We start from the raw sequence: 142,820 nt of genomic DNA, 5'->3' as shown, positions 1-142,820 counted from the left end.
TATCAGTCCTAGCATTTTTTCTGGATTAGAAAGAAAAAGGAAAAGACAAGAAAGAGAAAGGGGACTGACAGTCAAACATACAAGTGTCAGATGTGTGAAAGGACCTTTGTAACAGACATGTCAGGAAAGGGCAGCAACGAGAGCTCCTGAGGCTAAGGAAAGTCCTTATAAGAACAAACATAATTTACATTGTTTGGAGGCTAAAAGTTTATTAATAATTATCATGCAATTTATAGGAACAATACAAAAAGGATCAAACAGTGGAGATAAACCAACATGGAGATAAGAAAAGGAAAACGTAGTCTCCAAAGAGTCAAACAGTGGTTTGGAGAAAGTGGATCAAATTTTAAGTTTTCACACTTATTGTCCATGCTAGCAATTCCCTACTTGCAGAAGGGGCAGTGCCAGGCACAGCCTTGGCTTTCTGGGGCTTCTTATTTGGCAGCTACTGCTACGAGTCTATTGTTTAAGAAAGAGGCTTTGGATCCACACTTAACCAATGCCCCAGGTCCTGCAGCATGCCAGGCTCGCTGTGCAAGCAGTGGGTGCCCACCTCTGGCTGCAGAATCCGAGCCCTGACAGCAAAGCACACAGCTACAACCTGTTTTGTCCCTTCCCCACCTCAATTTCCTTGCATTCAATAAATCTACCTCCACATATGTTCAGTACTTCTGGTTCCTGCAGAGTCTTCAGCAATGCTGAGATTTCTGGGATATTTTGAGGAGAAGGAAAGAGAAATATCCCCCAGTTTATATATATTTATATAAAGACAGAAACTGACAGAGTCCCCAGGAGATGACGGACTTTTCCCTTCCAAGAGGCATGTCTTCCCAAGGCTCAGCGCATCAGGGGAGTCTCCCCCCCAGAGGAATGCTGTCGCTGGGTACCGCCATGCCCCTGGCTGGAGCAGGAGAGGATGCGCTTGGCCCCGCAGCGGGCTGTGCGCAGTTCCAGCTTGTGCTGCCATGTCCTCCTGCCAAGGTGCTTAGGGAGGGAGGATCTTTGTGGTACAGCACTGGTTTCCGATAGGCATTCTCCAGAGGGTAACAACATCAGAAGCAGGCTCTAAGGACAGAGGAGCTAGGAAGACAACTTGAGGACCAGTTCTTACTCAGTCTTTGTTTAATTTAACATTCATGAGCAGTCCCAGCAGGGGAGCTAAAAATCTTCCACTCCTAAATCAAAATGCTGTATAAAAGCCTATTTAGGTTATTTGGTAGAAATGAAATGACCTTCAGAACTGTAGCTTCTATGTGCCATAGCACATCCCAGATATCTCCCAGGAATAACTCCCCGGACCCACAAACCTCATGGCTCTTCCCCACACAGCCTGTCGGCAGGAAATACTGCTGGGACAGAGTGTTTGGTACAGTACAGTATCACTTGAGTACTAATCCAAGCCCCGATACTACTTGAAGAGGATGTTTCAACACTTGTTGTCTGGGAAAGAGGTAGAATCCAGGCGGAATTAGGGCTACAGATCCACATTAATTGCAAAACATGAAGAGTTCAAATGAAGTAAGGACCCGAACCCCTAGAACTTGAATGAAGGAGGAACTTTTTTTACAAAGGACCATTTTATAGCCAAGACAAGGCCTGCAATGCACACAAGTAGGCCAGCTTAGCTAAGAAGTCTGTTCTGTCTGCAGTTATGCATGGTCCGATTCATCTTGAGGTATAACACGGACATCGAATTTGCAGGTTTCTGAAGAAATTCTTTGGTGCAGGCATGCTTTTGACCAGTTTTCAGTCAGAAAATTCTGCAGTGCTGCTGATTTTTTCAAGACCTGTCAGAGGCCGGACTTAAGACATTCAGACTGTAGTGCTTCCTGCTAGAAGAGTGCTGATTTTTCCAGTGGAAGACTGGGATTGAGCTTGCAGTTGTGTTGAGGCTAGTGCCACCGATGCCAGCCTTGAGATTTAGAGTACGACACAGCCTCTATATTCAAAGGCTATTCAAGAGCTGCTTGGATTTTCATGTCAAGGAGAAGAGAGGGCATCTGCTGAGGTGGCCTGATGTACAACTGCGTACCTGGCTGGCTCTCCTCAAAGTATCACATGCTGCGAGCTGGTTGCAGGAGAGAGGGAATGGTCATATTCATCTGGAATGCTGAGTCACAGCCAGATGTTTCTGTAGCGAGTCACATTTCTGGCAAAGGACAAGTTGACCTCACTGACAGTGACTTTCCCATCCCAAATCATCGCATCTTGCAGGAAATGACAGCAGAAGGAAAGGCGCCAAGTTTACACACTAAAAGCAAATCTTGGGACAGCGGGGTCTGGATCTGCTCATTTGGCAGTGTAATAACCCATTCTGCATATGATTTTAGGGAACAAGGTCAATTAAGCACTTGGGAAACAATTCTGCAATATCACCGAAGATTGTATAATCTGTTTTATTGTTTCCAGCCAAAGAACCCCTTCTGCTGAAGTGAGTTCAGTGCTGCTGGTAGAGGCTGGACTGAAAACGGCTGTCCCTCCAAACACAGGGAGGAAGGCTGTCACCTCTGTTTGGCTGATATGCACGCCTCCATATTCTTAACAAAGATAATTGCCAATCCCTTCTCCACAGCTGATCTCTGCTGAAGTGGGGAGAGTACCGCGCACAGCAAGAGTCAGTCTAGGAGAATCCTATTCATACCTAGCCGCTGCTTGAAAGATGCTGATGGGCTAGGGGGATTTCAGTCTGGCAAAATGCACCAGCTCTAGCTTTTTAACACATACCAAATGCACTGAATGAGTGTTCCATTTTGAATTAGTACAGATCATAAAGAACTCAGAAATGCCAGTGGAAGGTGGACGGCCGGTACAGGCTGACTCACAGCAAGTCTGCTCCAATATCCGTATCCCCGTGATGGTGCAGGTACAGCATGGCCTGTGCCACTTTTGTAACATAAAGAGTTATCACATTTGGAACACCTCTAAGCACTATGATTTGAAAAGCAACAGGGCTGAAGCTGAGTCTCCCTTGATTGTTTCCTCTCTCTCCCCCTTCCACCCCCCCCAGTTGTCTGTTTTTCTCTGTTAACTCTGCAGTATGGTAATACCTCTTCCAACCTGGCCTGTCTCAAAGGCTTCCAATAAAATACTTATTTCAATTTCTCCATATCTTTCTTTTGCAAAACTCCTGCCTATTCTTGCTGCTTGCAGCAATTTCCCCTCATTCCTTGAGAAAAAAAATGCTGAATTAAATTAAATTATATCTTCATGCACAGCTTTTTTCCTTTTTCCCCAGCTGCTACGGCTATACCGGAGCTCACTGTCATCCTCTCAGTCCTAGGACAGGATGCAGGAAGGTCAGTCCAGGTTATAGCCACAATGGGGAAAGAACAGTGCTACCAAGATGAAGAGCTCTCAGCTCAGCAGGTGGTGCTCAGCTCTTTGAATCAAGACTGTCCCACACGGTGGACTAAACTTAGAAGGGCTTGCTACTGGAAAGATGCTGTTTTTACAGACGGTAAGTTAAAAAAAAAAAAAAGAAAACAGACTCCCTTGCAGACTCCCAGATCTTATGCATTTCTGTTAATTAAAGATCCAAAGGTAATTTGTCAAGAGATTAACTTTGATGTTAAAGCCAGCTCCTGGAATGGGTAATTGCATTTTGTCCCCACTGCCACACTTCACTTCCCTGCTCTGGAGGTTGCCTGCCTCCCTTTCATTACCCAAGTCTAACATACTTGAACAAGCGTATTCTGGATGTCAGGATGCATTACCATGCTTTATCCAACACAAGACAAATTAAGGCACAAAAAGATCAAGTGATGTAAGAGTTTATGCAGATCCAAGAGTCAGACCTCAGGCATCCTCCACTCCCAAGGCAGCTGTGTGTTTTGGGTGAGAGGCAGCAAACAGTCATGCAGAGCCTGCAAAACAGTTGTTCTTCCTATTGCTTCTTCCTAGCTTCTGTGGGTCTCTCAGGCTGGGGATGTATTCCCTTGACCTGCAACCAGTGTCCCCAGCACATAACCATTTTGCTTCACAGGAAACCACTCCATTCTCCTCCTCACCTTTCTCTGTGTTTCAGGCAATTAATTCCTATCCACAGCCCGTCACTTCCCTTTCAGCAGCACTCTCCCCAGCCCCATGGGACCCACTCAGCACTCCTGGCTCTTCCCACTGTGCCTCTGCAGCCGGGATCGGGATCCCACTCAGTCACCCAGCTTTCCATGCCTGTGGGGCTGCTGCCTCTCAGCCAACCGTAACAGGCCCCACCAGCGCCAGGCGTTACAAGAGTTAAGCTAATCGATACCAGAGGAACAGATTAAGGAAACTGGCTTGCAGTCATCAATCAGGACCATTTACACAAGGACTGTCAGGCTGTAAATAGAAAAAGAGGTGATGTGAAACAATCCTGTCTGAAGGTTTTTAGCACTCTTTACAAATTGCTGTGGTGAATAACTTGTTGCCTGTATTTATCCCTTTTCAAATTGTCTCTTAGCTACAGTCATCCATCTTCATTCCTCTCCGCTTGCTCCAGACACTCTCAGCTGCTACCTCATTATTTTACATTTGTACACTGCCACTTGGCTGTGCCTCGCTCAGCTACATAGAGCAATCTCAGGACGGATTCATCCCTGGGGCAATGCCACTGGCTTCACTATGAATCCAGCATGGCCCTTCACACACTTCCCCACATCCCTCCAACTGAGACAGCATGTTTGCAAGAGATCAAAGCACTGGCAGCAGGACACCTGGGTCCCAGCCAGAACAGTGCTACTAACCTCCTTGGAAGGCAAAGCACCTGCTCTGTGAAAAGGTTATTTTACAGGGCATGTGGTGGGCCTTCACTGAAACACTTTCACAGTGATGGGCGCAAAGATGTCTGAGTCAGGTCAGATCTTAGCAAGCCTGAGCTTGCCCTCGCAGAAGAGACAGCTCAGCGTGTCACAGCAGTGACAATTCCTGTGCTTGAAGCCCAGGTCTCCTTCACTTTTCAACTGCCAGCAGTACAAGGCACATGACAGTTATTCTAACAGTCCTTCTTTGAGGCAGGAATGGCATACACAGTCCATTTTAGAAGGAAATTGCAAATCAGAGATGTCACTGGAAACAGATATGGCACTTAGACAAGCTTCAGCACCACTGTGCCCCAACACACGCTAGGAAAGCAACAGACGTGCAGCTAGTAAAAGTCTACCCTTCTTCAGCAGACTGGGTTATCCCAACTCAGATGTTGTTCCTATTCCAGTTTTCTCACTGGTCCCTGTTAGAGGAATGCTCTTTCTTCTGTCCTCAAAGCCTTTCCACTCAGCCACAGACACCCTTGCATCCCATCAAGCCTCCAACTGTCCTGCACATTTTAAAAACCTCATCTTCAAAATTAACTATATTGTTTTCCCATGCTTCAGATTTTCCCTCTCCTTCATTTGCCATCTCATGACTGAATGTCCTAAATATATGCACTAGCCGGCATCTCAAACCCACTGCCTTCCCCTAATTCCTATTCTGTATGGCCTCATTTTTATTTGCCACTGAAAAGCATTCAGGGGATACTGTTTGTATGAAAGATGCTATACGAAATAAACTCGTATGGTGCTATAAATCTCAGCCAAAGTACAACTAAGATAGATAGGTACAAAATTATAGGCTACAAGTAGGTGGTTTAAGAGTGCGTGCTTATGTAGGAGGGAAGAATGATTCCCTTCATAACAACCATCACTAGGGAAAACTGTAGCTTGTATTATTCAAGTGGTCAGGCTATAGAGGGCTCATCTCTTCAAATCCATAACTCATAAGGTCAAGTTTTGTTAAAAGAACATTGACAAGATCAAGCCCCCAGAGCCCTGAAGACTCTGTATATCTCTCTCCAGTGAGGATCCTGCCACTAAAGACAAAACAGCAGGGAGAAATGCCTTGGTCAAGGGCAGCGTATGAGGCAGCAGCAGGAGAAACCCAGGGCCTCTGAAATTTCGCTGCTGTGGCATCCAGGGAAAGAAAAACAGGGAGAATTTGAAGCAGGTCCTGTTTACGTGTAACTGGGAGGAAGGCAAGCACACAGGAGGAGAGCAACATTTTCCAAGGGGTATAGCTTTGAGGGAGAAGAGCTACCTTTCTCATAAGCAAGAACAGAAAGGAACACTGAAACAATCTGAAGAATTTTGTTATGCATTTCCCAGCAAAAGGATGTGTCAAGGCTCCATCTCGCTGCCTCCTGAGCCAGTCAGTCTCCCCTGCAGCACCTCCCATGAAGCCACACCTCACTTGGAGCCCCCCTCTCAGCTTACTGGTACTCAGCCTCGCGACTTTCCTCTTTGGCTTTACAGAAAAGCAGAAGCCCGCCCCATACCATCATTGTGGGGAGCATTCCTCAGTTTGTCCTCAAACTTATTCTCGTTTCTTCTCACTGAAACAATCTTGACTTCCCAGATAAAACGACAAGGGGATGAGCGTCTGAGCCTGGTGCCCAGAGCGGCCCCGTGATCTCTGTGCTGCCTTCGGGCTCGATTTATTCAGCATCAATGCTACCAGCCTGCTAACAAGCAACCCTAAGAGCTCTTCTCTCCAAACCAGGCCCTGCCTCTTGCATTAGGTAACATCTCCACCTAAAATACTGCCCAAGCTGAAAAGCTGTTCGTATAATAGATGAATGCTCCGGCTGGACACTTTCATTTTTATTGTGTTTAATTCACTTTTATCCATTGCTAATTTCCCTTTTGCTGTGTGCCTGTCAGGAATCCATGCCTCAGCAATTCACCGAGCAGAGCAGCCTAAGCACATATCAGGCTTCATAAATAGCACCCCAGTGGCTCGGGCTTGCTGACAGAGCTGCCAAGCAATACTGATCTACCGTGATCTGCCTCTGGAGGCACAGTCCTCCGGGGTCAGGCAGGGTAACCGTCTTCCAGCGATACTTCCCTCTTTGCTCCCCAATACGTCCCCTGCAAGTCCTTCTCCCCCATGCCCTCCCTTTCTGGCATTATTACTATTATACAGTGGCCACAACAGACCCCTGGCGAAAATCTAAAAACCCTATTTGTGCTAAGTGTTGGGGAAGGATTTGCTCCAAGCACCTCTGAAAATAGATGGCAATAGGGGTGGGTAAAAAGGGGTTGTGACCTGCTGCTTCACAAGAGGGGAGAGAATGAGGATGAAAGGACTTGCCCATTGGCACTCGGGGAGTTTACAGTCGAGGCAGTTGCCAACTGAATCCCAGGCTTTATGCACACAACAACCCTTCCCCAGTAGGGGAAGCAGGAGCATCAGCATTATAGATGCCTCCAGAGGCAGGCTGGCAGCACCGCACCGCATCATCCCACAGACATTACACAGAAGGTCACGAAAAGAACTTCCCAACGGGGGCCAGAGACAGGCAGAGCTGATCTGCCATCCTGATGCCTCAGACTGTCACTGCAGGGATTGCTGTTCACCTCACAGCTAGTTTAAAGTCTGAATTCCCGCAAACGGAAGCTAAAACAGGTTATCAGACAGAGACAAAGATAGCACTAGAATCTGAGCTCTGTGCAGAGTAATTTTTTTAATATGCTAGCTAAAACTGAAGCATTTATCAAATATTGTTTTCATGCCTATGGAAAATAAGTATATCATTGTTTCTCATTGAAATAATCCCCCACCCCCCATGTTTCAACCCCTGTATATGCAATCATATCATCTGGGGTTGAGCAAAATGTTTGTGTTCCTGCTGAAAACTATTACTCCAATGTGGCATGAGCTCACGAATAGTTCCAGTCAACACAAATTGTATTTTCCAGCAGAGGAAAATATTCAGCCTCCCCCACTCCTTAAATCAGTTCTAATTATGAGAGTAGAAGAATCAGAGATGCCCTCGGAGATGGCAAAACGAGTGTTACAGAAAGAGAACAGGCAGAAATAAAGCAAAAACTCTTCCTGAATAGGGAGCCAAAGGAGACGTCTGGGGTTGATTTTGCTTTGTAACACATCAAGGGAAAGGTTATTTCTGCCCTTTTCTGAGGGTCATGCGTAAAACAGCAGCTGCCCTTCCTGGCCACATCCTTCCTATTTCCTCCAGCAGCCTGTGGATGAGTCATCTCCATCTCTGTAAATGCCAGGACAACCAAAAACCTCTATGTGAAAACAGAAACCTCTGCTTTCTCCAGCCACAACATGCACACCTGCCTGCTGAAGAGCCCACAGGAGCATTTGCAGCCCACACAGCCATACCCACCAGCTTTAAACCAGAGGAGACTGCAACAGCAGCTTAGCCAACGAGAGATCGTCGACACCTCTCCCCTGATTATATACGTGTAGGTGTGGCAGGTCTTGTAACCCCCTCTGCATCCCCTGGTGTACAGCTAGTTCAGATAATTCTACTTGAGGCTCTCTTGCTGAATAGAGATATCTTAACTGAGGGCAGCAAGGAGAACTAGCCAACAGGATAAAGCATCGCTCTCCAGAACTCATTATTAGACCAGAACCATCACCATTTTAGACTAAGTGCTTTGTACCAAAACCTGAGGTTTATTGTTGGGCTTTTTAAGTATCTGATATAACTTGGCTTTGGCTGCCATTCTTTAACAAAGGTATACAGTCAGCTAACAATGGAATTGGACATTTCCAAACTTCACAAAAAGAGGCATAAGGCAACCAATAAGCAGAAGTGCTTCAGTCTGGGAGAAAATTCAGAACCCTGACCATCTATCTGCCTCCACAGCTGGGAGAATCATGCAGGCTACCATAAAAACTAAAAGGAAACTCCACTCCTGCTAGCACATTAAGAACAAAACATTTCCTAAACCCATTAGAACTCACAGCCTTTGTGCAAAGACAGAAAAACTGCAGGTAGCATTTGCAGTATTTTTGAGATTATTCACCATTCAGCAAGAGATCCAGAGAAACTATATAATCATGAGGAGGAAAAACATTTGACCAAGTTGAGAGTTTGCTTTTGATTTTATCTACAAATTCTGCCCTTGGCCACCATTTGAATCAGGTTGGGATTTTTGGAGGTTTTTTTTTTTTTAGATGCTTCCTGTCTTCCCATAATTACATTCCTTCTAATAAGCTTTCCCTTGACAGAAAGCAAGGATACCCTCTCTCACTGTTTCTCCAATTAAATAAAGAGGAAAAAACTCAACAAGGTCATCAAAATATGGAAGTGATTAAAATTTACAGCCATTAGATAAACAGTCACTATGTGCTGCTGATTTATTTTGTCTTTCCCAAATCAATTTCCAAGTGATCATAAACATGAACTCACATCTGGCATTAATAGTTTCATAGATCCACAACAGACATTTGGAAAAAAGTCTGTGAAGTCTGTTATCCCAATGCATTCATAACAACAAAACACACTCACCAATAAAGCTGAATACCGAACCACTAGAGAACACAAAAATCTAACCAGGTAGGTGGATTGTTTTCTACACTGACAAATAAACAAAGCTTAAAATTAAAATTTAATGTTTTCTTTCCTTTTAAACTAACTATGAATGGGCTTTTAGATCACTGAGCCTTTTTGCATTTATTGGAACCCTTAGCCAGGTGGCTGTAAAGCCTGATTTACTTTTCCAATCTCCTGCTTTCAGAGAGCAGAAGGCAGGATGGGTTGTCCCCAGCTTTATTTATTATTTATTGTTGTCATCCATGTTGAAGAAGTGCGTTATGGCCCTGGCTGGGATCAGTCACTGCGCTCAGCTTTGCACACCCATAGGACAAACTGGAACTGCTCCTCGGGGTTCTTCCTCCCTCTAAACACGCGACATGCCAAGTACACGGGACGGCGCAGTGAAAGATAAAGGTTTTCTCTGACAGAGAAAATACAATTTCTTTTGCAGAATATGACTAGAAAATAAGTTATTTCAGGACATCCATCAATCTTTTACCTCCAAGAAAAGGAATTATTGACTTGTATTTTTAAATCTGGAAGAAACATTTTGAACTATACATAATAGAAAATACAGTGTACTTGTGGTTGCACAGGGAGAAAAAAAGTTACTTCCTTGATCCTTAGCAGCTTAAAAACTGGCAATTAGCAAATCTGTATGCAAATGTGATCAAACTTGACAGGCAGAGCTACAATACAGTAATAACACCAATGGAAAAACACAAGAAGCAAGAACAATAACATTTACAGAAAGCAGAAACAGCAGGTAAATATTTTTATACAGTGTAAACTGTGTATATCTTAAGTGTTTTCAGTGTTACTCTTAGTGCAATTATTTGCATTGAGCAGAATGTAACGGGTCTTGGAAAAAAGCATTGTGCAAACAAGAAATATGCTACCCACTACGAAAAGGTTAAATATGGAAGCTGTAAGACAACAGCCTGTCAGACAGAAGTGTGTTGAGTCAGTGAGATGGTACTGCTCAGAGCACTCGGAGGCAGTTTTAGCTTGCCCTTTAGCAAAAGTTTGTATATATCAACACTTTATGATGTTATGGTCACTTCCAAAAGCACTAAATCAAGGTTTGGGTGCTGTTATCCCCAGCACATTGCTAACACAGCACAGAGCTCATCTCCAGCCAAATGGCATAAGCAGACAGATGGGCCGAGGGGGAAGATTCTGCAGGAAAGCAAATCAAGAAGGAACAGCTTGGTGCTCACTTACAGACTGCAAAGCTTGTGGTTTGGTTTATTGTCTTTTTAAATTGTTGGCCTTAGAAGTAAGAAAGGGAAAGGAAGGAAGGGGACTAGCAGAGTTCCTTCCCGGCTGGCATGCAGAGTTTGGTGGGTAACTTGCCCAAAGTGGGCCTTAAAAAAAGAAAAAAGAGATGCAGCAGTGGAAAATATCTCACGGTCAGCGTAAGCAGGTGGTCTCTGAAAGTCACGCTGACACCTTTGACGTATCAGACACTTTCCACAGGGCTCACTTTTCCGTACTGGCACTGCATTTTGCCATTATTCTGTGTGGCTTCAGTCAAGCAACGCAGGAAGCTGTACAGAGAGCAGAGCTGACGGGATCACATCGCAGAGTTGGCTAAAATAGTTAACATGACACTTCATGAACATAGGGATGCCCTAAACAAGGGGTTTACTGCCATATGACTTTTTGGGGCAAGACAAATTGTGCCCTGTCATCACCTAAGCAGTCTTGGAAAAGTCTCACACTGCACTTGAGAGAAAAAGCTGCTGAAAATAGGGTCATTTGATTACCTGCCATAATACTTTCTCTGAGCTCTTCCAAAAATTCAGTCCTAGGGAAGAATGAAGCTAGAATAGGCAGTGAAATATCACAGCAACATGCTTCCCTTAGTAACTATTACAACAGCAAAAAAACATTGCCTGAGTAACTGGAGCATTGAATCCACATTCAGATTGCATAACAGGCTTATCTTGAGAAAATACTCCTTTCCTTTAGGTAGTTTTTGTTGTTGTTTCATTTTTTAAAGAGCAGGCAAAAATTTGATTGAAAGCAAGCCTTCATACTAAAATATTTTGATTTCCTCTTTATTTGCTGTTGAAGTAGAAGAGGATTTAGTTCAGCGGTTTTTTACAAGGCTATGACCAGACACAATTGGTATTATAGGTTTCCATAGGCAATGTGACACAAAAGCTTTGCTGCTGATTCAGTACTGTTATCTGTGAGCATGCTAATAAAAGCATGAGCATGTATGCACACACACAGAGGCACCTAAAAACAACAAAGCAATTCTCTGGGAGCAGCAATACAAGTCAGAGTCAATCTCCTTTCACCTTATACCTCATTAGAAGAAAGGTTCTTCTGCGCCTGAAACTAGGATTTGATATTATCTTTCAATTACCTAGTGTACATTTTAAACACTTCCCCAATTACCTTTGCCACCTCTTTCCACAATCAATATATGGGCTATAGTCCTTTCCCAACTTCCAGCGGAATGCAGAGAGCAATCTAGGTAATAACGCCAGCCTGCCTGTAATCTCAGGGAAAGGGGACATTTTTTCTTACCCTTTAATATAGTGTCAGCCCCTTCCCAAACTGAGCTTTCTTTGGTTACTGGATTTCACTTCAGCTCACTAATGATTATTATCTCCTCTAGCAATAAATAGAAAGACTCCGGCTTGATTCTGCAAGGATATTTATTACCCAGGGTGCCCTTTGATCCTGTTTAGTCTAATTGAGCCTGGCACACAGCTCCAGGTTGCTAATGTATTTCCACCATAAACTATATTTGCAGACAGATGGAAGTTACATGATTGTCTCCTTTCGCTGCTATTAGCGAAGCAGTCGACTCCTTACTTTTACTTACAATTTAATTACGAGGCATATGGAAATGTCGAGAGCACTGAAGCCAAGGCCCTTGCACAGATTTCAGTGCTCATTCTTTTGCCTTTAAGCCACCCCTCTCTCCTTTTCAAAGACTCAAAGAACCCCTAAAACAGAGCTTCTTCAGCAGCATTCACAGAGACCCCTTTGCAAGCCATGCTGGAGTGGGCTGCTGCCTCGGGGAAGCTGCTGTAATTTGTGTGAATTCAGCATGGTGGAAAAAGCAGCAAAACAAACATCTGCATTTCCACTACTACAGGGCAAGTAAGAGAGGCTTTTCGGGCAACAGCTGATTCCCACCCAAGAGGATCACTAGCACTGCCTTGCCAAGACCAGCAGCTCAGACAGACATGCCCCAGCTGTCATTAGACTAGTTAGCTTGGGCAATGATCTTAGCATAGCTGGAGGTACTTAGACCTCATCAGCTAATCGCCTGAGCATTTATTCAACAACAGCTCTCTCAAATGTCAGGGACCTAGTAAAAATTGAGATGCTTCAACTCCTGCCTGTTTTTAAATATCAAGATGCCATTAGCTGTGCTCATTGCCCTCTAGGAAGTAAATGGTCAGAACAATGGCAATTCCTGGGCTCTTGCATCTATCTTCCATCCCCCTCCTCTCCAGATGCCCACAGGGAGAAAGACACTGCTCTCCAGGGCCCCCATCCTCTAAAAGCAGGCAGGCACAGGCTTCAAGGGACACTGGACGAGGAAGGGCTGGATGAGGGATGCCTTCTAGCCATTACATTTCTCAGTGTGCTTTTCATCCCAAAGCAAGCTGCATTTTAGCTATGGCCACGATACAAATAGTTTCTGGCTGGTATAGGTGCTCCTGGTGCACTGAAAATGTGAGTCTCAAAGACCTCCCTTCCTGGTAGTGGCAACATCTTCCACTGATCTTACAGCAAAGACCCGGAATAGAATGACACGGCCCCGATCTGAGGGCTCAGGGTACAGCTCTGACAGACAGCAGTAGCTCTTGCTAAAGGGAGTCCATTAAAATAAGCTGCACTACAGCTCAGCCTTTCCTGCTATCTCATTATCTGAAGTTCCCTTGTCTTATTTTACTGTTTTCAAACTGAAACCACAATAAAACAAACCTGAGAGTGTTTTACAACGGCAGTGGGGGAGGGAGAAAGGGAGGGAGGAAATCTTACATCCATTTCCCCCCCTCAAAAAGACACCTGGCAATTTCTGTTGCTGAGTAAGTGACAGTCATATTCAGGTGGATAATTGAGTCCCTGTCAATTACACAGAAAAATCAGATCAAACCTACAATAAGATCACTGTAAAAGTATAAAAAAATAAAAGAAACAGACAATGAAAGCAAACACATTGTACAGGGTGGACTAAAGCAGTCTTGGCCTGACCTATCCTAAGACTGATTTGTATTCTCCTGCGTGAAAGGATAGAAATCAACCTTTTGGATATCAATGGGAACACAGTTATCTGTTTCCTGGCTTGGAATCACTTCTGTGGTCCCACAGACCTTATGCACCTCACACAGGGCCCTGCAGAAGGTATATTACGCAAGAAAGAAACTTCATCTTTAGCAGGTCAAGAAAGGTGCCTAAATACCTGGTGACACACACCATGCAACGTCTGGATAGAATGGGTGCTCTCATTCCACTGTTTGCTCAAGACACGAGCAAGGTGTCACCTGCTGCCATGCCCCCTTCCCCCTTTCTCTGAAAGGCTGAAAATCAGCAAGCTGGTGCTCCATGTCCATACCAACAAACTGTGAAATTCTACCCTACAATCTTATTGTGAAATTCAAACGGAAAACTGCCATTGTCTTTGACAAGCACAGACAGGACTTTTGTGTTCCCAACAGCATCATCATGTCTGTGTATCCTATTCTAAACACCGATCCCAGCATGCTGGATTCTCGATAGCTGTAAGTCATCACTAACGTTTCCCCACTTTTGGATTTTTGTCTCCTCTCCTTGCTTTTTTCATCTTTTTCTCTCCTTCAGAAAAATCTTTCTCCCTAGCTTGCATGCTTTCTCCTTTGCTTTCCTTACCCCCCACCAATAGGAGCCTACACTTCTCTTTTCCCTTTCTCAATTTCCATTCTCTGTTTCACTGAGTTCAATTCAATTTAAACCAAATTGCTTTATTGGTGCCAGCGAAAGACAAGGATTGCAAAAGCCATTATAAACGTGTACAATATACATTATGTAAAAAATATTTAAGGAAGGAATACTCCAGCAAATGGAATCAATATATTCCACATAAAGCATTACTAGGAACAGGAAAAAAAAAAGGAATGAAGTCAAACTCTTGTTAAGTGCACCACAAGCCTACTCAAAATTCAGAGCTGATAACATGTTAGCACATAATCAGCTGCATTCCAGTTCCTGCTGCTGTGCTCGCCCTGGCTCCCGTGCCCTGACTCTAGCAGCCTTTCACAAATCAATGCTTCCTTGCTATTTCAAGGATTCTGGGCTGAGAACTGGAGCTGTTTCCTTTGGATCTCTTCTCACTGCACTGCTGCTGATAAAACTATAGATCTTCATCTCTGTCACTTGTGAATCACATTTCAGAGATGTAGCAGGCAGGCACTGAGGGGGGGAAGAAGGTATTTACATAGTAATTTTAGACCCAAAGAGGGAATAAGTCTATGGCCATTTTTAGAAGGCAGCCTTGTATCAGATCTGCCTCTATACATGTTGCTTTTGTTTGTCTTTTGAGTCTTCTCTATAAAAAAAATTATTAGATGCCTAGGGATATTGGTGGCAAGGAAGACTCAGACGTAGAAAAGCAAGCAGATCTCTAATTACAGTCTAGGAGCTGTGCAGTTCCACCCTTCCTGAAGGAGTCATGAGTATTTCACCCCCGCTCCCAAACGCATTTTAGCAAAACACTTCTTTTTACGTTATCATCACACAGCCAGCTAGCAAACTTTTGCCTGGTGCACTGTAGAGAGTCACTCTGAAGCAAACAGTACGCTGTGTGAAGTGTGGCACCTCTCAGCAAAAGCAAAGCTTAGAACCCAGTGCCCAGCAACCAAGGATGAGATTTCAAAAGCCAAAAGCATCTGAAGTCAATGTAAATGGACAGAGATTTTCAGAAGCTACAAACAATCTGGAGGCCAGCTTCGTCAATGCAGGGCACAGTGGCTTCTCTGGACTGGACCTAAGGGGACAGAGCCAACTACCCTCACCACTGGGGATTTCTGCTTCTTCCTAATCTTTTCCTTCCCTAATCCACTTTTCCTGTTTCTTCACACCTGTGCACTGCTAGCAGCAAAGCACACCGCAGTGCTAATGGTCCCTTCTTGCTCCATTTCCCACCCCCAGGCCGGAGCCAGTCTTGCTTTGCGACACAAGGCAGTTCATTGTTTTCGCTTCTCCCTTGCCACTGTTGTTGGATTAGCGGCTCATTTTTTCTGACAACTCCTGGATGCCCCAAGAATCCCAATACAGGCAAAATACTCTCGCCTCTCTCAGAAGAAATTAAGTTTTCTCTGAGGAAGCAATCAGTCAGTGTGTCCCACTTACTGCAGAGATTAAGAGGCGTCCGCTAATAGTCTGCTTTCTAGAAGAGAACATGGCAGTTCTGCCTCCCTGCCGCAGCACTGCTTTGCTCAGCCTAACGGCACTTCTGGGGCTGCCTGCAAATTGCACAGCTTCTAACGGCATCTTCATTTTTGGATTGTGCAAAACACATGAGCACCTGGTTTTCCCTCCTCTCCTCCTTCCCCTGTATACGCTTTCTCAAATAGTTTTGGGGACAAGTGATAATCCAAGTAAGAAGATGATGCTAGAAACAAGTGGGAAGTTACCCTCTTTGCACTTCCCTTTGTACCCATCTTCTCACTCTATTCAAGCCAGACAAGAGTGGATTTTAGGAGGATGTGCCCAAGAGTTCGAGACACCAGTAAGCGTGTAGATGGACCCTTTAAGCTCCAAGCTGTGGATCTGAATCCTGCTCATTTAATTCATAACAAGCAGGAGATTGACTTAAAGGACACATAGCACTATCTTACATGGGGAAGCCTTCACAGAATGACAAGAAAAGAGGAGGAAAAGTTTTGCCAAGTCTCATGAAAGAGACAACAAAACCTTTCTATAGGACAAGCCTCTCTTCCTTCAGTATTCTTTGGGGTACAGCAGTGCAACACTGGGCCATTTAAGTCCAGATGCATTCAGATACAGCCCTAATAAACATCTTTTAATAATTGATTATCAGCTGATAAATGTTTTTCCTAGCTTTTTCCATCTGCTAACTGAAGTGAGAAAATGCTTGCTCCCCTCCCTTCCCATTCACAGTTTGCTACGCATGCTATTTACTCAGGGGCTGGAAATATAAAGCTGCAACAGGCAGCCATTCATACAGCAAATCTATCAAGCAACCTGCTCACAAAAAACAGCTCAAGCTCTGACCCTGCACCTGGCCAGCTCCTGCAAAGCACCACAACTTTTAATTTCTAATTCCGCAACTGAGACACTTGGTTTTGGTCCTTAACTATGTCACCTTTTGTTTCTCTTGGGCTATAGACACCATCGCCCGCCTCGTGATGTTACTATCCAGCACGTGCCCTACCACATCTGCAGTAGCATTTTGGGGGTTCAAGGCAACATTAATGGAAGCCAACAGCAGAGCAGCTGCACTTCTGGGATTCAAAGCTAATGGGAAGACGAATAAGCATTGCTGATAAATGTTCCATTTTAAGCCAGAAAACAAGACCCGAACAGGATACTATTCAGTTTCACAGTGCAACCAAAAGCAGGCGAGGAGAGCTGAAGGGGGAAAAAGCCTCTTCCCCAGCACCTTTTCCTCATCCCAGGATTTAGATGGGATGAGGAAGACACAAGAATTACGGATGTTAGTCAACAATACATAAAAGGACCCCAGTACTAAGTGCGGTGTCCAAATGCCCCTAATACATTTTTAAGTTTATATCATCCTTAAAACATCCCCAGATATTTCCATCGGAAACTCCAATTTCTGTGAGTATCAGAGGAATGTCTTGAGCTTGCAATCTCTTGTGAGTGCCTTGAGTCCCAGCAAAGTTACAGCCTCTGGTTCACAAAGAGTCACCTGTCTGTGTAGAATCCCAACCAGAAACGATGCGGGTGTATCACAAGAATGGGAAGAACACCAAAGACTCTCAGATTTAGAGATTATTGGCCAAACTCCATCCCAGGCATATCCTTGTAATTTGTTTTCAGCCAGACCTCCAAGCTTTATTATAAATCACTCCTTGCCAAATGCAACCTGGTACTTACAGATGCAATGATTTCAGGACAGAATTCTCTCCTTTGGGGAAATGAGCACCACAAACTATAATATTTTTTTCAGATCTAGAGTGGACTAATCATTATTAATAAGGACAGATATCTCTTCCTCTGGCTTATGTGTCCTTAACAGCAGATCAAATGCCTGTAAAATAGTTTCCTATTCATTATGTACCAATTGCTTTCTTCCAAAACAAGCTGTTCTCAGAGCTATCACTGTGTGGGACTCATTACCCAGAAGGCTTTGGTCATTGACAAATCTGGTAGACCCTGCACTGCCTAGAATGAAGGTTTGTAATGTAGCTTTTGTCTGCACTTTTCTATGGCTCTATTTATTTCTTACTGTTCCCCCCCTAAAAGCCTCCAAACAAAAATGAATTTCACAGCATAATGCAAACAAAGCATGCCCTAGAAAGGCCTCAAATGAAATTACGGATGATGCTTTTAGTTTAAACAGCATCTTCATGGCTGCTTTTAATGGACTGATTTCTCAGCAGCTGACTGGGTACTACAGAAGACTGCCGTGAAAGGAAGAGAGGTCACAGCCCCAACTGCCCCAGCACTGGGGCTCTCTTCATTAGTCTAAGGTTTCCCAAGATTAACTGTCTACTCCCCCCAAGAAATCCTCATACCTTACCCTCAGAGACAACAGTCACCTACACCAGTTATTCTTTGAGATGAGGGCAGAGGCCATCCCATCGCTCAGTTGCTCATTGAGGTGCAGATGGATACCCCAGGCACCCAGCACGTGGCTGCCAGAGTAGCCTTCCTGGGGGAGCCAGAGGGCAGCTGGGTGAGCAGGGGCCCAGCGTCAATCCACCACAGCCCTCAACAGTTATGAGAGAGGGAGGGAGAGCAGCAAGTCACATAGCACACTAGAAGAGTCCAGCATTTCAACAGCCTCCTTGGACAGGAGAGGAATGCATAGTTCCTTGGGTAGACAGTTCTTCCCTGTTCTGATTAAGGGATGGAGAATCCTTTTTTACAAGGAGTCATACTGAAAAGACAAGGGGTAACGGGTACAAGTTACTCCAGTGAGATCCCAATTGGACACCAGAGGAAAAATTTTCACAATAAGAACAATCAGCCATTGGAATAATCTCCCCAGCGGTGGATTCCCTATCATTGGATGTTTTTAAGATTCAGCTGGGAACGGTGCTGGGCCTTCTTGTCTAAACGGTGCTTTTGCCAAGAAAGGGTGGACCAGATGATCCTTGAGGTCCCTTCCAACCTGGGATTCTATGATTGTAGAAGCAGATACTTGGCAATATGAATGCTGAACAGGTCATTGTGCCCTGTAGGTAAGTCTATTCAGACTGACATGTAAATTATAGCCCCGATTGCTCCCTGCTTTGTCCTCAAATGGGCTAAGGAGCACTCAGCAGTTGTTCTGATACCCATCTGACACATCACGGTAAAGTGAGGCTGTTGAGAAAGGGATAACTGAAGCAAAGTATCTGTGAGGAGGAAAACAGAGGTGGGTTCTAGCTAGAAGAGAGCCATCCTTGAATTTGAAGATCTACACTTTCCTTTTAATCAGAACATGAAAAAATTTGTTCTGTGCCGGTAGGGAGTGGGATTTAGAAGGCAGCTGGAACAATCCAGCTGCTTCATTACTGCTCCCATGTAATAGCACTAAGATCCTTTCCCTACCAGTGTTTACCAACTGGGATATTGAGTAGAGAATAAAAATACCGATCCCAGAAAGAGAAACAGTAGATATAGACAAATTCTTGTATTTGCCCTTCCTCCACTTATTGCTGTTAATGACTCTGCAACCCAGATCAACAAGGTAGGGATCTTTCATTCTATATATAAATGACCAGTGGCTAGGTCTCTCCTTCCCTCCCACCAGCCCCCAAGGTAGATAGTTCCCAGACTCACAGCAGGAGGTACCCACAAATTTTCAAGCACTGTCTGATAAAAGCTCTTAGATGAAAGGCCAAAGCAGCAAGTTTCCATAACTCCAGTGGAGAGACAGCTACATATCATACCCTTAATGCCGTGATCTGAGATGTTTACTGTCTGGCCAGAGACAAGCAGAACAACTGGTGGCAACACACACACACTGGTGCTCCAGCACAGAGCCCTGTAATTTACCAGCTATATTCATCTCTTCTTCCAGCACAGAGACCAGAGACTAAGGTAATAGTGCCGGAGAGCATGCTGTGAGCTAGCATGAATTTGCAAGAAAATAGACTAAATGACTTAAAGGTGTTTCCCCCCCTTCCTACTTCACCTACACCATAAACTTCTAGCATACCCCTCCACTACTGAAAGCAGAAGATGGAGGTAATTTGACTCACAGGAGACAGGACAGTGATAGGTGATAGTTCTGTGATGCAGGATTTCTACATCTCAAGTCAAGTCCCACACATGATCTGTAACTCCTGCAAAGCTACCCAATTCTAAGAACCATACTAGAAAACAAGTCTCATAGAAGGCGATTCTAAGTATCTCGTTGAAATCTACAGGAAAAACTTTTCTTCCAGAAAGAAAATATAGGATGGTGTCTTCTGTCACCTGGGGGTGTGTGAAATGCAACCTTTCCAGAGATTAAGTTACTATACAGTAACTAAAACAGGAAGAAATAGTACATCTGCTGCACTCATAAAGAGAAATCTTTGCCCAGAACACTTCCACTAAAGCAGCCAATCTAGTTTCTAACTCCTCACTAGAGGTGTACTTTAAGACAAAGCTCCTGCTCTAAGACAAAGCTCCAATTCTAGGAAACAAGAAAAAGATATGCCTTCTGATGTTATCAACTGCCTTTCATTTACACATAATTTTTGATTTAGCTAGTTTGGAACATCTGGCAGCCCACTAACTAATTGAAGATCATTTTGAATCCTAAACATTACGAACTGCATTGTGTTTATCACCTCTTTCTCTCCCTGTCCCTTTAAATCTCTGGACCATTTAATTAGCAGACCTACAGTAAGAATCTTAAAGGCACTGGAGCATACAATTCCTGTTGAAATCAGGTAACTACAACATCTTTGCATATCTGGCCTCAAACCTTATGTTTCAGAGACAGAAAATGGAGAAGTTCTCTACCAAGGAAACTGCTGTAACACCAGAGAACCCCAAACAGAGACTAGGTCCTTGCTATCCAAACAAATAACCTAAGCCTAGGCAACAAAACGAGGCAATTAGAGATAATGACCCAGCATTTATCCTTTTCACTGAAGCTCACTGAAACGCACAGCATTTTGTTGAAGGCATATTTAGCTTTGGGGGGGTGGGGTGGGGCAGAGCAGGAAAGGCAAAGCAGGACAGTTATTTCCCAATTATCTTTCCTCTTCAGTACTCAAAGGAGTTCTTTGGTGGGGACGCAGGTACTAAAGAATGAAGAGATAGTGGAGGAAAAGCAGTGAATGAAAGCATTATTTACCTATCTTGTCCTAAGTCTGGATTCTTGGTCTCTCAAGGTGCTTTTACTGTTTTCAGGTTCCAGCTCAGATCAGATCCTGCCACAATAGGCAAGGGATGAGGCAACCTGCCCCTAAACAAAAAGCAAAGTGATTGTCACAAAAGCAGAGGAAAACCAAGTGTCCTGCCCCGGCCATACAAGCGCTCATCTGGGGACCAGCTCCTCCCAAGGCCCAGGTGTTAGATATCTGTGCTCAGCCACCCTATTGAGTCAGGGACCAGTTCAAGATTAAACGTAGCAAGAGGAGGCCAGTAAGAATAATGACAAATATTGAGCCTTTCTGTAAACTCCGTGAACTAAATGGCATACACAGAGGTGCTTTTAGTTCATGGATCCATACGGTTTTCTTTTTCTTCTGTTCCAAATTTATACTTACCAGCGTAACTTGTAGCAATCTGGAGGGAATAAGACTTCTCAGGATATTTTGCAACTTCTACTTAAGCTCAGTCTGTCTTTATATTCACTGTCATCTAAACTGTGAATATATTATATTTTTTTACCCAGCTTTCCAATTTTATCATCTACCATCAGTGTGTCATTTATGTGCAATACCGCCTAGATGGGAGCCTGGGACTTTTATTTATTTATTTCTTATTCAGGAACTTCACCTTAATGTGTTATAATACAAAACATAACAGCCATTACTGGGTTGGATAAGAAAGTTAATATTTCATTTTCTGTGTTTTATGTCCTGATGGCTTCCTACTAACATCAGAGGTAATTCTCACATATTTCACTGGGAAGTGTAATGGGGTGGAAAGACATTCCCTAGCTCTGCAATCACTATTCTAGCTGAGACACAGATGGAATAGGGACTTGCAGAAATGCATTGGTGGTGTCTATTCTGGACAGACTGTCAGCAATTTATATAAGATACTAATACGTTTGTCAGGGAGACATCAGGTATTTTCTCTTTTGTTTGTTCACAACACAAGTGAGAGAAAAGGAATAGATGCATTTACTGAGCTACAATCTTTAAGTTAGCGGCGTGGAAAATTGCATTGATATTTCCTGAGTAAAATGATCAACTTTATTGAACAGTAGCAAAAGCTGAACATTTGCATGAGGCTTTTAAAAAGACATTTTCATCTTCTTTCTATGTCGAGTAAAACAGGAAGGAGAGTGATTTTATCTGGATGTTCTCCAAGGCATAAGAACTTAATTGGAGACCAATTTATTTTGGGGGCAGAGGAAAACGTATTGATCAAGGACTACATGGAAATGAGAGATGTAAAACTGGAGACAAATTGAGCTGAACATGCTTTGAAGAAGGGAATTTGATGGTTTAAAGGTCTGGAGTATGTAGTATGGTCCTTTCAGCTCTAAGTTGCCAGATCAAATCTAACTCACATTGACTGGGAAATGCAAGACTATACTAGGTGTGAGCAATTCAAGTGACTTTGATGATCTCGCTTCTTTTTGTGTACAGGTAGTTTCACTATAGCCAACAACATCAATGGCACACACAATTTCAAATTCATCAAGAAAAATAGTCTAGAAAATTAGTCAAATAACGTGGTCCCACAAAGGTATCCCAGCTAAACAGTCTAGAAGCAGCTGAAGAATTTTTCTTGCCAATATAATTTCTTCACTACAAGCAGAAAAAGATCTCATCCCCCCATCACAAACAATCTTGCCCTTTTAAGTCAAGTCCAAATAGGTTCCTTCCAGAGAGCAATGAAACCTATTGCTTGTTCTTCTGCACATGGAGAATTCATATGCATTTATTGCATGTTATCTAGTTGGGTTTGCACATTGAGTCCTGCCTGTTCAACCCTCTCCATTAATGCAGTACATTAAGGCTTAAAGAGCTATTTATTTACAAACAACCCTGCCTATAAGCCTTTAACCCTGTTGTCTTGATTGATTAAAATATTAACTCTGGAAGACCTCCTTTGCCCTTAATTTTTAGATTTCATAAAACAATTCCTGAATCACTCCAGAAGAACACTTTCTCCTCCGGTGCAGACCCATGGGGTTCTCACTCATGTACTCCTGTCTCTAAAAGTCATGTGGCCTTGCCAATGCCTTAACCCAAAAGTTCCCTTTCCTTCTGCGATCTTCACAGGCTCAAAGAGATTTCTCTTGTGAACGCGCATATGTAAGTCTATCCACACTTCAAAAAGTCTTGCTGTTGGGAATCTGAAGTTTGTCAGACTGATTTCCAGAAGCCCTGGGACCATATGAACCTCACATTCCCTGTTAGATCTCATCTGTCTGGAACATTGTGGACAGAGATAAGTCCTCTTTATTTAAAGAAAAAAGTAAAAGCACATAGAAAGTCACAGCATTCCCAGGACTTTCATTGTGATTCAAAGGAAGAGCTCCCTGCAATGGCTGTCAGCAGCGTGGCCGGCATGCTGAGCAAGCCTCGAACACCAGTTAAAAGGAAGCTCAGCCAAAGCAGGGGGGCGACACATAAATAATCCAGTGGTCACAACTTGCACCAATCAGCTGAAGGCTGTTTCCCAGCTCCCTTCCTCAGATCAGAAGCAGCTACATCACACACTCCAACATGAAAGTTAGTGCTAGGGTCCTTCTTTTGAGCTTGAAAGACTTTGTCCCATTTCCCACTCCTGCCCTCTTCTCTACCCCTGCGTCTCGCTTGCACTCTAAGCCCCTCCCTTGCTCATTCATTTAATTACTCATAAAGTAGAACTCTAGTACTCTAGTTAATCTCTTGCATTCTTTTCTTCACAGTTAAGCTGAGTGACAAAGCCACAGCGATGCAGTGCAATGTCGATTAAAGTATTGATTAGCCTACAGCATTTGCCATCTCAAACTGAAACAGTCAGTGCTAGCCAGTCCCCGCTAGACACCACAGCGGCCAAGCTGCAGAGATGCTTTGGTCTGCCTGACAGTGTTGCTTTACCTGCAAAGACAGAGGCACAACTCCACTCAGTGCTAGGGCGCGTGCTGCAAGGAGGTTTTTCATGCTTGCAGCAGAGACTCTCTCAGCCTGGTCCTTCTGGTGGTGCCAGCCCTCTTTATTCCTTTCAAAACGCAGCACATGCATAAAGATGTGCTTCAACAGCCTGTAATCCCTTCCTCATGCCCTGAGCCCTCACAGTAGCTGCCTCCTGGCCAACAGGCCTTCAGCCTGTGCTGAGCAAAGGAATAAAGTCTCCTCAGCACGTTCACACCTTGGTGTTTTCCTGGGGCTGCCTACTCGGGGTACTCAGCCAGAGCTGAGCTGACAAATACTCCCATGCTGTCTGCAGTGACGCCAAGGGCACAAAGTAGCATCAGGGTCTGCCAGAGAGCACCCACACTATGTTTGCAGGGGGGCAGCTATTGAGGAAGCTACTGAAGCAAAGAAATCCTCAGGCTTAAAATTCTGCTTTGGGAATTGGGATTAATGGCAAGTATTCACCAAAAGCACACAAGAGGATAAGCCAAGTAACCTTGCCCTGCACCATTCCCCCATTGCATGGCCAGGCACATACCCAGGCTATGCCAGGACCTGGGGTGCTCTCTGTGCTAGTCAGCACGAACAGACTTGTGCAAAGCAGCAAAAGGAGAGGTCTGTCTCTTTCAGCACCTCGGTCTCTTTGCAAATTCAGATTTTGATTCAGACCCCATAAGGAGGGGACGTAACATGATCAAGTTTGGTCAGAACTTTCCCTGAAGATTTAAAGAGGTATGCAAGAAGGGAAAGTGAGGGAGGGATGCACTCAGCCACCAGCTATGCTCTAAAACATTCCAGTGACCAAATAAAGCCAACAAGTTAACTTGCAGCAGGAACTGCTCAGCTCCACTAGTGAGAGGCTGAGCTGGGCAGCTGTGTAATCCAACCTCTCCCCTTTCCTCTATCAGCAGTAAGCCCTATACTCCCTCCTCCCCGCTCTACAGCGGCTTTTTAAAGACACATATGGCTGTGACTAATGAAGCCACTGTTTTCACATTCATTAAAGGGTGTTTGATCTGTCAGCCCTGGATGCCACAGCCTTAGCACTTGCTGCCTGTGATGTCTGACACGAGGAAGGGATCGGACCCTGAAGCTAGCGAGGGTTGGGAGAAGCTGTGGAGGGAGGGACACTGCATTGTAAAATTAGAGGACAGCAACTTAGCATCATAATTTAGCTTAAAGCAGCGGGAGGAAGAATTTCTCAGGCAGCTATTTTTGACACCAAGGATGCTATAATCTCTTGCCCTTCTGTGCTGCCTTTGTTCCTGTTCTGTTCTCTAAGGAGAATTTAAAGGTGAGCTATAAAACAGGGAGAAAGGGCGGGGGGGAAGAAGAGAGACACGGTTTCAGATCCCAAGTTAGTATCCAGAAGTATGTGTTGGCCTAAAAAACTCCAATAAGTACCAGTGATGAGGACAGGCTGAGACCCTGCTTCCCTGGGGAATGGCCTGTATTTTCAGTTTGCTAAGGTGCCAATGAATACTTTGGGGACAATATCTTAGGAGGCACTTGTTAAGCATCTTGGATTCGCATGCAGAGGGCAGCAAAGGGGTTGAGGCCATAATATCTCCAGCTTTAAGGAGCTAATTCTAGTGTTATGCTGCCCTGAAAAGCTGTGAGTCTCAGCAGCCTTCCTGATCCTCAGGCACCACAAATCCAGAGCCGAGAGCCTGTGTCTAACGCACATCCCCAGACATTTTGGTCAGTACGATGAGGTGTGCTCAGCATCAGAAGGCAGGAGTACCCAGAAGTCCTGGCTCCCACTTTCAGGTTACCCTCAGCCTACTTTTTATACTTGACTAAAAGAAATACCTCCATTTTGTCAGACAAAAGAGCATGAGCTTCTTTCCCAATGTTTGCTTCTAATCGACAACACAAACATACATTCCCATAGAACCTGACCCTGAGGGATAATGAGCAATTGCTACACCTATTGACTCCAAATAAGAGGCAGAGGTTCATGGTACCCTCCTTCCAGAGATGCTCCCCTCATCATCTGACAGCATAACTGTTTACTTTTGGACTCAACACTAAATAAGAGGGTTTCCTCAGAAAGACCAGCACGGCTGAACATGAAGCATGTTCAGCTTCACTTAGCAGCTTTCAAATCTGGAACCACAGGACTCTTCGGAGAGGTATCATGAGATGTCAGCTTTCAGATGATAGCACAGGAGACAAGAACACAAGAACCTGCAGAGGCTTCTGCGTGGCAAATCCCCTCTTTTGCCAGGTACTTGCTGTATTCTTGTCTTCAAAGTGATTTCAATACACTATATTAAAAAATTGTCATCGAATAAAGGAAAACCCTCAAACCTAGAGGCACAGTGAATTCATAACATCAGTGACAATTTTTTATTTCTTCAGTTTCTCATCTCAGACTGTGTTGCCTACAGGGTTGAGATCAGGTCTCTGTGTGCGCGTATATTTATTTTCATCTAATGATTGTTGAAAAACAGCAAGGCTTTTCACACACTTTAATGAAACAACTCATTGTGTTGGCCAGCCACACACTACCTCTTTATCTCCCCTTGCTTTCAAGGGCAGGGAAGTCCACTGACACGGGCTACAGCCAGAATTCCGGACTACCTTTGAGCCAGTCACATGCTCTGCCTTTTCATTTGTGAAAGACTACTGATAACACCTTCATCCCAGGACAGGCTGCCTCCACGCCAAGGGCATCACAAGCCCTTGGAAAATCAAAACCCCGTGGGAAAAAGTCTGCTTTTGAGGCACAGCTAGAGAGCTTGAGAAGCGCACCCATGCTCCCAAGATGTAGCTGGATAGAGAAGCATCTATTTCAACGTATACAGCATGTACCTGTAATGAAGCGTACCTGCAATGCTAGCCCTACCAACTGGCACCACAAAGTGAGAGCTCGTTTTTAGACATTCTTCCCAGGTCTATTTGTGCCTCACCTCTCAAGACAGGACATAATCTCTGCGCTTCCCAGGACATCTCAGTAGTTTTCTATAGCCTGACGCCTGTTGAATTTTGCATTGGAGTTTGAAGACAGGATGCACGAGCTGAATATGATACAAAATCAGAGCTGACTCCCATTTCAACTCTCCAGGAACATAAAAGTGAATGTTTCATTTAATCATCCCATATTCTCCAAGGACTCCACCTCTCTCACCACTGTCTGTGCAGGGTTCCTGTGCATGCAAACACACTTTATGTAGGAAACTCACCTACAGTAAACGCACACAGGCAAACATATGCCAGAGCATGTCTCCTATCACAAAGACACAGCCACGTGTGCACAGAGTCCCATTCGCATCATGAACGACCAGGTTCAAAGCATCCTGAACAAGACGGAAACCCCCTGGAGTCTCACGTCAAGTTTGTACAGACAGAATGACTTACTAGGCTGCTGCAGCATCAAGATCCTTACCCCAGGAGACAATTCCACTACACAGAGCTTGGTGAATCCAAACACTTGGCCCTGCAGGGAGCTTTCTGGGCACAAAAAAACCCTTAGATTACTAGTGCTCTTTTCTTTATCTTTCAGGAAGGAGTGGGAAGAGGGACAAACACACCTGCCAGAACAGAAATAAAGTGAAGAGCCTCAGTATTTGTATTGCTGTAGGACCTTCATTGCCTACCTGTAACTGAAGCCTGGCGGCACTGAACAGTATAAATATCCAGATACAAAACACTTCAGAGCAGCTGTGTAACTAAGTAGACAGACAAACAAGGATAATTGCATTTGTTCTGTATATAGAAGGGGGTGATACAGACATCATACAGGAAGTTTTGTGGCAAGGATGGGATTTTTATCATCTCAGTGTAGCTGAAAGCATTGACTGAGGGGTGTTTTTATACTCTGCTCTAGTGGAGTTCTGGCCTTTGGAAAGACAGGGTAGAGAGGTGTAAGCTTTTAGGAAACAGGATTTCGTGTCACACATTGATAGAAGTCAGCAATTCCTCTCTGGAAATGCAAAGAAGAAACACTTAGATAACCAGACAACTATCTCACTACATTAGGTAATTCTTCAAGGGTACAGTGAAGTTCCCTCAAGCAGGCAGGCTTCAAGCCACTGTTCAAAACCAATTTCTTCAGCTTCAACTGTCTGAAAACAAGCACAGAAGAACAACTGTGAAGCAGGAACAAATATAGGTATTCACATCACCTAATCGGAGACGCTACAGACTCACAGTTCTAAGCTCCCTTGGTGGCAGGCAGGGAAGACAAGGTCTCTCCAAGGGTGATTTACAAAATATATCGGATGAAGAAGGACCAGAAATAAGGGATATAAAGCAAATAAGGGAGACTGGGGACTGACACTGGAGAGCTCGAAAAGGGAAATGAAGGCCCTTGAGCATGACAAGGATGAGGCTAAATCCATAAATCCAGGCTTCCACCAAAGGATTTCCCAGCTGTGCGGCCCATGGGCTCGTGGCCCAGCAGGACACCAGTGACTGTGGCTGTGCTGCCCTTGTTGGAGTTGCTCCCAGCCCTGCTCGGCCCCCCCAGGGAGCCAAGGCCCTGCAGATCCTGGTGTCCCAGCTCTTCCAGCAGGCACCAGTGAGCCCAAGACACGGAGCAAGGCATTCCATGCCATATGCCTCCACAGCCGTGCCCAGAGCACTCATACTAGTGCGTCAGTGCCACAACGGAGTTGACAGAGGAGCGTGGAGGTGTGGAAGATGCAAGAGATTGTCACAGTCCCATCACTGCTGGCATAGCTGGAAAAAATAAACCTCAATTCTTTCACTCCTAGCATTTTAAATTTAAGTCTGTCTTCTTGAGAGAACAGGCTGTGAAGCAAAGTATTTTTTTTTTTTTTCCTTCCTCCTCCTTCGTCCATTTCAAATGTCAAGCAAATTGAGACCAGCTCTGAAGGGCTAAAAAAACCAGGCCTCTTGCAGCTCAGGAGTGCCGACTTGCATCACATTGGATCTTAGCTCCTTGTTTTGTAAATAAGTCGAGGGCAGCTGGAATAATATACCTGTCAAACAACAGTGAGCTTCCAATTTCCCTTGACAGCACCAGCTCACATGTGCTGCCTGCCTTTTACAAGAGTCTGCCAGGAGGAATCAATTCTTTAAATATATGTTGATGTATAATCACATACTCTGTTGCTTCAGTATGTTCTAGCCATTGACCATGGACCTGAGAGAGGCTTCACCTCCAATCTTCATTTCTTATTTTGGTTGCAGGCTAGATCTGGTTGCAGCCTTCCAACTGTGAGATTTACTATTGGCAATGCAGGTGAGGCATGCAGGTGGGTTGCCCAGCACTTTGGTTTATGACCCTGTCTTCAGTTTATGTCTTCTTTGTCACATGCTAATCAGTTCAGCTAAACGTCTCCATGCCAGGGGTCTGTCTGCTAGACAAAATTTCTGATGGGGGAGTTGCTTTTAGGATAAATTTGCTGCTTCTGAGAAGGTAGGTTTTTTAGAAGAAAAAGTGACATACCTTACCTATAGTAAGAAATGAACAATATTTTGGCTGAATTTTTGCCATGGTCTCCATACTGATATGCAGAAAGAAAAATAATTAAAGAATAAATAATTAAAGAATAAATATATAGCTCTGCAAATAGAAATTCATTAAAGTTTGCAGAGCACTCAGATATTTTGACAGCTGTGTCATGGCGAAGCTCTTGTGGAAATTCAGTGTTGTGTTGTAGTCAGTGCAGGCATTAGAGATGCATCATAAATAATGCACACAGGCAGGCAGTTTGTGACGGGAGCAAAAAAGTGCTTGATAGCCACGCTGTTACCACCATCAGTTCTTGCACATGGAGAGAGGCACAGGTCTCGCAGAGCACGTTGTAGGTGCTTAAAGATATAAAATACAGGCATAAGCAGGAAGACCTCAAGTTATTTAAAGCAATCTCTGTTCTGACGTTCCCAGCCTCTTGGAGGTCTGGCTGTTGCCTCAATGTTCTTCTCTCAGAAAAGTGACTATAATGTTATACAGAAGTGAGGACAATGTTATACAGCTTGTGTTTATTTGCTTCAACTGCTATTAAGGCTCTCAAAGCATGCTGTGGACTTTAATGAATTAGGCTGAACTCTATGCTCTGACAGGTGTAAAGGGATCCAGACATCCCATTCAGGGATGGAGAAACTGACGCTCAGGGAAGTAAGTGTTTGCTCAAGGTCAAAAGATATCTGTGTTAGGAGCAGAAATAGAAGAGATGGCATGACTCACAATACATGGGAGAAATCTTTGGTGCTATAAACTGGAACAAGTCTCCGCATGTCTGTAGAGCAAAGGCAGTAAGGCGCTCGATTTCACCCACAGGATTAGCCCTTCATCTTTACAAACCAGCCTTTGTCTTGTTACTGACATACCACAAAGATGCAAAAAATGACATAACAGCAGCAGAACATTTGACACAAAATAAAGCTAGCAAAGCACCTGGGCAATGAAGTTCAAACACCAGCTGTGCTTCTGGTTACTGAGAGGTACCGTTTAATACAGCAAGGAAGCAACTCTGACTTCTCCTACACTGCTGAGAATAAAGCAGTTAAAATAAGCATAATAGCAATGGTAGAAAGTCACAGTTATCAAGCCAATAATTGATAGCACAGGTGAACTGAATGTCTCAATTGCTGGCTTAGCAGGCTGTGCTGGGTCAGACCCATGTTCCTTCTAATCCACCATCCTGTTTCATACAGCAGCCAGATGCAGAAACAGGAAAAAAGAATAGAGCAAACATATCCAAGCCTTCCCTGGTCTCTGCTTTGAGCACTGATTTATCAGACCATAATACTGAGGGTAATTGCGTTAAAATTATTAAGACTCAAACTAAGACTTGGACCATTGAGCATAAGCTTAGCCAAATTCTTTTTACTTCTGTTCAACTCTGTGCGCTATCATCTCATTTACTCAGCTAAATGATCGGAAGTTTAACAACTCTCTGCAGAAGGTTTTTATAACATTTGCTCTGCCAAAGGGCAACCTTTGCTGCTTGAGCTAGCAAAACAGCTCCTGTAAGTAGAGCCCTGTTACCCCCCACTCAGAGTACAGGCTGCAACAAACATTTTACAACTTCATTAGGTGTCAATGCCTGCAGACACAAAAGATGAGAAAAGCCAGGAAGACCATGGCAAGTGACACTGCAGTGTGAGTAAGAACACTAGCCAAAACACTGACCAAATGTTTCCACTTTGTGTCAGTAAACAAAAATATGTGTTGACAAATAAAAACAAAAGAGCTGGGCTGGGCAAGAGGTTCTTCAATATTTCCCTGTGTCTGGCTTTTGCTTTCTAATGTTGACACATGCAAAAAATCCCTACTGTGCCCAGATCTGGGAACACATCCCAGAGCCCACGGAAGGTGCCAGCCCTTCCAGCAGGCGCTTGCCTGTCACCATTCACCAGCAGAAACCAGGCCACGCAGCGGGGACAAGGCAGCAGGCTCTGCAGAGTCACACGCTGCTCCGCTTTGAGAACCTGAAGCAGCCCTTTCCCATAGCCCGCCTGGCAGGGTCACCTGCCCTTGCTGGAGTCAGGGCTACTTAGCTGGGAGCTTGGGCAGTCAGGTCCTCTGCACCGAGTTTGGCTCTGCTGTAGCACAACTCAAGGGCAGAGGGGTTGCTCTCCCCTCACCAGGACAGGAACCTGGTAACAACGGCAGACCTCTTGCCTGCCTTCGTTGCTGCCTGCCACCCACAACCTCTCCCAGCACTGCCTGAGCTCTGCTGATTTTTCATCACTGGCTCAGAGGATCCAAAGGAGCATGATGGGACAGAAAAAGCAGGTCCTTTTCCCAAAACCACTCCACTCTGGGACCACACAATGCAGAGAACTCGCCCCCATGCCCTAGCAGCTTACCAGATGATATCCTGCCTGCTGTATCACTTGGCAGATGGCTGGGGCACCCTCCTGGCATGGTCTGTTTTCCCATGAACCAGGTAATCAAGTGCTCTCTCACCCCATTACATTATTCTGCAGAGTCACTGCATAAGGATCTATATTCTGCTCAGAGATAACTCACTAGGAAGCCCCAGAGTGTTCAAAATCCAGCAACGTATCAGCCTCCAGCCTGTCCCATTTGAGGGCTCCATCTGGAGACCATACTCCCCCCTCAGCAGATGCAGTTACAGGCATCTACCTAGAGAGGTAATTTTGAGCTGTCTTTCCCAATTTTTTATTTTTTTATTTTTTTTTTTTTAATGTTCTACTAACCTCTCTTCTCAGCCCTGGGTTTCCTTGGAGCATTTCACTTTTTTTTCAATTGATTACCAGCTCCATCTACCCCAGATAAATTGCATTTTGATGGTTGTTACTCCTTGTTGAAATCACCTCGCCCCATGGGGACCTAGTGTGGTTGAACAGGCAGCAGAGAGAAAGAGGGATCTATTTGCCTGAATGTAGACACTGACCACGAGGTCATCATTTGAGCATGTTCTCCAGACTGACTCCTCAGACAGTTAAGCAAGAGAAGTAGATACTTCTAAAGAAGAATGTGTCCCGTCTATATCCCAAAGTGGTCTCCTAATATCAGGCAGAGAACCCACCTCATCTGTTCCTCTTTCTCTTCACTAAAATACAGATGAACAGATCAGATGTAGTTAGTCATAAGTGCTGCCTTTCTCGGTGCAGTGGTGTAGGCATAATTAATCTCAACCAAAATGTTTGTTTTGGCAACAGGAAGCAGGGGCCTGCAAACAAGGACTTCCCCCGCCTTTCATTTTACACTGCAGCTGTGCAGACCTGAGGGGGAAGGATTTGGATTGCACTGTCTAGCAAGGCAAGGCCTTCTAGTGAGATTGCTTTTGGCTGCAAGCACAGCAATACATTTGCAAAGCCACTACCCCACCCTGAGATGCCATCTGACTCCATTTAGGGAGGTTTGCTGTGGAGTTCCCCTTTTGCAGATATACAAGAAAACAATCCAAAGTGGGAGAACTGCAAGGAAAACGGTCTGGCTCTCTTGAGTGAGCCTGGGTTTTGAGTCAGGTTGGGACAGCAAATTAGAATGAATAGAGACTAGAAAACGGGCAACACCTCTTCCTCCCCAGATCAGGCTACAATTCAGTATTACAGGGAACAGTTTGTGAACCTTAGGGAGCAGCTGAAGATTGAAACCACCTAACACCAAGAATAAAAGTCTTTATGAACACAAGAAATCAGGTCTGTGGATCTGGTGTTGATGAGCTTTGCCATTTGGGAAGGTGTTAGCCTCCAGTGCAGAGCTTTCCTTCTCATGGGAAAAAGGTTTGCCCATTTGGGTATGCGGGTTCTTGGATGTTTTATCAGGACAGCTGTACGCTGCAGCATCTCCTGCAGTGCAGATGCCACAGGATCTCTCTTGCTGAGCCCCAGAACTTGTAGAATAACATTTGAAACCTCCTGTCCTCTGCTAAATGTGACTGAAATGAGCTAATGCTGCAGAAGTTATGGGAAGCATGTATACAGACACTGATTATGTAAACCTCATTTCTTTAAGCTAAAAAAATGGTAATGAAAAGCTATATCGTCTTCCACATATACTAAGGTTAAATAAACCCTGCATTATAAGCATCACAGAAAACTGCTTAGATCCTTTTTCCTCAAATCTTGCGCAGGTTCAGCACCAGAATAGTCAGCTGTCTTTTCAGACCATTTCCCTCATCTACAAGAGGAAAATGCCTGGAGTAGTGACTGCTGGAGAAACTATTCCATCATGCCTCCCAAAGGACATTATGACAGCAGGTTTTTATTCCAGAATAAAAAACACTCCAAAGTAATTAGCATCCTTCAAAAGTGAAGTAATTATACTAAAGTCACTTATTTCCAGAAGAGTGTGTCCATGCCGGCAACTATTCTGGAAGGCTTCCGGTTGAACAGCTTATTCTGCAATAGCTATTCCAGTCAACCCCTCAGCACAGGCAAGCCCAGCGAATGCCAGTGATCTCTCATTTCCCCTTCTATAGGGAGGAAAACCAGATTAGGAAAGCTAGTGTTCTTCAGGAGATGCTTGAACCAATTTCAACCAATTTGACAGATCTACCAGTTTAAGGGAAGTTAATTTTTTGGAAGCTTTATAAACACGAGCAGAAATTAGAGGAGCAAGGCCAAACACATTCCCTGTCCCTAAAGAAAAGGCAACTATGTTCTTAGCTGCCAGAGATCAGGCAGATGCTCTACACTCTACCAGGGAAGGGTGTTTTTATGAACTCTCCAACCATGCACAAAGCTTCAGAAGTGCACGTTTTATCAGACACCAGAGACCTCAATGTAAATCACAAGTCTGAAGGAAAGCTGGCTGTAGTACTTTCGCAGCTCCTGGAACTGCTTGTTCAACAATAAAAAGAATGTGAAAGACAACTAATATTTGAATGCATAACTACACGCAACCGTGGGCAAAGCGCTGTGCCCTACTGCCTGGGTCATGGTGCAGAACAGCACTGCTGACGCCAGCAACGATCATCTGTTTACAGCAATACGGGAGGTGGGAGAGTATCTCCCAGTACTCTCCTTGCCAAACAGACTCTAAACTGAAGAAGGCAGAAGGGTTAATTGAGACCAGAATGACCTGGGATGATTTTACTGTGGGCTGGCATGTGCTTTAAGTGTACTGATCTATCTTTGGAGCTCCTTAGCATATTTGCTCAGCTTATTTGCATACACAAATATAAACTGTACTCTCCAAAAATTGCTCAAGCAGAGTCTGGAGCAAATTAAACACTCAAGCTGAGGAGAGGGAGAGAGAGGAGAGAGTGAAAGAAAATTGTAGCTATTGCGTGTTCTGGGTCTGTAGCCGACATGGCTTAAAGCAGAGAGGCTTGCAAACATCAAGTACTAGGAGAAAACATGGAAAACATGACAGGAAAGTCATGCTAGTCTAAGAGAAAGAGATGCACGAGTGGTTTGTTTCTGCATATTTTTTTTCAGCTAATATGGAAAGCTGTAGCTGTCAGCAGTGATGGAGATTATATCTTACTGGAGAAAGACTTGAGGAAAGGGAGACCTGACCCAGTGCTTCTTGGGACAAGGTATACTAACCGATTTCCATGGCCTTCAATCAAGCTTTGACTGGCAAAGAGACTAAATTGCATTGGTCCTGCAGGTGCCAGCTTCAACAGAGGGCCATGAACTGGCCAGGCTGCCTGAGCAGATCCCACCCCTACAGCTTGAGTCCAACCGGGAAACACATTTTGTGTCAAAAGCCAGATGGGGAAAAGGCTGCCTGCACTGGCTAGTCCGTTCCTCTGCCGAAGCAAGCTGCTCTGCAGAGCAGTTGGGTTTTGTGGCTCAGTGACAGAGGAACGGGCTATCATGACTTCTAGCACAGGGCTGTAAATACTTGCAATTTTTACCATCCTGCCCCAGGGGATATAAATTGCTTAGTCAAATTCTAGTAGGCAAAAGCTCACATCAGGCTCCATATCAACTCACACATCAAGCTCACCCAGGAGACTGATGGGAGGCTTCGAAAATACAAGCCTCAGAAAGGTCAAATGAAATAGGCTTGCTCAGCCCAGATAAGAGTTTTCTGAAGTGGGGATATAACAGACTTCTGATATGTAAAAGGTTGTTCTGAAAAGAGAGGTGAGCAATTACCCTTCAGGCCACCAGAGACAGGACAGGGGAAAATAGGGTGAATCTACAGGAGAGGAAATAGAAAAAGGTACATTTAGTTTTCTTGTTAGGATAAACTTTTTAATGCTGACAATAAATAAGCATGGAACAAACTAGTCAGTGCATTGAATCCTTGTCAGAGGAGGATTTTAAGGACATCTGTGAGGGTTGGTGTGATATAGTCAGGAGAAGGGGATGGTTTAGATGACCTCTGAGTCCTACCAGCCCCATCTTTCTATGGCTATACTTCTCTTGCATATGCAGAAGTGCCAAGAGTTGAATGCATTGCAAAGAATGAGCCCTGAAAGCGAAATTGAGGGGTTTATCCGTGTTCCAAGGAACATATTACATGAAATTCAGTATAGGATCCTACGGCAGGGCTGTGCCTTGTGTTACAGATTAAAAACCTCTAGTAGCTCCTGTTCAGGATGGAGCCTGTTCCTTCCTGTTCTCATTGCTAGCAGTCAATCGGTCCTCAAGCACACAAGCAAGAGTCACCAGACTCCAGAGGAGTTTCTCAGTGTCCCTGGGAAAACCTGTACATCCCACCTGGTGTCCTCTCTCTATAATCCGAAAGAGGCCAAAAGCAGCAATCCAGAAGTTAAAGATGACAGAAAAGTAGAAAGACTGATGGTGCAGATTTTCCCTACTCCCTGCAGATCAGCATGAGAAGCCCTGAAGAGGGGATTCATTTAGTACGCAGATACAGACAAATTAATTCACTTTTTGTCTCCCCTCCCCCACCCAGATGATGCAAAGCCTCCTCCATCAATTAGCACTGCCAAACATCTCCCATTCTCCATTCCTCTCCAAAGCAGCAGACAATACCCCAGTTCAGCATTGCCTTAAAACCTGCTCAGCCCAGCAATTCTACTTTGCATTTGGGTTACAAGAGTTAAGAAGGATTTTCTTTGAATGAGCTCTTACTTTCAGGGCAGAAATGAAGAGTAATCAGTTCTTAGGAGCAATGCTTCCCTCCAACCCCCACGCCCCCAGCAAGCCACCGCTGGGGACTGGAGCTTATTTCTTGCCTCCTTTCCCCCATGACAGGCAGGCTCGGAGCCCCCAGACGGCGCTGACGCGCAGTATGATTCTCCAGATGCACTGCACCATGTGAGGACTGGGGGGAATATTGCCACACAGGAGATGGAGGGGGAACTAACAGAAAGACTGGGAAGAAAAGAGGCTTCAGCTTGCTTTCTAGCAAAAAGTCAAGGCTGTTCTGGGAGTGATGGATTACCTCCTGGGGACAAGAAAATGCTGGAGGTTATCTAGGCTGGCAGTGTACGCATGTCTCAAGGGGATGGGGTAGAAAAGTCTAAGGAGGATCTTTGTCAGTCATTGTGTTCCTCTCCACCCCTGGTTGCTTGAGCTTCCAGGTCTCTGCAATCTCATCACCAGGAAAAGCATCTCCATCTGCTGAATGAAGTGTGAAGCCCAAACCAAGGTTTTGCCCCTGAATTTACAGCTCCTAACTACACATGCATGAGTGGAGATGGTTGAGACCTTCAAGTGCACTTGGCAAGCATATCTGATCTTGGGAAAATTTTGAATTAGATTAAAACTTCATTAGCGTGGTAGATTTTTAGCCTACTTTGATCAGCGGAGGCGTTTCTCCCCAACAGGGATTTTTCCTGAAGTTTTGAATCTTGACCATTGCCCCAGAGTTGCCACTGTCCTTGCCATGCAACAAGGAAAGAAGCTGAGGCAAAAAAAGAATTGATGTCCCTGGGAAAACCTGGGCACATTCAGTGACTAAGAAGGGAAGAGATCCAAACAATTCGTTGCTGCTTGCCTTTGATCTGCTGAATAATTCTTGCAAGGGCAAGGAGCATCTCAGGCACATTTCTAAAGGAATTACTGGGGAATCCTGGGGCTGAGGTTCCCAGTGAATAGCAGAGTTACACACAAAGGATTCTCAAACATTTACAGAGGAGCAGAGCAAGGAATCCTTTTTGTTCTGGGCATGTAACATTAGAGAACCTGTCAGCTCCCATTTCACTTGATGACTTGGGTAAATCTCCCTGTCTCTTTGTCTTTTCCTGCTTTTCTTTCTTTCTTTTATTGTTTTTCCAAGAAACAGTTGACATGAAAAATGAGAAACACAAATTGCATTGTCAGTTAGAAATGCATACATGTAATGAATTGTAAGCTGGTTGACCCTTCATGGGTATTGATTCTGCTTTTTAACTAGAAGGGGAAGCATGGACTGCTTTGCAGAAGCTGATAAAAAGAAAAAAGAAACCTGACAAATAAAAACTGAACCCAGGATTTTCTTATTTTAAGCTTAAGCTTGTCACTTTACAGGGCTGGCTGGAACACTATAATACAATGCGATTCTTTCACTGAAAAGAGGCTCCCCCAAAATACCACTTTCTATGTGCATGAGAAACTCGCCTGTTTTCATTTATCACAGTTTTTATCATAAAGAAAATGTAAATAATTGAGACCATGAGCAAACCCAGTTTTCTAAAAAGGAAAGCTCAAAATGTTTTGCTTTCTGGGAGTCTATCTTCCATCAAAGCCTTAAAGATGCTCATGAAATATTTTCACTCACCGAAGAAGCATTTTTATGAAAAAACATATTTCCAGAAAAAATTTGCATTTTTCAAACAGCTGCAGTAAATCCTTATCTCACAGGGATGCAGAGAGAGGAACGCTAAGCTTTAAACAGTTTTAGAAACGGATCTTCAGCTGGCATAAATCAGCCTAGTTCCACCACTGAAACAATAGACTTTGAAGCCCAAACGTGCATAATTCAATTCCAGAGAAGCTATCCCGACTTACACCAGGTAATCACTCGGCCCTCTAATATCCCCCCTCCCCCAGCAGAAACACTAGAAGTCATTACAAGCAACATATTCCTAACTTAAAGCAACAAACATATTTTTAATCATCCCAGCAGAACACCTGGGTAAACTGACACCGCTTACACTTAAACCCTTAAGCATATTCATCAGCATCACCGCTATTCCCGTGCACTGCAAATGATGGGGAACAGGTAACAAAGTGTTCCCGTAACTTCCTCTGTCACACGATAGATGCTGTGCGCGCTGCAGAGAGCAGCAGCAGGGTGACGACTGCACACAGCCACCCAGACTAAAGGACAGGTGCTTAAAGAAAAACCTTTCAAATGAGAGCAGAGACACCAAGTGAATCTCTGATAGACAGATATATATTCAGAAGATATTTCTCACACACACCTGACCAGGGCCAGCAAAAAATGCATTTTAAATCTTCTTTAGCAAAGACGTGAAACAATGAACTCGGCAACAAGCAGCAGTGGAAAAGGGTAGGTAGCTCAGGAAGGCGTGCCGCTTCAAAGTAGGTATTCAGCCTGCTGCTTTTCATCACCATTGCCTGCATTACTTATGTGTGCTGCAGTTTCTCCCTCTTGCTTTGTAAAGAGTTTGTAAATAACTTTTACCAGTCTCTCTTCAATCAGCATAACCCAGGGTGCCCAGAGCTATGAAATGCCACAGCCTTTCTCTGCAGCCCAAGGGAGCAGGTGTGAAGAGGAGTCTGTGGCAGCCGAAGACCAAGCAGGCAGAAACACCAAGCCTTACAGAGGCCAAGCTGTATCCACTCAAAGGCAAGTATCTAGAGATGCAAAGGGCTGCCTGACAGCTCACACTTGCCTATCAAAGCCAGGGGTCCCTTTACTACCCTTTACCCTTTTACAGAATGGGATCACAAACGGCCTGACATGAAAACAAAGTTCCTGTTTTTAGGAAAACCATCCTGGCCTCAGAGTAGGATGTGGCATTTCCCAGGGCACTAGGGCCACTGCCTAAGTTCCTCTGCCAGTGCTCCACACAAGCATGAAGGGAGCTGGGTAGCTCAGGGGGCATGAGGTGCTAATGGATATCAAGCTTAGAGGCCAGCCAGTGCAAAAAAGCAAGACACTGGGATTTGGGTAAAGCATTATGACTGCTATAGGGTTCTGTGGAGTGGCTCAGAGGTACGTCTGGTGGTCTCAGCAAAGAGCAGAGCTCCCCTTCTGCATTTTGCATCCAAGGAAAGCCACTGACTTATTCCCCACCTCATGCAGCCCTTCCCTACGAGCAGCCTGGCTGGTGCCTGTAGCCCCCCCACACCCCCACAGGGCACTCATCCCCACGCACCCTCAGGGCCCGGCGCCCCCACTGACCTTACGGAGGGGCAGAGAGGGAGGAACAGAGGGACAAGCTGGAAACGCAGAGCCAACAGATGGGCATTTTTGGATGAATTTTTAGCTGTTCCCCTTAGTACTCTTTATAGGAACACAAGCCCTCCCGAGCCACAGCCTTGGTAAACTTCCCTCCATCCACCACTGCACACTGAGGAGAGTCCAGGGAGGGGTTTGGGGCTGGGCTGCACGGGCAGCAGGGCTTTCTCTAGTTCTCTTTGTCCTTTCCTCGATACAGCCTCTAGATACACTGAAAGCAGTAAAAAAACTCAAGAAACAACCCGAGAGAGAAAAGTGCTGTGTCGACATTTCTGGGGCAGATGAGGAGGCAGAGATGGAAATGAATTGCTGTGCAGCTGCTGTCTCATTGACAGATATCAGTGCTCTTTAAAACGCACTTATCTCTCTGACAGATCTGCTGCATTTTTTCACTACCTCCCCTGGCACTCCAGGCTGGAGGAAGGCTTACCAGACGGAAAAACAGAAGTAACAGAAAGTTTTCCTACCTTATCAATGCAGCTCCTAGACCGAGGGAGACATAGTAGAGCAGATAAGAAAAATCACCTTGCATCTACAGCCACAGCGACGTGTAACCACAAAACGAAAAACCAGCTAAAAGTTCCAGCTCAAGAGGAACAACAAACAGGAAGCAGCACCCTATTTGCAAATACAAAAGCCTGGGAGGGGGCTTTGCTGCTCAATAAATACTCTTCCCTCAAAGGCCCCCAGGTGCTGGTGCTGGCTGAGGCATCATGGCCTTAACAGAAACAGATGGGTAAAGAATGCCTAGAACATGGTTTATTTACAATCATAACGGCTCACTCCAATGTCATGCATAGGTCTCAGACAGCAGGTAGTATCTTAGGTGATTTTTAATAGACTGAAGAAACTGATACATGAATACAGGAGAAAATATTTTCCCAAGGAGCACTCTGAGGAGAAAACTTTATTGTCCCAATTAAGTGAATCAGCTGCGTGCCCACGTGAGGCTTAGGACTGCTCATATCACTTTCAGCTGATTCTCCATGAAACAATTGTGCTGTCTGTGTTTCTGCTGGTTTGCTGTTTATCCTACAGAACTCCTGAAATCCCTGTCCAGTTTCACTCCATTTACAGGAGACAAGACAGCGTGTGACAGTGGAGTTCTGACAGATTCCGCATCTTAGGGCTGGGGGGAGAAACTGTTCCTGGCACTGTTTCTACTGACGGAAGAGCTGCAGCACTGAAGAAGCTATGCAAATACTCATGCTTTGGAACTAGGAGTCCATAGGTTCCCCAATGCAAGGACTTATTTAATAATGCATTTAGGTTTGCAAAGCAGATAGGGTTTGCTTGCTCTTATTCCTTGCTTGGAGGAGTGGAAAAGATCGCCCTGTGCCAAGCTGATTCTCAGACATCCCTAGGGAATAACTGCAACTATTGTCAAAATTGCACCCCGATGCAAAAGATGATCGTGCGTTTGACATTTTCCATCTATTAATACTTATTGAAAAGACTTGAAATTCCTTAATTCCAACAAAAATATCTAGGAAAATATTGGCTTGAGCAAAATGTGTCTCTCACACTGTGTTGTACTGACTGAATTCCTGAACTACAGCTGCAAAATTGGCATCTAGACCCAAGCCTCAAATGAGCTTCTGTTCATGCCTGTCTTTTGATCAGGCTTTGGAGAGAAGGGAAGAAGAGCCGCAAGGTCTAACTAACATTCAGAGTGATAGGGGTAGCAAGGGAAATGCTTTATGCTGAGCACATGGAAAATAACATCAAAGCCTGAACAATAAAATGAATTTATTAAATTGGTCGAAAAAAGTTTATTTTAAAATCGATTCATATTGAACCTCCATAACAAAGAAATCATAAACTCCTTGCAGTGTAATGAACTTGAATTGACCTCAGCCACTCATCCTGAAAGATGTGAAGTCACTAGTCAACACAGACAGTCCCCTCACCTGCTTAATCCATACCCTGCTTAATTTATAAAAGCAGTAGCTCTATAATTTAGAACACAGTCTCTCCAATCTAGAAGTAAACTGCCCTCTAAGCAATCAAATTCAGCAACCACTAAACCAGTCCATTCCCCATTCTAAGTACATCACCAGTTTAGAACGTAGTGACTGTTTAATCTATAAGGTAGTAAATGGCATAAATCTAATACTCAGTAAAATACTCTTTCAGGGAAAGGATGCTGTGCTATCAATTTGTACAGTCTACCAACTAGCATCTAGAGACTGGCTCTCCAGCCTGGAGCGTATTATCTGTGGACATTAGAATCAACAGATCTACACTGGATCCAAAATGAAATCACAACCCAACCCACTCTAAAACTTATTGTCTGACCTAGATAACCAAATGGATCAGCCTGGAAGAGCACTTCCCCCCCCCGCCCCATTTGCTGAATCCTTAGAATTTTATCCTGGAATTCCAAATCCTTGTATAGCAAATTTAAGTCTTCTGTTGATGAGCTTGTTTCCCCCAAACAATCAGAAACAGTGGGTTGTCTGGAATCCGTGGACTGCAGCTGGAAAGTCAGCACAGATCTAAACTGATGTGGGATGTGGCAACACATCTCCTGGCATATCTTCTGACCTGCCAGTCCCAGGGAAATGCTCAGAAGAGACCAAGCTCCTTGCTCAGGAATAACAGGCACTGCTGGATTTGGAATACAGGATCAAACTAGATTTTTTTCCAAGTGGCCAGTGACTTCAGAGCCGGTCTAAATACCATTTTCAAAATGGTGCTGGGCCCTCTAAAGATTTAAAAACATGACCCCAGATTTAAGATATCCAGCTGGCAAAAACTAAGTACTCTTGTGAGCTGCGCAGCTACCAAAGCTTCGTCTGTTTTCTGAGGCTCAGTGCCACACACATGTCCTGTAACAAATGAGTCTCTAGTCGCTTCTCTCAGGGCTAAGCAATCAGCATGCCCGTGGCCTGTGTGGATTCTCTGGTGTCTATTACTGCTGCTGTGCTCACATGGCGGCTTTTCTTTCAGCTGGGGAAGTAATTTCAGTCTCATTCTCCCAGATAGCAAAACCCATCAGAACTTCACCGGGGATCTGCTGAAATCAGCCAATAGTTCAAACTGATTAAGAACAGGACTGGCAGATAGACACTGAGAGAGAGAAAGAGGTAGAGGGAGCTGGGCTGAAAAATGCTGCCGAGTTTGACTGTAGTAAAGAATAAATAGAACACGTAACAAATATCCATATGCATTTCTATAAAAAGTGCTATCGCCCCTTATATTCAAGAAAGTCTTTACTAAGCAGGTTTCCCAGATTGAAACCCTGTAACCTGTGTTTGGCTCTGGAGCACCCCAGGCCCGGGGAGTACCACGTCAATACCAATTACAAGTGAAGGGACAGAGGTTTGCCCCGTCAGCACTTTTATGTGCTCAATTAGTCTCCCTAAGTGTCTTGCAGATAGGTGAGGCAGCCTGCCACCCTCGGCGATAGGAGAGGGACGCCGTACGCATTACGAAAAGGCTGGACCTTGCTCTGGGCTCCAGCCATTCACGGAGCCAAGTGGCTGCTCAAAATCACATTAGCTCCTTGGAAAAATGCTAGAGCAAGGGAAAGCTGGAGAAAAGAAATTGGCATTGCCCTTCCCCTTGCCTCTGGGTTCCCGCAATGACTGCAATCACTCTTGGCTTTTTGAAGGGACCCTGGCTTGGCTTAAGAGAGGGCCGTTGGAAAGGGAATGACAAAAAGGAACAGACTGCCTCACATCGCCACTGTGTGAGAGCGTACGTGAGCAGGTGAGCGCTCGTGGCTGGCGTGGCTTGCAGGCGAAGATAGATGGAGTCAGCTCTTCAGGCTTGTGCATGAGTGTGCTTGTGTCGCCTCGCAACAGCAGTTATCAGGAGGGATTCCTCCCACTGTTGAGCACCATTTCCTCCCATCTGTCCCCCGGTCCCTACGTCCCCAGGGGACTGCAGAGAGTAAGGACATCTTCATCCACCTGCTGCTAGAATGATGTTTCTTTCTGTAGGCTTCTCCCAAGCCTTCAGGAAAGGAAAGGAAACTTGGCTCCAGTGCCAGCTGGGCACATCCCAGCTATGTGACCCTTGCTCCCATGACTGGCCTTTGCGCAGCCTTGCAGGTGTCCCCGTGAGCTTTCCCTTGCTCCGCAGAGGTGAATGGCAGGGGCTTACAGACACTGAGAGGTTTCACCAAATCACCAGCAAAACTCTGTGTGCAGAAAAATACTGGAAACAAAAAATCCACCCACATGCCCAGGAACAAGTGTTTAGGGCATGATAGAGGTTTTTTCCAGACGTCTGCCAGACTTGGCTGGCTCTGCTTCCCAGGAAGTTGCTAAGAGTGGCAATGAAAGTGGAATTTGATGAAACAGCTTGAAATTAAGCACTGGAGTTTTCTTCTCCACCTTCCACCTAGCCACCACGGACCCACCAGTACTCTTCCTTTCTGTGATCAGATCCTGGCCAAACCCCTTGGGAAGTGCTTCTCTGAGGACTGTGGCCAGATGGCTGATAGCTGCACATCACCAGGGCCAGGCTTAGGAAGAACCAGTTTGAGACACTGATTTATTTCGCTACGTGTCAGGTACTGGCACAAAGCCAGCGTGCTTGGACAGACAGGATTTTCTGAAACTTATGGGAACTTCGTACCTCAGAGACATCTCTCTTTTTGTAAGAGTCAGAGGAAAGGGGCCAATGACAGCAGAAGTTATTAGTGGAGGTACCAGACACACACACGGACAGACAGCAGGTTGCATACACCTAGCTTCCCTCGGGAGTCAGGCTTAACTTTTTAAAAAGAAGCAACCAGCAGCACAATATTTTCCTTACAAGCCCCATCTTTATTTTTAGACTTGTAATCAGAAGAACATTTTGTCTCCCAATCGGATCAGAATGTCTGGAAGTGCACAGGGGGCAGCTCTGCTCCTTTCTTCTTTTCTTTTTTTATAAGTGGAAGAGTGGAAGCGGTGAAGAGAGTGGGAGGAAGGAGGCAAACGTGCACCTCGGTGCTGAAATGGCCCAGCGAAGCGATCGTGCTGTTATCAGCGCCGTTGTGCTCTCTGTGAGTGCCTGTGGAAGAATGGAGAGGCGCGCAAAGCAGAAGAAAAGCTTCATTTAGAAATGCATTTCATTTACATTTTTATAACAAAACTTCAAAGTTCTGATTGATCATAAGGGCTTCGCTTAGTACAAAGAGCAGAATGATTAAAGCTCACATAAGCAATGACTGTGAGCCAGAAGTGAAGTCATTCTCCCTTACTGATGGAGGTATGTTTATCCTGCAAAGGTTTACACCTTCTCCTCAAATAAGAAAAGAGCTTCCTGGCACTCCGTATTTCTATTGAAACCACATGCGTGCAGGCAGGGTCTCCAAGACTGAGGAGAGGAGATGCAGTCCTGTTTCCATCTGTGTGTTTAATGAATGACCCTGCAAGCAGAAGCATAGATGAACCTGTGAAGGAAAAGTTGCCATATGTGTTAACAGATGAACACTAATCCATGCTAAGCACCAAAGGCCGAAGGACCCCAGAGACAGTGGGTGCGAGCAAGCATTGCCCGTTGGTGCTGTGCACGTTTACGCCTGCTGAAGACCTAAATCCTTATCTGACTGGGACAAGGAAAACCCACGGGGCCCTGCAGGGCTCCAGGCCTGGAAAAGGAGTAAAGCACTGGACAGCAGGACTGTGGGCAGAGAAGTTCATCCTGCTGTGCCTCAGAGCCCCCAGCTGTACAACAGGGGGAATAACACCCCTTTCTGCACGTCTTTTGCCTCCCTCCTCCTCTGAGGTTCCCCAAGGCGCCTCCGGGTGCCTGTACAGCACCCCGCACAATGAGGGCTGGGTTGCAATTTTGGCAAAGAAACCCAGTATTATACAGAGCAGCCGCATCCTGAGTCAGATCCACCACACGGGCAGAGCCATAAAAATATCAGTATAATGTTCACAATGCTCACCGTGGACCAACACACAAATGTAATTTGAAGTGGCCATCACCCAAGCGCACAGACTCTCTTGCTTGTAAATCTGGCCCTTCAGCATCAAGAGAAAGTAGTATCACACTAAAAGCCCCATGATAAGCCTTATCAGGAAAATGGATCAAAAGTTGGATAACAGATCTCTTCAGACTAAGGAGTCAGATATTTTAGAGAACTGGTTTGGAAATTATCCAAATGATACAATTAAGGGATCAAGATCAAGTTAAGCTAGACTTAAAAAGCTCTGAAACAGTATCAGATACATTCAAGCACAAAATAGTTCTGCATTGCAGCACCATTTGGAGGGCCTGACAAGGAGGTCCAGGTTCTATCACGATGCTTGTCTATATATTAAGATAGGGCTTGAATTCCCCAAGCCAGCCAGGTCTCTGTTATTCTGCATGCTGTCCAGAGCTCTACTGAGAAGCAGCCTCTGCTGTAGTGACTTTAGTGTCTACATAGCTTTCATCTTCCATTTGCAGACCCCTACAAATTTACCAGTAGAAGTGTGGACACAGCCTAGCTAATTTAAGCCTGGTGACAGTGGGCTTTGCTTTCCCTAATCACTTTGATAGAGCCTTTATAAATAGCCCAAGTACTGCCTAGACTTGCGGAACAGTTTAAAGCCAGCAGATTAAAAAAATGAGGTGGATTGCATATATGAGAAAGGAGGCATCATTGTTAGATTAAGTTTTGATGTTTAGGATAAACCTTCTTTTTGTTGCGAAATGATAATTTGTCAGGAAACCTCTTCTCTGCTCCAAGTTGTAAACTACAGCCCAATCATTATACTAACTTGGAATAATAAGGTGTAAAAGGACGGATATCCCAGAAGTCAGGACCTCAGGCATGAAATTCTTGGCTTATACACACCCTTGAAATGTTCAGCCTGCATCAGGCAGAGCAAGAGTTAAATCATCCCATAAAGATAAAATTTTATGTGGGGGGAACAGCTTAAAACTGTTCAAAAGCAATGAGCAATATTGACTACCTTCATTGGTGTGATACTTGAATTTAAGAAAGCTGGGGTTCAGTCTCGGAGTTTCAGGCATTCTGAATTACTTATCCCACTTAACAGTCTTTGTTTTTCCCAAAGCTTGTCCCTTAAACATCACTTGAAGAAATACCATTTGGAGACATGAATGATTTAGAAATTGACCAGATTTTTTATCTTTTTGTTTCCTGAACACGGCACATCTTGATTTAGAGTGTATCAGATCACGAATTATATATTTTTTTTTCCTGATTGAGAATACATTTGTGGTGAAAGGAGCACTGTGTATTTTATTTGCAATGCCGTGACTGGGTTTAAGATTGGCCAAATACAGTGATATATGCCTGCTTTGTTGTCCTCATAGCAGTTTTCTGGCTCTTTAGTGTGAGGTTTATGGCTTTTTTGTGCAATATGAATTCAGCAGCCTGTATGGGGTTTTTTAAATAATAAATACAATGTTTACAAGAATAAAACCTCAATTCCAGATAGAAATATGCACCCACATATATATGTCAGTGCCAGAGGCTCCGATCTCTTCCTATTGGTAAGTACCAGGAGTAAACTCACAGATGCACACAACCCCCAGCTGGTTTCAACAGCTGGGCTCGGCTGGCGGGGAGCTGCACAGACCTGGCCCTGCTACGGCTCACCCTGGCAGAGTCACACTCTGCGAGACCTGTGTGAGAAGCAGGGAGGCTCCCGCTTTCCCCAGGGGTCTGTCGAGCCATGGGCACTGCTCTGCACACAAGGGTCACACGCCTGGGAGGCCAGCTGCTGGCATGTGCCACTTGTCACAGCTCTCCGAGAGAGACGGGTGACGCTCGGGCTAGCGGCAGCATCGTGCAGCTGCCTGTCCCCTGGTTGGTGTCCCTGGCGCCCAGCATAGCTGGTCAGCAAGGTGACAGGCCAGCCCAGCCCACGTAAAGGCAATGGTGCTGGAAACAGGCAATCCAACAGACCCAGGAAGGCTGCGAGCTGGAAAATGACTGACAGCACTAAACCTGCCCTTTGGAGCTCAGCTGGGAGTGAGGTATCTCTTACAACACGGCCCAGGAGGAGTAGGACGGCAGAGCAGCAACGTTCTTGCAGCATGAGTAGGTCCTGATCCCAGAGATGTCCTCTGGTGCCAAGCACCAACAACAGCCATATCTCTACAGGCGCAGAAAAGGGATTCAGAGCAGGACTCCAATCCCTATCGCTTCATGAGGTACCACAGCTCAGTAGAAACATGGCAACCAGCTGAACACGTCTCAAATGTGAGGTTGTATGCATTAGAGCTTTCATCAAGCTCTGAGATAACACATTTCTTTCCCAGTTGTGGTGCCAGATAAAATTCCCATTGCCAAACTAGAAAGGGGGTTCTAGGCATTGTATTGCCACTGCGAAGGACACAGCCCACTGATGAAAGTTTTGTGTTTAGCTCACCTGGTACTCCTGCCCAGGAGCAGGTGACCCAGAACCAGAAAGTACAGGTTTTAATACACTTGTTACTGCTAAGTGCAGTTATAGCCCAGCCATCACAAGTACGATTGCCAAAATCACACTTAAACCAAAACTGCAGATGGACTCTTTTGCTGCCGCATCCTCGTAATAGATATATATTTGGAATAGCAAAGACAAATATATGATGCTGTAGAAAATGACCCCAGAGAGGCTACAGAGAGGCCATAGCCAATGATCAGAACAAATGGATCACTATTTAATAATAATACTTAGCACTTGAATAGGTCTGAAGCTTCAAAGAGCTGTGCAAACGGTAGCTAATTAATCCACACAAAATCCCAGCCAGGTATTACCGGATTCTTCCCCTCCTTACACAACGCTCAGAAGATTACAGCTACTAATTGTCCCCACAGTCACAGTGGGGGAGCGCGGAGATTGCTAAAATAGGAGGAAGCACGTTCATGCTGATGGGAACCCCACGATGCACAAAATGAGAGGTTTAGGCCCCTGGGAACATTACTGGAGCTAATGATTCATCCCCTTCCAGTGATCCTAAGGGCTACCATTGTTATTACCCTAATTTTGACAGGGAGGAGAGAAAGAAGAGGAAGAGCCCAGGTAGGAATTTGGTAGAGGAGCAGGGTTAGAAAGAAAGCAGATCTCAGGGGTCACGGCCCCATGGAGCAGCAGACAGCGGTGTGAGTGCAGCTGAAACTCTTCACTCGGGTCTGGCTGGGGAGAGGGCACTCCATGTGCCATATTCCCCAGCCGCTCTGCCCGACTATAAATATTTAGCCAGCCTGGGTGCAGAACACCAGCTGCCCAGGTGATAATAGAGCTAAATCCCTCTTCAAACATCCAGGCACCTCCTCCCTCTGGAAAGGCCATTTGGCTAATGTAATGTTTGCACATGTTAATCTGGAGCAGGCTGATGCAGAGCCACCCCCTCCGGGGCAAGGGCTGCACAGATGGAGAACGGGGCGCAGGAGCTGCCATTCACCCAGGAGCAGTGCTTGTGCGCCCTGCCGAGACCTCTCTGGAGGAATAAAGGAGAAAGCAGAAGCACAACCCCGCCGGCCCTGGGGTCCGAGCAGCACGGGGAGTGTCGAAGAGCCCCGAGGAGAGGCTCCCAGCTCCTGGCACTGACGGTACAGCTGCTCTGCTTGCGTGGCGCCGAGGCATGCAGCCTGCCCAAGCACAGGGCAGGCAATGGGGCATGGGGCTCTCTGGGGGGCCAGGGGCAGGAGGCTGCCCCAGCCTGGCCATGGCCTTGCCACTAAACACCTGGTAAGGACCAGGGAGGAAGATGCAAGGGGTCTTCCCTTGCTCGGTGGGCAGCGTTTGGGGTCTCTGGCTTGTTTAGAGACCAGGCAGAATTTGCATCTGTCCTGTCGCTGGCACACTGGGCACTGTTTCACCATTTTGCAACTGTTCTCACCTGGTTTTTATTTATGGTATAAACTGTTGTATGTAGAGGATGTCTGCTGTTAGGGCTGCGTATAGCACCTCCGGTGTGGTGTGTTACTGATGGGCTCGCATCTCTCCCTCTCTGATGATACTGTATGTGGCTGTGGAGTCACCATGAGGGGCAGAGGGAAACCTACCAGCCAAGAGATCACAGACGTGAGAGCTGAAGTGGTTTCTTGCCTGTGCTGCAATCCAGACCAGCTGCTATGTCCTGCAACTAGAAAACCCAGAGCAGACAAAACTGCAAATACTTCTGTCGCACAGAAACACTTTCAGGTCATCCCCTTCCCTGGCTGCTCTTCAGGACCAGCCCAGACGATTTCCATCTTCAGGCATGAAATACCAGGCTTGATAGATCTGAGCTCTCCTGAGTCATCACAGATTTCTCCAGATCCCTCACTGCGTACTTCTACAGATCAAAAAAAAAGCTTGCCTTTCCCTTTTTGCATGTGGTCTGTGATCATTCAGCTGGGGGTCACAGTACAACTAACTAATCTTCAGGCTTACAGGGCATTTTGCCATCAGCAATTCAGCACAGGGGAGGGGAACAAAATTATTTCTTTTCTTTGTCACTGGCCCTTGCACTAATATCACAGTCCTGCATGGGATCAATGAGAATGTGCTGCTACACTTCCTTAATGCTTTATTACAGGCACCAGGGTCCTGCTAAACAGCATAATAAAATATCAATAAATAGACTCTTTGCTGTAAAGGCTCCTTCTGCTTCTGCAATTTCTCCACCTCAAGCAGGATTTCTGCAGCTCGGTACATTTCAGTGTAGCCAGAGGGTACTCCAGTGTGCGGGGAAAGATGGGAATGGATAGATGGGTGAATGAATGGATGGACTGGTAGCAGGCACAGGCATGTCAGTTTTTAGAGGCTGGAAAGAAACAAGCACATCACCAGAGAACGCTGATGCCCACTAAAATTGTTGTGCTTTCAGCTTCCTACAAACAACAAAACCCAAAATTGTTCATGAAAAAGCAAGAGTGATTCCCCTTACTTAAAAACAATCCCAGGGAAAAAGAAACATAGCAATGTTTTCCTCCAGTTTTTAAACCAAGATTTTGGGGACTGTTGGTATGAAGGGACATTTCATTGTAAAGGTAGTTAATAGATATACAGAAGTAGGAAAAAAATATAAAAAGGCCTGCATGAATCATTATGATTAAGACCAGACAAAAATGGGTTTCAATGATTGATGAAAACCACCAGGATTTTCATTTTGGAAAAAAAGGATTTGACCTTCCCCCAGAGCAGGAAATCCTCTATCCATCCTGCTCCTCTAACCTGCTCCATTTTTGATATAATCTTTTCTTTAGTGCCTTTGCCTAGAATATCTCTGCAAAGCTCCTCTGCTGAGAGACAGCTGGGTCTGTGATGCAGCGTGGTATAACACAGACCTCCTTTTTTATTAATAGCTAGCGGTCCACCCAAGCCTTTGGGTTAGTGAGTGCTCCCTGCAGCCCGGCTCTGAATCTCAGCCAGTCTGTGCCTGAAAAATCTCTGCTGACCAAGGTCTGTCCTACAGCTTCCCCCTGGGGGCTTTGGCAAAGTACCTGATAAAGATGTCTTCAGCGTGTCTGACATCAAGCTATCGTGCTGTTTACAAGAGATCTGTCACAGACAAGTGCCTTCCATACAGAAGCAGTTTCCTCCGCTCGCAGGCAGAGAGCAGAGGACGTCCTAAATTAGCTCTCGAGGATGGAGTCATTCCAACACACCCAAACACAAACTAAGCCATGCTTCGAGCTGCAACGGAGCTGCATCCTATTATGAGTTTGGCTTATGACCTGTAAACTCTCTCTCATTTCTAATCCCCTGCCTTCTTTGTTTGCCTTACCGATCTTGCAGTTTATCCAGAAGTTCGGCTGGAGAGAGGGCAAAATTTGGAGGGGAGGGACAGGAGATGGCGAGGCTGAGAAATGCCTGCTGGGAAAGCTTTGGAAATCCCCCAAAAGTAGGAACACATCACTGTTAGGAGGACTGTTCACGTGAAACAAAGTAGTCAGGAGCCCTGCCTCATGGGCTGCAACCCACTGCTCCTCTCAGACACGCGTGCAAAACCCATGAGCCCAGCTTAGTAGTGCCAGCTTGCAGATCCACAGGCAGAGCCCAGGAGCTTTGGATGTCCAGGCTCCTGTTGAACCCTTTCGCTGATGCCTTCATTTCTGTCTGCAGCCAGGAGAGCAGATATGCTCCATAGACTAGGGTCGTCCATGGCCTCTCTGCCCCCTCTGTCGCTGTACTGTGGAGCTGCGGAGCAGAGCAAGGTGCAAGCGTGTGCCTGTGTGTGTGTACAGAAGCGGGGGAGGCGGCATGAAGTGGTGAAGGGTTCATTTCTCTAATCATAAATTCAGCCTCCCGTAAATTCAATTCCGTGATGCTGCGCCTGTGACGTCAGTAAATCACAGCCATAAAGAAGGGAAGGCAACAGCAGCATGCAAAGGGAATGTAAATGCAGCCGGGGCCATCGCTCACACCGGGCTGCTGCTGAGCTCAGCCAGGAGAGGCAGGTCTGGAAGCCGCACACCCAGAGATGCCTGTGCCGGCTCCTACCCTGCGAGAGCACCCGGCATCCCCATCAGCCACTGGAGATGGGAAGTGTCTCCTTGGAAGCTGACTCAGTGAATGGTCCTTTGGGTTCAGTGGAGGATACCTTGCATCTCCAGCAGGCTTTTAAGAGCTGGGTCTCATCAGCTCTATTTCTCTCCATGAAAGCTGATATTCCTCTTGTTTTATTGACCAAGTTTTCCCCAGAGGAACAGTATTTACTGCACATTTGACACCTGTGGTATAGAGCTGTATGCATAGCTGTACAAAAGATAGTGGATTGTTCCTGTTCATAACAGATGAGTTTCTGCCTCCAGCAGCATCCTGAGACTCCCACTGAAGGTACTCCTGCCTCGCATATTGCAACACATAAAGTCCCTTTGGATCCCACTAAGTGGGAAGGGACTGCAGCTGTCCTCGGGGGTGAAGAATGAGGCATTTGTGGCCTGACGTCTGTACAAGATCCCCAAAGACTCTGGAAGATGCTGAGAGCTCTGCCTCCCCCTGTGCACTGAAAACATCCTGATTTGTTATCACGGCTGAATTCACTCTGACCAAACCCCTTGCTTCTTCAAAAGCAGATCCCAACTGGCTTTCACACCCCGGTGACCTTCTTCAGGGACGCTTTCCCCTCGCCACCCGCTGCCATCACATGTGTGGCTCTCGGCACCCCAACGTGACACCGACCTGAGCTTCCCTCCCGCACAGGCTGCTGCTCCGCAAAGCGGAGGCCAATCCAAGAGCAGCTTGCTGACAGCCCCGCGGGTAATCATGATGAGCAGGGAGAGCCTGCCATGCCCTCTGCGCCTACAGCGCTCCAGCCTCCTCCGCCCCCTTCCCAGTACCCCCTCTTTGAGTCCCCTGCTGCACCAGCACAACCTATTTGGGATTTGGCCCCCTCTGCTCCCTTGCCTCCACCCCCCTTGGCAGGGTGGCTTTGTGAGCCCCTGAGCTGTCACAGCGTGGCTGCTGGCTGCCTCCGCCCCACCGAAAGTGAAGCTAATGCTGGGTGACATCTCACTCCCAGCACATCACACACCAAAGATGAGACCAGCTGAGGCTGCTCCCCGCTTCCTGTCCTGGAAACTTCCAGCACCAGACACCTAAGTCTCCCTGCAAAGAGCTTTTCCAGGGTGATGGAGGGGGGTTTTAATGCATCTGAAATCAGCACGTCACAGACTTTGCCGCCTCCTTTCTCCCCAGAGCAGGGTGACTAACTCAGCAGCAGCAGATTGGGTCACGGGCTGATTCCTACTCTGATCCAACCAAACCAGGAGAGGCAACGTCAGAGGAGATTCAGGACTGCCAGGAGCAGGCAGTCTCAATGGTCTCTCCATACTGGAGGCTGGCCGCATCGCCCTTGGCTGCGCATGGCAAAAGCCATCAGTAAGGTCTGCTAGCAAGGAAGCTGCGTAAAAGTTTCTGTTCCTCCCCTCCTGCTTCTGTAGAAAAAACTCATCTCAGCCCTGCAGGCTTCTATTAGCTGCCTCCACCCCTTCTCTGTGGAGAGACTTCGTGCAGGAGTCACAGACAGGCAGGGGCCGTTTCTATTTGCAGCCATCTCGCTGCCTGCGCTTCATCCACTTGCTGATAAAATGCCCCTCACCACAGAAACAAAGAGCAGCTTCTAAAAAAATCCACCCGCCCTCTACCTCCAAACCACGCTTCACTTCTGATTGACAGCTTGGGAAAGTTCCTAATTATGTCCCCTGGACACTTTGGAGGCGACCCACCCCAGAGCGTGATTTGATGGCTCAGTGAATGGATGGCCTCGTTTGTACTGATTTATATTACAGAGCCAGATCTAGCCTCATCAGCCTGGCTTGACCTAGTTTTTCTCTTGCATAGGTCAATAAAAACACAGCAAATAGAGCTAATCAGCCACTGAGGATGCACAGTTAATTTGGGCTGGTCCAAACTTACAGGAACACTGCAAACTCTGCTGTCACGAGTCAGGAGAGAACAAATCTTTCCCCAAAAAGTCAAAGGGAATTATACAAAGGACATACCATTTTCAGGACAGATAATGCATGAGGCTTTTTTTTGTTTTGCTTGCTTCCCTTTTGGTCTTTCTGCATCTGCTGGATGCTGCACGATTCTCCTTCCCCTGAAAGCAGAGAGGAACGCTCCCTTCTGTGCACTGGGGTTATAAGCAATCACCAAAATGGCATGAAGTCAGACAAAAAAACAAAGAAAAAAAATGTGTGCATCTGGCTCTAGAGTGTCCAAATAAATCCTGGGTAAATGCCAGGCTGCCTTAGTCACCAGCTCTAGCTGGAGAAGGACGACCTCCGTTAAACTGCCTGTGCAGTGAGAGGAACAGTAGCCACATCAGAGGGCTGGCTGCATCATGGCACTGTGCCACTGCTGTGGGCACACAGCCGGCGGGACCTCGGGCAGGGCTGGGCCGGCAGCGAACAGACACACGGGAACACACACACTGCAGAACGTGCCTTACAAAACAAACACGTGTTAGGCACACGCAGCAGGGTAACCCACACACATAGTCAGGGACATCCTAACCAAATGCTTCGTTTTCGTGCAAACACTGACTCACACGTGACATATTAGAGATCTGCAGAAAAACACGTCTGCCGACCAGGATGCAGAGAGACATAATGCCTTACAGCCACACACATGCCATCCCTCCTCAGCCCATCATACCACGTGGACGTGACGTCTGCATTCAGGCATGGGCATAAATATGTCCAAGGCAGAATGCTTACATGTATCCCCCACACATGGAGGAGGTGTGCAGGGACCCTGATGTTTTCTGTACTCGTTGTGTCCCTCTCCAATTCCCCTGCAAACACAGCACAGAAAAGGCGTACTCTGTGCAAATGTATTTCCCCATATAGTCACACTCGAGCATCAGTCACAGTACCTGTGCTGGCCTGTGCCACAGTAGGTATGCAACACAGCTGCATGAAATAAAATCATGGGTGGTAGCGTTATACAGACCACATAGATGCATATAGTACAAAACATACCCACCCAGCACACCCCTACCCCACAAAGACACAGTCTGCAACCTATTTAACAGCTCTCGCTTAGCAACCTGCATGCTTCCAGGTCTGCAGCCAAGATCTACCAACAGCCCTGACAGCAGCACTAACGAAGGACCGTACCTGTTAAGATGCTCCAGGGCTTTGCCCTGCTGGGGTTGTGTGTTGCCTGTGCTCTTGCCCCTCCTTTCTCCTGGCTCTTTCCTCCTGTGGAGGTTTTCATGCCTCAGTGAGCCCAGGCCTGAGCGGTAGCCTAATGAGGGCATCTCACATCCACCTGCTGATTATCGCCACACACAGTGCTGGTGAGCGGAGCCTGCGGGAGCTCAGGGCTGCCTTGGTCTAGGGCTGAGGTCAAGAGTGTTCATTTCCCTGGGACAATTAATAGTTGCTTTCTCCCATAGCAGACACGTGCAAGTCTGCTTTGCAAAGGGGGCAGGAGGCAGTGCCTTTCCCAGTGAACACTCCCCCAGAAGCAGCTGCAGGAGAGCCTGCCTCCCTGTCTGCAGCCACTGCTGCCATTTCCACTCAGGGACTGCGTCTCCAGCATGCAGGCACTTGGAAGCAGCCTCATAAGGGCAGGCAAAGGGGCCAAGGTCACCCATACCCACGCTTGCACTCAAGTGAGAGCAGTCAGCGCGGCGCTCCCATGAGAATAAAAGCTGGCACTGACATTCCAGTAGTGATGAGGTCTCCACTTCTGGACGGAGCTGCAATGCTCAGACTGGCCTCAAACCACCCTAGGAAAGAACATCAATCCCTGCAGGCACTGAGCAGCTGAATCCCCAAAAAGGAAACGCCAGGGCTGTCTGCATGGGGGGAGAAAAGCAGGGCTAGCACAGGGTGGGCAGAAGCTGAACTGGACCACAAAGGAGGACAGGGCAGAGCAGAGAGGGAAGGAAGGCTCCCAGCCCGCTGCAGGGTGTGCAAACCCACCTGCGTGCTCCTCTGAGCCTGGATATGTGGGGACCAGGCTCCGCTCACCACTGCGGGGAGAGGGTTTGCCTGCCCCCGGAACTGCACCAAATAGCTTCACCAGAGAGAGGGGGAGAAGCAGCAGGCTCCAGTTCTGCCTGCCCGTGTGCCGGCTGCTCTCTCAAGAGATGCTCGCATGTTTGCAGTGAGGGAGAGATGGCAGCTGACAAAAGGTATTCCCAGGCAATTAGCCCCAAGAGGCCAGTGAAGACTGCAATTGCTGTGCTACATTGCATCCCTGTTTTACTGTACCATTGCCAGGGCAGGGGGAAGGGGCGGGAGCTGAATGCACAGAAATATGCTTGTGTACGTGTAGGAGCTCCCACTGCTCTCGTTACAAAGTGTGAGGGTATTTCTGCATGGAGGTGCGGGCCTCCTCCTGCTGCACGGGGAAACTGCAGCTCTGAGACCTGCTCCTTGGCCTCAGCTTTCTACATCTTGGCCCACTCATTGCTGCAACTAGAAAGAGCTTGGTGCTTTCAGAGACTCATCTTTTAGGGAGGGAGTTGTGCAATCCCAGATACTCGCAGTGACACAGCTTAGCTTTTTCTAAAGAACTGGCTATTCAAAAGACTACGGCATTTAATCTTAGCTTGGTACGGAAAGGTCTATCAGCAAGGTTAAGTTCCTCAGCCAATGTCCTTGTGCTGATGTAAAAGCAAGTGGGATATGTCCATCCAGAAAAGAAAAAACAGAGCAGTGTTTAAGGACATTGGAGATATCTGGGTTTTATTTCCCCCATTTTACCACCATACACCCTAACTCTACTGTCTCTCGAAAAGCAGAGCAGGGCCAGGCACAGGAATGTGAGAGCCACCAGCTGATGCCAGCAGCCATGAGAGCCTTGCCCTCCCCCTGCCTCCAGGAAAACCCTGCTTCAGTGTGCCACACTGCCAGGACTCTGTAGAAGAATCAATATTTGCAGAGCAAACTCATCTTGCTGCCTGCTGGCCCTCACACATCCCACTCGGCAGCATTGTCCCTGTGTCTCTGGTGCTGGAGCATCAGTGTAATGTGATGTGACATCTTCCCCCACACTTTGTTATAAATACCATGTTTCACTGTAACTGTGTCTGACACCCCCTTCAAGGCATTTTCTCATGCTCCCAGCCAAGATGTGGGCACGTGCAGATCCCCCCTGCGTGCGCTGACTCTAGTGGCAGGGGGCTGCCCTCCATACCCTCTCCTTCCCCACCAACAGCGGCAGAGATATTAGTGGCAGTGGGACGGGGTTGTGTAGGGTGAGCCGTCTGCGGCGATTGCTTTGCATTGGGTCTGACTTTCCAAGAAATAACGTTGCTAGATCACAGATCTCTCCTTTTCTTCTTCCAGAAGATGGATGCCAGTTCATGGTTCCCCATGACCAAAGCCTGTTATTTATCTGGAGAGCAGAACCACCTCCTTACCACCGTGCCCCACCACTTCCCCGGGCTGCCCTTTCTTAGGCGTGTGTGCTTGTAGTTACAGTAAAATGCCACTAGATGTCTGCCAGGGTCCTACACGTTGCCTGCTGGGGACAGCCCTGGTAAACAAGGGCGACAAGGCTGGGGTGCAAGCTCTGCAGAAACCTGTGTCTGTTTCTCACTTCATTATCCCAGGCAGGATTTCTGATAGTTTTGTATCTGTGGAACAAAAAATCTCCATTTTCCATTTATTTCCTTCTAAAAAGTGTAGGGAACCTGAATATTATCTCTGTGTATCATAAGTTCTTCTCCAGTTTTCATTGCAGCTGGTTTTAGACAAGTTTTGAAAAGTCTTCCCCTCAGGACATGACCTCTAAGTAGGTACCTCCATTACAGCTGCTTAGAAAGGCCTTCCCTACCATGGGGGCATGGACAACAAAAAGATGCTGTTCCTGTGCCAGCCAAGAGCAAAAATTGCTGTGCAACCACTGAATAAGCCCTTCCTTGTGGCAAGACTGGTCACCCAAAATCTATCCTACAAAGACAAAACATTTATGCAGCTCAAGAGCCAAGGATGCCCTGCAAAGGCTATGTCACTATTTTGTTATCCCCCTCTCAAATGAGTGTGTCCTGAACTCACCAGAGCTGAGCTGACCTCCTGAAGACATGCCCGAGCTCATCCCTCCCTCGCCCCTCCAGTCTGCTTTTAACTCTGCACTTCTCACCTTCCTCTTGCCCTGGGCTGTGCAGGCCTGGGGGCCTGTTCTGGTCCTGATGGGACCACATCCCTCTGTATCAGCAGGAGAGATGATTCTAGCCTCACTCCGTTAACGCTCCAGAACATGAACCACAGTCGCAGCAGCCCTCAGTGGTTCCCCTGACATTTACCATAAACCCCGTTGCTCTGAGTCCTGGACACCCCTGGAGGGGACAGCAGGCTCAGGAAGGTGTCAGCCCTTCTGGAAAGAGGGGACAGCCACCTTCACACAAGGACACGCGCCTGTTTCTTCCCCAGTTGGGTTCTCTTCCCCCACGGGGAGCGCTGAGGCGGTGCCAGCCTGGGAGCGGAAGCTGCAGGGTGCAGCCATCCCAGCGGGACGGGCAGTGATGCAGCTGCCCCTGCTCCTGGAATCACCCTGGGTGCTGGGAGCAGAGGGCAAGCCGCAGAGCCGCTGCCCAAGAGCTATCGCTGAGGCTTCTTCCAGCAAAAGGGCAGCTGCAGCTTTATGGGTAACTGTCTGCAGCAGATGCAATGCAATTACCATCACTGATGTAAGCGCAATCACTGCTCTAGCTGCTTGAGAAATGCCAGTTATCTTTCACAGGAAATTCGGGAAAGAAATCATCTCTTTTTATGTTTTGAGAAATTTTAAATTTCCACTATCTTCTTTTTCTCTCAAAAGAAAAGTACGAGAAACATGCTTTTTTAAATACTGTTGATGTAAAAACATATTAAGGAAACACAAGAAAAAAAAGACAAATTTGTAAAAGGGAAGCTATCTTAGAGTGGAAAAGAGAGCATTTTACATATTTTATTTACTTTTTGAAATCCGTAACCAAAAGTTTTTATTTTTCTATTCCAAGGGTATTTATCTTTTTATGTAATAAAGTTAGTTTTAAAAAAATATTAGCCAGCCTTATGTCCAGGTCTACCCTGTAGAGGTCAGGATAGCATAGGAGCTTCTGCATTCAGAGCTGGCCCCCGCCCAGGGCTGCACCACCCAGCTCCAGGCCAAGGAGATTGTGATAATCATGGAGAAGAAAAGCAAATTTCCTTCCCTTTTGCTTCACAGCTGACAGCCCAGTATGGGACCAAAGGGGACACTCTGTTAAAATCTCCCAGAAAGGCAGCCGGCTGAGCGCTGGCCGGGAGAAAAAGGCCGTTAAAAAATAACGGAGAGGCCAGAAGAGAGAGATGGAGATAGGTACTTGGCTCACAAGATCTAGGGATGTAACGAGCACAAAGCATTTGGAAACGCTCAAAAGTTGTGTCTGAAAAGCTCCCCTGGCTGATGTGTCAAGGAGCTTCCAATCGCCTTTCAAAAGCTTCCCTTCTTTCTGCTGCCACTTGCTCCCTTTGTAATGGGTGGCTGTTTCTAATTATCTGTAAATGTTAAATGTTCCCTAATTCAATCAGAACAACTTGTTCACAGATGGCAAACCCTTCATCTGCTCAGCTTTCAGCAGAGTCTCTGACTCAAGAGCCATTGATCCCTTTTTTCCCAGAGAGGCTGGCTTGAGACATGCAAAAGGTGCGGGAAGGAAAGGAGTGCGTAGTGTACAAGAACAATTCCGGGTCTTTCCCTTTTCCCTTGACAGCTCCCGCGCCATCCTCTGCTCCCGTGTGACCCAGTGCTCTCTCCTGAGCAGCACACTGCAGTCATGACACTGGCAGATGCGTGCCTTGGGTTCAGGCTCTCCTCCTCTCCTCCCGGCCGTATTACTGCTCCTCGTCTCGTTGGAGCAAGCAGTCCTGGTCAGTGCCACCCCACCCAAGTACACAGTGTGGTATCGTGGGTACCGACACAGCTATGGCACGGGCCCATGGTTCATCTCACCCCGCATCGCAGCTCCTGTCACCGCTACGCTGGCTCACATCAAGCTCAAGCCCGGCTGATGCTGGGCCCATTGGACTCTCTATTTCTTATCTCGTTGCCTGCTGGTGAATGGCACATGCCAATGCTCTGTGTCCTTTCTCATTCCCTGCTCCTAGCACACGCGCTTACTCACATCTGTCCCCCTCAGCTATAGCACTTTTTCCCTTGCTGCTGTCCAGACTTGTTGATTAGGTCAGAAAAGTACTGCCCCACGCCCAGGAACAGCTGTAACAGGGATCCTAAATCAGGTATCCCCATTCATGTCACTAAAATTTGCAATTTACACTACACAAGCCAGGGGGCATGGGGGACAAAGGTGGGCGGTGGTGAGGTTTTCTCGTTAAACCCAAGGGAAACTCTTTACTGCTAATGATTTATTGAAGTATCTGGTCTTCCCCTCAGACCTAGAAAAGGGTCTTGCCTTTGATCAACCAGTGACTCACCATCTGTAGCCGAGGTGATTTATGACAAATGCAAGCTATTTCTACACATGGAAGGGGAGAAAAATAAGCCTCATCATCACTGAGAGGGTGGGAAGGATGAAAAACAAGCCGCCCACAGGATAATGCTGGCTGGGCTGCTCCTCGCAGCTTTGCTGCTCCCCCAGCACCTCAGTGGAGCGCCTGGCTCCCCATGGAAAAAACGCTGCTGCGAGGGGTTGTGTGGGGGAGACTCTTACGTCTCAAACAAATGGCTCCATGCCAGGACAGGAATAGAACAGCTTAAATTATACTCTTCACGTCGCATCGTGGGGCTGGGCGCTGGTCTCCGTCAGCACTGCCGACAGAGCGGGGCTGCAAGCACAGCCCATGGGGCGGAAAGCATCCGCAGCCACTGCTAAGCACATATCCCAATTATGCTTCCAGGTCTGGACCTGCTCTTTTCAATAGCCATCCTTCCCGTTCCTAATGGCGTAGCCAAAATCTAATCACTTCCAGATCAGGAAACTGTATTTTCTGGAAGCTTTTTTTTTTTTTTTTTTTGGCAAAAATTTCCAGCCAAATCCTGGCACAAAAATTAAATCCTTAAAGATCTCTAAACACTTTCCATGACATGCCTAAAACCTGAAGTATCACCTGCAGCGTCCCTCTAGCCTTCACTTTCTGACTCTGCAAAAATGCCTTTAGCTAAAAGACGGTCCCCTGTTTAGAGAAGGAAAATGTTTCATTGTTCAGGACATGAGCAGATTCCCAGCTAACACCCAGCCACCCATGAGAGACTCCCGGCACAGCGAGCTTTGCAGAATCACTGCTCCATATCCTCCAACAACTGGCTAAGGAGAAGCAAAGTCATTAAAGTGTGCATTACACTCGCTGGAACAATCCTTGGGCAGAAGCTTCATGCAGAGCCCCACTGGGCAAAGTGCTCTGCTGCCCAGGAGCGGTGATTAGGCAGAGTTTGTTAATGAAGGAGATTTTAGTGACTAAAGGCAAGTGGAGAGAGAAGAGAGAGAGCGGACTCTTCATCAAATGGTATAACTTGGGCTTGCTGCAGCTGATCTTCGGTGGACATAAATCAGTTCAGTTCTCCCAGCTTTTATCAGCTGAGGATCTGACCCACGGGATGTGCGAGTCATTGAAGGGCACCGCACCAATCACATCATAATAAAACGGTTCATCTTTGGCAACTGGCTGCTGCAGATCTCAAAGCATTTTGCAGACGTCCAAAGCTCCTTCAGAGCCACAAAGGTTTTGCTCACATTTCCAAACTTGCCTGTTTCATACGCTCCCTGAAGGTTCAGCTGCTTTAAATCAGGGCGATCCCCTCGAAGCAGAGGAGGGGGGTGTAAAGGGAACCTGAGTAAAAGCATAGTCAGCCCTGCTGTTCTGATCTCGCTGGGCCATCCGCCTCTGTAATGAAAATCAGCATCACCCTGTGGATACCAGCAGAACATGACCAATTTACTCTGTCTGAGGCCCTGTTCCCAGCTCTGTGGTACGTGTTTTGCCCTGCGTGAGAGATGAAAGGGTGGATCAGAACTCTTAAAAAGACCCAACACAGTTTTACCCATGCACAGATGGTGTGTACAGGAGGATTGCATGCACAACATCCCCAAATGCAGAAAAATATGCTTCCTGTTCTCTTCTTCCCTCTTCTAATTTGTCATCCTCCTCCCCATCTTCATACCTTTCCCCTCAAGCAGGAGCAGTGGGTCTCCACAGCCACAGAGAGAATTCCCATTTCCTGCAGCGGATTGCCAAATAGCCAGGTGTGATCTTCTGCCCTTTACATCTTCCCCCCAGTGATGTAACTCTGCCACCCCAAGTACCCTTGGAATTGCGAGCCCCTGCTCAGCACGAGGCGGGGAACCTGTGCCCCTCTTGCAGAGTAGGAATGAGCTGGAGGTGAAGAGGCTTAGCAAAGGGCAGAGAGGCAAGTGTCCCAAAGTCACCGGAAATAGAGTTTATGGGAGTTTGCTAGCCCAAGTGAAGACAAGATCAGGACAAGCCCTTCCCCAAAATGACTCCTGTTAGATGCAGGACAGATGTTCCAAGCTGCTCCACAGCACTTCCCAGAGGACCCAGCCACCTGGTGCGTGACTTTCCAATGGCTTTCTGTTAGTGCCAGCCTTTATCCTCTGTTATGATCCATAGTGTGAGCACTTCCAGGAGCTCTAGTCTCCCTCCCCATGCTGAATCATTTGTGACAGGAGGAAATTAGGTTTGATGGGAGCAGGGATGGGTGGTTTTGGAGAGACATCTCTCCCTTCCCAGAGGGAAACTGGGAAGGAAGGGAAGGAAGACCCCCCATGGTGCTAGGTGGTGTACAAGCATGGAAAAGAGAAGTAGAGAGATTGCAATCAGTTCTTACACAGGCTTTCCACGTGTCCTTCAGGCACAAGTATCTCAGTTTGGCAAGCCCTTCTAAATCTCTGCAGTTAGCAGTAAAACCAAGGCATTTTCCCAGCCACCGTCTGATCCTCTTCATCAGTCACTGCTCTGCACTGCCCACCCACCCACCCACCCATCCCTACTTATCCTGAGGATAAAACCCACTTAGCCAAGCCCCTTCCCATACAGCCCTTCATCACTAGGGATCGATTTCCTATATTGACTGAGCAGGGCCCAGCCATTAACGAGTTCATTTTCCATCACTTAGATGCAGATGGATTCCCTCAGGAGCCCCAGGGTCACTGAAGTTTCATTAACAGACACTGTAAAAGTATTTAAATACATTAAAAAAAATCACTTGACAAATGGAGTGAGCCCATAGTCCTACTCCTCTCAGGTTATCTTAAAAGATAAAAGAAACCTTTGCTGCCCACAGAAGGACAGAAAGCCCTTAACAGCTTGTCCCTGCTATTATCCATCTCACAACACGTCACCTCTAAAGAGGTCCAATTTCCCATAATGCTCCAGATGGGAACCATCTATTAATTTATCCACGCTCTGGCTAAGCATGTTCCAGCCACTGAAGGCTTTTGGCCCCCAAGCTTTCCTGTTAGCTGTGATACATTGTCTGGTGGTAAACTGAGGCATGAAACAATGAAGACTCAGACCCAGATCTGGATGCTCAGATACACTAGCAGAATAGATATCATAGACAGGCATTGGTAGCTCTGCTCCGAAGTGAATTCTCATCCCAATTGTTTATATCAGGGCAAAAAAATACCATAACTGGGCCCTATCTGGCCTTGAACACCAGACAGAAGATTACATGGGAAAATACATGTCAGAAACACAGCTGAACTCAGGAATCTATTTCTGCTGCTAAAAGATTTCTGTATTCTTGCCACAAATCTCTAGAAGACATGCTGAATTTTACTACCATGAAACTCCATGTAGATGCTGGCTTAGCTGTCATTCCATGAGAGGGTGTTTGGAACCCAGAAACACCACGAAATCTCCACCAAAAACATGGCCACAGAAAATTCAGCCCTGCAGACAGTTTCCATTGTAAGCTCATTTATGTCAAGAACTCAAGCTACGCATTCAAAAAATATGCAAACAAGAATTTAATGTGACATTTTTCTCCCCGCTTGTAAAGAGATGACCCGTTAAGTCAGTCTACAACTCTTATTGGGTGCCCAGCATGGAAGGGTCTCACACCACTTTGAAGTAGAGTCACATTATCCCCAAACACTAGGACACAGAGCAAATAAACCTGGCTCCCCCAAGTCCCAGGCATGGGTGAATCCTTTCTCCTCATGGGAAGGCTGTAAAGTACCATAGATCTACCAAATTTTTCCTCGTATCTCTTTCCATCACAAAAAAAAACCCAACCAAGCAGCAAGTAGTAATTAGCAGGCAGAGCCTGGCTCTTTGGCTGGTTGAATTAAAGTTTGGGTAGACTTGCCATGGGGACAAATGCTTGTCCTCAGTGACAGACCAACAGCTCTCCCAGGGAGATAGGCAAAGCCAAAGCCTCCCTATCCAGTGTCTTTGGAAAGGTCTCATGATCTCCTAGGAGCTCAGATAGGAAGGTGACCTCCTCCCTCCAGCATCTGCAGAAGAAAGCAGAAGCTCATGGATGGAGAACAATTGCTCCCACAATGAGACAGGAGGAGGGAACTGGCCCACGAGGAGAGGTCTGTCCTCTGAGAGAGAACAGTAACATCATTTCACTGGTCCCTCTGCAGTTATTCTGGGCTGACAGAAACATTTCCCTTGGAGTCCCTCCAAATTCACATCACTCACTCCTCAGACTGCAGCAAAATGCCTCTGAATAGACATCGGACAGGCCCAGTTGGCATTTACAGGACAGGCCGTAAGGGGGGTTACTCTAGGTTCATGAAAGTGCTGTTTGGATTAAAACTCCTTGCCTTCCCTGGGATGGAGGAGGGGGCACCAGAGACCTCCACCGCACGCACAGCCTGGTAATAGTCTCCCCCTGCTCACCAACAGAAGATTCATTAATGCCGACAAGGTAAACTCAGGCTGTATTATTCATATCTGTATTTATCAAGTATTTATGCTGACAACCTAGAGGGCGATAAATCAGCATCACCGGGATGTGTTGATTCCTGTGGCTGATTCTGATGCTGACAAGGCTGATGCCTGCCTTGCCTGGCGGAGGGGGGCAGAGGGCCCTGCTCGCAGAGAAACAGCTCGTTTGTGACAGACGGAAATTAACGGCCTGGCTGGAAGATGGGGAGAGAGAGAGGACAGTCTTTGGAGGATGTGCCTCAGAAGCAAATGGCAAGGATTGAAAGGGGAAGCTGCTTGTGCAGCAGAAACCTTTCCCCACCTGGATGCGGATTTTAACAAAGCTCGCACCTGCGTAGCTGTGCCAGCCGGGAAGGGCTCTCGGGCTGCCGTCTGTGTCCAGCCACACCAGCTCGGACAGGAAGGGGGCTGCCCCATATTCACAGCAGCATCACAGCTCAACACACTCCAGATTTACACCACAATTTCCCATGCCTGGGCTGGATTTACTGCAGATTTGGTAAAGTTAATGCATTGGAGTCGCTCCAGAGGAACACCTTGACAGGGGGGAGCTGATCTGGTCCAACTCCAGGGACTCCAGCAGGGTGACAGTGTTGTCCAGAGTCACTGTGGTGGCTACAGGGGCATTGCTCCCTGTTCACGGCAGCAGCTCTACTGCCATAGCGTCAAATTTACACTCCTGTGCTATTGACTTGACAGCCCGCAAATGAGACAGGCCTGCAAACCTCTTGACTTCTCGCCCTGTTATCCAGAGATCAGGTCCCAGAAGAGCTTATGCAAGAAAAGAAGCCTATTTGTCCAACTACTAAAAGCAAAGGGCTTATTTCCACTTGTAAATTTACAGCGAGTTCTGATACTGATTCAAATCCGAAGCAGAGCGTGTCAGTGAATTTCCAGTTCAGAAAAAATCTCTCTGTGGCTTTTCCCTCATGGCTGACTGCACAGCAGCCTCTAAAGCCCTCAGTCAGGCGGCTATTCTGGGTATTGGTTTGGGATTCTGTGTCCTGCCTTCCTTGCCATGCATGGGCACTGCCAAGGCACTCAGGAAGGCAGCGCTACAGTGCTGCTCAATAATGCATGCTATTTTCTAATACAATAACCGCTGAGGCTTGTGCGCGCTCTGAATGAGCTGTGCCAGTGCCGGAGAGCGTAACGGTTCGGATGTTGGAGCTGAGAGACAAGTCTTGAAGCGAAGAGAGTGAATTCCCCTTGCTGGACTTCATTAGCCATGCCAGGAACACATGCCCTTTGAAATATTTCTGCTGCTTTCATTTTATATTCCTCCTCTGTGTTTTCCTTCTCGATGCCGTCGCTTCTCCGTGAATGCTATGTTTAATCTGCTGCCCAGCGCTGGCCCTCTGTGCATGTGCGCGCACACGCACAACCCCAAGCGCAAGCCCGCATGCTTCTCTGCGCGTAAGACAGACCTTTTAATTCCTTCTCCGATGTCAGCTCCGCCAGGGAAGACGAGAGCTCCTGCTACCCGGCGTTTAAGCATCCTTGCCGAAGCCATTGTTCTTCGCAGAGGTGGAAGAGGCCGGCACAGCCCTCAGACCCCTGCTGGGCTGGGGAGCGGGCGGGCTCCGTGGGGCTCGCAGCCTTCCCCGCGGCGGGGCCGGGCCCCCGCTGCCCGCGCGGTGGGGCAGAGGCGGCGGAGCCGGCCCCGCGGACACTAGATGGTGCTCGGCAGTTGCGCTCGGTGCCGCGGTGCGCGGGGCCGGCTCTCGGGCTCCCCTGGGGAACTGCGCCGGGCCACCAGCCCGTTTCGCCTGCCCGTGCCCTTGCAAGGTGATCGGCCCGGCTGCTCCACCAGAAATGCGCCTCCTGCCCCGGTGGCGCCTGTCGCGGGAGGGGTGCGATCAGCCGCACCCCCTGCTTCTGCTCCGGCACCGCCTGCACGGGGAGAGCTGACCCCTCTTCCCGCAACTTCAACCCAGGAGACACCTAAGAGCAGTCAAAAAGTTCAGGGCCCTTTTCCTAACCTATCAACAGATGGAGCCTCCATTCCTTCTTCTGCCTAGCTGAGAGAGGACCCAACATTAAAAACATCTCCCAGCATCACTGTCGATGGCTGGAGTGGAAGCTGTGAGTTGGCACAGAAAGCCAAGAAGAAAAGAGCGGACCAAAGAGCCACATGGTGCAGTGGTTTGAGCTAGACATGAACGCTGCTTGCAGCAGTCTCACCCATGCAAGTGCGCTCCAGCCCAAATTCACCCCCAATTTGTGGCTGGCTGGATTGAAAGGCACTCAGACCAGCATTGGGCATTTACAAAATGTGGGTCCTCCCAAGCACACCAGCCTTGCACTTCCAGCCACTTTCTACTGAAAGCCTGTAGCAGAATTCATACTGCATTCTGCAAGGCCGTGATTCCTAATCTCCCTGGCTTCTTTTCTCCATGCATAATGAGGATTATGGTTTAATTTCTGCCTCACAAGGGGGTGCTGTGGGGATTGAGAGGGTTAAGGCGCTCAGATAGCATTCCGGCAAGGCTATTACAAACCCTTCAACAGAGGGGGACAGAAAAAACCCACTGCTGCTTGTAGACTGCTTACAACTTGCTTCAGCTTCCATTAACTGGGAGGCAGTTTTCTCACCAGTTCAGATTTAATTTCTTCTCCAACTGCTGGCCCTATCCAGAGAACAGCAGGACAGGAGTGACTATCCGCACCAAATTGCCTTTTAAAAGGATGGTGCTTTCAGATCTGAAGCAGTGTCTGCTGTCTGTACAGTGTGTATGTGTGTGTACCTATGTGTGTTCATGTAAGCATGTAGGAGAGCTCAGAAGTGAAGCCAAGCAGAGAATCAGCTCAGGAAGCCCTTTGCACCTCTGATCCCTCATTGTTGACTGCACTGCAGACACATTATGTGTGTTTACAGATGAAAAGGCAAAAATAAAACCGATGCCGGCTTTAAAATTCTGTTCAGCACAGCCTTCTCCACTGATTCAAAATGTTTATAAACACAGGAGTTAATGTAATCAGCACTGCAGCAAATACACACCAGGTACACGGTGGAGACAGGAGTGTCAAATGCGCTCCCAGCTCAGAATGACAGGCCTCTGCTGTGGGCTCTTCATCAAACAAAAGCAGCTGAAAAAACCCACTGAGGAATGTTGTAAAGAGCAATTCCTCCCCCCTCCTCTTCCCTTCTTCCAGTCCCCTCTGATAATTATAATTGTAAAAAATAATATAAGCTGTCCATTCCCACTGAGCCTTGCCAGTCGCAGGGCCTTGCCAGACCGTGTGTGTGCAGGGAGCTACTGGAAAGCGGCCACAGCTCGGGAAGGGGAGCAGAGGCACAGCCCCAGACATCCCTGGAGGAACTGGAGTTCACCAGTGTGGGGGAATTCCTGGGTGACAATTCTCCTCCGTGGCAGGCAGCAGCCCCGAGGATGGAAATGCAGTGGTCCCCAGAGGGCTATCCATCAGCCCAGCCCCATTGTTCCTGAGCATGTGCTGTGCTCATCCCCAAGCAGATAGGAGCTGCCTTTACAAAGATTTGGTGGAGCCATTTTGCCCCGACTCCAGCCCAGCAACCCTCCAGCCCCGGGGAAGGACGTGCATCAGCTTGCCAGGGAAGACCCCGTCCAAAGGAGTTATGCCATTGCAGAACCCTTACCAAACCCATCCCATGTCCTGCACATTGCCAAAAGACCATGCTCAACCACGTTAGCTGGTGGGAAGGATTTGCGGAGGTGCACATGAAACATCCTATTACAGCAGGTTGCTGCAGAGACGTTACCTCACATGTCAGCATCAGCAGAAAACTCTTCTGCTGGCTGAACAGCCAAAATGCTGGGCAGACAAAACAGTGCTCAACTACAAGCAAGCCTTTATTTTTTTTCAGCCAAATGTTGTTTCATGCTTTAATTGCAATTTTCAAGAACTATATTAGCATGACAACTTATGTAAGTGTCAGCCAAGTTACTACACCATTTCTAGTATCTGCGCCTAAAACAGATTTCACAGGGGTGCAGAGGAAGGGGCTTGTATAACTTTTGGATCTCTGCTCTGATGGCTAGTTGGTATCTAAAATGAGACTTCTACCATCCCTCAAAATCAGGAAGGGATAAATACCACTTCTGTACAGTGTTAGGAATGATTTTCCTTGGGGAAGGGGGGATGCCTCACAGCCCAGTCCTTCGGACTACCTGAAACACCATGTGGCTTGTTTTTATCTGTCTTTGATTCCAGTGGAATATGTTTATAGATTTATGAAAGGGATTTCTGAGCCTCAGCGTGGTCCATGTGTTCGTGTACTAGGGGTGGAAAGGACGGGCAACCTTTGAAACCCCTGCCCTATTATTGCAGGCACTGTGGTATATAGTTTGGGCTCCTGCTCCCACATCTTTGGCTGGGATGCGCTTGAGAAACCTACTGCTGCGAGGGTTAGAAACAAGGAAACAATCGGCTAAAGCAGCTGGTAGAGCAATGCAGAAAGCAGCCCCATCAGCCCCTCAGAGGACATGCACACAGAGACCTCCTCAAATCAAAAAAATAAGTATAACGCAATTAAATATGTTACATATTATGATCTTCCTCCCCTAGAAATAACAAAAACTGCCAAACCAAAGTATTCTACTCCTGCCTTTCCTGCTCATGCAGAAGTCCCCTTGGGCTTCACGGAAATTTTGGACTCACAAAAAGCTGCAGAGCAGGGGCCCCATGGCACTGTGTAATAAATCTTAGAACTTAACAGCCAGAACTGTGCCAAATGTGATGGGTTTTGCTTTGTGCAGGATCATGAAAATAATACATTCTGGCTCAATAAGTTAGGCCTGATGCACCAGGGCTAATGGCCTACTGCTGCTGCTGCTAATGGATTTACATTTTTGTCTCAAATGTTTGAGGGCTGTGATTTGGGATGCCAATGCCTAAGGCTCTATCAAATCTCCCCATATTCTTGAAAGGAAATCTTAATCATGCCCCAGATGTAGCACTGAAATGTCACTCTGCTTAGATCAAGTTATGATCAATCTCAAGTTTTCCTTTCTGTGGTTGATTTCAGATTTGAGTTTGCAACAAACTGGGGGGAGGAACTTCATGTATTTGCCACGTCTGTTCTGTGCCACCTGCAAGCCCCCAGGAACAGCGTTCCCCTTCCTAGCCCTCTCAGTGAATGGCTTGGGCAATTTCAGTGTTTGCCAAACCGTCACTGCTACCCGCGGCCAAGCAGCGCACCAAAGGGCTGCCAAGGGTGAGAACAGACCCGCCTGCTGTACTGCATAATCACAGCTTTGGCTATTCCCTTTCCTTTCACACAGGAAAACCTCGAGTTGCCGGGCCTGTGAAGGAAACTCTGAACGTGTGAAAGAAGGGTAACTGACGCAAGATGTCCTTGCTTGGGTTTGCAGAAAGCTTAAAACGCTAGTGCTGAGGTCTGGCTTGCCCCACGCACCTCAGCAGAGGCTAGCTCAGGTGCCAGTGGCAATACATTAAAAGGGAGACGGGAGAGTATCACACTGGGAAAAATGTAAGTTGGAACATTGTGTAATGTGGGAGACTATCGCAACTTTGAGAGACCTGCCCAGGGGAGTAATGTCTCATTGTAGTTACCTCTTTAATGGAGACGGGAAAAGAAATAATGAGATTTTATGGATTAAAGGTGAAACTAGCCAGATAAACACTCCAAGGACAGGAAAACCAAGCACTGAGAGAACTGGTGCAAGGATGCCGGGGGCTCTCCATAGCTTGCCTGTACACAAGGACAGGGGGTTGCGCTCCTAAACTCCGGCCTGCAGCTTTACAGACAGAAACCATGGGGGCAAGTTCAGCAGCCTCCACTCCACAAGCAGGCTGTCCATCAGAATCCCAGTGGTCTTAAAGTCTATGAATCTATTAACTAAACCTCATTACTACGTAATAACTTTTGTTATTTTGGAACAAACCTTGTATCTGGCTAATCCGCTTTGTTACAGAGCTGCCCATCCTTCCCTCGAACAGGAATTAACTTCTAAAGGAATTAAAAGGAGGAGGAGACTGCTGAAGGGGTCCTTAGAGGTATCTTTTTATAGCTGCTGGCTGCCCCCCCCTTCCTTTCTCCACGATGTGTGGTATCCTTCCCCACTGATTCTGTCCTTTTCTGCTTGCCAGGCATTGATTTGTTCCTGTGTTGTTCTAATGGAGCTTGAAATCAACATGACTTTGTTGTTGGTTGTTGTCATTGTTGTTCACATCTTTGTTTGGGGTTCGGCATCCTTGTTGAGGCCAGGGCAGCTCAGGAGCTGGCATTAGCAGGCTAAATACCTCCTTAGCAAAAGATCCACAAAGGCTGTGTCTGTGTCCACATAATAAGGGCTGTTACAAAGCGCAGCAAACCAGTGCCTCCCTCCTCCAGTGCATCAGCCCTTGTGCCGATTCTGAATCCCCTCGCTTATCAGGGCACACAGAATGTGTCCAGAACAAGCTCCTTCTTTCATCAGGCCCCATGAAAACGCTGTATATTACTCAGGATCAACGTGCAAAAGCATTCATGAGCGTAAATCTAGATTCCATATGACAGCTATGTCTATTTCACAGGCGGTTTATGTAAGGTGTTTTTACATGTTGTATCATGTAAAGATAGGTGGGCTGCAGCCACGGCCCGGGCCGTCCACCGTCCGCAGGGGAACTGAGAAAACAAGCCTCAAGTCCACCGAACCTGGGTGCAGCCGAAGGGCACCTTAGGAGACCTACAGCCAGGCGCCCCGGGCTCCCAGATGAGCCGCGGCAAGTCCGCCGAACAAAAGCCAGCTGCCGCCCGCAGCCCGCCGGAGGGGAGGCGAGGCTGGGGCGCCCTGCCGGCCCGGCGGCGGGCAGCGCCGATCCCCGCGGTGTCGGGGCGGCGGCGGCGTGGCGGGCTGCGGGGCACCAAAGAGTTAACGCTGCGCCCTCCTTCCGCCGTGCACTGACATCACGCAGGAGAGGGCGAGCGCCGCCGCCGCCGCCCCGCCCGGGACCGTGTGCGTGCGTGTGTGTGTGTGTGCGGTGTGTGCGCGCCTGTGCCCGTCCCTGCGAGCCGCCGGCCCTGCCTCCCCGCCCGGGCACCCCGCGCCCCCCGCCCCGCGGCCGGCCCGGCCCCGCGCCCCCCGCCCGGCCATGGAGCGCCGCAGCCGGCCCCTCGCCGCCGCCGCCGCCTGAGCCCCGCCGGGCTGCCGGCGCCCCGGGAAGCGGAGGGCAGGCAGCGGGCGGGGGCTGCCGAGCCCCGCCGCGGGAGCCACGGGACCGCCGCGCTGCGAGCGGCGGCAGCAGCCCGCGGAGGGCTCTCCCTCGCTTCGCTTTATTTGTTTTTCCTCCCCCCCCCCCGCCTTTTCTTTTTCTTTCTTTCTTTTTTTTTTTTTTTTAAATTATATTTTTCCCCTCCCCTTCCCACTCGCCCGGCTCTGCGGACGTGCTCGCTCCCGCAGCCGGCCGGACCGCTCCGCGCCCGCGGAGGGGGGCCCCGCGCCCCGCCGAGCCTCAGGGCCCCTGCGGATGGGCGAAGCTCTCCTCCGGCCGCCCGTCCTCCCGCCGACTCGCCTGCTGGGCGCACCGCCTCTTTGTCCTCCTGCACCTCCAGTTTTTTCTTTAAATTTTTTTAAATTTTTTTTTTTTTTTTTTTAAGCAGACCTGAACATCAGCGGGGGCGGGGAGGGTGGGGAGGGGGGCCGAGCGACGCTGCCAGACCGACCCCTGCCCATTTCTCCTAAGGAACTCTCATGGCTTCACAGCTGCAGACAAGTTGCCCTGCATCTTGGTGGACTATCGGAGTTTGCATCCTGGCGGCCGCGCTCCTACCAGGTGAGCCGCTGCCGGCCGGTCCCCCCAAGGAGGCGGTGGGCTCTGCCGGGGCGCGGCGGGGGTCGGGGCAGCCCCGGGGGAGGGCTGCGGGGTGCCGATGGGGGAAAGGGGGTGCGGGAAGTGCTGCGGAGCGGCGGGGAAGGACGGGATCGGCGTTTTGGGGTGCGCGCCCGGGTCTGGAGCAGGTGTGGAAGCATCTGCCTGAGGGTGGGAGAGAGTCGGGACCGATTTCATCTCTGGCTGGGAGAGGAACAACACGATCGTTTGTTTTGGAAGCAGCTGCAGGCAGTGGGCTCCGGAGTCCTGGGAGCTGAGGCGGTTTGTTTGCTTTTTGGATCGAGCAACGTCTAGCGAGGCATAGCAGCCAGGCTTCCCGGGAAAGGGAGCTACAAGGCTGGGTAACGAGCACAGATGTTTCGGAAGGAGAGGTGGAAGGTTTCAGCCGTCCAGCATCCCCGAAATCCCCTCTCCCCTCAACACACACACACACTTCCCGTGGGCTCTTTTGCGGAGGGGCTGGACCGCTCCCAGCTTTCAGACCTTCCTTTCACTGCTTTTGCACTTGGGTGTCTGATGGCATCTGAGCCATCCCTTTGGTTCTGATCCATCCCTGGAAAGGAGGAGATGGGCAAAGATTTGGATTGACTTCTCCCAGCTCATCCAACCTATCCTGGCGGTCGCAGAACAGCCCGTGTGTCCCCACCCCAGGGCTTGGTCCTGCCCTGGGCTCTAGCACAGCTCTTAGAAGCCGGAGAGTGACCCACTTTGTGAAGTGCCCTGCGGGAGACTCTTTTATTCTGCTCCAATGCAGAATGGGTTAATGCCATCCTCGAGGGCTCTCCGGAGTCGGCTGTCAGAGACATGGAAGGGGGACCAGCAGTCTGGGTTTACAGCGCTTGTGAATGAACTGGGAAATGCAAATAGAACCGATTTTTGCCTTTTTGAGGCTAGGCTCCTGGTGGCTGGGTCTGGAGTGTCTGGCAGCGGGTGCATGTGCCACCCCTGGGCCAGCGTCCAGCCTTCTGCAGGGGCAGAAGAGGCAGCCTGTGCCTGCAGGAGGGGGGTCTGCAGCTGGAGAGGAGAAGTTGCAGTTAAGGCAGGGTGGAATTGCCCCCGTTCCTCCTCTCATTGGGCTGGGGCAGCGTCCTAGAAGAGCAGCCAGGCTGGCTGGGCTGTGACTCAGATGTGGCCACACTTAGCAAGGTTCTGAGCCAAAAGACCGGCCATCCGAGCAAATGCCAGGGCCCAGGGCTCCCCAGTGCTAACAAAGACAGAGATGGTAACATCCAGGGCATGGGAGATCAACAGAGCACAGTGACTGGATGGTCCAGCTCAAATGAGAGAGGACAAAGGTTAAATGGGAGGGGGTGGTGGTCAAGAAACCAGGGAGACTGTGAGAGGGAAAAGGTTAACAGAGGGATGAGGAACCAGGTCTGTGTATACTCTGTATGCCCAGGACAAAGGGATCTGCTGTGCATTGCAAAAAGAGGTGATGGAAGGGACAGCCTGGGGCTCCCTGTGCTCCTCTGTGCTTCCAGGCAGGTGCCTGGCAGAGCTCTGGCTCCTCACAAGGAGTTTCAGAACTTTCCATGCCATTCTTCACCTGGTCTTCCCTCCTTCTTACCCCTCCACCTGGCAGCCCCATGCAGGAAACCCTCCCCACAACCCCTGGGAAAGGCACTGGAGGTGGAGTAATGCTGCGGTGACCATGCTGGGTAAACCAAAAGGGGTTTATGCTCCCCCAGTCCCTCTAGGAATTGCTTTCCCCAAGGAGACACACAGACAGTGACCCCGGGGCAGCCTGGCATCTCACCTTGTCCTGCCAAGAGAGACTTTTTTTCCCCACTTATTCTATTTTTGGCTGTTCTTGAGGCTTTGCTGCCAGCAGTCAAGCAATCTTGTCTCCTGCCACTCTGCAGTAGTCTGATAGTTTGTCTTGCACTGTCCCGCTGACAGCTCTGCCAGGATAAGCCAGTGGTGCATCTAGTGGTGCCTTGCCAAGGAAAGGGTACAGCCAGCTCTGCAGAGCTCTGAGAAGATAATCCTTCCCGACCCCTGTCCGTGATCAGCGAATACCCTGAAGCCTACGTGTGGGCGAGACTCTCGGCTGGACCAGTTTGGTGGTGGATGCACCACATTTGCGGGAATGACTGATCCTGTATTACGTATTTATTTGTTTGTTTGTTTCATTCATTTGTGCACTTATTTGTGCTGTGGACGCATCCCAGAGCAGGGAAGGACCAGCACAATACTGTGCTCGGTGCTGCACAGGGCCACAGCAGACTGACAGTCCTTACTAAACCACAGGTCTGAATGCTGTACTGAGGCAGGTAGTTCCTGAGGTTCAGGATGCATTCGCCAAATTCAGCTGAGGGTATGACAAGCCATATGTAAGCTTTGAATGCAAACAGGCTTGCTTATCAAGGAGAATGGGAGAGTGGAACTTAGGATCCTCTATTGTAAGTGAATTAGTAACTGTGGGCTTCGTTGGAAAATGTGGTTTGGTACCTAGCACCCAAGAATGATGGGAAGAAGGCAGGAGACACTACGCTTTCTAGAAAACCTTTCATGCTCATCTGATCAATGCCATTTCATTTTTGTTCCCATCCACGTATACTACCTCCCCCTTCTGACGATGTTAGCTTTTTTTCTGATAAGGAAATAAAAGTTCCCTGCTGTAAAAGCTGTAAGGAGTCCCTTATAAAAATCTGCTTTACAAATTGTCTTTAATGTGATCGGCTCAATCGTCCAGAACAGATTCAATTCAGGGTTCCTGCAGCCTTCCGTGCAAATCTGCCTGCCTGTCCGTTCGGAACTATTAACCAGGTATCAACTCAGGCTGCGGCGTTAGGGATTCAGGATACTGGTATGAACGGGGCTTGTTGAAAAGCTGTGGGGTACTGGCAAGGAGAGATCCTAGGCAGCTGATCTTCAGAGGTTAGGAACACTTGCGGTTAAATTTATGCTTTACAAGTCTTAACAATCTGTCTGTTTATCCCTGCCATGAAACTCGGTACAGCTTGAGATGCAACCACGCAGAGCAGAGGCATTCATCTTGTGCTTGGTCCTGCATCTGCAGATCTGGGCCTCTGTTTCCAAATGCTCTCCTCTGTCTGGGGACAGATTCCTGTCTGCTATCAGTGGGCTACCTCGTGGGCTCTGAGAGGGGCCTGTGAGTCTTTCATTGCAAAGTGCTTTGAGATCCTCAGCAGGGGAGAGCTGGAGAGGTGTTTGAAGCTTAGACACAGGGTTTTTCCATCACGGCGCTTGAAAGCAGCATCGGCTGAGCTGTAGTGACCTGGAGGCCTTAGGTCAAACTTGGCTGCAGCTGGAGGGAGGGTTGCTTTTGGGGGAGGTACGACAGCTCTCTGGAGCGCTGGGAATAGGCAGTGTGTCACTGCAGGATCTGGTCCATCTTGTACTCTGCAGAGTTGCTTTAATATCCCAAAGCGGCTTCCGAAAGGCAAAAAGTTGCCAGAGCTGTGTTCAGCCTTTGGTTTGAGTTCTTAGTTGTTATTTTTTCTTTCTCCCACCTTTTTCTCCCAAAACTCAGAAACACCACCAGGCTATTTCAGGAAGCAAAAGTGTGTCGTTTGCTGATATTTTTTCATTAAACCTCGCTTGTTGCGGTGGAACCAACCCATCGAGTTCTAACCTGGCATGAATTGATGAGCTCATGTATGTGTCAGTGTGGGTGAGGCGACAGGCTGTACCGAGAGCCAGCTCAGCCCACAAGCAGGGGGGTGTCTGCCCCATGGCCAGAGCCAGGGGACGACCATGGTTAATGCTATTTGCTCTCTGAACCGGCAGCGTTAATCAAGCGAGAGCTCCCAGCCCAGTGCACATGGATCCATCTGCAGAGAGACGTACAGAAGCAGGGGCATTACAACAGCCAGCAACACATCTAGCGCAAGGCCAGTGCTCACAATTAACTGGTGGCTGACGAGATGCCGATGCTGGCGGAGCCTGGCACATCTCTCCTCGCGTCGCCCCTCCTCTGGGCTGCAACTGTACCAGCCACAAAGCCAAGTTTACAGGGAGGCACCAGCAGGATCCTTTGGGCACCGCTCACACCTCAGCTGAATCACGAAGGGAACCAGAAGAGCCGGTTGTCGTGACCTGCTTCCCAGGCCTGTGTTTCCACTGGCACCCCTTGCCCTCTGCTAGTGCCGCTAAGGCTGGGGACAGCAGCGACAGCCTGTCATAAGGCAGGGGAGAGCAGCGAGTGGCCACCAGTAGCCAGGGGAAGGCTCTCTCCCACCACCAGTGTCCGGGGGAGTTAGGCAGCACTGCCAGCAGACAGGCGTGTGGGGGAGACGGTGGGGCAGCGCCAGGGGAAAAGGATTTTTCAGAAGAGCAGAAGTCAGGCTGCTGTGAATGCTGCAGGGATGAGTTGGTAAGTCCTCAGGTGGATGGCTGCAATCCTCGGGGCCTTTGAGAAAAGGTTTGCATCTTGCAACATCATTGCTGGAGGCCATGATGGCTCTTCCTCCGTCCTTTTCACAGACCAGCAAGGCATATTGGTGCAAAAAGCAGAAACAAATGAGAGAGGGACAAAGGTACTCCAATCCGAGCAACCCCTAGAGATCTTCTTGCTTTTTCAAATACGTCAGATTAAATCAGGGCAGCTCTGATGCAGGGTGAGTTGGTGCCGCCAGCCACTGGAGCTGGGACCCACTTTGCATTTGAGACACCTATTGTGTTAATTACCGGAGCACAGCCATCCCAGCACAGAGAATTCAGAGCTCTGCAGTGAGGGCTCCCTAACCCACATGATTGTTTCAGGTGAAAATTTGTTTAACTAAGAAATGAAACCTCTCATGATACATCCTCTTGCTTTCCTCCTGGCTGCTGTTGAGCCGCATATATTCTCCTGGCCTTACAGTTTATTTCACTTCTCCTGGTGAAGGTTTATTCCAGGCTAGATTGATGCACGTACCTTCCCAGCACACATGCACATACCCTCCCGGCTGGGTTTTCAAGGGGAATCCTTCGGCTCCATAGCAGAAGAGAAACTCCTGCCCAAGCTGCTCAAATGCAGAAGTATTATCCACGGGAGGAAGGGCAGTTTCCTCTCAGTCTGCGAGGGAGAGCCCGTGGCAGCCAGACACATACCCCTCTGTCCGTCCACCGTGCCAGCATGCTAGGTTTAAAGTCCTGCATTTACAGTCTTGTCTCTGTCACACGTAGAAATGGGAAGTGAAATTTGCAGGCGCAAGGGATACCTTTCCTAGCATTGTGTTATTTTATATGCCCCTTGCTGTCATTTCTGCGTGTCCCTGCCTCCGTGGGCACTCAAGGAAGAGTGGGGAGTTTTAACACCTTGCTGTCCGTTCGCTATTTCTCCCTGTCTCTGGGGCTGATGCAGCCGTTCACGCAGGCTGGCATCATAAAAGCTGCAGCAGCTCTCGGCTCTGCAGCAATCCCAAGGCAGATGAGCAGCAGCTACTGGGCATGAGATGGGGAGAGAGAGCTTCAGTCCCAGACTGTCCCCCAGCCAGGAGGACAGGGCGTCCCAGGGTAGGGAGGGTGCTTTTGCCCTGCACAGCACAGGTCTGCGGTGGCCGGGGCCAGGGGGAATCTGGCCAGCGGTCTCTTGTCCCTTCAGCGTCTCTGTGGGGTGCTGCGGATGGATAGGAGGAACTGACCCAACTTGATGAACCATCTCTTCTCCATTCACCCAAAATAAAGCCGTCCCTGCAGGAGTTTTTTAATCCTCCTTTGACATCATTTGGTGTGATGCAGGAGGAAAGCCTTTCTAAGCACTATCCACCCAACTCTGCCTCTCTCCCTTCCTCTGCTCCAGCCTGCCCTCCCTGGCTCTGAGCCAGCCCAGTTGCAGACTCGCGTACAGCACTGCTTTCCCTCTTCATTTGACATACAGGTGGGCAGGGGGGAAGAGCTTAAGGAGAGGCAGGATCCCTGTGGCTCTCCTCCCTGAAAGAGAGAAAACATGGGGATGGGGTTTTCTGTTCCCCGTCCCAGCCTATTTGCCTTTCTAAAGGCAGGAAATAGCAAAGTGCCTCCATCTGCTCCCGACCATGCAGGGATGCTACAGAAGGACCTGCACGTCACATCGCTGCCTTGAAGCAGCGGCAGGTACCAGATGGACCACCTGGCTATGAGACAGCGGGTGCTCCCAAGCCTGGTTAGTCAAGAGGACTCTGCCTCCATCTCTCTTCTCAGCAGTTCCCTCTACCTGGGAAAACCCCGTAATGAGACTGATCTTGAGTCTATTTTCCCTTTCCCATGGAAGATCCATTCCTCCCCCCCATGCTAGAGTGAGGCATCCGGAGGCATGGCCAGGAGTGACAGAGGGTCCATGCAGCTCACAGCCAGTGGCTAACATCCAGCGTTTCTGCTCTGGTGACAGGCGAGGGCGGTTCCCAGCACAAAGCCCCGTCTGTGGGGGAGACGAGGGGGCTGGAGTGGAGTGCCGTGCGGCCACCTGAGAGCAAAACCAGCCTTGTTCTCTGTGTGAGGCTAAAGACATGGTATCAGAACTGGCTGCCGCAGAGCTGCAGAGTCTGTAGCCACATCGTGCAGATCTAGGGGGGAATGGACTTCAGCTGGCCTTATAGGTATCTACTTTTTGCACTGAGGATCCCACTCTTGGCAAAATAAGGTTTCATTTCTTGTCTCCTGGCAAGATACCCTCTGGACTGAGAGGGAGACTGCTTGGGAAGCTTTTCACTGACCATTTTCACTGTCCCTAGGAAAGACAGCCCGAGGGCAGAGTTCTGGCTATGGGCTCAGGGTCTAATGCTAATGGGTAGCAGAGGCTGGTGGGACTCAAAAGAGCTCAAGCAGACGCCTATAATTAGAGGCTGTTGTGCTGAGTGTCCTAGCAAAGCCAGGGGTTACTAACCATCCATGATGAGCAGAAATCATAGACCTAGGGGAGAGTTTAATATGATGAACAGGGTTTACTTGGAGGCACATACAGAGAGCTGGGTAGTTCAGGAGAAAGGTCAGGGTTTCCGACACTGTCTTCACCAGGTTTCTGTGTAGAGCAGCTTGATGCACGCTGGCTGTGCTGGCCTGTGCAAGGCACTGTGGCACTCAGGGCAGGGGAGAGCAGCAAGGGAGGAATGAACCCTGCCCCATCCTTGAACAGCCCAAACAAGTGAGCTAGCCAAGCTCAGAGTTCGGGGCCAGATGAGTTATCGGCACACTATGGAATCATAACTCACCCCTCACCCAAACCCGTGGCCGTGACGGAGGTTCCCCTTGCCTGGAAAAACCTCCTCGCCCTCCCAATGGGCTGGGACTAGAAATAAAGAGACTGTCCCTGTGTTTCAGTGTGCTACAGCCCCAGCTTTCCTAACTGCCGGAGCTATGGCCACTGCTCCAGAGACTGATGAGTGCTATATGCCCAGCACAGTGAATGCTGGGGTGGGCAGGAGAAGGGTGCGCGTTGCTGCCAGCACACGAAACATCCGTACGAAGCCAGCAGTCAGGAGTACACTGGTTTCACTGGAGAATTAAGCTGCACCAAGCTAGGGCTACTTTTTTCTTAGGGAGTGGCATCTAATGGGCTTTGCTCTTTGACTTTTCCTGGGCTAGATAATCAGCACTGAGACACCTTGTAGGCAAGGCCAGAGTCACATTCCCATTGCAGTAGTTGTGCCGATGGCCTTCCTAGCCTGGGGGTGCCAAAACTAGAGGAAATGTTAAGGACGGATAATCAAAGTCGGTTCAGGGGCTGTAAGTACGCACAAGAAAAAGATCACCCCTGTTCCAAAGAGGTTTCAGCACACAGCGTTTCCTTGCTGCTCTTGCCGATGTCACCTTGCTCACTTAGCCAAGGCCTGTGTCATTTGAGAAGCGATGTTGTTTTAAGGGCTGGAAGAGAAGGCAGCGGCTAGTGATTTGGTGGTGTACAGCCAAGACAACTGCACCAGCTGTTCGTTACTGGGCCTGTTCACACTCTTCCCCTCATCTGCTGCACCGTCCTGGTGGCGAGGGACCGGGCTGCGGGAAGGGATATCTTCTGGGTGCGGGGAGAGCCCAGGCTGCGCCCATTTATGGTCATTAAGGATCAGGGATGTGTTGCATAGCAGCATCCTTGCCGTGCTGTAATTTATATCAGCTGCCACAGTTTCCATGGGATACAGGAGGACCCCTCTTGGCAGAGGTGCTGGGTGCTGTGCTGCTAGTCTGTGCATTGCACCCCACAGCTGGACACACTAGAGCTCTGTATATTTTACTCAGGAAGGATGTCATTTTTGTGTACTAAGGGGCTGAGACCTAGCTGGTAGGTGCTGAAGAAAGGGCAGTCTCAGACCAGCCCAGGATCCAAATCTACAGGACATCTATCGTCCTGACTTCAAAGCCAAGTGCTGTGCTTGTTGTGTCATATTGGTAAAGCACATCATGTCTTACGAAAGGCTTTAGAAAAGGCTTCTTGCTTTTCTCTTGGAGGCCATGGTTATGAAAGACATTCATGTGCACCAACACGTGAATGGACACGCATCTACCCAGTGCCACTTCTGTCCCAGTGTTTGCCCCTGTGCGGGCATGTCCACCTGCTGCCAGCGCTCCCCTCTCCCCGCGCTTGCACTGGTTTGTGCTGTCCTGCGGGGAAGCAGGGAGGCGAGGGGAGGGGACCCGCTGCTATTGCTTGTGACATCTGCGGCAGCCCCTCTTGCTGCCCAGCCCAGGTGGTGTCCTCCAGCTGCAGGCGGAGATGCGAGACCCAGACCTTGAGGGCAGCAGCAGCAGCAATGCCCTCCTTACTGCAGGGCAGGAGCGCCAGGGCAGCCTCTGAACATCTGCTGTGCTCTCAAATGGAGGGAGAGGCCAGCAGCTCTGTGTGTGCAAGTTTTATGAAGAGACTTTTACTAGTGATGGGGCTGAGTTTGCCAAACCTATCTCATGTGCTTGGGTTCAGCAAGAACCCAGGGAAAGTTGGGGAGGGCTTATTGGGATCTCCTTGCAGAAGGAGTGATTACAGTGTGCTGTGATCTTTAGAGGCGGCTTGTTTGGGGATTTGCGATGCTCTGATGCCTAATGGGTGTGCTCATGTATCCCTTTGATACAAGCTGAATAGATTCCTTTTGGGAGGATGACGGCAGTCCTGCTAAAGGGTGGGAGGGGTAGGAGGGAGAGAGGCTTCCACGGAGCGCAACTTGTAAAAGGGGGAATGTTCTCGGTGCCTGAGGACCCCTGAAGGAATTAGGAGCAGGACTGAGTTTGTCAGGAGGAAAGCTGCAGTGGTTGCGGAGGAAGGCAGTGCTCTGGCAGTTTATCTTTGGGTCCTCTAGGACCTGCCCTGAGAGCAAGGCTGAGAACTTTTCACGTTATTACACGTATTGTTGCCATGCAGCGTCATTCAACCTGTGATCAGTCGACCTGTGATCAGTCAGCTGTTGACAAGATTTCCTAGATGACTGCCAAAAAAGGAGCCCACCCAACTCCCCACCCTGCGCAGGGAAGGAAGCACTAACCAACTGGAAGACAATAAAAGACCAGAAAGGAAAACAAGCCTGGCGATCCCTGCAGAAGCCGATGCATGGATTTCCCTGCCCCAAAGCTCAGATGGCCTTGCCACGCAGAATGGCTGGGACACGCTGCTCCAGCGGGCAAAGCACCATGTGGGGCTCTGCCCTGGCTCTAACTCCGGGGCCACGTCCTTCAGTTGACATCTGCGAGCAGGTCCCTGTGCCCTGGTGTCCCTTCCCTGCTGCGTCTGGTTACAAGCTCGGGCTCCTGGCCCAACAAACCAGGCTGCTGTTCCCGCGAGGGTGCCGCTGTGTAAAGCCATGTCATCTCATCTCCTGTGGGACATTATCCCAGACACCAAGTAAGCAGGGACAGCGCAGAAGTCACCGCGCAGGATTCAGAGGAGCTGATTTGCATTTGCTACTGATTCAGTTGGGAACTGAGCTACCAATTTGCCAGTGAAAGAACCTTTATCCCCTGACTCCCACCAGCCCCCAGTCCTGGGATTTTGAGTTCTCAGCTTACAACAGAAGGATGTTGGTAGGAATGAATTCTCTGGAGCTAATATTTCCAGCTATCACACTATAGAAAGAAAATTCTTTCTTTCTTTCTTGGCATAGCAGGAACAGACTTTCAAAAATGTACCCTGATTTTTAAATACCCTTTTCGCCTGTGGTGTAAATACTAAAAATGTGTTTTTTCTCTCCCCTCTCTCACGGAGTTTAAAAATATCGCTAGCCTGGGGAGGTGCATCTTTCAGTGAGATTTATGACGGCTGCTCTCAAGTGATGTGGAAAATGAGCCTCCCTCTGCCCCATCCAGCCTGGCACCTTCCAAGAATTTATTTCCTTTATTTCCGTGAGCCTAAGAATACTTAGAGGCTGCATCTCCGCCCAAGCACTCTAATTATTTAAGTTTTGTTTATGGCCAGTCTCTGGGGAGCTGAGTAGGTCCGGGCTGCCCATCCTTCCCCCGTCTGGGTAATTCAGCCCCGCATTACTGCTGTTTGATAATGATCAGCAAATCACAGCTGCTGTATCTATTGCCCGCGATGTATCACCCCGGCTCTGTAAATTGGCCGAGCCTTCGGAGCCAGCGTGAGCGAGACATGCGTGGCCTCTTGCAGGCAGGGCTGGTGCACACAGGCGAGGAGCAGCGAGTGTGCTGCAGGCAGGGGCTGGTGAGTCAGCGTCACGGGGAGCTTGCTGGGGCAGGGACTTTTGCACAGCACCCAGCGTGGCAGGGATCCTGACCTAGCTGAAGCCTTCAGATGCTATCTCAGCTTCGCTTCTGCTAGGGCTGAGCAGGAAGCAGGCAGCTTCCTATCCCAGCACAAAGCTTTGGTTCATTCCCATCCAGCCACCCGAGTCCTGGTCAGTGCCCCATGCCATGCCCACACCAAGCTGCTGCTTTGCTTGTCCCATCATCACTTCTGCCTCTGGCAGCTGGTGGGACCCCCCTGCCGTGGCTGGGCACTGCTGGGGAGGCAGGAGCGGGGGCTGGCAGGAGGCAGCGAGGAGGAGGCACCCTCCCCGTGCCCCCATGCTCGGTCAGCGCAGGCACCGCTTGGCTGAGGAGGGAGGCTCCTTCCTCGGCATAGCCAGGTGAGGGTTTGGGCTCTGCTGCCGGCCAGTGTCTGGCTCCACAGTCAAGCTGTGGCTGCCTCTGGTCTTAGCCAGACTCTGCACCTCCTTCCCGAAACACATGTTCCGCCAGCACCCCTCGGTCCCCACCTCTGTCTCCCTGCTGTGCCCAGACCACGACACCAGGTCCCTGGCCAGCTGGGGGGCTGAGGCTGGCTCTCCCATTAACCTGCCTGGCCAAGGCAGGCCGGAGAGTTTTGGCAGTGAGGAGCTCTTTTCCCACCCCTGTGCCAAAGCTTCCCAGCCCCAGCCTGATCCACAGGAATCCAGAGGAATCTGGAGTCTCTGGAGGCCGCATGGTTGCCAGCGCCTCTGCTCCCATCACGCTCCATGATAAAGAGAGAGCAAGAGAGATTTTGATTACGTTATGACAAGCAACAGAGAGATGGAGTGAAAGCTGCAGCCTGACTATTGTAATTCCAATTAGCAGGGGTAATGTGGCCAAAGCCTGACAGCTGTATTGATCCAAACTTTGTATGGGGAGAACCTATAATGCAGTTTTCAAAGGTCCCTGGGGCATGGGGCCTAGCACATGTACAGCTGTGGGGCAGGAGAGGAGAAGAAAGGCCTGTTTATAATGGAGCACGTGAACAGGCAACTGCATCTCACCATCTGAAATGCCAAAGCCAGCCTGGTAGCTAAGCTCTCTCTAGGGCTGGATTTGCCTCAAAATCTGTGCTGCAAAATCCCCTTGAACCCCTTAGGATTTTTTTCTGTCCGCATGATGAAGCAGGTCTTCTTGGTGTGCATGCGGAATGAGTTTGTCAAGACTCAGTTTCTTCCCTAGACAGAATGTACCCAAGTGAAATAAACCAGCAGTGATCTCCCTGCTGGGGAACAAAAGCCCAGGGCTGCATGGGAAGGGGGGAGGAAGGAGGAAGGGGGAGTTTCCCTCTTGCACTTCAAGGCAACTCCTCAAGGTCAGAGCTGAGGCACACTGGCAGACACTGTGGGCAGGCTGTTCGTGCAGATGCTGCCTCAGCTGTACCCTTTCTGTGGCTAAGGGGAGGACTCCAATTTGCAGTTTTACTGGTATTGATCTAAGACCTTTCACTGGCTCTAAACTCACTTTGGAAATAAAAGGCTAAAATCATTCTTTTTAGGTATATATATTTTTTTGTATTCTTGACGTTTAATTGCTGCCGTGCCTGTGGACTACCTTACAGTACCTCACTGGAAGTGGGAATATCTGCTGCCTCACACTGACTTCTACCTGGCGTGAATCAGCTTTTACTTAAAGGGAAAGAATGGCCTGGAGGTGATGGCAAAGGCAGGCTGAGCTCAGAAGGGCTGGCATTATTTCTTGGCTTTGCCACAAGCTCCCTGGAATATCCTTGGCTAGCTCACTTCACCTCTGTGTGCCTTTCCTTGTCAAAAGCTGCCGGTAGCAGTCCCTCAGTTCTCTGCTCATATTGCCCTGTGTCTGCAGGGTGCCTTGCTCAACTGATCTCACCGACCTTTACTCTATACAAGCAGGAGACCATTTGCAAAGCACAAGGAAAGGTGACTCCCCTTTATTTTGTCATTTTTCATAGCATCCAGGAGCCGACAGCTCCTTGCCCAGCGATTTTGGAAGACTAGAAATTGTTCTGCATAGATTGATGTACAAATATTATGTCAGTGCAAACACCGGACCCAGTTTCTTACTGCTCTGGGTGTGTGATGTGTGGGCTGAAATCACGGAAGTGGGCGACATGGTCCATTGGTTCCCTGCCTGGTTTAATTCAAAGGTCTCTTGATTTCTCGCTCCATTAGTTTTGCATTTGGGTAACTTCTGGTTTCCAGTCCCTGTCTGGGGGGTTGCAGGTAGATGAGAGGTGTGGGTTGGACAGCCCCCCGTAGCCCTCCTTGCCCTGCCAGCCCAGCGCAGCTCCCAGCTCCCGCCCACACCCTGGGTCTTTGCTGGACAACGTGCCGGGCAGCACAGGTGACAGGGGTTCATCTTGCGCCCTGTCCTGGGTGGATCTGCTGTGAATGCTGAGGCGAGAAGGGTGGCTTCACGCTGGGGACAGTAATGCGAGTCTTCAGGTATCTGCAATATGTTTTGCTTTTGCCACTAATTTCCTAGGTGTCTGTGAGCAGGTTTCGTAACAGCTGAGTTGCCCCACTGAAGGATGCAGATAACAGAAATCCCCTGCCTGTTGCATGAACAAGCGCTTCAAAAACTCTGTGGTTCTTCCATAAGAGAGGGGGCAGGTAGCAATGCAAACCCAGGACCTCTGAGCCATCCAACTTGTTTCACATGTGAGCCATCACATGGTACTGATTATAGTTGCCTGAGACAGCAGATGGATTTAAACAAGTGTCTTTATGCTATAAAAGCTTTCTAGTCTATCTCCTGGGTAGATTACAATTTTAGCCATATGCAGGAGTCTATGGTATTCCAAGCCTGGGGGAAACCTTCCTAGGAAGATGTGTACCACAACAGGCCATTTCTTTTTGTGACCAAAGGAGCTGCAAGGAGGGAAAGGAGGTCCATATCCAAGCTCCCGGGAAGCTTGGAGCTGGGACACTGCAGCTCAGTGTGAAAGCAAGGACGCAGCAGGCTCAGCACCTGCCTCTTGCCCGCTGCGGAGTCTGCCTGCACCCTCCTGCCCCAGTGTGCCCCAGCAAACCAGGCTGGCAGTGTTTCAGACTGCATGAGTTATTACAAAATCCTGGTCAGGACAGAGAGAGAGATGGAGGGTTTAAAGTTCGATAATTGTTAATTATTACCGAAGCTTCCCATGAGACTTTCTGGGAAAAAGACATGCCTCTCTTCCAAAGGTGTTTCGTGGAACATTAGTCTCTGTCCTGGCCACGCTGAGTCCTTTCTCTCTGCCTTCTCTCTGCCTCCAGTGGGATTAATAAAGAGCTGCTGGAGAGCTTCTTATCTAGCAGCTGAATAATGTTTGTAATACAGGGAGGGGAGGCAGCTTTGATCCGGGAAAGAGAGCAGAGGGGAAAAAAAAAAGATGGGCTATTGGGGCAGGGGGAGGGTGTGGGCCAGGCTGGGCTGTGCTGGCGCGTGGGAAGCGGGCACGGCTGCTCCTGCACCCAACCTGTTCTGCAGAGAAAAGATGTGGGTTTCCAGGGCTTGTCAGGCTGGGGAAGAAAGGGCTGCACCCAGACGCCAGCAGAAAAAACACCTGGGAACCCCCTGTGAAGGAGAGGAAGCACAGAAGAGGGGTGCTGTGGACACCCCCGTCCGCACCAGCAGGCTTTGCATCCTCCCATGAGATGCTGCCCTGGCACAGACCTCCCTGGCAGGGTGTTGCTGCCCGGCAGCTCCTGCTCCCCTTCTCTCACTGGCGAAAGTGGCTGCATCCAAGCTGGCAGCAGTGCTCTCGCCGGGCGGGAGCCCGGAGGCGAAGGGCCACACCTGAGAGGCAGGACGGGCCCTGGCTCTTCTCACGGGTGTGGGCTGGGAGCCGGTTGGGCCGGGCTGGGCCCCCGAGGCCAGTACCTCCGTGAGCGTGCCAGGGCCACGGGAAAGGGAGCAGCTTGGCACAGGAATGGTTGGCGCAGGGAGAAGCGATTGTAATTAGGCAGGAGGGGGTTTAGCTCCCCCCTCCCTGCAGTGCTCCACGCAGCCTGCCGACACGCTCGTCTCACCCTGGGACCACCTGCTTTGCGTCCCCAGCCTCTTCTGGCCCTTGAGCCCTGAAAAACACTGCTTCCCTGGGGGAACGAAAGCTCCCCGGGACTCCGTGGGCAAGAGAAGCTGCTGGCTGGCCCCCGTGGATCTGGGGACAGGGCTGCAAAACTCAGCCATGATCCACAGAGACTGAACTTGTCTGGAGCTGAGGAACTTGTGATAATGGTGGTAACAGCTCCAAAACTGGCTCTGGAGAGCGAGTGTTGCTTTGGGTTTTTCAGGAGAAAATGGGCCTGAGCAATTGAGACAGCCTGCGCTAGGAGCTCAGGTTCCTAAAGGAAAAGCCACTTCTTTTATGTTTTCTTTCTGGCAACAATGTTCTTTGGCGTCTTTAGCCTATGTTTCCCCATAGAGAGTCCTTCCCCTTTGCAGGCCCAGGCAGCTTTGGAGACTTTGAAGTGTAGTTTCACACTTGCTGCTTTCCGCAGAAATGCAACCAGTTATGGGGCTGACCATACCAAGCTGTATGGGGCTTGCAGCTCGCTCTGCAAATCCGACGAGGAGAGAAGAGGTCTGTGCCCCTGAGAAACAGCCTCTTCTCTCTGGGTGCCTGGGGCATGCCTGGCTGCTTCTCTCAAATACTCCAGAGGAGTCGTGGGTATCTCCAGAAGGGCTTAGATGTTGTTTGTCTGCTCCAAAGCCCCACACCATGGCCCCACGTGGGCAGGCTTGACAGCTAATCCACAGGGAGATTAGTGGCTGAGTTTTATCTTCACCCACCCTGGTCCTCATCCCCAGTCTGCTCAGATGAATCTGTCTGGGAGACCCAGCAAGGCTGTGACAGCTGAGCCCTGTGCCCACTCACTTCACAGATGAAAAGGTCTGGCCCCCGCGCCCACCTGGTGTGTGATCCCCATCTTAGGGGGTGAGATTTGCTGAAGGTGGGCAGGCAGATGCTCCAGATGTCTGAGAAAATGTGGCTTTTCTGGCAGATGGAGAAGACCAGGTCATGGGATGGTGGGTCTCAGAGGGTTTGTGCCCTCAGGAGGGGAGCATCCATGTCCCTCCCTCCTGCGAGGCCACCCTGAGGTGCCACCAAGCCCACAAATGTCTCGCCATGGCCAGAGGACAAGGGCGAGGGGTGTGACTGCTCTGTCCCCCCAGGCACATGGCCCTGCCCCGCATCCCGCTTCCCTCCCATTGGGATTTGGCTGGCTGGGGCCATCTGTTCCTCCTGGCCCGTTGCCATGGTGACGGGGCGGCTTGAGATGGGGTTTCACCAGCAGCGGCCAGGGACGCTGGGAAAAAAATGCAGGCAGAGAGTAAATCTTCCTTTTTTTTTTTTTTCCTGGGCGGAAATGAAGGGAAGAGGGAGGGATCCTGCTGGCGGAGGCTGTGTCCCTTCCTTCCTCCCTGTGCACGGCCGTCCTGTCCCCAGGCTCCTCCTGCTCGCCCCCCTTTCCCTTCCCGTCTCTCCCTTTCCCTCCAGTTTGGGTCTCCCATGCATGTCTGCAGCAGCAGCCGGACGGGTTGCAGCTGTGCAGGTGTGTGCTGGGAGGTGTCCTGCCTCCCCCGGCATGGCGACGGGCGGTGAGTCCATGGGGTGATGCAAGGAGGGGCCGCGGTGCCTTCCATGCTGCCTCTCCCCCAGCTCTGGTGCTGTTCCCGTCCAGCGCCCATCACTAGCACCTTCCAACCTAGATGATTCTCTGGTTCTCCGTGCCGCTGCAGCACACTTAGTGGCCCAGGGGAGATGCTGTTGTAGTCCCCCCACGAGCTGCTGTCTGTCCAGGTCCCACCACTTCCCCACTTTCTGTCTGGGCTGGCGGCTCTCAGTCCGGCAGTAGCTCAGGCCGAAGTCACCCGTGCGGTGCTGAGCACAAGGACGCTCAGGACGTCTGCTGGTGGGTGGCTTGGTTTGTGCTCACGCTCAGCCCCGATGCAAAACTTGTGGTTGCATGGGAACATGTCGGCCGGTGGGCAAGTGTGGACTGGCAAACAGGCTGAGATCTGCTGCTGGCAGCATATGCGCGGCCTGGCCTCCCGCTCCGCCTCTGCAGCGGCTGAGCCCAGGCGGTGCGAGGGAGCTCAGATCCCCTCGCCCTGCCCAGCTGTGCCGGCAGGAGGAGGCTGGGGCAGTTTGGCTGTCGGTTTTCATGCTGAGTCCCCTGTCAGACCAAGTTACTCCCAGTCTTTCTCACTGGATAAGCCTGGAATAGAGAGCAAGCCTGGTGAAAATGGTGCCCTGCTATTTGTGTATGTATGCCTGTGTGCTGGTGTATTTCAGGTGGAAATGGCTTTAAAAAAGAAAACAAAAGAGGAAACAGTAAATAACTGTCTGCTTGTAGACAGTAAGATCTGGGCTAATGTGTGACAGATGAAAATGAAATGAACGCAAAGTGACAGGTTGACAGAAAGACAGGCATGTTTTTGTGCTATTTTAGCATCCTGATAGAAACAGAAGATAATTCAGGTTGCGAAGGACCTCAGGAGGTCATCTACTTACCTACTGAAGCGGACGGGTGTGCTAAACACCCTCTGTCAAGAACTCAATACCCCTTGCCTTGCGGCAGACACACTAGAAGGCCACTCTCGGTGGCAGGGCTCGGCAGGGCCGTGGCAGACGGGAGCTGTGAGGCCGAGCCGGGGCAGCTCCTGCAGGCTGGTTGCAAACTGATGGCGATGGGCTAGGAGCAGCGGGGGCCCTGGGAGAGGCGGGGGGTCAGCAGGCGGCGAGCAAAAGTGCTGGGGGGAAGCCTAAACACAGAGCTCCTTTTGGGTGCAATCCTTGCTGGAAAGGCAGTCTGGGGTTTTCGATGATGAGGCTTTTTGTTTGTTTCTACCGAATCTAGGGAAACGGCAATCGATGAAGTGAGTTATCACTGTATACCGTTGTGCTGGAGTCCCGCTGTGCTGGCTGCAGTCCTAGCTGTGAGATGTTCCAATCTCTGGCTTTACCCCTGCACCGGACAGGTCTCTGGACATGTCTGCTCCCAGGGCAGTAAGGCAAATAGGAGGCGTTTGGGGCCAGGGCTGAGCCTGCTGCCTTGAAGATAAGCCTTGGTTTTCCAGTGAGAGCTGTGGGAAACGGAAAGCATCAGACCTGAAGCTTCACTGACCTATTCTGGGAGCTGAGAGGAGAAACCAGGGGCTCGCGTGGCCCTCGTGAGTGCAGAGCTGGCTTAAAGTCACCTCTCTCTTCCCCTTGTATCCCAGATCTGAGTGCAGCAGGACTGAATGTCACCTGTTCCCTTGTGACGAGCGATTTACAAGCGCTCATCCTGCTTCTTGTTTGCAGAGCAAATGCCCTTTTCCTGTTGGCTCTGCCCTCCCTGCAGTGGGGAATCAGCATATTTTGGTCTTGAAGCTTCTCCCAGATTTATGAGCTTGCTCTTCACCTTGAGAGTAAGGCTCCCGTGCCCTGAGAAAGGTTTGAAACCCAAAACACCAATTGCTGACTTAAGCAAACACCATTTATCCGCCGGCAAGTAAAATTTCTTTCTTTTTCCTTTTTAGGATGTGGGTTGTTGGGATTTTGTTGTTGTCCTCTCTGTATTTTTCTTTTTCTCTGGAGACACAAGTCCCAAAGGGTTCTGAGCAAAATCAATGTGATTTGAAAAGAACTCATTAATAACACTTATGGGGGATATTGCCTCCTTGCCAGAGACCAACAGAAACCCCACAAAAAACTCCTCTCAGTTTCCTCTCCCCTTGAAAAGCGAAGTTCTTTAATTGGATTTTAATCTGGGGAAGAAGAGAGCTGTTTGCATTGAATTGGTAATAGGGGATAATATCTTACCCTGAGTGATGGGTTATTTGATCTCTGTGCGAGAGAAACCTGAGCATATGTCTGTGAAATCAGGCGGAGGGAGGGGGATACCAGGGCTGGCTTGGGGCCCAAATAGGAGCACAGCTGCTTTTTTATTTCCAATAATAATTAGAAATAAGATGGGGAACAATCACCTTTTGTCCTGTTGCTCCAGGGCATCAAATGTTACTAGGAAGCCTGGGGAAAAGCCTTCAAAGACCTGCATGGGGCATGCAAACGGTGTTAACACTACCTAGCCACTTAATGGGACAAAGCCCAGCCAGCGCTGCAGGCTGTCCCACCTCCGCCTGGCTTCAGCGAGGCCTCAAGCCATGGAGGGCTGCGAGTAACCTGCCCGAGCACAGCAAGGAGGGCAGCTCCGCTCCTTCCGCACCTGCTTAACTCCAGGCACGCGAGGAGCCCTAAGGAGAGGCAGCTGCGGTGAGCAGACCTGCCATCACACTGCTGGTGGGTGATGCTGGACAGTTTGGAAACAGCCCTTGTGCCCACACGATGGCCCTTCTGCCTGGGGGGAGGGGGAGGAGGAGGAGGACGAGGAGAGGTGAAGGCTGTACCGTCCAGAGAAATGGGCGAAGTGGGCGATCGTTTTTTTAAGACAGACAAATCTCTGTCACGGTGGGATCAGGTGTTTAATACGGCTGCGAGAAATGGGCAGTTTTGGCATGGGGACGTTGTTGTGCCCTTGGTCCCCAACGGTGTGCTACACTTGTGCGCTGGCTGACACCACACAGGGCAGCAATGGCAGCCTCATTGACCTCTGCGGCTGCAGGCTGACGGTGCTGGCCGTCACCAGCTCAGAGCAGCAGTCCCACCACAGGCTCTGTGCCCCTCGCACACATCCTCCATGTCTCTAAATGTCATTGCCGTGCCTCTGCTGGTCCCAAACTGGGCTTTGAAGAGGGGACGAAAGGGGGACAAGTCAGGCGGTCAACGGTTTACCCTCCCAAAGTGATATCAGCTCTGCAGGCATCGCAGCGGTTTTGTAGTGAGATGCAAAGTGCAGATCATTGACGTCATTAGCCTATGGATGGGGCCTGCCGGGGCTTCACTCATGCGGTGCAGGGAGGAGCGGTAGGTGCTGGGAGGCATGTGGGCCTGGGAGAGCAATGCACCCACAGCGCCGGGTCCCTGAGCGCTGAGCCCAGCGAAACGTGCTCTTAAATGCCTCCTGGCTTCAAGCTGACTCAAGCACACATGGGAAACTTGTTGATGTGGATGACACCGTTCATTCCTGGCTGGTTTTGTTTGTTTTGTTTTGTTTCTTGCAGCAGCTGCCTTTGGAGCAATAAATAGCTGTGGATCTTGCTTGTGGTCTGTGCAAAGTAGTTAATATTTAATCAGAGGTCTGAAGCTGGATTGGTCTGTTTGCCGAAACATAAAAATTGCTTTTTCTGTTTTTAGAGCTAGGCAGATAGGGCCAGACTTTCAAAAAAGCTCAGGGTCAGCTTTTAATTAATCAGTTATTTTGAGATTATAGCACACTGGTCAGTGACAGGTTTTCTAAACACCTCAGCTCCCAGCAAACCACCCTAATAAATGCCAAAGCATCTCAAATGACTGGCACCCAGCATGTCCCCGGTATGAAATATTATTTATGGAAAAAGTCGTGCTGATACATGCTAGCAAAGTGTTATCTGCATCCACTCCCCCTTGTTGTCCTGTTGGGGTTTTCCTCCAGGTCTGTTCACACGGTTGGATTCTGCTCCCCAGGATACATGTGGGAGGTGAGAGGGATATCCTTCCTGCAGCAGGATTTAGATTTCTTAGGAAGTCTTCCCTCTGGCTTTATTGGTATTAGAGATCCAGGGCCTTTACGACTGTTAGTGTAGAAACCCTGCTGCAAACTCCTAAGGGAGAAAGGTTGAGCTTTGATTCCCCCGTTAGCAGTTCTTGCCGCCTACAGAAACATTTCCAGCAGGTATCCACAGTTGGACTCCATGGCCAGGCTATCTGGATCATTGCTCCACTTTTCTTCTGACTCCTTCAGGCCAAGGTCAGAGAACAGAAGAGGCGCATGGGCTTCTGAGGGGGCGATTGCTAACTGGAAGGTGGCAGCTGTAACATTTAGAAAGGTGCATCCAGGAATGCTCCTTGTCCCAAGCCCTGAAGCTACTGGAGAACCAGAGGCAGGATAATGCTCACCGGCTGGTCTGCAGCATCCTCCCTCTCGTGCTCCCTGTGGAGTTTTTATTGCATCTTTTGTCCTTTTGTTTGGGAAAGGCACTGGCTCACCAGCCTTTGAAATTTGCTGTTCCCGCTCTTCACATCAAAGTCCACGGGTCTCTCGGTCTCTCGTCCACAGTCTCTCGTCCACGGTCTCTTTCCAGGGAGATACGAGTGAACCCTGCCTGTAATTGGAGCCAGCCAGACCCCACAGCGCTGTGTTAACTCAGTCCCTTCTGAATTGATCCTGTCACCCTGCAGAGCGCAGCTTCTGGGTTGGATCACAGTTGCTCCCATTTGCAACATTTCCATGTTGACTTTGGATTGCTGTAGGAATTTGGCAATCCATGGGGTTCTCCAGTGTGTTGTGCAGTGCCAGGTCTCTGGATTATTATCCTTTGAGACTAAGCAGTGGGATGGCCAAGACTTAGCCAGCTGGTGTTTTCATTGTGTAGGAGGGCATGGTTTATTTGTGAGAAGGACCAAGCACCAGCATGTCAGCTCTGCTGCCTGATGATCAGAACATCATGCCTGCTAAAAAACAGCGATTGTATTAGGTCATGGAGTCCAGCAGTCCACCTCCAGGGGCCAGTGCCTTGTCAGGTCTTGTTTCTGAGGGTGCAGTGTTTTGTGTGCTGGCCTGTCGGTGGACAGTTATGCAAAGGATAGAGAGACCTTGGTTCTGACGCTGTTGATCAAAGCACTCCCTGCTGGGGCTGTGGCACAGGGCTGACTGACATGTAGCTGCCTTTGTGAGGTGCCTGGGGAATGGCTGGCAAAATGGGGAGCAGGGCAATTACCAGGAACAGGGCAGTTGTTCAGAGGTGCGTAAGGTTGGGTTTTCCCAGTTGGCAAAGGGTGTTAAGTACCTGCTTCCTACTGTCTTTGGAAAAGAAGTGGACTGGGACAAGCAGATCATGCCAGACACCCAGTGCCATATATTGGCCTGTAATCTCTTTAACCTGTTATTCAGGCCATATAAAATGCAATGGTCCATTTGAAGCCAAGAGAAAACTTAGCACTCTTTATAGACCCAGCAAGTTGGTGTCATGTCCTTTTAACTGGACAAAGCATGGGACTTCTGCACAGTTTAGGACAGATTTTATGGTCTTTCCTATTAATATTTCCATGGCTGGGATCCTGAGTCTCAGGTTCTAGAGAGATGTAAAAGGAGGAGCCGGTAAGATCTCTTACAGGTTATGAAGGTCATGTGGATCAGATCTTTTCCATTCTGTCACCTTGCACTGCCGCATTCGTCAGCATGCAGGTGATGCTCAGTGCAGGATCCAGCCCACAGCCCTTTCTGCACAAGCGCAAGGGGATGCAAGGGTGGCAGGATGGGGTTAATGCTCTGCCAAAGCATCCTTTGTTCTGGGCAGGCTGCTGAGGTTTGGAAATGGAGTGCTAAGAAGCGAACACCACAAAATATATACGTCCGCACTTTATGATGCTGATTTTCAGTTTCAACAGCTGTTCCATTTGGAACGGATGAACGCGTACTCGGGCTTAGTAGGAGTCAATTAAAAATAAACCGAGGGAGAAGGATTGGTGTTGGAGTCCAGCGACGCTCATCGGACATAAAAGTTGCATCCTCTCAAGCCTGGATTTTCACTCCAATTTGCCACAGGCGGCAGGATCTAACTGGGAGCCCTCGTTAGCATAGAAATGCTGTTGGCTGCTGGGAATTCCTGGCCCCGTGGCTTTGTTCCGGCTGGCGGCGGCAGCAGCGGTAGGACCGCCCGGCGCTGCCTCCCCCTGCCCGCCCGGGGCCGGGGCTCAGGCGGGCCGGGGGCCGCCCCTCCGCCCCGCTCCCATCGCTCCCCGGCGCCCTTGGTGCGGGAGCATCGCCCTGGCCTCCCGCGGGCTGACACCGCGGGGCGGGGCGGGGAGGGCGGCTTTGCAGCCTGGCTACCGGGCGGATTAGACGGCAGACATCTGCAGGGAGCGGGGAGGGGGCAGGGAAGGGCCGCTGTCTTTTGTTGTTGCTTTTGTGCCTTATGTGGCCAGAATATGGCCACCGGTTGCGGCCATCCTTGGGGTTTTTTGCTTTCTCCTTCCCCAAAGTGATGAGGAAATAAAACTTTGGCTTAGCATCCGCGCAGGAGGACATCCTGGTGTCTCGGGTGCCCAGGAAAGGAATGCTCTGAGCAAGGGAGTTTGATTATAGGTAGGACTCCTGTAATGTCCCTGCTCTTATTCCTGGTCTGACCACGTATTTTTTGGCAAGAAACCTTGCATCTTTCTGACTGTGTTTTTGCCAGCAAGAAATTGCAAGCGAGGTAGGGAAGTACAGGGTCATTCAGGGGATGTAGGACGCGGTGTGTGCCTTCCTAATGGAAAAGACCTGATGGCCCATAGTAGGATCTTAAGTTTCCTCCCCTTCCTATTACTGCTAAATGGATGCTCCCCTTGAGCTCCTGTCTTTGCTGAGATGGGAAACATTGACAAGTCCTTGCCGCATCAGACTGTCAGTGCCTCCTCCCCTGCAACAAACACATCTGGGTTACCACTGCCTCTCTCATGGACTGGCTGTTCCAGGAGGGCAGGACCTGGGTTGGGAGAGACAAGAGGCCAAGCATCCTTTTACAAAGGCTGGATTGAGCATTGGGCCAAAATGCATCATCTTTAAGTGATGAGTCAGAAATGTGATCCACAGGCAGCGTCAGTTTTCACAGAGGGGTAGTTTGCAAAGGGAGAAGAAAAAAGACAAGTGCTTTGCTGAGAAATTTGGGCAAGAACTAGTACTGCCAAGGAGGCTCTGGAAGAGGAGGTAGGTTCAGCTGATGTTCCCGTGGTGTGTGATTTGGGCTGTCCAGTTTAAGGAGGCCAGCGCTTCGTAAGTCATTTCTGAAAAGAACAGACCCTCATAAAATGGGGTCTCCAACTAGGCAGCCCTTTTAGAAAACGTAGAGCAAGATCTCCTGAACAATTGTTTTGAGCAGTTGTTGGGTAAGTCGCTGAATGAGCCGAGCCCTCTCTCTCGTCCAGGTCAGTGAGAAAGGCTTGATTTCACTGGGGATAGGTTCCTGCAAGACCCTGCTTTGAACATCCAGTGGGAATATGGAGCTAATCATCCAGACTCCTTCGTGTCCAAGGAAATAAATAGGCACTTTCAGACTAAGATTCATCCAGCCCAAGGTAGATTTCTTATGCATACTAGGTAAATTATGCGGTAGAAATTTCTCTTCATTGACTCCGCAGTTAGTGCAGACAGACAGCTAAAATGAAGATGTCTGCACAGTGCGGCACGAGCTGTGTTTTTCCATGAGGGGGGTTGCTTGTTGTGCAGGTGGAGTTTCTGCTCCTCTCACCTTTCTGCCACTGCAACTTTAGGAGCCATTTCGTAGCTTGGCAATTTCTGGGGGTGCTAAACAGCTTTACAGAGCGGAAGATGGCCCCTTTGTTGGAGCCTCCTTTTGCCCTTCCCTGCTTCTCTCAATAACTCCTTGTGCCTTCCAACATTTTTTAATAGTGTGTTTGTGTGGCAGGAAAAGAAAACACATGGATGGGAAATTAAATCTGGAGAATAAATGAGAGATTTATTAATTTATTAATATGATAGAACTAATTACTGTCTCTCTAAGATTCATCTCCTTGCTTGGTTCCCACACACCAGTGGCTTGGTCCCAAAAGTCACATTACTGTGACAGCAAGGCTAAGAAGAGCCTCCTGAGGGGAAAGAAAAGCAAAACACACATCCTGGGCAGACAGGGCATGGCGGCATCCCGGCATGGCGGCATCCTGGCACTCCGTCCGGGTGCGCGCAGAAAGCTGAGGATAAGACAGAGCAGGAATGACTGGACAGAAGCTAAGCCAGTGCCTCCCTTTCAGCTGCTTGTGCCCACTGCAGGTAATGCCCAGTACAGTGCTTCCTCTGGGACAGAAGCAGTAGTGTTGCAGAGGACAATCCAAGCCAAGTAACCTGTCCGCAAACTGGTGTCTGCACTGCAGGAGTTACTCTCCATTCATCTAAAGGATGAGTTGACTCTGAAAGGTGAAGTGTCCTGAGCGCCTCTGGCAACAGCTTATGTGGTACTTTCGGCTGCCGCGAGGCCTTGCACTTCTGCTCCTGTTAACATGTTATTTAACACTAGTATGGGCAGAATCCTGCAGTCCCCAGGATGCCAAAACATGCTGATGAATCCCCTGGCTTCAGCCCCTGGCATTATCAATGAAAAAGCCATTTGTCCTCTTTGTGTGCACTGAAAAATTCTTGGTTCATTTTATTCTTCATCACCTTCAGCATATCAAGGCCTGGGACTCGATTTAAGATCTATTTAAACAGCGGTTCAAAGGTTTCATGCCTTGGTGAGGTTTCGTAGGCTGTGTATTCAGTCAGTGACTTCTCTGCATCCTCCAAGATCTTTTGCTCTATTTCTATGTCTTTGTAAAAAACAAAGGCAGTGGACCAAGGTCAGTTTTCAAACAAGCTGTCTACGTACTGGAGGGACCCTTGTGCCTGATCCTTCCTCGTCAGGCAGTAGCAAACAAGGACAATGTGGGCTTTTTGCTGAGTTGTGGCTAGAAACTACTGTCATGGTGCTTCCAGTTGCTGGATGTCTTTGCATTCACGTTTATTAAGTGCAGATGTTTCAAGGCGGGGTCGGCAGGGAAAAGTTTCTGCAGTGAGATGGGGTCAAGTGAGCCTCCTCAGCTCTCCCCTTCCCGTGCGCCTGGCTCCCTGTATGCCGTTGCTGAGGTTTGCTGCTCTAAATATGTCAGGTTGCTCTTTTTCAGGGAGAAGGACAGTGCTGTTGTGTGCAGAGGTGCCAGAAGGGCAGAGCAAAAGACAGTGTGGCGGGTGGGAGAAAAGGAAAAGAAGGAGATAGAAAGTGTAAGTCAGGTGCATTTGTGGATGTTTCTGAGCCTGCCTCTCTGCTTCCCCATCCTCCTGGGAAAGCAGAGCTGAGAGACAGAGGGGGAGCTTCGCAGCCAGCTCTTTGCTGGCTGCCCTTGACACGCGAGTGGGAAATCACCGTGCTGGCAGGGACCCCAAGGCAAGCAGTTCCAGCACAGCTTGCCTCCCCCACACACCATCCCCCGGGAGAAGGCAGGGATGCTGCCAGCAGGGCCTGGCACCACAGCTATGCTGAGCGGCTCCAGAGAGAGCCCCGGGCTTTCCTTGGTGCAGTACAGCCCTGGCTGAGCGCACGCTGAAGCTCGGGACCCTGCTGCTGGAAGGCCAGCCCTGGCTCCCAGAAACAGCTGGAGGGGAGCTGGAGCTCCGCTTCTTGGTCCATCAGAGCTAAGCTGCAGCACAGCTTGAAGATGGCAAACAGAGGAGCCCGGCATCTCCTGCTTTTGTGTCAGGATCTGCCAGCCCTGTGGATACTGACGTTACCCAGCATCTCCTTCATTGCAGACATCTGTTGGCAGGAGGCAGTGGTCTGGTGACAACAGGACAATTTTAAATGCCCGTGTGTGATCACAGTTATGGTTGTCAGTGGGGGTTCCTCACCAAGTCACCCTGCACAGCAGTCAGCATCCCAAGAGGATGGTGTGAGCTGTAGGAGCTTTTTGAAGTTTCTCCTTCGCAGGATATAAAATAACCTAGTTGCCAGCAGGCAGCAGGATTTGATCCCTGCTTCTGCAGGTGCTGGCTTTGCACCTAGGTCCTGCCTTTCAACCAAGAGAAAGTGTTTGGTATTAGCAATAGAAAAGAATGGACAGTAAGTAGTATGCCTTGAAGGGGCGGTTTCCCAGGCGTGGGAAGCCATGATTAGCTCCTGCCTTGAAGCACAATGGCTGAAATGCTGTCTGTGTTCTCCTCCTGAGCTGTGGCGAAGGGCCCTGCGGGTGGCCTGCCTTTGAGGGACAGGAGGAGAAGGAGGGCACTCATGGGAGGGCACCCTAGAAAGAGGCCAAGGCACAGTTGTTATGGGAGAAGTCACTTCCAGCTTCACTCTTCCCTTCTCCAGGCTGGGAAGCTGGAGGGCAGAGCAGGCTGCGGGAGCAGGACCTGCCGGAGGAGCACCCATGGGGTGGGCAGCTCGTGGTTTGTGGGGGTGCAGGGATGACAGTGCCAGCGGGGACAATGTGCTATTTGTGTCTGCCCAGAGCGAAAGGGGAAGCTTACCTGTCACCGTAACACGCCTGTGATCGTAACAGCATTGGCCAGGTCCCCCCGCATCTGCCAAATCACCCCCTTGCTCGGTTGAGGGGTGCCTGCTGTGGAGATGGTCCTCTCTACATGTGGTCTGCACCAGAGCATGGGTCCTGTGGGGCAGGACGGGCACAGCAGGCACGGCGGGGGCTCTGCCAGCGGGGCAGTTGGTGCAGAGGAAGGTGCTGTGCCTCCCGCCGCGCTCCAGCCCAAGGCAGCTCCTGAGAGAATGAGGTCAGGCCAGGAAGCACTGGCCCTGCTCTCCTCCTGCTCTGCCCGGCTGCTCCGTGCTGAGCTGTGTCTCTAGGAAGGTTTCTCATTTATGGGCTGGGTTTCTCTTTTGGCTGCTTTGTTTACAGGGGGATAAATGACACAATTAGGCAGCCTGATCTTATGTCTTGGGAGGGAGGAGAGGATTGATCCAGATCTTCCTTGCTGCTGCAATCAGCTTAGCTGTTCCCAGGATCGGGGTCTGTAGAGATCAGCCTTGGCAGGGAAACCGAGACCCTGCCCTGTCTGTAGGGAGGGGAGTTTTGTGTGAGCACGACCGACCCCAGTGTTGAGCTGCCGGTGTAGCCACATCGCTTTCCCCATCGTCCAGCCCTCTCCTTTCTCCCCACCGCAGTGCCATGCTTTTCAAGGCCCATCGCTGTGGACAGACACAAGCCAGCCTGTAACTTCCTCCGTCCTGTTCTTTGTGCATTTGTGCCGGCTTGTTCCTTGTCCTGTGTTTCTGGGTGACACCCCTTCCTATGCAGCTCCTGGCACTCTGCCTCTCCCCGTATCTCACATCTAGTGTTCCTATTTGCTCCGTTGTGCTATGGTTGGAGGGGTAAGGCAGAGGGAACAGGCACACTACCTGCCCACCCGCGCCTGCCAACACCTGAAGGCGCACGCCTGACAAGCTGCTGTGGTAGCCATAGCCGAATGTGGGATGGAGAAGGCGGATAGGGAGCGAGCGTGGGAGAAAAGGGCCTGTGCATGAAATATTCTAAGTGGGGAAAATTGGCATGTTTGCTAATGCTACAAAGAAGGAGGCAGCCTTTTCTCAAGCCCTGGGGCAGGTAGGTAGGCAATAAAGGAGAAAAAACCACTAGAAATGAGAGCCGCCAAGCTGACGGCCCAAGCAAGCTGAAACCTGCCTGGTGAGGAGGCTTGTTCCAGAGTGGGAAGGGGCAGATTCCCAGTCAGGACTGGCTCTGTGCAGTCCCTTTCTCATGGTAATGGAGCCCCAGGTTTCCAGGAAAAACTGGGCTTTCAATATCTGGAGGGGAGCTCTGCCCCCTGCTCTTAACCTTGACTTCAGGCTGCCCCAAGCTTGAGGAAGCCTGTGAACCCAGTTTATGTTCAGTTTGAAATGCAAGCCCAACCCAACAGCTTCTCTCTGCAAGTCACAATTCACAGAGCTTATCTGGGTCCCATCTGAAGCCACGCTAGGGCTAATTTACAATGACAGTATAAAAGCAGGCTCATTCTAACACCACGCCAGGACCTTTCACTTGTGCTCAACCATGGAGAGCCCAACAGAATAGGAATGAGAGGGGAAACCTTTTTGGTGGCTTCTGCTGTGACAGCTGGATTTTTCCTTTATGGAGGACTCATGTAGTCCAAAATATCATCCCACCCCCAGGCTCTACTGATCTTTCCCCCTGGGTCACATGCAGTATTTGTATCTGTCCTCAATTCTCGCACCAGAGCAGATGCATTTACCTTGCCCACCCTTGCTGAGGCTGGAGAAGGGGTGGGCAGTGGTTTTTCCGCACTCATCCATCCCTTGTCATTAGGGTTGTGAGCCAGAGTACGTTCCTCAACAAACCAGCACAGACTTCCCCCCTTCTGACATGCACACCTCTCCCTGCTTTGCACATCCCTGCCTTTATGCCTTGTTGCATAGGTCCCAAGCGACGGGGACTGATTCCATGGCCCTTCTGCTTTCCCGCTGACGTTTCTAACTAAAGCTGCATTTCTGGGGCAAGTTGGAGCAGGCAGCCCAGTTTCTGGTTGGGCAGGCTTTGTTTGTGCTCTGGGAGAAATGGAGAGGTTGGCTGCAGGCCTCAGCTGGGATGGGAGTTGCACGGTTGTGGCCTGGGAGAGAGGGGATGTGTTGCAACTTGCTGCCCATTGCTCCCCCTCTCCCCAGTTCCTTCTCAAGGTGTTTGAACTTTGGAAATGTCTTCCTGCAAACAGGGGTGTGAAATGGTGCCAGAGGGAAGCAAAGAAGGAAAAAGGGGAACAGCAGAAGCAGGTGATTCTGTCTTATGGAAGTAAACTTCCTGGAGTCTGAGCACTGAGTGCCTGTCGAGGCTGGGCAGTTTGGAGGCGTAGGGAAGACCGGCCATCCCCCATGAGCTAATTCCAGGCTCTGGAATTAAATGGCTTGTAATCTCCTGTCCCCTTGGGGAATGCCACCGCAGTGGCATACCACTCTGGTAGCTCAGGCAGGGCCATGTGCGTCCAGGAAGGTCCTCTGAGTTCCCAGGGCCGACACAGAGCTGGATCTCTGCCTTTGGGGTCTAGGCTCCAGTGGGGGAAGCCACCCTGCCCCTTGTTGCTGTACTTGCAGAGAGCTCTGTGCAACTTCGAGCTGTTTCACAAATAGCTGGACATTTGATGGATAGCTTGCAAGAAAGGCAGAGGAGCACCATAGGGAGCCTTGAACATGTGGCTGAGGCACCTGGTTTCCCTCCATCGCATGAATCAGCCATGAGACAGGGCAGTGCTCACATATGACGAGAAGGAGTAGCATTGTTTCCTTCTCTCCACTTCCCTTTCTTCTATTCTGCTTCTTCATTTTAATTTTTTTTCCCCAACCCTTTCTCTTTCCTTCCCTCTTCTCTCTCCACTATCCTTTTGTCTTTCTCTGTTTCAGCCCCCTTCCTGCATGTCTGCAGAATGCCTCTGCCCAGACACAACAGATGCTGAAGGGCAAGACTGGAACTACTCTAGATGCAATCTCCATTTTGCTCAAGGATCATTAATTACCTTGATGATTAAATACAATTAAAGATCCGTAAGACCTTTCTGATATCAGAGCCTTTAGCAAGGGCAGCTTTTAGGAACCTTTGCCGACAGTAAAACAAAAGGAGAAGATAGACCAGTAAATCAGGGAATCCCAATTAAAATCCATGCTTAGCTCATTAACCTAATTACACATTGTGTCGTGCTAGCCTCAGCTCCAGTGAGGGGGAAGAGAAGCAGCAGTGGGGGCAGGCTAGTTACCCGTGTGCTAACCGTACTGGGTTGTTTATGTTAGATCTCTATTGTCTCTTTGGCAGAGAAAATGGCCTTTGTGGGCATTTCTAGCTGGGCTGCAGGATTTGAGCAGCATTTGTGCCAAGGCCCGAGAGGCAGCATGCGTGTGTGTAATACAGCGTGTATTTCCTCTTCCCTGAAATGTCCTTTCTGCAGCACACCCTGTTCTGTACCCTGCTTGTCAGACGGCACCTCCAGTGCTGGGCAGGAACCTTCCCACACCCAGTTCACCCTCCTCTCCTTATCCTTGGAGAGGCACTGGCAGAGCTGGTGGGAGGAGGAGAGCGCCGGAATGGGATGATAATGGAGATGAGAAGGAGAGGGGGCCTCTGAGAAAGGGGAAAAGGGAGGGGGTCGGTGCGGAGCATGGAGAATCCTCCAGCTGAGGCAGGCTCCTCTGCTGCAGAGTCGAGCCTGAAGCACATCAGGCCTCCGTGACTTGCGGCGTGCTCTGCAGGGAGCCGCCTGCTCTAGTTATCTGCTGTGGCACCAGACATCCCTGTCCTTTCTCTCCTTCCCCTTTCTCACAGCAGGGACGCCAGGTTACAAGGTTACCAAGACACCATGCTTCCCTTTCACCCATCCCGAGGTCTGGGTCTGAGATCCTGCTCCCAAAGCCCAGCACAGCCCAGCAGGCAGAAATTTGTCCCCCCTCAGGAGCTTATGCCAGTTATTGGGGCGGGAGGAGGGAGACATGGTGTCTCAGAAGCACGTCTGTCCCACCGTGAAAGGGAAGAGAACAGGAACATTTGCAGGCTCAGTCTCTGCTGAATCCAGGTGACTCATGGATTTGTGGATTTGCCACACGAAAGTCTGAGGGCTGGATCCTGCGGTGTGCAGCTGCATTCAGTGTGCTTCGCTGCCTACGTGTCTGTGTTCAAAGGGACGGGGAGGAGGCAGCAGGCCCCAGCATGTCCTACCCATAACCAGTCAAATTTGGAAAAGCAAGTCAGAGCTCGAAGGGGTCAGGGTGCGGCTTCCCACATGGCAGGGCAAGGGAAGCAGGAGCATACCGGAGCCCCCGAGTCCCATGGGACCAAGCTGTGACTTTCCTAGTACCTGCAAACTGGGGGAGAAGGGAAGGAGGCAGGGAGCCAAGAAGGCACGCTCCCCTCAGCAGAGCAGCTCCACGTGGGGTCTGTGCAGCACAGCCGTTGCCAGCTGGGAGGGGACAGGTTTACCCTGGAGAACATCACTGAATTCCCTGGACCTGCAGGGCTTGAACTGCCCTTCAGTGTGCTTGGGAAGGAGGCAGGGGAAGAGCAGAGAGGGGAGTTTGGCACGTGCAAGTTTCAGTAGAGGCACAGCACAGCTTGCCGTGCAATATGCCACGTATGGGCTATTTGAGCTCCCGATGGGGAACACTGGCATAGCCTCAGGTGACTTCACACAGGGCCAGGGCGACCCAGCTAGCAGGCAAATGGCCATCCCTGCATTGGCTCCCATCTTAGTCTCTTGGGAAAGATCTGTTCCTTCCCTCTGCCTACATATAAACACACCCAAACACCACTTTCTTTCACATGGGTATGCTGCGGGCACGTGAGGAAGCTGGCAGGGATATGAGGGGACCAGAAGCCATGGGGAACTATTGGGACTTGGGTGGAGCTAGGTAGGATGGGGACAGATGGACTCAGATGGGCAGATGGAGCCCAGAGGTGCAAGCAGCCTGCTGAGTGGGTGAGACGGGATCATGACAGAGCGAGTCCCCTTGCACAGCTCAGTCCCACGTTCCCATTTAGTCCTAGGCTGAGCCGTGGTGAGGGTGTTTGGCCTGGCACCAGTTTACTTGAGGACAGTGTGTATGAGAACAGCTGTTCTGGAAAAACTTCCACAGCAGGTGCCAACCTGAACTGAGACTGCAGAGGCAGCCAGAAGGCATAGAGGTGATCAGAATCCTGTGAACTTAAAGAAAACAACAAATAGAAAACAAGTTGTAAAGTTCAGGATGTGGCTCTTTTTTTTTGTTTTTTTCTGATAAATTTGTCCTTACTTTGGAAAGAAAAAAAACCCCAAGCTGCGCATCAGTTTTGTGGGATTACTGTGCTAAACCCTCAGTCCACTGCCTCTGGCCCAGCAGTGGCTGTTTCTGGGCATGACACATCCTGGAAGACACACCGATCTCCTGAAGCTCTAGGGCTCTGACAAAGTGGGATCTGCCTCTCTGCAACGATAGGAATGGAAAAGCAACAACTTCAAACCCTGCTGAAGTCACGGTTTCTGGGATTTTGCAGGGCGTGTTGTAATCCAGATGGGAGGTTTGCAGTTGCACTGCTCTGGGATCACAGGCATTGCCCCAAACCAAACAACAGACTCTGGGGTGCAGGAAAGAAGTTATCCCTATTGCCATAAAACTGTAGGCCAGCTCTCACAGAAGAATTTAATCTAGCAGAAGATCAGCAGGCTGCCTTCCTGAGACATCCCAGCCCCCCTGGGACAGCAGGGCTTGCTTTACGCATTGACCATTCTTTGGCTGGTGCTCTGCTTCCAGGTAATTAAAATGGCTTAACCCTGCAGCCCAAACAGCTGCCTGCAGATAGCTTGTCTTTGTGCCCAAGGGACCCTTACCTCATTGTCTGCTCCAGAGAACCCCTTAACTGCAAGGCATGTTGGAGGATGCAAGGATTTCATTACACAGTGAGAGAGTGAAGGCAGAAACTCAAATACCTTTTTCTGGGATCAAGGCAACGGAAACAAAGAGAAGGGAAAAAAACCAGATTGTAGGGATGTGAAAGAGCAGAGGGTTTGTAGATCCTACAATGGAAGAATTTGGAGTCTATTTCTCAGTTATGCCAAGTGTATCTGGAGTGTTCCCAGAGCAAACAATGCAATTACTTTAGATTCACACTATGCCAGTGAGTTGTCAGGCCTGAGGTTCAGACTCCCAAAGGGTCCTGTGCAGACTTGCATATAAGCTGTTACGCTTTCCTAAGGGATATGGATGCTCTGAGACAAAAGGCCACATTCACTTTTCTGAGGACAACTGTAAACTTCCTCTTCCTCTTGGGCTTCCTGTTGCCTCCCTGTCTGAGTCCTTTGCTTGAGGAGATCCACAGAAAAAAATCCCAGTCCTTTTCTTAGTGCTGGTTGAGCTTGTATAGCCCACAGGGTTAAAAATAGCCTTGGGGATGAGATTGGGGTGTCCTTTCAGGTTGCCTTCAGCCCTGCAAAGAGGCAGTTATTTTCCATTTCAGGGGTGTTATTTCTTCCTGATGGGATCTCCCCTGAGGAAGGTGTGTCTCTCCCCTAAATTAAGTCTCTTCATTTCCCTTTGAGGCACATCATTCTTATCTTCTGGTGCTCTGTTTCCTCCATCTTACTGCCTGTGTGTTTTGCTGGGTCTAGGCACGGGGTGACTTCAGATGCAGAACCCATCACCTTTGCATTCTTGCATGAGTGATTCCAGCGTGGATTGATCTACTCAACACACGATTGAGCTGTTGAGAGTCCAAGTCCAAAGACCTATTCCCTATGTCTGCTGTAGATTTGTTGCTGTGACAGCATCAGAAACAGGAAATTCTCAAGTCTGATGCCTTTCCAGAACTAGGAAGAAACGTAGCTTTTGATTTAATGAATGATTCTTCCGTTTCATCCAGCTTGTGGGTATACTGGCAAGGCACCAGTCTGAGTCTTAGATCAGCCAGGCTGCTTAGCACAAGTAGAGTTCTTTACCAGAGTGGCTATACCATTTCCCAGTGCCTGAGCTTACTTTTAGTGAGCAAGTTAATCTGTTTCTGCATGGCACTGTGCTGTGCCAGGAAGACGTGTCCTGCTCTGCTCTATGTTCATCCAAGGTGACAACATGCCTTAAAACTGGTGTTTCTTTCTGCCCACCTTTGCCTCCTCTCAGAGTTTCTACAGACAAGCCTCTGTTGCCAGACATGGCTCCTGAGACCTCTACTCTTAACTGAAGATTGACCCTTTGAACTCTCTAACCCCCACACTAATAGGAGTTAATGACATTTATCTACATACTTATCTTTCTTTTTCTACTGCCTACTCCATGACTCCCCATACTGAAGTATCTGGGTACCTCACCGCCAATAATGGTTTCTGGCATCCGGGTGACATTAACTCTTTTTCCATGATGGGAGAATTACTGTTTAAACAAATTAAGCAGCTCTCTCTAATCTCTTTTCCCTGGTTTCTTTTTTTTTTTTTTTTTCATTCATTTAATACTCATGTGGTTATTTCTGGAAGTCTTTCTCCACTACTATTCTGGTCATTTTTTACAAAATTGGAGATGGGACTTTTTGTCCTCTTTTCTCTGCCGTTAGCTATTTATATCCTTCCATCCATCTTCTTAGGTAGTCAAGCATCCAGCTGTGTTCTATCTGTCACCTTGGTACCTAAGCAACAAGTAAAGATGTTTCTTAACAGCTGTTAGCTCAAGGAGTGGCTGCTCTAGAGCAGGGGTGGCAAACAAGTGACACTGGAGCTGCTGTGCAACTTGTGAGCAATTCAGGTCCAGCTGCCATGCCCAGAGGTGGTGAAGCACCAAGGGGAGCCCTGGCCAGGTTGTTCCCGTCCTTCTATGGAGCATCGGGACCCCAGGGGAGGTGTTCCTGTCTCCTAGGGATTCATTCTGCACAGCCCCTCCTTCCCTCGCTCCATCACTTGTGCAATGGTCCTTGGCTGTTCTGGGACCTGGCTCCTGACTATGCAGCCAGGTGCTGAGAGATCTTGCCCAGTTGTTTTCAGCTTTCCAAGGGGAAAATATAAAAGTTCTGCTGGACACCTGAAGGACCCTTTATTTTCTTCATTTTTCCTCCCACCAGGGGAGCTGGCTGACATTTTTTGGGTAAAGTTTGTCTTTAAAAATGTACAATGTTCTGCAGGAACTGTGTCCATATTGCCCTGTCTGCTAAAACATGTAATAGTCTGGTTTGTGTTCTCTCTCCTCCTTTTTTTCCCCCCAATCTGAAAAGAACATGAGCTCTCTTAAATAGCCTCCCATGTAGTTGTTAGCAAATGGGAAGACACAAACAGCAGACGGAGGAGGAGGTGGGCACACCAGGCAGGTGGAGGGTGGGAGCAAATCCGTCTGTCAGGAAGGAGGAAGAGACACGGAGTCCAGAGGGACAGGCGCTGGAGCAGTCCCATCCCGGGCTGCATCACACAGCTGTGCGGCTTGGCCCGAGGCCCCAGAGAACTCCTAGCCTGGGCACGGGGTGGGATGAGACTCTTGCAGAATGAATCCAGATGGACTGGGGCTCAGAGTGGGCTGTGGAAAATGAAGGTGGGGAGATTTGCAGGCAGGCGGGAGGTGCTTTCTCTTTGGGTGTGAGAGCTGTTAGAAAGGTCAGCTGTGGAGATGACTGAAACGCAGAATGGGATGGCAAGTGAGGATGTTGGGCGTTTCAGAATGAGTTTTCCTTCTGCTTTGAAACAAACTGGCATTTGAAAATTTCCATGGAAATGAAATTTCAAAAGAAAACTTTGGTCTGGCTTAATCCAAAATGTCCCATTGCATCACAACCAAAGCATTTCGTTCTGGTCAGTGTTTTACCATATACCATTTAAAAGAAATGAGAGTCCAAAAGGAGTCCATTGTTGTTCTACAATAAATTTAATAAGGCTTAAAATGAGAAAACCCTTTTGTTAAAATGGGAAAAACTAAAACCACTAAAAAGGAAACATTCTGTTCCAAGGCTAGCACAGACCATTTCAACCTTATCAAAGGGCTTTTTATTATTTTAATTGAATTTTGTCAAAATCAGCACGTTCCAGTGGATAGTTTTGGCTTGGACTAAATGGCATTTTCCATCAGAAAAACATGCTGTGTTGGAAAATTTTCCAGTAGCTCTAGTTTTTTTTTTCACATGCTTTCCATTTTTGTGGCAACTTCGTCAGTCCCTGGTTTCAGCCAGGATGAAGCACACAGAAGTCCCGAGAGAGCAGTTGACCTCCTGCTCTTTGAAGACCAGGATGACTCACTGGAGCTTTCCCCAGTGGCACAGAGGAAAATACGTCTGCCCTGCTGAGCAGCCTCCTGTTCCCGTGCATGTGGCCAGCCTTTTGAACATGGCTTATCCCCCATAAGAAGAAAACAGGGAGCCTAGTGCTGATGCAGTTTCAACAGAAGTCAATGAAATAACTATGGAAGTCAATGAAATATGCCAATTAAGGCCAACTGAGCTATTTAACCCTCAGTCTCGGCCTGGTTTCTCCAGCATGAGGCTGGAAATGGGATGTTGACTCTGGGCTTACTCTATCCTGTCAACTGTTAATAGATCTTTATGGGAAACTGAGTGCTTTTTGATTCTGGCTTGTCTCTTATGAATCTAGACTTTGGGAACAGTTAGGTTTAGAGCAAATATGTGATTCAAGCCTGCCATAGGGATTCAGGCCTTGTAGCTACCCACAGCTCCTGTCACAGTTGTTGATATCCCGGCCTTCCTGCTCAGGAGGGGGAAAACAGTGAAACATGCTGAGAGGCCCCCCAAACCAGTCCAAACAGCAGCAACCCAGTGTAGATGCTTGCTGATGCATCCATCAGACTCTGGGTGATGCATAGCTGAAATGCCCCCCAGGATGTGTATGAAGGGACATCTTTGCACCTGGGCATAAGAAGCCCGATGAGTCACTCAGCACAGTGTGTCTTTCCACCTCCTGAGTGACATTTGTCATCGAATTCCCCTGAGTGTTATGTCACAACCCAGCTCCTCCCCGGGGCTACCTGGAAGCACAAAGCCACCTTGTTTGAGGACAGGATAATAAGGCATGGAGAAGCCCTTAGTTTCTCTTCCTGGAAGCTTGCTTGCCTCCCCCATTGCACTACAGTCACTGTATATATGCAACTCATAACTCTAAGTCCCCAGTTACCCCTGTTTGCCCCACCAAAAAGAGCAAGCCTTGCTCCCATTGAGGGGTGTCCAAAGGGAAATGCGATGCGGTCCCTATTTTGTAAATTCCTCTCTGCAGAAGTCCCTTTGAACTCCCGCTCCTCCTGACTTGCCCCCTGCTCTGGGCTAACCACTATCTGTCTTTACAGTGCAGGGACCCCCCACTGACGGCCCTCGCCTTTCTGGGAGTGGGTGTAACCATGCTGGTCTCCCTTACCATCCCCAGAAAAGCAGAGGCACCGCCAGACAGGGCAGGGAGCGTGACCCCCTGTGGGAGGCCTCCCCGCTGGGCTCTGGCCCTCACTCATTGCCTTCCTCCCTGCCTCTGATGCTCATGATGGGGCCAGCACAGGCTGCCTTTAATGGGTGGTCTTGTCACTTGTTTACAGTCCTGACTCTTACAAGCTCAACAGGCTCCTCTAAGCCCCCACCTGTGCAGCCGTTCTGAAGCTCAGCAATCATTCCGGAGACAGCCTGGATGGAGGCTGTGACCTTAATAGATAGGAGAGCTGCATCTCCATCCAGCATGGAGTCATTCTCTCTGCCAGCTGCCTTCCGCTCAACCCCACCGGCTGCTGTGAGGTCTGGAGTCAAAGGGACTCCCGTGCCCCCAGAACTGCCCTGTTCAGATTGCTCTCCCTGCTGAGGTGGCATTCCCACTGAGCTGTAGCGGGTCATGCCAGATCTAAACCCGTGCTAGGAGGATCACAGCAGCCACTGATCTGGCAAGGGAGAGAGATGAGGCAAACCTGGAATGCATGTCAGCTCCTCAGGGCAGTGGGGGCTGGAATTGTGGAGCTGGCTTTGCTCACAAGTTGAACGGGACACTCAACATCGGCCTCAATGTTTCTCACAATTGCTGGCATGTTCTTAACACAAAAGATTAGATAGATTTGGTTGCAGCCAGTTTGCTCATTGTTCAGAAAAACAGGAGCGGCATTTTGGGAACCTTTAGTCTAGCTGTTGACTAATGTTTAGATTTGCTTCCAGGCTCTGTCAATAGACAAGGTTTTCCACTTCATCTCCCTGTTTCCTCAGCCATAAAAATGAGGGTGACCTTTTCTATTTGCATGAGTGGTGGGAGGGGCTGTGAGGCCTTACCACAGATGCCTCCATACCTGCTTCCTTAGGTGAGAATTGTCACTATAATGTGCAGATACCCACATCTAAACCAACCCATTCAAGTGAGAGTGCCAATGATTGCCTGGGTGGCCTTGGGCACATCTCTTTGTCATTCAGCACCTCTGATTTCCCCATCCCTGAAAGCGGAGTGGGGGGGCGGTAAGAATGCTTTCCTGCCTCTCAGGGTGTTGGAGGATTAATTAGTTAGTGTTTGAAAAGCCTTTTGAAGATGCAAAGCTTTCCATAAATATGCAGACTTATTCCTACAGATGGGACCCAGGTAGGACTGAAGCGTGGTGTCTGTCACTCTGCACTGTGGAGATCGTAAATCCGGGAAGAGGTGAAATTTTTAAAATTAGTTCCCTGCACAGGGACTTAATGATAAGAAAGCTGAGCAGCAGCAGGCTGGAAATCAGGCAGGGCACAGAGTTTTGGTTTATACGTACACACTGTTCTTTATGGCCTATTCTTCATGGGCAGGAATCCTTAAACAACCCAGACAAAGTTGGGAGGTCTGAGTCTCTTCCGCTTTCCTGCAGAAATATCTCTAGGGTAGGATAAAACAAATTAGGAGAGAAATCACAGGCAGTCGGCTGGTGAAAGGTGTCTGTCCATTGCATCTGTTGGGTGCCATGTTTGCATTCATGTTGTTTGCAAAGATTTTTCCTAGTTGTCAGCTCTGATGGGTCATGTGCCTCCAGAACATCCATCACAAAAAATTTTGTTGTTTCGAACAAATTACAGTAGAACAGAGCATAGCATTCCCACTTGGCAACAGTAGAAAACATTTCTCTTAACTTAAGGAGATGGTAAAACATCAGCAATGCTTTATATACCAAAAGGATAATGGGAGGAAAGACAAGAGGAAAGTAAGACCACAGACAGAAAGCTGTGACTGGTTAGCATGCATTTAAACTATAGCAAAGTAGGAGTTCTGATCTTCACAAAAACTGCAGGCTTGGCCAGTACTGGCATGGTCTGGCAGGGGTGCATTTTTCACCATGACTTGGACAGAAGACCAGAGATTTTGTGTCCTTTGGTAATTCCCTGTGACCTGGCATCTACCCCTCTGACAAAAGAGGCTTGATTTGACTGGGGCCAGAGAGAATCGGGTGGGGGGGGTGGGGGGGGTGGCAAGGCTGGTGGGGGCAGTCAAATTAGGTCTGCCAACTATTAACCCTGGCGCTGAAGTCATGCCTGAGTCAGCAGAGTTTCGGCTTTGTCGCATTCCCATTGTGGAGGCGAGTGAGTCATCACCCGGCCAAGCCCTGAGAGCTCCCCGGTTTCCTGCTCCCGCTCTGAGCCCGGGGAGGGAAGGAAGGATCTGATGTTTTCTCTTTCTGTGCCGTCGAGTTTATTTTGGTTTTTTTTGAATCTCTTCAGTCTCAAGTTCCTTCATTTCGGAAATGAGACTCTCATGGGTTACTATCTTGATCCCCTCTTCACAGCTCTTCATTAAACGCCTCCTCCTTAGCACCTGGAGAGCTCCAGTAGTGAGAACATTTAGCCCTGGACCAGGGCTCCTTGAACAACGTCCAAGGCAACGCGGAAGTCCAAGAGAGAGGCAGGGCAGAAAAAATACTCATGTACATTTGGGGACTCAGCCCATCAAGATAAGGTCTCAGGACAGTCTCAGCTTAATTAGCTTCCCCCTGCTCAATGCTTCAGCTTCTTTCCCCTCCTCCACACTTGATTTTCCAGCTGTACTGCTCTTTTCTTTCTGCCCTCGCTTCCCCACCCAACCACCAAATAAGCCTTGACTCTGAAAGTGGTTCCCTTTCTCACTCTTCCCTCATGTTTGCAGGTCAGGTTTGGTAAGCAAGAAGACTCTGGCATTTTCCTTGCTGGCGGGTGACAGGATGACTCTTGAGAGAAGGGTGTTTGATTTTTTGTTCTTTGTCCACCCTTGTCTTTGCCTGGCCAGCTGCCTGCTTTTCCTAGTGCAGAATTATGATCCTGGACATATTCACTGGTATCCCTCCAGAGGAACTCGTGGGTAGGGATGAGAAGAGGCAAGTGACTGGCCTGGGATGTGGTGATGTTGGAGAGACACAAGAAGGGTGGGAAAATTTGTAAAGCTAAAGCGGAGGGAGGGCAAGTCAAAGAAACAAGTGTTGTAGACAGCTTGAGAGGCAATCCTGGCTTATGGAGACAGGTCACGGGGGCAGAAGCAAGATGTGACTTATCTGTAATAAGTTGCACAAGGCCACAGGGGAAAGGAGATGAGAGTCTTCTGAACCCCGGCGCTGGACAGGTGTGAGTAAGAGTGCACAGTGGGAAAAGAGCTGAGGAAGGAGCTAGTGCAAAGTCCAGTCCAAAAGACCTGGAGGGACAGGCTGCGTGGGTGGGAAAGTGGGCCAAGTGCTGAGTGCTGGTGCACGTCAGGGAAAGGCAAGGGGCAGTCTGGTTCACTGCTCAGGTGTGTGGGAACTAGCGTCCCTTGCCGAAGGATTAGCCGACATGCTGGCGGGGCGGGGCGGGCAGCAGGAGCTGGCTCCTCCGCCGTCACTGAGGTGCCTTTGTGCTTTGTTGCTGAGCATGGGGTTTCACTGCTTTATTGCAGGAAGGATCCCAGTGCTGTGTCAGCTCTTTCAGCAGGAGCCCTGCTCTGCCAGCCTTCCTGCTTTTGCCATGGGGCATGTTCCCCTCCCCTTGACTTGGGGGGTGAAGCAAAGCAGCTGTGTGAAAGCCAGGAAAGGTACAGCGAGAGTGAAAGCTGTGAGCAAAGGCAGGCATGGTTGTTCCCTTCTGAGTTCTCTGGTTTGCAGCCTTTTTCCTAGAGAACTAGAAGGTTGGCCGCAACTGAGACTGTTTGCAAGGTTGAAGCACGGACAGCAAGAACTAATGGTCTAGTCTGGTGTTCATCTCTGCTTTTTGCTGTCCGTTTGATGTGTGGCCAGTCACACCCTGGCGTCTGCTTTTCTTTCATCTATTTCTGTGAAGAACACCTAGGAAAAACATGGCTTGGTCTTGTTTAGGGCCTTTGTGTCAGTCCTAGTGGTAGCTCAATGAAAAGACTTCCCAAACCTTAACAGAGAACAAGCAGAGCACCAATGGATCCCTTTGGGAAAGATCTTTCATTCAAGTGGATCCTGAGGCTGCTTTGTCCACTATTTATCCAAAGAGGAAACACAGCATAGGCAGCAGAAGGCAACCCTGCTTTATCCCAAAGGCATCTCCACTGTCCTGTCCCAGCAGACAGCCAATGAAGAGCTGGCTAGAGACCTCACTCAGTCCTAGCCATTGACTGGTCCTCAGATAATAACATCTCTGCTGTTGCTACTATGTGCTGGTTCTGGATATGAACCAGTGACCTAGAGTAAAAGGCCCGGTGTTTCCCACTTGCAAGTCAAAGCCAAGCCCGTTCTTTCTTTTTTGAGAGGGATTTGGATGAGAGCCAGATAGGCCATTGTACACGTTGCCATTTCCCGTCAGCTCCCATAAAGCTCCCCGCTCTCAGGTGGGGGAAGGGATGCTTGGGGCCTGCAGTTTCTCTTGGTGTGCCCCCACCTGATCACCATGTTATCTCAGGCCTTTCACGTCCATGTGCAGCCGTGTCATCTGGAGCTATAATCCTGCCACATCTCTTACTCTCTCATCTTCTTTCTAAGGCCCCCTCCCCTTGTGTTGGAAACTCAGTCTTTGTCTTGTAATCCCTTTCGTGTTCAAGCTCCACACTTAAGTGGGACAAAACTGAATCAGTGCATGACAGAGGGACCTCCAGTGAAAGTCTGCTGCTGCAGGAAGTGCATGTTGGGTGTTGGTGAGTCACTGGAGACCACTCCTTCATCGCAGTCAGCTGCAAACCATTCACTAAGCGGGGTTAGGCAGGCACAGTGCTCTTTTGGGAGAGCAGCAGAGTACTGATTTGAATGCCTGGCAATCAATACAAAAAGTCTCTCTGGCAAGAGGAAAGATACTAACCCCAACATCTTGGCCAAGCGCCAGCTCAAACCTTTGCTTCTTGCCACCTGAAATTCCCCTGCTGGGATTTATGATCTTCCTTCCCATTTCCCACCCTTCCTAACACACCTGTTGCGTTCCTTTGGGCTGTTGGAGGCTGGTTGTGTTCTGCCCCACAACGGTTGCATTTCAGACCTTGATTTCCACTTAAAAATAGGGAAGACTTGAAAGATGAATTCAGACAAACCAGGAGAAAAATTCATAAGTGCTACCAGCTGAAAAGTTTTGAGCTCCTGTTCCATCCTGGTTTTCCCCTCATGGAAAGTTCTTGGAGATCTGTTTGAGGTGTCTCTGAGGCATACGGGACCATGTACAGGACATCATTGCCCTTAGTCAAGGAGCAGTGCAAGGGGCTGTCTCAAAATCAGGTGCTTTGTGTAGGGTCTTTTGTAGGTTGAATCGTGATGAATTGTTCTGTTCTTTTGTAAGGTCTGGCTACTGTGACCCTTCAGTTCAGTTCTAAGTGATGCAAAGACTAGTAGGACTGATTCCTCTAACATTTGCATCGGCCACGATATTGCCACACCAAAGGGTGGCTCATCAGGCTTCTGCCAAGGGCTCTTTCAATGCCCTTGGGGTGAGATGAGTATCAGGGAACAGGAGGGAGTGAAAGGAGAGGCAAGGTTGTGCAAAGCGGTGTGGAGTTCACATGGTTCTTAACAAAGAGGCATTGATTGGAGGCTTGCTGTTGTGACAGAGCTCACTAGTGCCTGGAGATCATTTCCAGAGCTTTCTATATGGGGGAGCAAGAACCAGATTTGCAAGTGTGGGAGCCTCAATGTAACAGCACCTCCCGGCTTTTTAGGAGAGAAGGTTTTCAGGTTCGAGAGCCACCAGCTGCCACTTGGTTAAGCGCCCCTCACACCAGGGAGTCCAGACCTTCCTTCCCAGCTCACTGCCTGTGCCGCAGGGCACCACGAGTTCTGCACAGTGCCCCCAAGGCCTTGCATGACCTAATAAATATCTGGGTTTGGGATCGTGGGGAAAGGCATCAACACAAACCACTTCAGAGGCCAAGGTGGAGGATTAGGATCTCAGAGGTCTCCACTAATGAGGTCTTGGCACCAACATGTCTTTGGCACTCAGATGGGCCTTTTTTACTACTTTTGGTCCTCAACAAAAAATAACACCAAAAAACTAATGAGTAAAACGCAACTCGGCAAGCTTCAACCTATACAGCTAATCTTTCCTCGGTGTGCTGGCTGCCCCCTGGGCGGTGTCAGAGCGGATTGGTGGGCATTGGGAGATCTGGCATTGGAACTGCAAACAGCAGGATGTATCCCAAGCTTTTTCTCTGCTGTACCGACCACACACATCATTCAGCAAAGAAAAAGCAAGGCGAACCCCAGCACTGCACATGCACACACACACATCCTGCTTAATATGTTCAAGCCTCTCCAGAGGCTGATTAGTGATTTTATTTTCTCCTCCTCTCCCAGCCGTGCACGTTCATCGCCATCAATTATCTATGCATTTGCCCTGATGAATTATTGAGTGTGTAACGGGGTGAGGGAAGACCCACCATCCCAGCTCAGTCACCTTGCAAACAAACACTCCCCAGAGCATGACAGCAGCTAGTTTGCCCTCTGGCTTCTGATTTAGGACAGGGAGCATGGGAGGCTGATCCAGCAACTTGCAAAACCCTTTACTCCATATGTTCCCCTTCCTCATCATTGCTGTTGAGGTGTGGGTGTTATTGCCGTGGTACGGAGCAGAGCAATGGGTGCATTATTTCCCTGATGAGAGGCTTGCAGGAGTGGAAATAAAGAGTTTACCCTGTCTTGCAAAAGAGCCGGGAGTTACTCAGTCACCTGGAAAGGAAACACGATTTCCGCACAGTGTTTGGGGTTTCTGGGGGTATTTTTTGTTTGTTTTGTTTTGTTATTTCTTCTGCTGTTTTTTTTTCCCCTTTTCCCCTGAAGCCTCTAGAAAGTTTGGAATGTGTTTTTGTTAAAGCTGCTACATGTAGGGGCCTGAATCCCAGTGTTGGCAGCGTTTTGATGTTGGCAAGCAATCCTCAACTGGCACCGGCTTTTTCCCTAGCCAAAAGTCTGACTCTTTACACCTGGGCAGAGGGGGGTTCTGCAGAACCACTCTGGGGTCTGGTTCAGGGTCAGGTTCGTCAGCACCAAAGTCTGCTTTTTCTCCAATTTGTATCCAAGTACAGTCTGCACTGATGCATGGATCCTGTGGTAGGGGTAGGGTAGAAGTGGCAGGGTAGAACTCGGAATTGTTGTGACCACTCAAGGTCAAGAAAAAGCACTTGATTTTTAAAGGGGTCATTCATTAATTTGCAGGGAAATCACAGTGTAAAGAAAGGGCATAGTAATGATGAAGTGAGAGATTGGATTGATCTCTCTCTTGGATATATACCACATTCTCTGACAGGTTGGCTGACAATATCTTTATTTAAGGGGCATGTCTTAGGTGCCCATCCTTGGGCAGTGGTGGCCTTCAGTCTGGCGTACCTTCTGCGTGCCACGTTCATCTGCATGCCCTGCGAGGGAGAGACTGGGTTGTCCTCCCGGCTGCCCTGCAAGGGCGACTCAGAGGAGGAGCCCGCGGCTTTTTGTCCTCTCCTTTCTGAGGTTCGGCTCATCTCGCTCTTTTCTGGCACTGTGAGGAGGTGCTGGGCCACGACTTCCTGCTGTCGCAAACGGGACCTCTTTTATTGGGATATGGAAAGCCTGGTTCAAAGGGAACCGCCGAGGCCTGTGGGGGGTCAGGGAGCTTGTGTGGGAGCGGAGCCAGCTGTGCCATCGCCCCAGCCCCGGGCAGGCTCTGCCTGGGGGCACGGGCCCTTCATGAAAGAGGTGGGGACCGGTGCTGATGAATCCGCTCTCCTCCAGCCTTGGGAGAAAGAGGGAGTGCTGAGCACACCTACAGCCGGGCAGCCGTGAGATGGGCGGCAGGTTGTTCCCAGGGCCTTTGCTACGTGATTGCTTTTGCTCTCCGGCAAGCTCCCACATGCTTTGCGAGGCTCTAAAGACTTCAGAGCCAGACTGCTTGGCAAAGCTGTTGCTCACCTCCCCAGGTGTGGGTGATTCTGCAAGAGGCGCTCTCACCTCCGGGGTAGAAGGAGCAGCGTATGCTGCAAAGCATGCTGGAGACATCTCCCCCCTCCCCATCCACCCGTTCTTTCCTCAAATCCCAGCATGGCATGATCTAGACCCAGCCCTGCTCGGCACTGGGTGCTGTCATTTCATCAGGAAGGCTGTTGTGGGCAGTGGGGTCCCACAGGGCACAGGCCAGACTGGTGTCAGAAAAGTGTTTCACTGTGTCTTACTGCCTGGACATCTTTCTCTAAGGACTCTTAGAGACATCCAGCCTCTAAGGACTCGATGGCTTCATGCATGCAGGCACATGAGGGCACCAGTGCTTTGCTGTGGCCGTAAACAGTGCTGAAAAACATTCCTCAGCACCCAGCCGCAATGCTAGGGTGTGGGGCAAACCAGCGTTTGACTCAGGGAAGGGGGCAAGTTCACACAAAGCTCTAGAGACTGAGTTTCGGTCTTAATTGCTGATGACTGTGGTCAGCTGATGGCGTCTTATGGCTGGGCCGGATTGTTGAGGCTTGTCCTCAGGGTCACAGGCTTGGTGTGGAGGGAAGAAGGGGAGAAAGAAGAGTCTTAGGCTGAGTACAGCAGGCATGGAGTGTGGGGCAACACGGGAATGTGCTGAGAAGGTGGTAAAGGTGGGATTTGTGGGTGAGAAGACTTTTGTATGTCTGCACTTGTGTGTGTGTGTGTGTGTGTGTGAAACTGCAAGAAGGAGGAAGGAACCACTCTTGCTCAAGTTCATGTGTAGAAGTCACAGGGCACGTCTGCCAGGGGTCTGGGGAGCTAAGACTGAGGAGTTCATTTTGGCCTTGCACAGGGAGCCCGTTTGTTCCCTGGAAGAAGAGGGTAGGGGAGACATTTCAAAAATGCTTTGTCCCCTCAGTTAAAAGATGCTCCTGTTTCTCTTGCTATGCATTTTTTTCTTTCCCCAGCCTCTCTCTCTTTCATTACCCTTTCATGTTCCTCAGTCGCTGTACATCTTTCTTTTTTTTATTACCCCTTTCTTTCCTTTACCCTCAGTCTCCCAGAATACATCCAATTTCAGATTCTGCCAGAAGCAGTAAGCAGAACCTGCTTTTCTTGTTTTCACCACCTTGCTTCTCTATTGTATTTATCATATAAATACTGGCTGTATAATTACCAGAGCATTATCTCTAAACATACAGATTAGGGAAAGACACAGTGGCAGCCAAAGATGAATTTCAGGGTCAGTCTGGTGGGAGACATTTTTCTCCAGCTGTCAGGGGAGGAATCAACGGAGACAGAATAGCAGTCATGAACACCAGCCACTGCTTTTCCCAAGCACCTTTCATCTTTACTCTGCAGAATCAAGATGGAAGGTTCCTAAATGCAGCCACTTCTAGGGTTAAAAAAAGGCCACAGAAATGATCTAGTTCATGCAGGCAGATCGTGCAAGGTGTATGAGCACTGCCGTAAATCTGTTCTTATATGGAAACTATTGCTACTCTGAAATCGGGGCTGTCTTTGCAGCTCATTTAATTACTGATGCATTTCCAATAGGATTAAATGGATGTCTGAGTGTGTGTTAGCATATGTTAGGATGTGCTGTGCTGATAAATATCTGTGCTTTCGTATACCTCCAGATACGCATGCTCTATATATTTACAATAACTGATTTAGTATCATCCAAAGTTGAAGACAAAAGGAAGGGAAGTATTATTGATCCAGTCTTGCGCCTTTTGGTGATCATGAGCCCTAGGTTGGCTGCAGAGCACTGGGGCTCGTCGTGGTGAAATGTGAACACCAATTGCGGGAGGGAGGGTGTTTATGAACCAGGATAAAGCTGCACGAGCTGCAGGTGTATGCAGGTAGTTGCAGAAGGTACTGAGGACCTGTAACCGTAGACTGTTCTTGTATCAGCCATGCCAAGAAGAAGCTAGTGGAATAAATAAAGGAGTTCATGGTCCCAGTGTCCAAGACTGTTCTTCTGCTTCTGTGCTCTTCTTCTCTGCCTGAGAAGTACCTGTATATTCATGTTTTTCCATTTTATTGCAGGGCTGCAAGCTCAGACTGTCTTAGTCAATGACACAGTCTCGGGGTTTATCGGGACAGACGTGGTCCTGCACTGCAGCTTCACCAATCCGCTCCCCAATGTGAAGATCACGCAGGTCACGTGGCAGAAAGCCACCAACGGTTCCAAGCAGAATGTGGCCATCTACAACCCTGCCATGGGGGTCTCCATCCTCTCTCCCTACAAAGAGCGTGTGACTTTCCGGAATCCTTCCTTCAAAGATGGCACCATTCAGCTCTCTCGGCTAGAGCTGGAGGATGAGGGAGTTTACATCTGTGAGTTTGCTACCTTCCCAACTGGCAACCGGGAAAGTCAGCTGAACCTCACTGTGCTGGGTAAGATACTGGACAAGCTTTGTAGTGTGAACCATTGCCTCCAGTTAAACAGATCTGGAGGAACCTGAGACTCATGTCCTGGGAACTCAGAGCAAAGGTCAATCTTGGGTGTAAATTTTACCTATAATGATCTTTCAAGTTGACTGTAAAGAGGTGAAGAGCAGGGAACCCAGAGTAGGTGGTTCACGGAGCTATCTCAAGAACACCTCTTCCTCTTTCCAGGCCTCAGTTCCCCTACCTCTTAATGCAGGTGCAGTAAGAGTGACCTGCTCCCTAAGGGAGTGGTGAGGTTTAATGAGCTGTCAAGTGAATGGAGAGAAAAGACAACAGAGTGATCCTAAGCACAAGTAGAGCTTGTCCATGGAGCTTAGGGTTGTGAGTGAATAGACCCCACCCAAGGTCCACATGATTCATTTGCTCTCCAATTTTGGTTTCTCATTCTAATGTAGGGCTGAAAACCTATGGCAGGAAAGGATGGACTTTCCATCGGGTATCTATGTATCTAAGGCACCTCCACCATTCTTTCCCAGGGTTTGCAGCAGCTCTGGATTCACCATGAGGTCTGTCATAGGCTCAGTGGTGCTAGATGTCTCTTGGGTTGTAGTAGAGAGGGTAGCATTGCTTTTCTAACCATCCTTTTGTCCCCTTTTTTTCTCCTTCTCCTCCTTTTTGCAATTCCTTGCAGCCAAGCCCACAAATCGGATGGAGGGCACCAAGCGGCCACTTATTGCTAAGTCTGGCAGGACGGAAAAGATCTTGGTAGCTACCTGCACCTCCTCTAATGGGAAGCCCCCCAGCACTGTCACCTGGGACACCAAGCTCAAAGGGGAAGCGGAGTTTCAGGAGATCCGGAATAGCAATGGAACCATCACAGTGATCAGCCGGTACCGGCTGGTGCCGAGCCGGGAGGCCCACCGGCAGCAGCTCATGTGCGTGGTCAATTACCAGCTGGACCGCTTCACCGACAGCATGACCCTCAACGTGCAGTGTAAGTGAGCAGGGGCAGGACTGGAGGGCAATGCTCCATGGTCAGTCCCTGGGGTGGGTGATAAAGTTTGGCAAAAGAAGATTTTTCTGAAGGGAAGGTGTTGGTCTGGTGGAGGGGTTGAAGTGGGGGGCTGCTCTCTTTTTCTGGAGAGTGGTCCCTTGGAATAATCATATGCTTTCTCTTTTTCACACCTTCTTTCTCTTTCTGCCTCTGGCATGTCCCTTTTTTCCTCCCCTTCTCTCTCTCCTTCCTTCACTCCCTCTCACATAATTTGTCCCACCACCTTTCCCGCCTTGCAATCTCTCTCCTCCTCCCACCCCTGCCCCCTGTTTCATCTCTTCCTATTTCATTTTCTCCCCCTTCTTTTCCATAACTCTTGCCTTTCCTTTTCCATCCTGCTTTTCTGTCTTTTTTGTCCCCCTGCAGATGAGCCAGAAGTCACTATTGAGGGCTTTGATGGCAACTGGTTTCTCAACCGGAAGGATGTGAAGCTGATATGCAAATCTGATGCCAACCCCCCAGCTCACACCTATGAATGGAAGCTGTAAGTGCCTACAGTGCTTCTGCTCTGTCTCTGAGGCAGGCAGTGCAGTGTACCAGCGCAGTGCAGCCTTAATACCCAGGATAACCTCCTATTTTCCTGGCACGGGAATAATATTCTGTCCTGGTGACATGTGAAGCAGCTGAGATATGCCAAGGTGGATAGTTTGCCCAGCACCACTAAATGCTTTGGAAGGAGAGTTGGAAAAGAACCCAGGATTTCCCTTCCTTAAAGGGGCACAAACAGCACAAAATTTACCCGTATGTGAAAAAATCTTTCCCTGGAATCAGATCCAGCTGCAAGCAGGAGCTCCCCTTCGGAGCACTCATCCCCACACGACTGACATTAAGCAGAAGGAATTCCTTGTCCCCCAGGGTTTCAGCTTTTGGCTGAACACACTAAAGGGACTGAAAAGTAAGCGAGAGGTGTCTGGGGAGTCAGATGGGAATTGGTGCAACCTGAGGTGGTTCTCTCTCCTTCTCTTTCATTTCTATAAGTACTCCTGTAGCTTTAAAAAAGAAAGATCAAATGCATCCGTTCTTCTTTTCAGCTGGCATTTGTCATCAGGAAAGAGGCTCTCAAAATGGCTTTGCAAGGAGCTAGGCATATTCTGTCTCATTTCGCTTCCCAGATCAAACTGTTCACAGTGAAAGTCTGAAGAGGATTGTTTTTCTTGCCTGTTTTCTAGTTCTCATCCCCAGCTCTCTCCCTCTGTTGGTTCTGCCAGTTCGACTTAAACTCCAAGGGGGCTTTCTGCATTCCTCATAACATTGCCAGGAAAGCATTACAGGCAAAGGCACCCCTTGTGGCACCCAAGGCAGAAGAGATGCCAGTTTAGACTATCTGTGTGTAGCAGGGCTGGCGAATTGAGCTGAAGAGAGCCTTGTGAGATGGAGCTGGGGACAGGAGGCAGGTTTTCTCTCTGCTTTTGGGCAAGTCATTTCATCCCTTTGTTCTGCTATTGCTCACGTGCGGGGCTGGAGGCTGAGCGCTTGCTGAGCTCCTGGGCATCGGGCTCTTGGTGGCAGGAGCTCTGTCGCTGCGTACAGACACAGCCAGCACCACAAGCAACCCCTGGTCTCTGTTGGGGCAGTCTGCTCCTGCTGTGATAGTGATGCTGAAGGCAGGCTGAGAGAGCTGAAGCACGGGGTAACCAGCTGCCAAACTTCTCAGCCAGGTGAGGTTTCTCTAGCCCAGGGCAGGAAAGAGGGTTAGTTACCATCTAGGCTCAAACACGGCAGGGGATGCAGGTGTCAGGGCTGAGCATGGCACTGCATGACTGAGTCTGAATGTGACATGTCATTTGCATATCTGGTTTACACACTGCGCTGGTAATAAATTCAGCTCTGGCAGAAACGATTCTTGGGAACAGCACATCTTTGGGCCAGGCATTGAGTTGGTCCCTATGTGCTTGTGTGGTTGATGATTTTATTTTTTTTAAACACATGAAAGAGATGTTTTCCTGTGGATTCTCTGAGAGCTGTTTGTACGTCCATTTGTCTGTCTTTAGCCTGCAAGAGTTTCTTGACTTACAGCTAAGAGGCTGGGAGCATCAATACTTTACTTTGAGAAGGAACTGCGGGGAGAAAAATGGAGAGAGAGAAAGCAGAAAGTTAAAGAATACAGGTTTCTAAGCCCGCTAGCGCTTCAGTCTGATTCCTCAGCCTCTCCCTTTTTGCACGCTTTGTGGGTCAGTTAGGACTGAGTATACGATTATTGACCTGAGAGAGGATGGAAAGGAAAGATGGAATGCATCTGAAGGTAAGGAGAATAGAGGCAGAAGAAGAGGAAAGTAGAAAATGAGAAAGAGCAAGTAAGACTGGGGGAAACAGAGGTGGAAAGGTAGGGGGAAGAAAAAGTTGGGGCACAGAGTTGCCCCTGGCTCTTTCAGCCCAGACTCCTGCTCTCCCATTCTTGGCCCCAGGCTGCCTGTGCGCAGGGCCCTGCGAGGAAGAGACAGACCAAGCAGATGCGATGAAAACCTGATAAATAATTGTACTGCAGCCAACCACCTAGGCATGCAGCGCGTGTGTGTGTGTAGGGAGGTAAGGAATGTAAGCAAGATCCATGGGCACCCCCTTCCTTTCCACAGTGGCGCTTTGGTAATATCAAAATGATTCCTCATTTCTTTGGCTGGGCAGCCAGAGAAATAGCCACCAGCAGCTTTGGTTTATCCGTATGTGCTACTTCTTCCTGGGGTCAGGAAGCAATTTCTGCTGGTGCTGTTTTGCTCCTGCCTGGAATGTAGAAACCAGCCATGCTTTCCACTCCTCTCATTTGGATGGTGATGAGCAACAGTCAGGGGAGCTGTTAGAGGAAGCAATAGCCTTCTTTAGCATCCCATAGGACAGTTGTTAGATGTGCCCTTGTCTTTGTAGATGCAGGGCCCTAATTCACCCATAGACCAATGTTACGCTCTTCTATTCTTCCATCAGCTTTGGGATCATTGTCTTGATGTAGCTGGGAAAGACTCAAGTGTTTGCTGTACATATGTGCTATATGTATATGTAGACATGCAAAATATGTGCGTGTGCATTTAGGCACTTTTTTACAAACCTAATTATGCCCCCATTATTCCCTTTTGTTTCTTACAAATTGCTGACAATATGTGCACATTTTTGTTGGGAGGAGGGGAAAGAATTACTTGAACAATTTTTAATTGCCTAAGAGAAGTAATTACTTCACTTTGCTTCAGTAATTAAGAATAACCAGGCCATGTGTGTCATTTCCTAACACACAGGATTTTTTTATTTTTTATCTGCCTCGTTCATTTATTCTGTGTATCTGTAGATTCAGTTTTGCATTACTCCAGTTTCACACTTATCTGACTATTCTGACATGGGCAGGTCATAGATGGCAGGGCTCTAAATCAACACTGCTTTCCTCGAGCTTGAGTTGCAATTAACACTGGCTGATCGGCTGCCCGGGAGAGTTACCTGGGCAGGAAACTGGAATAAAGCTGGGTCAGGTTAGTGTCCCATTCCTGTATTTTCCATCAAATGGAAAGTCAGGGGTGGAGAAACACTCTGAAGATGAGCCTGCTAGAGATGAGTCACCCAAAACAGAAGGGTGGCCTGGCCGTCTTACCCTGAGTCTGGACCTACTCAGGGATTATGCTGGAAAATGAAGGCTCTGAGTCTGTTTTCTGGATAGGGGAGAATATAGACTAAAAGTACTCCACATCTCATTAGCCGAATCCAAGGGATTGTACGTGACCCAAAGATGTCCAATCTCCCTTGTAATTACAGAGAAGGGAAAAAACCCTGATTCTCATTGTACAATGGATTTCCCCTGGAGACACTCTACTGACTCTTTCCTGTAATGCTGCTCTCTGAGGGTTTGGTTGCAAGGCTGACTACTTTAGTGGGTATTTTCCAGCCAGCACCACCGGGTTCTGGACTTGCCCAAGGGCAAGCGCAGAACCAGCATGTCAGTGCCACCTCTGCAATACTGCTTGACCCTACTGACTATCATCTTGGGGGTCAGCAATGATCTTTGTTTCCCCTAGGCCAAACGGGACTCTGCCAGGGAGCGTGGAAATCCAGAACAACACCATCTACTTTAAAGGGCCTGTCTCCTACAGTGTGGCTGGCACCTACATCTGTGAGGCCTCCAACGCCATCGGTACACGGTCGGGCTTGGTGGAAGTCAATGTCACAGGTAGGAAAACACTTGGTGTGCTGTGAATGATGGAGGAGGAGGAAGAGGAGGTGGGGAGAGGAGAGCGTGAGCAGCTGACAGCTACCAGTCAGTTACATCTCCTTAATATATGCTTTAATCACCAGTGTCTTCTTCTAGGGGTGAGGAGTTTCACAATGCAAAGGGAGCAGTGAAGTCCATTGCTTTGTACTGGTTTGCACTCGTTTGGCTTGGATTTTTTTCTCCTTTTGTCGTCTTGTCTTTTCCTTTATTACACCAAGAAACGTTCAGTTTGTTTTCCCCTTGTTGTCTGCTTTGGATTCAGAGACATCATTGGACATGTTAAAAGTGAAGATGTGTCAGGGAGACACTTGTTAGAAGGCAGAAGGAGGAGTAGGATGAAGATACAGACTGCCACTGAGGCAGTAAAGCATGAGATGGATGAGTCATTTGTTCAGGATGGTGTTTGGTGTTTCTGATGTTAGGCAATTCTTACAGTTTGTCATTTGTGCTCCTTCCAATGCCATGTTGGTCTGTGCACTTGCTTGCCTGGCTGCCACAGATTACCGAGAGGCTGTGAGTACTTGAGTAGCTCTGTCTGGGCTCCAGAAAGGAATAACATCACAGGATTCAGACCATGGGAAATGATGCTATGTGATGTCGTATGGGACAGAAGGAATTTGATGACTTGCAAATCAGTGTAGCCATGGGAGTGAGAAAAAGACATGGATATGCTTAGGTACTGTCAGGGAGAGAAAGCCTTGTCAAGAAATAGGTTAAACAGAAGAAATAGCATATGGCAATAGCCTGATTTCAGAGAGACAAAGTGGTACTGCAAGGTATCACCAAAGGGGAAAAGTGGCTGATGGTGCTTTGAGAGCAGGGAAGGGATAAAAGGAATGATTCGTTTTCTCCGTGGGTTAATGACAGGCAGTGACCAGCAGTTGTGGGGCTCAGGAGAGAGAGTTGGAAGTATCTCTTGCAGTAGAGCGTTGGAACACTGCCACACTGCAATGAGCTCCGGGTTCTGGGGGGACAGGGGAGGGAGCGGCCAACCGATGAAGCAGCACTGCTGGCCTGGGAGATGTGCCCGGCAGCTGGGATGACTTGGTGAGGCTCTGCTCTGTTGGGGCTCAGCGCTGGTCTCCTTCGGGTGCTCTCCCTACGCCCCAGCTGGGACCATTGCCAGGTGGGCAGGCAGCACAAACCGCGGCACATGGCCACTTTTCCAGCTGGGCTCACACTGGGGACCAGGGGCATTGCTTCTGCAGAGCAGGGCTGTGACTGCAGCCAGGTGAGCTGGAGAGCAGCCTGTGTCCTGCAAGTGCCACAGACAGCGCAAGTGCCTCTGAGCTGGATGGGCAGTGAGGGGTGCTGGGGCCTCCCCGAGGCATGGGAAATGCAGGACAGGTTCCCGAGATTGTTAGCCCTTCCTGCTGTCTAGCCCAAAGCAAAGCAGAGTGCCTGCTGTTCTGATAGCAGGCCACCTCTCTGAGCCACCCCAATCCTTGAAGAGTTGTCTAACCTGAGAGCGATGGAATGGGCTTCTGAGAGGGGCCGAGCTCCAGCCCCCTCCACCCACTGTCTATGGTGGTAAGTGCTGAGCGAGCATGAAGATGCCAGGGCAGCTGACCTCCTGAAATTAGAAATAACGTTGTATTTGGCACCTTCACCACCTCAGTTCCCCTCTTCTGCAACATGGGTAAACCAAGCTAATCTTCCTCTATCCAAATGCTTGGAGGTCAATGGATGGGATGTGCTAATTAGATGCTAATTACCAAGTATTTATTTATGATCATTATCACTGTAGCAGGCCTTTAATTCACACCTCCTGTCCTGGATCCTTGCCTGCTGTGTTGTTCCTGGTACATGTTTTTCTCTGGGGGATTTTTCATTTGCCAGTGAAAGGCACCAGAATAACAAAGCTCTTTGTTCAGGACAGCCGCACAGCACCCTGCCCAGCCCTGCCCAACCACCCGCAGCCAGGGGAAGGTCACGGCCGAAATCCATTCAGCCGCTGGCCATTTCATGGGACTTGCCACCAAAGGCACCGTGTTTCTGGGACGGTGCAGGCAACCGCCTGGTACAAACTGAGCAGACTCACTTCCCGTTGGCAATAGCAAACCATCCCATGCAGTAACCAGCACCTTGGGTCCCATCTGAAACACTGATCAGAGGAAAAAGCCTCCAGCTCAATCCCCAGTCACAGAGAAGGAGGTGGGATAGGTATTGCAGAAGACTTAGGAACAGGCTCTCTTCACCATGTCTCATTTTCCATTTTTGTATAGCCTGTACGTCCATTGCTTGCTGTCATTCTGTCTATCCCACCAGCCCATATCTCTTGTGCTGTCAAATGCGTGTTCCCAACCACCAGATCCAGCCCTCTCTTCATATTTCCTGCTGCCACCTGCCAGCGTTTTATCTGTCTCGGTGCCACAATAGCACTGCAGCCTGGGCAGGCTGCACCAACCGGCCTGCACGGGCATGGGCTCCTCTCGGGGCTCCTCTCGGGTCTGTGGGTTCCCCCCGCGGGCTTTGGTAAAGGTCTTCTTTCCTGGCGGCTTTTCAGGGGACTGGTAGAGCATCGTTCTCACGCTCAATCAGCGCAGTGCTGGCAAGGGAAGTGGGGACTGGCAGGATTTCTGGGGAGTGACTTTGGGTTGATGTCTGCCTGGCTGCCTGTAATCTCAATCTATTCCCAAAGGTCCGAATTGTGGGGTTGAGGTTAAATGAGAGGGAAGGAGGGACACACCAGCAGCTGCCCCGTTAGGAGGGATTAGCAGCCAACCTGGTAGGCCAGGCCTCCACCACATAAAAAAAAATGCTCTTAATAATTCATGGGATCTGAATATGTTTATCCAGCTCTCCCTAAGGACCGATTAGGCCAGTGCTGGTGGGGGCTCAGCCGTCCTCGCTCAGCTATTACAGGTACATTTGTTTGGGTCTTGCAGGCAATTTAGGGATTGTCAGTAGACCACGAAACCTCTTTCAAGAGCTGCATGTAATAAATGGAGCTCAATCTAGTGAGCAGCCAACCTTGGGAGAAAAAAAATGGAAGGCTGATGCAGAGAAAACCCTGCAGCGGCTTTTCCCCCTCCTGTCTCCCCGGGTACAGACCTTCCCCCTCCTGCCACCCAGCATCCTTCCTCCCAGACCCAGCTCCAGAGAGGAGGCGTGCGGGGCTAGTTCAGCCCCCGCATGGGGCGATTTGTTCAGGGAGAGAAGGCTGAACGCCACTATTAGAGTTATAGCGCATTAAAGAGATTGATAAGTGGAAATTTAATATTTTATTCCTGCAATCTGTTCCTATAATAGCTTCTCCTGCCTTGCAGGACCTTTGTCAGTCGCAGCCAAGCCATGTAGTGTGACATGTAACTATTTATTACAGCCGGTTGGGTGACATAATAAAAGGCTGTGGTTATAGACTGCACGCGTGTCCCTGCATGCCTGCACACACGTGTGGTGGTCCTGCACAGAGAGCTGGTCACATACGCACATATGCGTGGCCCCGATCTGCATCCTGGCGTGCAAATGGGCCTCCCAAACCTGTGTGCCTGCATGGGGATGCCCTGCTGCACAGCCACGTGTGTGTGCAGGATGCAAGAGCATCATTGCATTGGCATGCGTGAATATGCACGTATTTATGAGCATGTGCTTGGCTGCATGGGCCTGTGTGCAGCAGTGCATCTGCGTACCCTGTCTCTTCTGCATGTGTGTACATATACATTTGTGTGTGTATGTGGAGGGAAATTCATGCACTTGGGTACTGGCTTCAGCCAGAGGAAGCACAAGGAGAAAGATGTCATTAAAACACCAAACATCAAGCAATCAAGCACCAGCCAAACATGAAACCCGAAGGAGAATCACAGTGCTAAAGCTGAGAGAGCAGAGCCTGTGCTGAGGCAGTGACCGCTACCAGCCTCTCTGCTGCAGGGCTCCCACCTGTTTCCCAAAGCCAGGAGAGGGTCTTTTCCTCCAGGATACCTCAGGCTTCCCTGGTTGCTTGCTTGGTGTAGTCCCACCTTGGCACCCCCCAGATTTCCAGGAGACAGGACATGGTGTGCAGGTGCTCCGGGGAGGGCCTGCAAGGACGGGAGGCTGTGTGGCATTCCAGGGAGGCTCTGTGCCGTTCCCAGGGCCATGCCAGCCCATGGGCAGGCGGCTTTGCAGCCCTGGCCTTGGATGTGCTACAGGCTGTGGGGGGGAGGAAAGGCTGACGGCCCCCCTGTTTGCTTGGCTTGTGACAGGGAATTGTTTACACAGCACCAGCGATCTCGTCCCAGCAAGGTCACTGCAAACAGCCCGCGGGGCTCACTGGAGCCCTGTGCCATGCGGCAGCAGGCCTTTACTATGGGCTCAGAGCACAAGAGAAAGCCCTTTCCAGAAAGCGGTAAATCCCAAGCCCGGAGCAGGTGCACCCAAAGCTCCGCTGCTGGCCAGGGCCGTGCCCCGCTGCACCAGCAAGTGCTTGTGGCTGCGCGAGGTGGGAGGATGTAGGGCTGGGGGCTGAAGAGGAGCAAGCCTGGGGGGTCTGTCTGATGCTAATCTTCCGGATGGCGGGTAGGAGTGTCTGCTGCATCCTGTCTGACGGCATCTGTGCCAACGGCCCCTGCGGGAGCAGCGCTTGATTGACAAGCGATAGGTGACCTGACAGAGAGATTAAAACCTAAGACACATTTGGCATCTGGCCTAAAAAGCCGTCACACTCTGAAATGCCAGTGGCAGCTGTTAAACTTCTGGATTAGTTGCCAGTGGTTTTTCCACCCCCCCCGCCTCCTCTCACCTCTGCCCTGCTCCGCTCGAGGAGAGCAGAGATCCCTGGTGGGGAGAGGAGAGGCAGGATCCCTTGAAGACGGAAATGGGCATGCATAAATGCAAGGGCTGTTGTGAAGGAAAAAGGACAGGAGTGCTTCAGGCTTCTCAAATCGCAGCCCTGTCTGGGCTGAGGCAGGTCCAGAGGTATCTCCCTGTCTTCACTTATGTACACGTCTGTTAAGACAGTGGGTCAAAGTCCTGGGATAATTTGGCATGGACTGTACTGGCACAGAAAGTTTGCCATCATCAATTGGTCTTCTAAAAAATACCCACATGATCATCACTATATTTGCTAAGGCCATCTGGGAACTGGGAAGCTCCATGAACCTATTGGAATTAAGTTTCCTGCTCCTCCCCGGAGCTGCTGCTCACCCTGGCTGGACCAGCCAAAGCCCCCGCCCTGCTTCCCATTGCAGCAGGTGTTTGATTTTGCAAGGCATAAGGAAATCCAGGGCCTTCCTCTTGAGGAGCTTCATGCAAGGAGCAGCGTGGGCTGACACATGTCCGAAAGGTAATTTCTCATGGAGTTTGACATTCTCCTCAATGCCCATGGCTACAGCGAGAATCCTGGCTGGTGCTGGGTTTTTCCTTGGCCGTTATGATTGAAGGAAAAAGGATGGAAATGTGACTTCAAGAAAAAATGTGTCCACAGCGAGTAGTGTCTTTCAAAATATCTAAGCAGTGTGGTGAGCAGAAGGGCTTTTGAAAGCTGGTTTCCTGTGGATCTGCATATCATAGAAGAATTACTTGGTGTCTAAAAATATGCTTTTTCTGATCTGGGCCCTTCCTGCCCTTGGGAGCAGCCTCTTGTCCCTGTGGGTTCTCTGATGTCTAATGAGGTTTAGCTCCCACCTCTGCCAGGGATCCCACTCCAGATCTCTGCAAGAGCTTTATGATAGGGATAATTTTGACTCATTCTTCTTCTGTCAGATACCACTGAAATTGGCCAGCAGGTTCAAAAAGCATTAGATAAGGGATTGATGGACAGGCAGGATGATTTGCATACATCTCATTTTTATTGGAAACTGGCCATTAAAAGAAAGATAAAATTTTTAAACCGTGTATTTTTGAAGCCACTCTTGTGGTGGGGAAGGCCTGGTTTGTCTCTGCAGTGGCAGCACTGCTATTGCTGCAGGGAGAAGGCAGGAGCCGGAGCAGGGGGATGCTTGGAGCCCTCCGTCTTGCATGGAGGGATCAAAGAGAACCTGTGGGCTCAGCTGTGTGCCAGAGCGAAGCCCAGGGCGACCCCCCGCCTCCCTGCGCTCCCAGCTGCTGCCCCAGAGGTCCGGCTCCTGGCACGGGGACAGGAAGCTGGGCTGAATGCAACAGCTGGCAGAGCTGGGCAGCGGGCAGATAGCGTTGCTGCTTTAATTCCTATTCATACAGCACTCCCTCTTTTTATGAGGGCTGGGGGGTAGCAGGAGGGGGGGAGGCTTTTTATGCTGGCATTAAAGCCTAGCTTGTTCCCCCTCCCTCCACTCTGCCGTCTCCTGTTTCTCCAGTCCGCTTTTCACAGTGGCTTTAATTCTCTCCAGACTCTTCCTAATGGATTTTTCACACGGGGCCCCCAGCACGCTCGGGCATCGCACCAGTTTCCAGAAATTTCACGCGCCCCTCGAACACAAAAAGGGGATCCTTTTCCCACACGTTCCCCTCTCCCCGCCGGCTGCAGTTCTGCTCTCTTTCGCACCCCGGCCACGAACCTCAGTGGGCAGAGGGGCAAACCCCGCTGCGCGCGTGGGGCTGGCAGCAGCGGGCGCGTGCGGAGCCGCGGCGAGCCGGGCCTGTGCGGGTCACTCATGAACCTGCCCGTTGGACGCCAGGCAGGCTGGCAGGGTGCTGCAGGCGTGCCAGGCCGCTGGGGCGCAGGCGGGACGAGCTCCCCGCTCACCACCTGGCCTTGCCAAGGAGGGCCTTGGCCGGGCCGGGGACCCCCCTCCCTTCCCGGCCGAGCCCGGGCTGGCGGCTGACTCGCGGCCCCCGGTCTGCACCGCCATCCAGCGGCGGTGTCGGGCGTGCGCCCTGCCGGAGCCCGTCCCCTCCTCCGCGGGCCGCTCACGCCTCGGTTTGTACCCGTATCCCGCCCCCCCGCGGCTCAGGCGCCTTCCCCCGCCGCGTCCCCAGAGCCCCTCGCCTTTCCAGGCTCCGGGGGAGTGCGGTGGGTGGACGAGGAGGGGAGGAAGCTGTGTGGGTAGGGAGGGGATGATTTCGGCTGCTGGCTTGCGATCTTCCCATCTTTCTTCTCCCTCTCTTCCCACAGTTTGGTTTTGTTTTCTCTGGCATGGGAACTGGGCCGCTGCGAGGAGGATGGGGATGGGATCTGAGCAGAAAATAGTTCCTTCCCCGAACGACGTGTGAAATCCAACACAGCGGCGTGTTAGTTCTCGTGTCCACGGCGTTGGCAGTGGCAGGGGGGTGGCATGTGGGCAAGTGCTATCTCAGGGGCGGGCAGCACAAAGGGCAGGAAAAAAAAAAATATCTATGAGAAAGGTAGAAAAACATTCCCCCTTTCACTTCATGCATCCAACCTGGGCTGTTAATGAAGCTTTTAGCAGAAAAGTGGGCCAAACTCCTTCTGAAATTGTGCAGACTTCCTCCCTCAGATCTGTCTGTTTTCCAGAGCTGGGAGGCAGAGGGGATCAGCATGGCTTTAGGGAGCCTGTGCCCAACATGCACACTGTATCTGGGTCTTCTCGGGGTGTGGGATTGGGACCCATGGCCCCATGCACAAAATCTGCCTTGCTGTGGGGAAAAGCAAGGTTGGAAGAGGCTTCAGATCAGAGCTGGAAAATCAAAGATGGTGGAAAATCAAAGATAGAGCCCCCGGGGTCTGAGCCAGCTTGACGGTCTTTCCCTGTACCCACTTAATCTCCAGGTGGACCCCTGCTTTGTGCACAGTTTTGGGAATTGGGCACCACATGGTTGCAGAGAGTGTGATGGCAAGGAGCAGGGCTGAGGTGGCATGGGCAGGGGTGGCAGGAGCTGTGTGGGCACTTGTGTGGTTGAAGCTGAGCCCTCAGCAGCCAGGACTACCATGGGATGGACGTGACATTTCTTGCTGTCTCTGCAGAGAGGTTTTGCATTAACCAGATGGCTATGACAAGCCTTCTGTTCATGCAACATGTGGTTTTGGCTTTCTAGAACCCAACCCCAGCTCCCTATGCTGAAATACATGCCCTCGCTCCTGCTCTGAAGGCTGTCTTTGGAAAGAGATGCTGGCCCCTGCCTGCACAGCGTCTTGCTCCTCATTCTGGTTGCAGCAGGGAGCCCCTCCATCTGCCTGTCCCCCAGCCCGTTCTGCCCACTGTGCTGCTCTGTGTGTGGTTTCAGGCTCATGAGGCTTTGCTCAAGGCAAGTCAGCACTGCAGAAACCACGATTCTGTTGTTAGGATGATGTCTCAGGAAAAACAGGAATGAAACGGTTCTTAGGCCCAAGCGAAATGCTTATGCCATGAGGATCAGGCCAGCAATTGCTTGAATTCAGTACCCTTGTCCAAAATCTGCAGCTGCTCAGGAACTGCCTCTGCTCGGGGGAAGCTCTTTTCTCCCTTCTTCCTTAGTGGCTGGGCTAAGCTGTGCTGCAGGGAAGCCCGCTCCCTGCCCAGCTCCTCCTTGGTCAGGCCTTCCTTCCCCCTTCCAGAAACGTGGCTGCCAGCAGCATGAGGAGGGGACAGGAATCAGAGTCTGCCTCATATCCCTTTTCTGCCTGTGAGCCCCTCCTTCCCCACTGCTCTGTCCTGGCTGCTCTTCTGGGGGGGCATGCTGAGATTGCTAGTCAGTCTGCCAAGGTAAAAAGAGTGGTCCAGGAGGCTTCAGAGCAGCAATCGTGGCTTGCAACTACAGACCGGGCTGGCAGACAGGCCTTGGGGGTGGGAAAAGCAGTGCAAAGGGTCTGAGCACAGTGTGCGAGGGCAAGGCTGCCAGGCGGCATTAACCAGGCGCCTGCTGTCTAAATGCAGAGGCAGGTGAAGGACTGAGACAGCCATGTGGTGCTTAGTGCCTCTTGGACACGGATGCTCTACAGGCAGTTTGTGAAAGCTGAGTTTGGCCAAGAGCTGTAACTGTGCCCTGGGAGTGTTAGGAAGGTTGATTTAAGTCCTGGATCAAACTTTATCTGTGCCGAAGTGTAGGTGTTGAACTGCATGAAAGAGAAGAGAGCATCTTTCTCATCTCTTTTCTTTTTCTCTCTTGAGTTATCTATTTTTTTAAATAGATCAGGGTAGCTGTAGGAACGAGATTAGCATGAGTAGTGGCACTATGCTGGCCACAGTAACAGCAGAAGAAAAAGAAGCAATGGGAGGTCTGTCTCCCGTGCTGCAGAGCACGGCCGGGTCAGCAAGTGGGCTCAGGAGCCAGCAGTGATCCCGAGCAGCACCGTGAAGCCGCAGATCACTTGTGGGGTGGGTGGAAGGGGACATCACAAGGTGCCACTGCCTTCTGGCCTGACCTAGACTGGTTGGGATGGGATGCCGAGGAGGGGATGCAAAGCTGGAGGGTCCAGCGTGGCATCTACAGGAGCAGTCACGACAGCTTGGTGCCCACCGTTGGATGGGGTTTGGGTCTTGCTCTCTGGCAGAAGCACCCTGGGGCTGTCAGTCTGCTCTGGTAAACTGGACCCGAAATGCCACCCAGTAAAAGAAAGCATCTGGATTCAAGGCACTGGGCTTGTAGGGTCTGAGCACATCTGGAGAAACCAGGTGGGGTGGGGAGGGAAACATTGCTTCCAGCCTGCTGGGCTCCTGCATGAGGCTTGGCAAGCTTGGCACAGCACGCTGCATTCCCCTTGCTAAGGCAGAGCTCCTGTGCGCTGACCCCTGTGAGGACGCACCCTTTTCCCCTTTCCCTGGTTTTTCCCTTCCCTGTTCCTTACCCTCATCTTCCCACCCCCCACGCCCCAAAAATGGCAATGAAAGCATGGAGGGAGGGCGCGTTTCCGCATGGTTTGACACTGTTCCCCCTTCCATCTGTCTTTTCCTACCCAGAATTTCCCTACACCCCGTCTCCAATTGATGATCGCAAATCCATGGTGCAGCCGAACATCCCCACACCGGTGATTGGGGGCATAGTGGGAGGAGTCTCGCTGGTCCTGGTGGTGGCCGTGGTGCTATTTGTGGTACTCCGGCGCCGGCGTCACACCTTCAAGGGTGACTACAGCACAAAGAAGCACGTGTACGGCAATGGCTACAGCAAGGCCGGCATCCCACAGCATCACCCCCCCATGGCCCAGAACCTCCAGTATCCCGACGACTCGGATGACGAGAAGAAGCCAGGCCCGCTGGGCGGCAGCACCTACGAAGATGAGGACGAGGATGCGGGAGGCGAGCGCAAGCTGGGTGGCCCCAACAAATACGAGGAGGATGCTAAGCGGCCTTACTTCACGGTAGACGAGGGGGAGGCGCATCCTGAACCTTACGACGAAAGGACACTCGGCTTCCAGTACGACCCCGAGCAGCTCGACATAGCGGAGAACATGGTCTCACAGAACGACGGATCTTTTATTTCCAAAAAGGAGTGGTACGTGTAGCTCGGCACCCCATTGCTACACACACACACACACACAAACACGAACACACGAGTGATGCCCTCCCACTCCCCCTGCATCCCTGCCGAGCAGAGCCAAGTGGAGCCGAGCGTGCCGCGGCCGCTCGCACACACACTGCACGCACGCTCCCCCCCGCACACGCTCGCACGCCCCTGGCCAGCCCTGGGCGCTCGGCAGAGACTTTGGACGCTTCCAGCACTGGCAGGAAGGGCGGGCTGGGGCGAGCGGGGAGGGAGGGCAGCTTTGCTTACAGATCATTTTTGGGGCGTACGGGAGGTGGGAGGTTGGGTAATTATTTTCTTGGTTTTGGTTTTGCTTTTTAATTTCTCTGGATGACTTTTGTCCCCTTCTGTGGTGTTTGTATTGGTCGGTGGCTTAGGTGTTACTATTTGCTTTAACGACTGTTGCCCAGCCTGTATATTACACTCTGTTTAGTGTCTTCATGTCTCAGAGTGCCCTTCTCCCCCGAGGTTCCTCCTCCCATTTCCGCACCCCTGAAACACTGGAATTTGTTTGTATGTTGTCTTCTTTGTTTTATTTTTAACTTTGGGAGGGGGTCAAGCGAGCTGTCCTAGGACGGTGGCCAGGAAAGCTTATGGCAGTGGAAACATAGGTGCCATTATCAGGTGAACTGATTTTTTTTTCCTAAATCGCTTTCTTTTCAGTGGGGTCAGCATAGCGTTCCCATTGCCCACTGCACGCCCAGGGAGATCCACTCCCAGTTTTTAATGACTCAGTAAAAGGAAAATGAGGAGAGAGGGGGGACAAAAAGCCCTAGAACAAACCCCAGGTGCATGGGCTGATAGCAGGGCAGGGAAACAGAGCTGCCATTTTCCTCCTACAATTTATTATTTCCTGGCTTTTCATTTTCTGTCTTTGTTTGAGTGTTCTTTTAAAAGAAAGAAAAGGAGTATTTATTGCTGACATTTTTTCCCTTGTGATGGCTGAGAAATGCTGGCTCTTTTTGTTCTTGTAGCTGTTGTTGTTGCTAGTACGAGCCACAGAGCAGTTAACTCTGGCACAACGGTTGTGCGCAGTGTATCGTGCACACACCTTGCTGCCATTGCCTGGGGAAGGGGACCAACCAATACTGCTTTGCTTCTCCCACAAACTCACTGCCTTCAGCTCTGGTCTGCAGAGCCTGGCAGGGCAGATCTCCCATCCAGTGTCTTTGAGGGCTGCAGTACAAGATTAGGCCCCTAAGTTTTATTATACCACTAAAACGTAATTGTCATGTGTTTACACTTTTTTTGGGGGGGTCAAAGCATGGGGGCACTTCTTTCTGACTATCCTAGCAACAGCCCCAGCACTTAGCTATACTGCTTAGTCTGTATTGATTGTCACTTTTCCAATCTCACATTCCTCTTCTAAGCAAAGGTTTGGTAGACAGGGCAGGAGTGAGTGAGCCTGGGGTATTGATCTCGTCCTCCTTCCCTTGAGCCACTGCGTTGTGGTGGGGAGGCTTGGATTGCTGCTATCTCTGCTCTGTGGATGAATGGGATTCCAGACTTTCAGGGCCTTCTGTCTGACACTGACCATATCCAAATTAGATTTACTGGGTTGGGGCTTATTTTTCTTCTTGTGGGTTGTTTTTTGGTTTTGTTTTTGTTTTTTAATTTGATGTATAAATAAATCTTTTGTTTGAAAAGAAATCCCCAGTTTTCTGAGCTGTATTATCATGCACATCTAAAAATAGCAGGACTAATTCTCCTCTTGCCTTACCCGCTGGGTTTTGTTCCATAGCATCCAGCAGTTATCCTGCTACAAAAGGGAAGGTGGAGAGTCAGACCCACGCAGATGAGTCAAGGTCAGATCTCTGATCCAGGCAGCCTCCAGTGCTTTCGTTTAGCGTGTGGTGCTTGGTCCAGGCAATGTGAAGCTCAGCCTGAGCCATCCACAGTTTGTAGCTTGCTCTTACTGGGTTAGTGGTGTTGGGGAGTGGGAAATGCGATTGTTACGCTGTAATCTTCCTGCTGTTCCTGCCAGCCCTCCCTGCTTCCTGGCTTCTGGCAGAACAGCCATATGCCACAGGAAGGCTGCTTTATGTCCACTCGAAACAGGGCAGACACCGATTCCCTCGGGATCTCTCGGCCTGAACCTTAAAATAACACAGCTAAGCTTTCCTGTGTCCGTCCACTGCCACCAGGAGCACCCGGCTACCAAGCAACCCCCCAGTAAAGAAAATGAAATCTCTAACATCTCTTTATATCTCTGATTACTAGTAGGTGCTGATTATTAAGGATTTTGTAAACCTGCAGAGGGAATGACTTCCCTCCAGTGCCTTGGGATAACAGCATAGGCAGGGCTTTAATTCCCCAAAGTCTGAACCCTGTAATCTGGATCAGGACACAGCAGCATTGCTGAGCACTGTACCTTAGCCACAGCTTGCTTTAATGTAACATGGGATATGCTGCACATCCTGCATAGTTTGTGGTTCAGAGATAAAGCTCAACAAAGTCCATCTCTCAAGTGAATAACCCTTTAGATCTGAATTTCACAACTAGGCTCTAAAGAGGGTTGTGACAACGTCTCCAACACCAAACTCTGGGTGGTCCGCGATCAAGCGCAGAGTGGAAATCGGTGGCACAGACCCTCCTCTGCAAATTTCCCCCAGCACAGATATATGCTGCGAGGAGATGGATTTGGAAGAAAATAACCTTTTATAAAATCTGCAGGGTCCAGCAGCGATTCTTTCATGTTCTGCATCAGTCACAGGCAGGGGCCACTGATCTGATGCGGCAAATTCACATTGCACTGATTCCACAGCACTGCGTCGCCCTAGCCCACAGTGAAGTTGTGTCCCAAAGACCAAGGGTACAAAGCCTTGCAGATGGGGCAGATAGGCCTGGGGAAGAATGGAACAGTGCGAGTGTTCCTGAGTTAAGGTATGGCTTGCAGGAGATATGAACAAGGAAACCTAAGAAATGTGCTTTGGTACTTATTAGCCTTGTGCTTAGAGGTGTCATTTTTTGAGATGTAGCCACCTTGGCTTATTCATTGCCCATTCACACTGTGTCCATGTAGTTGGCTGAATCAGGGCTCAAAAAAACCCAGTGGGACTCAGAAAGAAAAGGAGGCAGCAGAACAATGTGCTATTTCCAAGCCAGAGCCTATATACCCTTCCCTTTCTGCTACATCACACTTTCTGCTCCCCAGTACTGCACTAGCTCAAGTCTAGGAAAGAGCTCAGCCACTTAGCTCATCAATGTGGTTCAGAAGAGGGGTCAAATGGTTATTTTTCCTCCAGAACCTTGGCAAGTCTGGAGTGGAAGATCCTTAGACAGTATTGGCTGGCACAGCAGTGAGATACCCTGCAAGTTCAAGGTTCAGTAGTGCATTCCTGTCATTCTTGGCCCCTTCAGCATTACTCCATTGATGCAATAATCCCCACAGCCATAGAGAAATGACACCTCTGTGCAGTGATTCACTTCTTGCTGTCCCTTGCAAGGTCAGCTAATTGGCCAAGAGACTCTTGGGGTGGTAATTAGCCAAGTGATTAGCCATTAATCCATAGCAAGGTAGAAGAAAAGAGAAGTGGTGGTGGTGGTGGTGGGTAAATCAGATTGATGTTTCATCTGAGAGCCATTTTGATCCAGTAATAGCATCATTCCCTTCTGTGGGTTCAATTGCTCTGAGGGGACCCTTGAAGGTAATTAGATCAGGTTTTCCACCGGCATCAGGAAGAAAGTGATACCTGTTGCTACCCGAATGCGAGGGTGAGCTCAGTAGAGATGCCAAATTGAAGACCATGTGCATCCTGCTTCCTGGGAGGTGCTGCAGGGGAATGAAGGTCCCCCTCTGGTCATTGGGGAGCACATCCCCATCCTCTCTCAGTTCCCAGCCCCTGCTGTGGGCATGGCATTGGTCCCTCAGGTGCTGGGGAGCTGCTGCTCTCCAGGAAATGCCCTGTTTTACGCTGGACCTGAACTGGTGTGTCGTGTTAGTTATGCCCGAGTTGGCTTTCTGCCTGGGGAGCGCCATCACACTGCCTGGGGACTGGGTGCCAGCAAAGTGCCTCAGAGGCATGGCTGGTTGCCGTACCTCTATTTGAAGGGATCATTGTCCAGATCCCTTTGCTGGGTTCTTGCCAGCGAAGAGACATATCAGCGTGGTGCTTTTCCCTTCCCAAACCCTGATCCTGGATGGCAACTTGAGGCAAAACTTGTACCTCAAGATTAAGGTGGATGGATGGGAAAGCTGAACAGATAGATGAGAAGGAGGTCAATCTGAGCCCTGTGGTACATCAGACTGGGTCTCACCACCATCACAGCAAAGAAAATGCAGGTGAATTTGGGCCAAGCCCCCAACTCCTTCCATGTGTGTATTCAGGGAGTGGTACTGAAGCAGACACATCTGTGTCACAACACAAAACGAGCCTGTAGTTTATGTACAAAGACACCCCAGCTGTTTTCCTGCTGGGGCTTATCGCTAGGGTTATTCATTGCAATTCACCCTAGTGATGTTATTTTCCTTTATTTAATTACCAGAGTTTTTTTTCCCCTGTTGTTAAATCATTTTCATTCAGCCAGGGGGAAAAAAATTAAAAAAATCCTGAAGATTTCTTAGTAAAAAAAAAAAAATCAAACAAACTGAAATGGTAGCACCAAATTGATTGCAAAGACATAAGGGACAAAGGGAGCCATTTTCCTGATGTTGAGTCAAAAAAGAAACACAACTGTTCAGCAGAAATCACTGAGGGTTAGAGAGAGAGAGAGAGATTCAAAAGATTGATCTTCAAGCAATTAGAGAAGGGAATGCAATTAGAATGGGGCCTGCTGCTCTCCTTTGCTGTTTTTCTTTCCCACACACAAGCACACACACACACACAGATTTTTGAGTTTCAGGCACCAGTCGTTATGCTCAATGAGCAAGGGGAAGACCCCATTGCCATGTGTCACACCTGCAGGCTGCACAAAGCTCAGAGCTTTCGTATCATGGAAATTGGGGTTGGGGGTCCCAGGCCCATTTTGGTCTAAGAGGAATAGCAGTGGGGCAGGTTGGAGCCCTTTCCCAGCAGGTTAAAATTCACTGTAAGGTTCCCATGCTCACAACCACTCCTGCCGTAGCACTGAAGTTTTCGGGTCTGTGTTAGCTCTGCTGGGATGTGGGCAGTGGTCCCTGGTGGGGAGCAGAGATGCTGCCAGCATCCTGTGCACTGATGCCGCTTCTTTGTTCTGTGGGGCTTACAATAGCACTTTGCCCTCCTCTCGCCTGCAGTTTCAACCCCTCTTCCCCTCCCCTTCGTACTTGATGCAATTTGCTGCCAATTTGAGCAACTTCTTGAGGGAGGCAGGGGAAGCCTTGGGGCAGGGGAGGGTGTGAGGAGCAGGGGGTGCTGCCTTCTGCAGCGGGGTGAAGGGGAGGATTCAGTCCACCAGCAAAGGAAGCAAACCCAAGCCTTAGAGAGGGGGTGAGTTTGTACTTCAGACCGGTGTGATTTTCCATATGTTATTTACCTGGGGGTGAACATACCAAGCATATGGAGTCAGATCCTCCGCTAGCATAAATTGGTATTGGTGGAGGTACTCTCACTGAGGATCTGGTTTTTCTTTTCTTTTGCCTTTCTTTTTTTTAAATGTGATTCCTTAACTCCAGTGATTTTATCTCTCTTTTTCTTCTTCCTCTTGCTGTAATAATCATTGTGGAATAAAGACTACAGACAGACAAACAACCCCAACCCCACTTTTTTTTTTTTTGTAATCTGTGTTGTAAGTGCTTTTGTAAAAAATAAAAAATAAAAATAATAATAATGTAATGGACTTTTATGATTTTTTTGGTTTTTTGTTTTCCATCCTTTGTAATTTGTTTGTTTGGGGTCCAGGGGGGCATTTTCATGGTTATAATTTGTGTGGGTGGGGTGTTGCATCACCCCTCCTTTTACTTGTATAAAAACCAATAGTGGCTCAGCTGTGGAAAAAAAAATGTACTTTTTTATAAATAAAGAGTTTTAAAAAAAGAGACATTCTCCCTCTTTTTGTGCATCTGTGACTGCGTCGTTCTGCAGCCTGTGACTGGTAGCTGTAAGGGGAGTCACGGTAGCAGAAATGGCACATGCTTTCCAATGACCTAGGTCTGTTCCCATGATATGCAGTATTTTGTAATGGAGTTGCTTGCAGATGAAGGCTGAAGGCTAAGGGTTAAGAGATCTGCAAAACAGCAAGTGGCCTGGAGAAGGTGGACAGGGAATGACTGGTTTTGCCACTGACATAGGTGGTATTGTGTGAAATTCTTGGACAGCGGATTCAAGATAGACAAAAGGAGGTGGGAGTGTTTCTCCTTATCGATGTAAACAGTGAAATTCCTTGTCAAAGAATGCTGCTGATGCCAAAAGTTAACCTGAGCTAAAAAACTGGCTAGAAAAACCTAGGGAAGAAAAATCCATCAAAAGCTATTAAAAATTATGACACTGTCTCTAGCTCAGGAAGTTCTTAAGTTGCTGTTAGCCATAGCAGATGGGACAGGCTATTGGAAAAGTCAATGCACGCTTGCTCTCTTCTTATATTTTCTCTAGACATGTGTAATTAGCTGTTGTCAGGGCCAGCCTGGGCTGGGCCAACCTTTGATTTGACACAGTAGGATGCTCCTATAGTGCAACGCGTGGCTGCCGTGACGATTGTGCATCAAAAACTTCTAAATGCGGTAGGGATGCTAAGGGTCCATTGGGAGGCAAGATCAGTGAAACTGCATCCCTGCATCTCCATTACTGATCTCTGCATTGGGAAGAACAGTTTGCCTTTCCTCCAGCTACAAAGAAAGTCTTGTTCCCAAAGATCAAGACAATTCTGATTTTGCAAGGGAGGGAGAGACAGGGCAAGAAAGAGAACAGAGAAAATGTGCATGCTCTTCCTTGCACTGGTATCAACAGGCACTTTGCCATGACTCTGGGCTAGAGACCGGAATACTCTCTGGGAAGGGATTTTTGCACCCAACTTCAGCATGTGGGTGATCTGATGGAGATCTGAACTAAAATCCAGCACTCCTCATCACAGAGTGAGAGCGAGAGGGGTCCTGACCTAAATCTGAACTTCAACTGTTCTCCAGTGTGAGGACATGAGCTGGATGGAGGGGGAAGTGTTCAGGATTAGGCTGGAAAGGAGAGGTTTGGTGCAGACTGTTAATTCCCTGTCAGCAGCAAAGCAGGCGTGGAGCATGCACCAGAGCAGTGGGAGGCTCTTTGATACCAGGCTTGATGATCAATGCATTGTGTGCTGCTTGGCAGACAGGCTCCCTCCAAACCACAAGCCACTAATGGAGCCAGTTCTCAGTCATTCTGCAAGAAAAGGAGTGTGCAGGGCATCTCACTTTGGAAGGGGTTAAAGAGCCTGGAGGGGGGCTTTTCTCAGATGTAAAGGGAGGAAAAGCTGGTAACGGTTTTGTTATCAAGACTCCAACATGGCAAAGGGAGCTGTGACCACTATCCAGGCTGTATCTATATGTCCATATATTTCACTCTTCTCATCTTCCCCTTTC

The 142,820-nt window shown here is 49.2% G+C and overlaps 1 protein-coding gene across 1 annotated transcript; it reads left to right on the top strand.

The window, feature by feature from the left end:
• The first annotated feature begins 72,028 nt into the window (after positions 1-72,028).
• On the top strand, positions 72,029-141,285 carry LOC134524860 (nectin-1-like). The gene is made up of 6 exons (XM_063355085.1): positions 72,029-72,461; positions 119,475-119,825; positions 120,511-120,813; positions 121,240-121,357; positions 124,863-125,014; positions 134,791-141,285. The coding sequence occupies exons 1-6, from the start codon at positions 72,380-72,382 to the stop codon at positions 135,330-135,332; spliced, it is 1,548 nt and encodes a 515-aa protein (XP_063211155.1). The 5' UTR covers positions 72,029-72,379; the 3' UTR covers positions 135,333-141,285.
• Positions 141,286-142,820: the final 1,535 nt, after the last annotated feature.

This window comes from Chroicocephalus ridibundus, chromosome 18 (genome assembly GCF_963924245.1).
Source record: "Chroicocephalus ridibundus chromosome 18, bChrRid1.1, whole genome shotgun sequence".
Lineage (NCBI taxonomy): Eukaryota > Metazoa > Chordata > Aves > Charadriiformes > Laridae > Chroicocephalus > Chroicocephalus ridibundus.
This window is presented reverse-complemented; position numbering and strand designations above follow the sequence as displayed.

What these genes read in the sequence shown, in the direction of transcription:
- LOC134524860 (XM_063355085.1), top strand. Translation starts at nt 72,380, where the DNA reads ATGGCTTCACAGCTGCAGACAAGTTGCCCTGCATCTTGGTGGACTATC. An exon ending in CATGACCCTCAACGTGCAGT is followed by an intron (nt 120,814 to 121,239) that starts GTAAGTGAGCAG and finishes GTCCCCCTGCAG; the next exon opens with ATGAGCCAGAAGTCACTATT. An exon ending in GGTGGAAGTCAATGTCACAG is followed by an intron (nt 125,015 to 134,790) that starts GTAGGAAAACAC and finishes TTTCCTACCCAG; the next exon opens with AATTTCCCTACACCCCGTCT.